Consider the following 117,867-nt stretch of genomic DNA (forward strand, 5'->3'; position numbering starts at 1 on the left):
GCTAGAGCCTTTCAAAAATGGCCAAAATGGCCCCTTAAAAAACAAAAATATCAAAAAAAGCAAAACGGTCCGACACAGATATTGACAATATTAATCTGTGTTGAAAAAACCATTGCTCTAGCATCAAAACCCACGGAGGAAACAGTCGAGTACGTTTGTATGGAGATATGACCACTCCTGTTGGCTCTTAATATGCAGGTTTGGGGGCAAGTTGTTTATATCAAGAGCTCGCGGTTGTCGCCATAAATCTAAAATTTGTGATTTAATTTTATACAATGTGACCGGTAGATGAGATTGATCGATAATTAAAGTTAGACCAAGAAAAGTCTGCAGCGATTTTGATGGTCCACTCAGTGAACCTGTTATTTAATACGTCATAATTTCATAGAATTTTTACGTTTAAAATAATACTTGCACTGCGTGGGCTATTAAAATCGCTGCAGACTTTTTTTGGTCTAACTGTATTTAAATTCTGACCTAATTGTCAACTTGAATGTCCAGTTTAGAGTCCGGCCTAGCCGAGGTTACAATCGCTATCGCTTCGACAACGAAAACCATTATGTCTCTCTATCACACTTCCATATTAGTGCGACAGTGACAGTTGCGTTTCGATCGCTACGGAGCGTAAGCGATCGGCATCTTGGCTACGCGGCCTGGTCTTCTTTACAATCGAAGCAATAGGGATCACCGAGACGATTTAATTTTTACGTCCATACTACACAAAATAAATGAGAAATTTTATTTTATTTCCCCGTCTGGGTCGGCCTTATTTGTATTTAGAGCCAAAATCACTGTTTCTATGTTATCACATACAACTTGTTACTCTAGCTGTAAGTTTTCCTAACAAATAAAATAAAATAAATATAAGAAAATATTTATTTAATTACCTACAATATGTTTATCCAATATTCTTGTATCTATTACTATAAAAATCAATCAATCAATCAATCAATCAATCAATCAATCAATGCGCCTTCTAAGGCGTGTGAATCACGGGCTCCCCTTTTGGAAAAGTCCTCCCGCACCAATGTGGATAAGGAGGGATTCACACTGGTGGAAAGGAAGAGCAAGGCGCGCAGGGCGCCCCGTAAAGGCCCATTTACACGATACAAGATTCTTGAACAAGAATCTGCAATAATTGTATTCAAGTTTTGCCGTGCAATAATTGAATTCAAGAATTGAATCAAAGTGTTTATACATGAGCAATAACCAAAATCTTGAATGCAATTATTGTATACAATTCTTGATAGGCAATATTCTTGACCGTATTTTGTTTACACCAAAGACATTTATTTAATGGCAATAATTGCATGCAAGTCTTGACAGGTCTAAACTTTAAGTTGAATCAAGTATGATGTATTGAAGCCATATTGAAGCAAGAATTGAACCGATTTGCATTGGCAGATTTTCATTCAATATTGAACGTTCTTTGTGGGTGGTAAAACTGATAAAATGAGCATAAATTATTTTTAATTAGGTAGTTCGGAGATAATTAAATTCATAGAAATTTATAGAAGTCATCAATGTTTGTGAGACACAGAGGTTTTTATAAAAAATATAAAAACAGTGATGCTCGCGAAGCTGTCCTTGCAGCTTTTGCTATAGAAATAGGGGTATTTAAGGAATTTGGGGTTTTGGTCCCAAAGAAACAAAGAAATAAGAGCATTTGAACACAATATCAAGCTGAAAATAAGAAAGTGTAGGATTCAATGGGAACTGGATGTAGCAGTGCTGATGTTTTTCACGTAACACAGTTGCTACTATAGCAGCGACAAGGAACACACCTTCGCGTACGGAATCGATGTCGAAAATAAAATATGGATTGTCAATTCTTGTACTCAATTAACTGCACTAGGCTTCGTTTACACGTATGCCAGTATTGAATTCAAGTTGCTATTTGAATACAAGAATGTCACGTATGTTTAGATAGTGCAAGTTTTTTGTTGCCTCAATTTTATTGTATTGAATGTTCAAGAATCTTGTATCGTGTAAATGGGCCTTAAGACTCTGTGTGGCAGTGCGGAACCGGTTAATTCTGGTTTACGAATTGCGACCCCGAGTAAGGCGCTCTACGTGTCTCGCCTGCATTACTCCGCCGGGGCCGACGAGGTGGTGGAGTACGTCCGCCGGAAGACTGGCTACACGCTGAGGGTGCACCAGCTACAGTCGCGTCACTATGTGCACTTCAGTTCATTTGTGGTGCGCGTACCGCGGCCGCTGCAGGACACCATCGCAAGCGCAGACTTCTGGCCGAAGGGTGTGGTGTTTCGGCGGTACCGGGGCAACCTGCCGAATCCTACACCAAGTCAAACGACGCAACGGAGCCACGCTGTTACGTCGTCGCCCAAATCTAATGTTTAATTTGTCTTTGGTTTTTATTTGTAGTTTCTTTGTACTTATTGTACTTTATTTTGTAGTTTCACAGTGCCTTGGTTTTACTGTAATGCTGTGTTACTTATTTGACTAATAAATAAATAAATAAATAATAATAAATAAAAATGCACAATTTTCGAAATACCAATTAACATTTGATTTTAACTGACCGCGCAACAGTAGCGCCGCTAGCGGTGAATTCTCGCGATATTCTCTAATTCAAACTTCTTAGAAAATATCGATATAAACAGCACTGGCCAAACTGTGGTATCATTTGTGCACATTGACCTGTCAATTTAGTTCGCGAGATTCTGGAGGCAACCTTAGGTTTTAGGGTTGCCTCCAGAATCTTAAAATTATGACCATTTTGGATTCCAAAATGGCGGCCATGCACTATGTCATTAAAGTCGTCATGGGTGTCGTTTTATAGGTTTTAGGGGGCGCAGATTTCGAAACTGATGACCATTTTGGATTCCAAAATGGCGGCCATGCACTATGTCATTAAAGTCTTCATGGGTATCGTTTTATAGGTTTTAGGGGGCGCAGGTTTCGAAAATGATGACCATTTTGGATTCCAAAATGGCGGCCATGCACTTTGTCATAAAAGTCATCATGGGTGTCGTTTTATAGGTTTTAGGGGGCGCAGCTTTCGAAAATAATGACCATTTTGGATTCCAAAATGGCGGCCATGTACTATGTCATAAAAGTCGTCATGGGTGTCGTTTTATAGGTTTTAGGGGGCGCAGATTTCGAAAATGATGACCATTTTGGATTCCAAAATGGCGGCCATGCACTTTGTCATAAAAGTCGTCATGGGTGTCGTTTTATAGGTTTTAGGGGGCGCAAATTTCGAAAATGATGACCATTTTGGATTCCAAAATGGCGGCCATGCACTATGTCATTAAAGTCGTCATGGGTGTTGTTTTATAGGTTTTAGGGGGCGCAGATTTCGAAACTGATGACCATTTTGAATTCCAAAATGGCGGCCATGCACTTTGTCATAAAAGTCGTCATGGGTGTCGTTTTATAGGTTTTAGGGGGCGCAAATTTCGAAAATGATGACCATTTTGGATTCCAAAATGGCGGCCATGCACTGTGTCATAAAAGTCGTCATGGATGTCGTTTTATAGGTTTTGGGGGGCTCAGATTTCGAAAATGATGACCATTTTGGATTCCAAAATAGCGGCCATGCACTATGTCATAAAAGTCGTCATGGGTGTCGTTTTATAGGTTTTAGGGGGCGCAGATTTGTGGAATCCGGAATCAATTACGAAATGCTCATCTCGGACTAAGTAGCACTGCATTCAATTGATCTTTTTGGCGAACCGCGAGTTCACAGTTCGGGGCGAACTACTAGTTTATTTTATTTAACTGTTAATAGGTCTGCCAACAGCGGTTACAATGATACATTGGTAGGTATAATATATGTACATTCGATAGGTGTCTTAAGTTTATTGCACAGCTAGTTATATTTAGGCACACACTACATGTGTTTTTTGATGAAAATCTGCGGAAAAACACCCCACTTTTAGGTTGGCATTATTTACTCACAAAACTAAATTTTACCCCCGTGGCGTCAGTGGCACGGCAAATGGATTGGCGTTCAAAAGGTTACCTAAAGTTAAATAACTACAGAGGCTATTACTTAAGGAAATTAATAAAAAGCTTGAATTCATCATATCGTAATATATTTAGTTTAATTAATTTAACATATTTAGTCACAGCATTAGAAATATAGGAAAATGTATTTAATATCCACGTTTATTATAAATTGTTTAGATCACAAAGTCCAGTGAGACGCCAAGCTGAAACAAAAAGCAGGGGCAGTTAGGTATAGTTTAAAAAGGCAACATTAAAGCACTGATAGTATCAAAAATATTTGTCGTATTGGTTGTCGCCGTCTTTAATAAATATTAACTCGAGGCACACAAACAAAAGTAAATTAAGGGGCGGCAAATTGTGACAAAAAAATTCGCTGATGATAACAAGAAATAACTTAAAATGTAGCCAATATGATGGGTGCTGCAAAAGGAGCGGTTATAGGGCCGGGGCCAAGGGCAGCAAAGACTGCAAATCCGCCACTGATTTTATCTCATTGGCGATGGAATAATTATAAAGGGGCCCACTGATTAACAGTCCGCCGGACGGTATCGGCCTGTCAGTTGTTCGGAACTGTCAAAATTTTGTTCTACACGGCGATTCTAGTCAGACTTAGGGTCGGTTGCACCAAACTGTTCGTATCGCTAAAGAGTTCGTAATTTTTTTATGTATGGAAAGTTTCATTGTAAGGTGCTGGAGCGCACCGGCTGACGTTGATCAGTCTGTCAAATCGTCGCTGTGCCTACAAAAGTCGCCATGTGTTTTTAACCTACTTTACAGGAGACACAAAAAACTGTTTATTTCGATAACTATTGAACATATTCAAATCATAATTTTTATGATAAAAGTATTTGCACTTTAACATATATTACGGAATTACCTGAAATGATATTTTGGTTTCAATAGTGTAAAAAAATTTTTTTTTATAAATAGGTTACATAGCGATTTTTGTTTTAGTCGTAAAAACCGCTAAGTGTCTTAACCAGTTCATAGGTAGATTTAAATAAAATGATGTGGTGTTCAATAAAACAGAAAAAAAAAACTTTTAAGTCGATATAATGGAAATTTAATTATGATTGAATAGTCTACGTACTTTTTTATTATAACTAGATATTACTACATATTAATATTTCCTTGTTTGTAGGCAACACAAGGGTCACTGCGGTATTTGCGTGGCTTGTAAATTGAAATTTTGTTGTCTTCTAATATTTCTTTAAACTTCTTTCTCCCAACACAGCATACGAAAAAATAATTCAATCGACTCTTTTACATATATCCTGGTACTTATTATTTTCCTTTGAAAAGACATGAATAATTAATAATGTATTTGTCTGATGTTTACTGCTTTTTTTTTCATTTATTATCTAAGTTTGTGTTACAATATTAAACACGACACGATATTGCCTAGCTGAGTTGAAAAGAAACCATTTGTATTTAAGACCCTGCCTGTGAAGGCGATGGCCCTGGGTTCGAATCGGGTCCATATTGGGTCGCATAATAATTGATTGTCCTAATGTAATGTTACGCATAAAACTCATTTCGCATTATTGTTAGGTATTGTGCTGGAAATATTAACATTTCTGAAAAATTATAACACAAACCATTTGCAATGCAAAATATTTTCGAAAATACTTTCTGTTTCAGTTGGAGAAAAAATTTGCGAAAAGAGATTTATGCGTAACATTACATTATGACAATCAATTATTATGCGATGAGACCTTAATAGGACCCCGTTCGAATCCCAGTAAGGGCATTTATTTGTGTGATGACACAAATAATATTTGTTTCTGAGTCATGGCTTGGTCATGGTTGTATGTAAATATTTATATATTATATATATCGTTGTCTGAGTACTCACAACACAAGCCTTCTTGAGCTTACTGTTGGACTTAGTCAATCTGTGTAAGAATGTCCTATAAAATAACATGATTTTTTTTTCTTTAAGTAATGCATAAATGCACTACATGTTCATGTTATAAAGTACATTGCGCTAACTTTATAATTTTTTTTTTATCAGAGGTAAATCAAAATTACATAATTTTTTGATCCAAAAGCATCGGTAAACCAGAATGGTTTGTCTCGATACTCCATTCCGCAGTACTTAAATAAGTAAATATACAATAGGCAAAACATATTTCTATTTTTTATGTAATTTTTCATTCACTTGTTACCTTTATAACTGCCAACAACTTGTAACGAAAACTCACAAAACTCAATTATTTGTACACACACGTAATAACATACGGTAGACTGGATACTGGATTGTTATAAGAAAATTCCGCCATGTGTCGTAACAGACACGGTCTGGGAACATAGCATCGACTCCAACTTGTACAAAAATTATCGCTATGTGCGAGGAACTACATATCGGGCGCAAGCGCATCTAATCATTTTTCAATAAACTAGTAGAAAATATCGCTATGTGTCAAGAATGACATAGCGAGCGCACGTCTGTAATTGCTGTTGAAGTAAGCTAATGTAGTTATGTGATTTATTCCAGTTAGCGATTATAGGAAGAGCATTCATTGTATGGGCATCACATACCTACATTTGTTAAATCCTTAAATAGTGAAATAAGCTCAACGCTGTTTTTGGAGCATATGCGTATGGAAATAAGGTTCAAAATGGCATTAAAACCTAAAAATCGACAAAAATCACATAGCGACTTTTGTAGGCACAGCGACGAAATGTGGTTAGTGCAACTGACCCTTACAGTTATTCTAGTTCGTTGATTAAAATAGTCTTGGGCTTATATTACATTGATTACGTAAGACGGAAACATACCAATTCCTTCTGCTGTTGGAAGCACTTGTAGAGTAGGATAGCACGGTCACAGCCAGCGCTGCCGTCGTTCACGGATTGTTCATTCACTGCAACAAATTTCAACCTCACAGTCATACTTAACGTTTATATCTATCTGTCGTAGATAAAACTCAACTCGAGCAATGGTACCCAAGTAAGAATTAAAAGTCCTGGTGCGCTTAAGTTTTAACAAATACACAATGTCATCAATGAGTTCTATCTAAAAAATAATAGAATTTTTAGAAGCAACTTTAAAGACCTAGGTATTGTGGGGTGTCATTGTATAGGTACCCTAGTCTTCTTCCTGGCGTTATCCCGGCATTTTGCCACGGCTCATGGGAGGTACCCTAGTATTAGCGAAAAAACATTTTTATTCTCACTATACGTATAGGGGAGGAACCTATCCAAAAAAATGTTTTTGTATAGTTTTATTTTAACACTGTCGGCATGATTAGGTAACTTAGTTATATACCTATCCCTACCGAATTGCAGCCTTCTAGCACAAACAATTACAGACATACAATGAAGTATTTGAACAAATTAAATTATTTCCAGGAAATATTTTAATTTGTTTTTATCAAGTAGAAACACTACTATATAAATTATAAACTGAAATAAATGTCATATACTAAGAAAAAGTGACCAAGGCCTCCAGTGCCCCAGGCTGGAATCGAACCAGCGTCCTCTGCTATCGCGGCAGGTGCCTGAACCACTCGGCCACCGGGGTCACAGAGACGTTAGTCAAATTTTTCCAAGTATATGCACTTTTTTACTGAAGGCTTGTGGCGCCCCCTAGCCATCTCTAAGGTAGAACAGTATGGTTCGAACCCTTCTAGCTGGAACATTCCCATGATGATACCGAGCTAGCGAGAGAGATGGCGCTGCCCATCAATACAATGAAGTATTAGAACAAATTAAATTATTTCCAGGAAATATTTTAATTTGTTTTTATCAAGTAGAAACACTACTATATAAATTATAAACTGAAATAAATGTCATATACTAAGAAAAAGTGACCAAGGCCTCCAGTGCCCCAGGCTGGAATCGAACCAGCGTCCTCTGCTATCGCGGCAGGTGCCTGAACCACTCGGCCACCTTTTCTTGGTCACTTTTTCTTAGTATATGACATTTATTTCAGTTTATAATTACAGACATGGCGATACTATAGGTAAGGGTTCCTAGAGTTAGACCAAGCTAAGTTGGCAGTTATTTTTAACGTCATACTTCTATAAAATTATCTTATATGTACCTTTCAACGAGGTATTTTTGTATATACGAGTATATTTATTTATTTATTGACGACCGGTCTGGCCTAGTGGGTAGTGACCCTGCCTGCGAAGCCGATGGTCCTGGGTTCGAATCCCAGTAAGGGCATTTATTTGTATGATGATACAGATATTTGTTCCTGAGTCATGGGTGTTTTCTATGTATTTAAGTATTTGTTTATTATATATATCGTTGTCTGAGTACCCACAACACAAGCCTTCTTGAGCTTACTGTGGGACTTAGTCAATCTGTGTAAGAATGTCCTATAATATTTATTTATTATATTATTATTATTATTTATATATATGAATATTTCGGGGATCTCGGAAACGGCTCTAACGATTTCGTTGAAATTTGCTAAATGGGGGTCTTTGGGAGCGAAAAATCGATCAAGCTAGGTCTTATCTCTGGGAAAACGCGCATTTTTGAGTTTTTATATGTTTTCCGAGCAAAGTTCGGTCTCCCAGATATTGACGTTTAAATAACACTTCAGTCTGTACTATCAAAATTGTTAAATCGCTGCAAACTTAGTATTAGCAACTTTAGTTGACTACAGAACTAGTTGAATTCATTTCTCTTTCTGGTCTGGTCCGCTAAACCGCTTTATCGGTACGGTTTGCTAGTCATAGGGAACAAGTGTTGTGTCACTCACCAGAACTACAAGCCTTGATTGATGCGTTCACCTCGTCCTTCCTGGCTTCCGAGAGGTAAGGCTTAATCTTCTCAAGAGTGGTGCTCTCCGAGTACAGGCCCTGGTCATCAATCTGGGAAATAAAATAATTTATTTTTAGAAAAATCGTCTTTATTGTGTAGGTACTTGCCTATTTTGATTGCAGCTGCTTAGCCCTTTGAACGCTTTATGTCATAAACACAAAAATCACTCAACCGCCAAGATCCCGGGCGCAAGCGAGCTAATGTAAACCCTACTCGTAAGTATGAAGGTTACTTTGACAGCGTCCGCCATAACACTTATAGTGGTCCTTGGCGCGGTGGGTACGACTAGTTACGACACCTTCAGGTGTTCTTGGCATTCAAAAGGTTAATATAGCTGAAGGTAGGTAATTTCAGTACAGTTTGACAATATTTGAGTTTAAAGTACTAAAATCACCGCTGTTGTAGGTACATTATACCAAACAAGCAACATTAAAATCTATGGATTGTACCAGATTTACGAGCACTTTACCTTCTGTTTCTCTGTTATCGCCTGAAGTAAAATTGCCCAGCCGGCGTATTATGGCTGGCTTTATACACGAGATAAAATAACTGTCACTTTTTAACACCGTGCGATAGAAAGTGACGGGCACTGTTTTATCACGCTGTCACGTTGTCAAGAACGACCATCATATCCGTACAGATGAACTTACCAGACCGCTCTTCTTGAACATGCACGCGACGAAGCACTTGTTGCTGTCGTCGAGGGTCTTCTCCTCCTTCCACTGCTTCAGCTGTTCCTCGGTGAAGCCGAGCTCCGAGCCGCATGCTAAGGCATTGGCTTTCAGCTTCTCTCTTAGCGTTTCCTTCTGTTCTTCTGTTATCGCCTGATGTAAAAAAAAGTAATCGTTAGAATTTATGGCGTTTTGGGTTAAGCACAATTGTAAAATATTTTAAGATAAGTACATGTGATTTTCTTCCGAAAAATATTTTATCAAATTCTAAACTTATTTTCCAAAATACATTGTAATTATTCTAAAGTACTTGATATTGTCCCATAAAAATGTTAGTTACCTAAATTATAAAGGCGAATGTAGTATAAATTTTATAGCAGGAATAGAGACAAAAATATATCTTTACACTTTTACTTGCCTACTTGAAAATCGGAATAAGGCGAAAAATTTAATTAAACATATTTTTAATATCGACTGCAATGTAAGTACATAATTATGTACCTGTTTTTCTAACTTATCAGCGTGTGAGGCTCTTTGTTAATTATGAAAAATAAATGCTTGCAAAAAAAGATATTTTTAAAATTAGGTATACTGTTGCAGTGTTGCTATGGCTTAAAATATTCGGGTCATTAGGATGAAGTGTTTTCCTATTTTTCAAATCGCCCCAATGCACAGTGATTCCAAATCAAAATAGCCTCATGCGTCAATACTTAATAAAAAATTCAGAGACTTATAATAATATTAGTACTTACTGAACAATTGTTTACAGAAGCAGCCACAATCGCCACAACTAGCACGGAGTAATAGAAGGCCATCTTTTATACAAAATAGGTAACAAATGTTCCTTTCCCAAATTTGGCACTCTACTCTGAGAGAGATGAGCGAATTGTGACGAGACTCCACCGGTCGTTCTTTATATATAATCCCCAGCCTTATTTTTTGTAAACAAACACCTGTAGGTACCTACGAGGAAAACATTGATGCCAAATCTACGAAGCCATTAGCAAATGGAGTATTATTCCAATTGAGCGAGTCGAATTTTCGGTTGACTGATATAAGTTGTTTCTCTGATTACGCAAAGCTATGACGGACAGTGAGATCACGTTACATTGGTTTATCTAGGAACTCGATTAAACCACACTCGCATAAGCAATAGGTACGACGGGTACAAACTCCGTAGTCCGTTTTGTGCAGAAGGTTAATTCGCGAATAAAAAACTTGACGTATGGCATACCTATTTCATTACATTAGATTGTATAAACATTTAAGTTGGTATTCACAATCGCACACACTTCTAATTGTAAATGGCGCTCTTCCAGTTATATTATATTATAGAAACGATGAAAGACAGACAGAACATGAATGATCCAGGTTAACTATGTGCGAAAACCCTATACAGTTAGAAGGCTATTCTTAGACAAAAACCTCCCCTATAGCTTTAATCCACAAGTTTTTCATTATACGAGTAGGTTTCCCATTTCTAAAAAAACAGGATTAAGTCATAGCTAGACTGCCGGCCTAGCCAAGGGGACAATCGCTATCGCTTCGACAACGAAACGCTTTGTGCCTCTCTATCACTCTTCCATATTAGTGCGACAGTGACAGTTGCGTTTCGATCGCTACGGAGCGTAAGCGATTGACATGTTGGCTACGCGGCCTGGATCGGAGCTTCCGTCGCTTCGTTTTCTATAACATGACATGTCGGATGCCTCGTCTCGGGCCCGGCCCGGTCTAGCGTGAGTCATCCTATAAGTACTTAAATAAAACCGGCCAAGAGCATGTCAGGTCATTCTCAGTGTCGGGTGCCGTAATCCGCAGTTACTCGTCCGTCACAACAAGCAGCCTCGAATAGGGCTATTAGCAAGTATCATATCATGTACATGGCATGTCTACTCCCGGAACCTCTGCAGCGCTTTGAAGAAACGTCTTTTTACTACTTAGGTATTTCGGAAGATTTTTTGCGGTAACTCCAAAACGGCTAAACTGGTTATGTTTGCTATCAGTTTCGTTTAAAGTAAGACTTAACGAATTTTAGCTTTATAAAGCTCTACTTTCACGATTATTTTCATATTTTTTACCATTTCCGACAATATTCAATTTATCATAAAATGGTTGTTGAAAACCTATCCAACGATACCCCATACTATATATAGGGTTGGAGCGAAAAAAAAACATCCCCACTTTACGTAAATATAAATAGAATAGAAGAATAGAAAATAATTTATTTGAAACAACACATCTTAAAATTAATACAAACAAACATGTAACATAGGTTAGTGTAATTGGTTGTTTCAAAGAGGATACCACTCAGCATGTGTCGGAGCACTTAGTGCAACATCGCTGATTTTCAGTGGACCCTTGAACTTATAAAAATAATAAATTAAACAATATCAAAAACAAATGCATAAAATAAAATATTAATGGCTGGATGCATAAAACAGAATTACAATTCTTTCATAAACAGGAACTTGTGGGAACAGAGATGATTATATAGCCACATTTTTACAGCATTACCTTTACTGAAGCGCTGGACAAATTATCACACCGTCGTTAAGAATAAGAATAAGAATAAATTAAGAATAAGAATAAATTTTATTATCAATAAAAACACATAACAGAATGTTGCAGGGGTCTCCGCACTAGGCTACGCCTGTATCGCGGGGAACCAGTTACAATTAAAATTATTGAATTAGTTACATAATAAAGTTACATTTACAATTAACAAATTTAAAGAAAGACACTTAAATACAAGTGAGAGAAAAAAAAAATACAGTCTTATTGCAAGGCATGGAAACTAAACTTAAAGTATTTTAACTATAATATCTTCTGTCTCGGCATAAGTAAGTGAATGTAAAAATTTAAATAAGAGTATTTTAGCTTCTACGTTGGTACAATCTTTAAGGTTGCAGTGTTTAAGCAAAGCGTTGTAAGTAGTTACTCTGACTCTTTCCCCAAAAACAACTTTAATAGCAAAAACAACTTTACAAATTTTTTTAAAAAGTACTACTTACAATGATAATCATAAGAAATGTAGCATCGGCATTTAATTTTATAACATTTTTTGTAAATTCAGAATGTGTTTTTTGTACTTAATTTCAAATGTATGAACAGATGATGAATTGCGTATAGGTGGTGGTATATATGAACGATGATCTACTAAAAAATAGCTTTTTTTGGCAACTGTTACGATAGCTGTACCGTTATAATAAATCAAAAAATAAAAAGTGATATCCTTTTGTCGGAATTAATTGATTTATATATTCATGCCAAACAGCTACTAACGATCACGGAGCAAAGCCGAAGACGGAGACGGACAGACAGACAGATGGTCATGACGAAAATATACGGGTTCCCAATGGACTACGGAACCCCATAAACTGCTTCCCGTCTTACAAATTCAGTTTTATTAAGTTAAGAACTTTCGCAATGTCATTTTGAGTTTCTTTCCCATTAAATCAAATTGAATTGCATTTAGATTAAGACAAATAGAATCAGGCCGAAGGTTCTATTGTTTGTGTCTGTAGGTTTACATTGAATAATTTTTACGGATCCATACCTACAGTAATTTATTTCCTGACACTCGGACTAATGAGTAGAGCAATTTATTGTACTCGTAATATGTATGTTGTCCTTGAAATTAGCAGATGAGTGATGCTTGTCAATATCAGTAAATAAGACATACTTAAGTAGTTATTTTTTCGTACAGTCACTTGCAATAATATGTGATCTTCGAAGGCCGCAAAAATTCTGACACGATCTTATTTGTAGAGCCATATAGAGCGTGTCACATATTTTATGATTTTTTTTTTCATTTTATTTAAAAAAAAAATTATTTCATGAATTTAAGCTAGTTATTAATTTCGTTTAGTTGTACCACTGTATATATATTGTTTGTAAATAAATGATTTCATCTTTCATGAATTGCTATTCCAGTACAATTTTATTTGTACGTTTCAAAAATAAGTAGGTGCTTTACTTTCTTCAGAAAATGTATCTGTAACTAGGTACTTTTAAGTTATTTCGCTTTTACTGAAACTGTGCCGCTGTGGGCAAAGTTATGTTAAAGGGCAAAGTTTTATACTTTTACGGTACGTCGTACATGATCTTGCCGACTTTTAAAAGCAATGTTCATATTTTTTGCTTGTGTGCATATTTTGTTGCAAATTTTTTAAATGCATTTTAGACCTAATTTCGTGATTTTTTTTCTATCGAGCAAAAGTCACAAACTCAGGATTCGAATCAATATATGCAGTCCCTCGAGAAAGGCTAGTAGGCTCAAGATTGCTAATTAAATTTACGGTAGCCGTATTATCCTCCTAAGGCCCAATGGTTCATTTGTATGACTGGGCCTTAGGAGGTTATGATCCAAAAAAGCGCTACGACTTTTTAAAAACTCCGTTTTTTGAACCTACATTAATTAAACAAAAGTTATGCAATGTGATCAACAAAATGAAAACATTTTTTACAAAGCTATATATTATATATGAATAGCACCTTTACTGCGTAAATGACTATTTACGATATTGTAGCGCCATTCACGTAATAACATGACCAGCAGAGATACCCAAGAAAAATGCATTGTTTAATGCCTAAACGGAGCATAATTGCCGACCATGACGTTGTGCCTTCCTAGGCAATTACTTGATGTGCAAATCTGCATGACGAGCAAGTTTATAGCAATGAATTTTATTTCTTTGTGTCGTATAAAAATAGGTGCTCGCAATGAATTAGTACATCCAAAATCTTATAGGTTCTTGAATATGATTATCCTCTTTTCATTTTGTCTTTATTATACACGGCTAGTCATTCTATATTTGATATTTGCAGTGTACATGCATTAGGAAAGGTAATAAAAAAAAGTTGAAGCCTGATAGTTGCACCCTCAGTAGAAAAAGTAAGAGCAAATCTCCTTGAGTGGTACACCTTGAGGGATGAAAGTCATGTGACGAGAAAGGTATTACAAATGAATGTGGAGGAAAGGAACGGGAGATGAAAACCGAGAAACAGGTGGATGGTGTGAGAGATGATATGAAACGAACGCAAGTGAATGATGAGACGGGTGAATGAGAGGTATGGAAGAAAAAGACATGTTGCGCCGAGCCCAAATGAATGGCATAAAGGCAAGCGAATGATAAATGATGCATAAGGATAATGAAACACGGAATACTATATTCAAGTTTTTATTGACAGTCGTTCTAAGCGAATACAAAGTTTTTAGGGTCATCCTCGTAAATACACTTCGCTGTCCAGAAGGAGGCCTCGCACAAATCCTTATATTTCTTAGCTGTAAACGAAAAGTCAATATTTAAGGCAAGTTCTACATTTTCCGCGAAATTCGGAGCGGTTATTTCTGAAAATATTGACTTATTCAAAAAAGTATGTGCTTAAAGTTGATGTTTGGTAATAATCGTCAAGGTCCTATCAAAACCATGGCCAATTGTTAAATTTGAATCTATCTCTTAGGCATAAGAACGTATATGTCATAGAAGACGTTAGGAAAAAATATAATGTACCAAATACTTAGATGCAATCGATTAATCTAATATAGGTACCTACATATTCATGAATGTCACGGTGGATGCATTAGAGAGATAATAATGTGCTTATTCAGTTCGAGTAGCTTTAGAGTTGAATAGCTATTAAAATACAATAATAATTTGATCATAGCGCTGTATCTAATATAAATATTGACCTAAATTCGACCTTGCCCAAGCGCAGACCAAAATTCAAGGCAACATTATTATGAATATGATAAGTTTTTATAGTTTTTAATACTTAACCTACAGTTAAATAAATAGGTATACATATATGAAATCACCGTAGAAAGAAAACTGGCTAAAATGGATAATTAACTATACAATACTAATTAAATAATAATTATGATATAGGTATTTAATACTACAACATAAATCATTAGGTATAGATACTCACATACATCCTTACACGCTTCCACAGACTTTTTGGCGGGTTCCTTCAACTCTGCGGGATACATTATATCGATTTGTTTTATGGATGCTTCATAGCTTAGTTTGTTATTTTTTACCTGAAATTAGCGTAAGAAATACAAATTATAACCAAATTAAAGTTCGAAATTGCGGTTTAAATAATACGCAATACCATTCCGCGCCATTTTTGAGAATTGTTGTATTTTTTAATACCACGTCGGTGGCAAACAAGCATACGGCCCGCCTGTCACCGTAGTCTACCCGTATTTTTGTGCATACCCCCAATTTGGGTTTAATTATGTGAGCCTTACTTACGACATTAGCCATTTGGTAAATGCATGCAATATAGCACATGACTCCTTTGTCCTCTATAAACTTTCCTTTTTCTATGTCTCCGATCATATCTGTAAAGGAAATCCATATATTTTTTCTGAATTTCAAAATACTTGAATGAACGTGCCATAACTTCACAAGCATCCCATTGGACCACGACAGTTTTAACATGCCGTAGCTTATTTTACTTAGTTTTTATTGCACAATAAATTTAATATTAATAAGTATCACATAAAAAAATACCTTCTGAGACATTTTCTTTGGCCATACACTTCTTTTTGAACGCTGCTGCAGATTTTTTCATTTGCGCTTTGGTTAACTGTAAATTTTGGTTAGACTTATGTATATATTCTAATTAATCTCTAATAAAAACTTATTAGTGTGTTTAACAGAATCACAAACATAAATTAGGTTCAGGAGAGGAGTCTCCCGTGGACATAACGAAAGATGTCTCCTAAAGGCTTATAAAGGCCCTAATTCTATCCTTATCCCCATAAAGGATGACTCACGATAGACCGGGCCGTGTCCGAGCTTCCGGCGTATCGTTTTCTATGGAAAGTATTGTGATCGCCTGTCATGTCATAGAAAAGTAAGCGCCGGAAGCTCCGGTCCGGACACGGTCTGGTCTAGCGTGAGTCATCCTTAATGGATACTCTTTTTTAATAGGTTTCCGTATTATGTACCTAAGTATGTTAAAATCACAAATACGCACATAATCTGTCAGTGTCAACTATTGTTCAAAGTAGTGGCAATTTTGTTTTAAGATCTGTGTGTGGTGTGTGTGTGTGTGTGTGTGTACAGGGTGTTTTTAGATACTTTTAGGTAGGTACTTGTAATTTACGTGAAAATATAGGTCATACTGAACAACTATAGGACTAACCCCGAAATTCCGAAAAAAATTGGCTATATCATACATTTTGGCTGGTCTCATGTTGATATTTTGTATGGGAGAGTAAATTTTTTTTCACGAGTCGAGATTTTCGGGGTTAGTCTTATAATAAACGCGTTGTTCAATATATGACTTAAATATTCACAACGTTAATACCTCAAAAGCATTTATTACGAGAATCATAAGTAATACATAAGGGTTAGGTTAAGACATATGTAGGTAGGGTAGAAAAGGGGTTTCAGTCGATGTGTGGAAGGGCGGCACCGTCGTCGAACCCAAGCCACCTGGCGGTGGACTTAAACCGGTGGCGTGTGCCTCACAACGTTAATTATCGCAGGTGACTAAAAAAAACATCCTGTATTTGAGACCAATTTACGCTCACTACAGTAAAAAATAAGTATCGTTTAAGTACTTGACTGTGAGTAAAATAAATAGTATTTACTATATCTCCTAAATGTTCAAGTTTATTTACCTCGCACTTGCCTCGTGTTATTAAGCAATTTTAGATATAGGAAATGTAGTTGAAAACAAACTTACTGCATCACATCCATTAGCTAAAAAAGCAAGCACCATAACAAACACCCAGGTTTGCCGTTCCATGACTAATCTTCGCTGGCACAAAGGCGCAACAAAACGATTGTCGTTTTCATCAAACCATATAAAGGAAGTCAATTTCCCTTGATTGCAATACAAACTGGCTTAATTAAATTGATGGCATTGGGAAGACGTTTAATTGCACTAATTGTTGACACTAAAGTGCAATCAAGAGGGTAGAGTATGTGTTTACATAGCTCTATTGGCATTCATGCTGCATTTTAATGTCCTATCTCGCTGCGCTTCAGCAAAATACCATAAAAAATACCACATTTGTTGTCCATTTACGTTTCCATGTCAGTAAAAAAAGAGTATGTAGGTATTAGTACATTATGTACATCATGTACATGAAACAAAGCCTGGTTGTATTTTTGCGTATGCTAGATGTACCTAAATAACGAATTTTTTTGTTAACAGCTTAGCAAATTCCTACCAAAATTAGAAATATCAATTTCTCTTAATTAAATGTGTCATGATGCACCAACACCAGCCGTTACTATGACTGTATAGTCCATTTAGGCTTTTATTATCATTATGAGAAAAAAAATATGAAAGAAGAAAAGTCTGTAGATTCAATCAACTTTATTAAAACATGACAAAGTTTCTCGATACAAATTAAGGAAATACGAAATTGGAGGGATCGGTGTCGTAAAGACATTTTGCAGTGTAATAACAAGCTTCGCAGATGTCCTTGTATTTTTTGGCTGAAAAAAAGTAATATTTGTTACACTTAGGGTCGGTTGCACCAAACTTTTCGTATCGTTAAAGAGTTCGTTAAATTTTTATGTATGGAATGTTTCATAGTAAAACGCTGGGGCGCGCCGGCTGACGTTGATCAGTCTGTCAAATGTGGTTGGTGCAACTGGCCCTTAGTCACACACAATCATTACTGCTAAAGTGTCATTCTATGGAACTTGCTGTTCTATGCTGTTGCTGCACTCTATGTAAACAAACCACCATATTGAAATTGTCCCTGAATGATGAATTTACTAGTGACTTCTGTTTACATAGTCAGCAAGTTCCATAAAATGACACTTTAGATACGGCTACGAGTAGGTACGCCGAAAGTCCCTTTGCCAACAAACTGTCCTGCAGTTTGGCAAAAGAAAAAAGTGTAAAAATAGGGTTTAGAATAAAATTACAAAAAATGTGCGTAAAATGAGTCTTTTACTTGCATCAAGACTTTTACTCATGATGTGAGACTGCTTTACTTTAAACCTAAAGTAATTGTAGATAATACTTGTTAAAATTTAAATTTAAGACTTATAAGGGCGGCGGGTTTTGAAATACTTAACTTACCTACTCCTTTGCAATTTTCTATAGCAGCTTTTACAGGGTCTTTCATTTCATTCGGGAACATCATATCGACCTGTTTCACCATGGCATCGAGCGTTACTTTGTTGTTTTTAACCTAAAATACGAAGCCAATTAACATGAAACTCTCTTTTAGCGCTCAAAATTCGACGTAAACTGATGCATCACGTATCATTTTACATCCAAAATCAAAGGCCAAAGTAGCCTTCACTCCCGACTCACTTACTTCCAAACTCCTATGAAATTATGACGTATTAAATAACACTTACACTGCGTGGGCTATCAAATCCGCTGCAGACTTTTCTTGGTGCGACTCCACAGACCTATCTACCTACTTATTATTGTGAAGTTTGTACAATTTGGGGCATTGCTCCAGATTATAAAATCAGCGACTTAATTTAGAAAATTTCGGCTATTTTATCTACTAGACATTTTGGGGACAAGATATGAAATATAGAACACGCAAAAGGGTAAAAAAATTACCATCTCCAACTAAAAGTTGTTATTTTTTATAAATTATTAACATTTGGCCAAAATGGTTACTAAGTGGGAGCTACAGGACACCATACATGGCGCAGGCCGGGGTTCAGGACGACCGAAAAGGAGATGGCTTCGATTTGGACGCATTCTACCCCAAATGATGGGAAAATTCCGATGACAGGGTCGAATGGAGAAAACGAGGGGAGGTCTTTGCCCAGCAGTGGGACACCAAAGTAGGCTATGAAAAAAATTTACATTAGTTGTGTACTTACCACACCACCAACTGAATAAATGCACGCTATATAGCACATTACGTCTTTTTCTTCCAAAAACTTGCCTTGCTCTATCTTTCCAATTTGATCTGTAAACATTAGGATGTGTAACTTAATAAATTATAAGAAAAATATACTTGCGATTCATATAATCATACATACCTACTCTGCAAGTCTGCAAGTAACGGTACTTAGGTACATTCAAAAAACTTAAGATATAAAATTCGAATTAAAGTTTGGTGACATAACAACAGGGCTCCGTTAGATCGAATTCTATACTTGTTAGGTATATTATTATACATGCATAGTGCATACCTTCTGTTACATCATGTTTTGGCATACATGTTTTCTTTAGAAGTTTTCCGGAATTTTTCAGTTGCGCTCTAGTCATCTGTAAACATTTATTAAATATCGTCAAGTAAGATCAACATGGGGACGACCAGCTTTTCTCAAAAATAAATGACAAGAAAATTTAAAAAATTACTTACAGTTTCTGCCAAATAAGTACTTACCGCAAATGAACTCTGTATACATAGTGTGGTTATAAGAACGACAGCAAAATATCGTGGAAAGCGCATTATTTTCTATAAAATTCGTCCGAAGCTGTCAGTGCTAAGATACAAAGAGTTCTACTCTAAGAGTGTATGCCATTTTATAAACACTTTTAAATACTTAATTATAAACCATAGTGTCGAAAGGAGTGTATAGTAATTTAGATATAATTGTCGGGAGTTTAAAGAAAATTTGCAGTTATTTTTATAAACAACACCTTGTATTGACACCCAGCTTTTACGTAATAAGTACAATCAAAGTGGTAATTATTTCATGTATAGTCAGCTGCAGTGAAAAAATCTCCTGCTATATAGTTAATTCAATACTCTATTAACTATAGGTACTTAGCAAAACAAATTAACTCAGTTTATCGCAAACTTATTTATTGCTAAATCGTTTTTTTAAATACAGCGAAGTCAGTACAACTGATCATTTATGGGAAAATGAAATTGGGAGGGTCGTCTTCGTACAAACACTTTACAGCATAGAACACTCGCTCGCACTCCGTGTTGTAATTGTCCTCTGAAAAATAAAATAAAAAACAATGTAAGTAGGTACTTTTTAGGATCAGATTTCGTGCTTGTCGGCTTAAAGTGTCTGACACTGGTAACCTAATAAAAAAATACGAAAAAATTGTCATAAATAGATCGTTACATGAGTTTCTTATTTATTTTTTGCGTTGAAGTAATAGGTATTAATATCTATTTACCATGTTTTGAGTGCATTCTTCGAATTTTGTGGTTATAAAAAGTAACAAAAACCATTTGGTTTTATGTATTGAGATATTTTTTGCACCACACCATACGAGTGGGTTAAATGGATTTTATGTTTGATATACATGTTAGATGCAGTTTTAAAAATACTTACGAACGTCAATACATTTCGCCACAGACTTTTTCACGGCTGCCTTCATGTCCGCAGGATAGAGAATATCGATTTGCTTCGCCACCATGTCTTTATTTAATTTCTCGTTCTTAACCTGTCACAAAATACATGAAAATTGGATTGGTAATCAGGGTAAAGACACGCTTTCAGCCGCCGTGACTGAAATCGTGCCATGCGCACACTCCAGGGTACCTTTGCGCAGCTAAAAATTGCCCTTTAGGTAGAGTTTAATTCTGCCGCCTTAAGAAAAAAAACCATAACTGACAAAAAGTAAGTTTCGAGAAAAAGCCAAAAAACTTTGCACTCCTGTTCAAATGGGTTAAATTCAAAGTACAAAGTTGAAACTTTTGTTAATGAATAAAGTAATTGTGTAGAATTTTTATGCGCTGTAAATTATTCGATTATCTTTTTATTTAAATAAGTTATTTAGAAAAAATAGTTACTGCCTCGTGATATAAATAAAATAAAAATATCTTTACTAACATTAAATGACATAAGTGTGTACTTATGGTTTTTGTGTTAGTTTTGCACTACGATGTCTAAGAAATAAAACCACAAGTACACAGTTGTGCTTATGTTACTGACCGATCTCGAAGCTGAAAAAGCACAACTGGGTACTTTATGTTTTTTTTGCTTAGTTAACGTTCTCAAATTATGAGTTATCTCGTTACAGGAGTTCATAAAAATACGATGAAGATTCAGGATTATTTATTAAAAGAAAACAAATGAGATATTTTTAGAGATATTTGATTAATAATGTAATATATAACTAAAAAAATGCACAATTAGATTGCACTACCTAAGTGCAAATGCTATTAGGGACCTTTAAAATGTCACAATATGTAATACAAAACTGAAATGAGGTACGAGTAGATTGTACTAAGTACTAGTCCTTAATTTATTGAGATGCTGCCGATGTTTGTGGCTAGACATTATTTTCTTGAATCTCACATCTGGCCATAAGAAGCAACCGTCTGCTCCTGGATGACTGCCGCATCGTTAGTAATCTGATAACCAATACAAAAAAAAACGCACCCACAGCCAAGAAGCAAGCACAAACAGCCTTTGCGTTATAGAATAAATACTGATGGTTAGAATTAGAATGTTACATACAGCTCAAACACTCATTATCAATTTTATTTCATTATAACAAAACTTGAAATCATAAAAATAACAACAAAGCGATACTCATGAAATAAACATAATGAAAAATAAGTAGTCGGGAAATGCCTGTTTCATGAAAGCATGATTCTGGGCGGTGTATCTCGTACTAAAATTAAGCCATGTGCCAATGTAAAACTGTACGTGTTATTTTGCAACATACATAAAGCTCGGTGGTGCCGGAGTGATCACACATAGGACCGAAACTTAAAGCCACGTTATTTTAAACCATTGTACCTTAAATTCGTGGTTAGGGTTCTAATATGTTTTAGGTAGGTACTCAACAGCAGTCTCATAGACAAGTTACTTAACACCAATATAAATAAATAGATAATGTTAATTCCAGATACGCATATGTATACATTTGAATACGCGCGCCAAGCCTTAACGTAGGTAGGTACTAGAATGACCGCGACAAATATACCTAAAGTTATTCAAAAATATATGCAAAATCTGAAATACGCGACAAGATGAGAAACGTACAATGGATATAAGTATACTTACGAATAATTTTGACACTTATTACAATCACGTATACACATTAACACTTCTAATATTTTTTGAAGTAGGCACAGGAGTAATTAATACGTGCGTCGTACGCGCAACCTCTTCCGAAGGAAAGTAACCAGGAGTGAACCGGCCAAAATCTGTCCTTATAGGGGACCGGAGGGGGACTACCTACTAGCCTGATAAAGCATAACTGACCATAACGTTTAATAAATAAAGCACAAGTTTACTTTTTTGCAACCGACACTAAGCAGAAAGAGCATAAGGAAGAGTCATACGAGATAGAAAAAACATAACGTGCAACTTATGTTTTTTCAGATTCCCAGAGTTATGACTAATAATTATTTTATACTAACAAGAATGAACACTTCTGTCAACTTATGGGTTTTTTACATATAAATTTTATAGAAACCCAATATTATGGTTTTTCTTCTTGTGAAATAATTGTTGGGCTCAAATTCAAGATAAAGGAAAAAAACACAAGTCGTCAATTTAGTACTTTTCTGTCTATGAATATATACTTATGCTTTTTCTTTCTCAAAAAGGCAGTAACTTTACCAAAATGACGTGTAGTTATGCTTGTCTAAATCGGGACCTGTTAGAGATAAAGAAATAACTGCTAGATAGAAAAATCACATTTTTCTTCCTGATTTCGAGGGTATCAATAACTCAATTTCGCAATAATTGTCACTTATGGTTTTTTTTCTTAAGGCGGCAGAATTGTTTAGCCATTTAGTGTTTAAGCTTATTTGGTTGTTCAGTACGCTATGAAATGTCCATTGTACCTAAATGACTCGTCGATTAAAGAGAAGCGATAATACGGATTGAAGTTCCACAAGGTCGATTTATTTGGTTACGTTTTATATTTGTTTCAATTGCATCATATATGCAGATTAGAGTTAATTTAAAGATTAAAGTTAATATCAGATTAGAGTTAATAGATATATCAGTAGCTTTGAACGCCACGCCTATTATAAATATTATAGGTAATATAAGGCGCCCCATTATCAACGTTATTGGAATGCATAGAGTGTGTGCGGAAAGAGAAGAGTCATGAAATGTATAGGGCCCAATACATTCCAACACTCTTCTCTTTCCGAACAAACTATAAAAGTTAATATTAAACTGTAACCATGTGCGTCTCTGGCCTTCCTTGGCGGTCAAAAGGTTACAATATCTAATAGGTAACAACTTCTAAAAAACAAAATAAATGCATTTAAGCATGACGTTTCCTGTCTCGGCAAAAATACTTAAATTATATTGTAAGTTTTTGCGAGCTAGGTTTATGTAAAAAAATTATGTACCTACCTATTTCGAGGGGTGAGCAGTCAAACCTGATAAGTCTAGATATCTTTACATTCAAATTAGAACTCTAACTTTACATGCATAGAGTTCTTATTTGAATACAAAAATATCCAGCTCACCCCTCGAATATGACTGCCAGTCAAAGTCCAGGAGCGCATTTCAGATTTAGCAACTTGTTATGCTTTTAATACGACCTTTGCTGAATGCGGGTGGCGCAAGAGCGGTCATTGTTGCACTCTTTGGGGGAGGCTTATGTCCAGCAGTGAACGTCCTGTGGCTGATATGATGATGATGAATACGACCTTGACCACTTCTTTTCATGCACCAATCAGCGCGAGCGATCTTCAAGGTCAAATCAAAATAATATTAAAACCGTAAAATCTGAATCAGCTACAGGCTCCGCACGTACGGTAGGTATGCTCGTTACTAGCACAGTCAGTAAAACAATGGGTTTTTCCCAAAGCACTGGTTTTGCTACATAGTGTTGTCACGGACTGTGGTTTCTTAAATATATCCGTAAGATATGGTAATAATTACTTATCTTAGTAAGTACTCCTACTTAAATTTATCGTTAGATTGGGTACCTGTATACACCATATACTGTATATGTACCTACTCATTACAAAATTGAGGCTTTTCATTACAGAAGGTCCTTTGCTTCAAGTGCAATAAGGACGTTTCCATCTGAATATCAACAAAATACTGAAGAAGGGTCCTTATTGCAGATGAAGCATAAGGACTCTTCTCTGTTGGAAAGCCACAATTAACTCTTTAATTATGACGGGCTCTATTAAGCGTTTGCAATCTGTAAAACCACACTATTTTGGTAAAACGCGACCTTGATGTTAATTATTGACGGATCTCTAATTTGGTATTTTTCCGGATACGGTAGTTTTGTTTACATATAGAGTGGAAACGTCGAAGGGAAACAGACTTGTTATTTTATTTATATTGTTACTTCAATACTTAATATTGTAGTTAATTTTCATGTTATTTTGTTTAAAGAGATAAATAAAATAACACAGATTATAAAGGCATGAACGTTAAATTCATATATCTACCTAGATATCTATTCTTAGATTTTATGCTTGATATTGTAATACATTAGAACATTAGATGTAACATTTTCAATTTCTATTTTTCATTTTTTTGCGATTTTAGGTAAGTATATAATGTATATAATATGTACTCGTATGACGGCGGCGATTGTCTTATGAATCTTAAAAGTCCACGTAGGTTTCGATACGTCCAACACGAACAATAACAAAAACATTAGAAGTAAGTAGATGTCAAATACTTATATTTTTACAATTATATACCTTATTCCATTGTATTAAAACATGGATACAACACAACAATATATTGCCACAATTTATTTAACTACAATAGAAAATAAAAACCTGTTCTGATTAGTGTCGAATTATACATTCATAAACTTTTTACCGCAATTAAGTTTGGAACGTGTTTATTCTCCATGACGTAAGAAGCTCTGTTAGGTAATAAAAGTTATATTTATAAGTCTAAAAGGCCAACTCCAAAGGTGAACCGACTGAGTTAACCTATAAATCCTATAATTGACGAAGGAATCAAACAATCGTATTTTATATGTGCCTACGCTTCGCTACGCTAATGCTTTGATCTTTTTGATGTTGGGAGTTAAATTAACACACACTTTCGGTTGGAATAGTCTTCCACGGGTTTCAGACATCCACAGTGCCCATATGCAAAACTTCAGAATTACTCTTACCTACTCCATTATTTAAAAGTATCCGCAATGCTTAACTGACTTCAATATTCAAAAGGGGGAAATTCTCAATTCAGTTAAATCAGCGACGGAATATTCTAGTAGAGTGACGGCACCAATCATGGACATGTTAAGCGCACTAAATTAGAATTTCGTTTAAAAATGGGATGTTTTTTGACGATACAAAAATGGTGATTTTTTTTTCGGCACTCAAATACATGAGGAACATTTAAACAAAACCAAAAATTCTGTATGTTTAATACATAATTAATAAAAAATATATAAATTGAAATTTACGAAATCACCATTGATGGACATCAAAAATTCAGTAATGGACACCCAGTCATGGACATGGACCCAATTATGAACATCCATTAATGGACACTTTTGTATTGAACACATAAATGAAACAAATGATGTCACAAATCAACGTTTATTAACGCTATTTGAACTTTCATTTAGATTTCTAAGTTATACTATAAGAGTTTTAGTCCGGTTGCCGGCTGCATGAAACAAACCTGATCAAAAAATAGAATATACCTACCCTGTAGAGGTACCTGACATTTAGTACCTTCCAACGCACTTGGTCGGCCTAGGCTTAACCTGGCAGATTTTGTACAAATGGCAAAAACGTTGGACAAAAAAACATCAAAAAAATACCTCATCGAAAAATAGAATGAAACTTGTATGGTAGGATACCTGACCTTGGGGACAGTAAAAATGGCTTAGTCGGGCTCACCGTAGCCTGGCAGTTTTTGCAGTCCGACCAAATTTGTGGTACCACGTGACAGCTATTATTTGCCTCATCGAAAAAAGGATGAATAAAAAACGGATTATAATAGCAAAATAAACCTGTTGACGTATGGTTTGGTCGGCCTCGCCTTAGCCTGGCAGTTTTAGCAGTCCGACCACATTTATCCATCCATCTAAGACAAAACAAGGAGCCCAATTATGGACAACTAAAAATACCCAGTTATGGACATCGTCCATTATTGGAAAATAAAGAGCAATCACAAAATCAACCCAACTCAAATGTTTAGTGCAATAAATTAAATAATATAACACAATAAACTAAAAAAGTAATAAAAAGCTTAAGCTTGGACACTTGTCCATTACTGAATTTCATAAAATATCGAATCCAGTAATGAACAAACCCCACAAAAAACTTATTGCTGTGATTGGGTATATTCAACTTAGCTCAATTTACTTGCAATATAGTATTATTCAGTAAAAATAACATCAAATCTCATTACAACATAACACAAGATAACACCATGCACAAATATGTACTCACCTCCTTAACGATTTCAACAACAATAACGGATTTTTATGACCACCGCCCGCAACGAGATTTTACTTCGCAGCCATCTTAGAACAAAACGGCTGATTTTGGTGACATGTGTCAAAATGACAGCTCAAACGTCTATTGGTTATGCTTTAGTGTTGCCAGTTGAAAAATGTTGGGACAGTTGCTTAATAAATTCGATCAACGTAAAAAATGTCCATAATTGGTGCCGTGTCCATTACTGGTGCCGTCACCCTACGTTGGTATAAATAATTTTTTACGTTTTATTAGCTCAAAACATCATAATTTCTGACCTGATCTGGAAATGGAATTACATCCTATATGTCCCATTATTTGTATTTTTTTTCTGTTTTGACATCTTCCTATGTGAAGATGAAAATAATGCACATACTTACTGTAGACACACACGTTTATCAGAGCCATCGTTCCTTACCACTTGGATGGACTTGTAGATACAAGCGACGTAGCACATTACGTTTTTTTCTTCATAGAATACACCTTGCTCTATCCTGCCCACTTTTTCTGCAAATAAATATTTAAACCAATTAGATTGAAAGACTTAAAACGATATATTGATAGGTACCATTTATATGTTACCCCGATGTCATATCATAACTTTAAAATCGATATTTTAGAATATATAATTGATCCTAACGCTACTTCTGCCCAAAACTCCTCGAAGCGCAGTACCCTCGTTTTTTTTTTAATCTTAATTTTATTGATAAAAAGTGTTTAATCCATTTTTTGTCCTTACCTTCCGTTACTCCGGTTTTCGGCATGCATTGTTTCTTAGTTATCGTTAATGTTTTTTTTAGCTGTTCTCGAGTCATCTGTAAATATGTATGCTTCCTTTCAATTATTATTCTTTAATGACGCTACATCCCAACACAATACATGTAATAATAAAATCTAATTCGACCTAAGTGTACCTGACCCAAAGTATATAATAGCGTGTATGAAATATAACTTTTAAGCCGTTTATTGCCAAAAATTATAATGTACATCAAGGTTTCAGATTTTATCTCTTTTTTACGGAAAATTGTTATGATTTCGGTTATCGTCAAGATCAGTAGGGCAATAAAAAAAACTATTTCCTTTACTGATGGATACTAAATTAAGTATTAACGTATAAATATTACGGATATATTTATCGTCAACTCAATCTTCGATGACAATTTATATAGATACAAGTTACAATGAAGTTAAACTGTTGTTCACTAAAGCACAGAATAAATAATAGTACTAGGTACAGAAGATTCACTCTCTAACAGCTAGCCACCAAAATTAGTGTGGACGGATGTATTTGTAGCTACCTGTTACAAAGCGACGAAATCGCGGAGTGAGCCACGCCTGACTAAAGTAACTAGACCTTTTCCTAATGTAGAACTAATATTAATTTTACTTAAGTATATTAATAACTTACCCCAAACGTCGTATCTGAACATATTATAGTAAACACTAAACTTAACACAGTAATATATTTCATTTTAAATTGCACTTCACTATAACTAGTAGCAGTGCAGAGTAGCTTGTGTCGTCATTCAAAACCAATAGCAAAATCATGACTAGAAAATTCTTTACTGTTTTATACCCAAAAAGTTGATGATACGGTACGAATCAAATTTGAAAAGACTGGTAATTCTAAAGAGGAAATTACTGGTTCTTTAAACGTTGCATACATTGTAACTGGGTATTAAACGTTAATGCCGTGTCATATTAAGCCATAAGTAGTATTTACGAGTTGACAATGTTTCGTTCAATGTTATAAAAAAACACCAGTTGTATATTGAATACCTATATAATAATACTAACTGTTGTTCAATTCTATTATTACCAATTTTGTTTGTGAAGAATGAATGGAAGAAGGCTAACAAAGAGTGTATAAGGGAGAAGTAGAAGTGGGAGTTGGAAAGGGTAGACCTCGGCGGACTTTCCCTGATCAGATCGGGGAAATCCTGAAGAAAGGCCAGGTCAAGAGCACCCTAAACCGGCGAGCGTGTATGAGGAGTTATGAAAGTGAAGGAAGCAAAAGAGGTAAGTCAGGATCGTAGCAAGTGGAAAGCCGTGGTCTCTGCCTACCCCTCCGGGAAATAGACGTGATTATATGTATGTGTACGCTTATTTGTACCATGTTTTAGATACATTAACTAGTAGTTCGCCCCGAACTGTGAACTCGCCGTTCGCCAAAAAGATCAATTGAATGCAGTGCTACTTAGTCCGAGATGGGCATTTCGTAATTGATTCCTGATTCCACGATTACTGGAAATTACTTTGTAATCTGATTACCGATTCCCAGATTACTTTGTTATCTAACAATACCGAATTACCTACTAAGTACAATTCCATTTGAGGAATCAGGAATCAATTTTCGAATACTACAATTACTAGTAATTGGAATCAATGTAGATTCTTCATTACAGGAATATATTACTTGACTCCTTTCAGATTACATTTCGTACTACTATCAAAAGTACAATTCGATAGTAGATATAGATGTTGTTGACTTACTAGGATGCATCTACCTATACCTTATTTGAAACAGGTGTGTAGATTTCGAAAATGATGATCATGACCAATAAAACGACATCCATGACGACTTTTATGACATACTGCATGGCCGTCATTTTCGATTCTAAAATGATCATCATTTTCGAAATCAGGGCCCCCTAAAACCTATAAAACGATATCCATGACGACTTTCATGACATAGTGCATGGCCGCCATGTTGGATTCCAAAATGGTCATCATTTTCGAAATCTGCGCCCCCAAAAACCTATAAAACGACATATATGACGACTTTTATAACATAGTGGACGGCCGTCATTTTGGAATCTAAAATGATCATCATTATCGAAATCTGCGCCCCCCGAAACTTATAAAACGACATCCATGACGACTTTTATGACATAGTGCATGGCCGCCATCTTGGAATCCAAAATGGTCATCATTATCGAAATCTGCGCCCCCCAAAACCGATAAAACGACATCCATGACGACTTTTATGACATAGTGCTTGGCCGCCATGTTGGATTTCAAAATGGTCATCATTTTCGAAATCTGCGCCCCCAAAAACCTATAAAACGACCACTTACCTTGGCCGCAGACGTTCGGAATGACAGGTAGGAACGGGACGTCGCTCTACAAATGTCATTCCGTTCGGAAAATGGGGTTGGCCGGTCGAAGTATTTTGAAGATGGCGCCAGCATAGCTTGCCCTGTCAATCCCTAGAATTGTGTCAATTTTTTGTTTGTAATGAATATTTATGTCCTGGATGCCAGTCATTTAAGCCAAATCTCATAGACAAAGAGGCAAGCTATGATGGCGCCAACTATGCAAACCTTTGACAGTTGCCAACCCCATTTCGAACGTCTGTGGCCTTGTGGCGAGGCTAAAGTCGACAATGGATTGAAAACGTGTGCGAATATAGTTGTCAAATCAAATTTGTCAGTAAATAAGAACAAAAAAACTATACTCGTCCTTTTCTTTCGGGTGCTAGTACTGGTGTAAGACAAAGATAGTATCATTCTCTCTGTCTGTGTTTGAAACGAGACAGTCCTTTGACAAACTATAATTGTAAGCTCTGTGGAGCCTTTAACTGATTCACCAACACCATAGAGATTAAAATAAACTGTATCTGTGGTAAGCCGTATTGTTTCTTGTATCTATGGAGTGTAGAACCTCTACCTTCCATAGTTTCTTGCCAAATGTCAAATACCTATACTATGTTTATTTTTATCTTGCTAATTATTCCAAAATGGTAAATTTAAAGACGATATTATAAAAGTGCAAGGCGAGCGCTTTCATTTGATACCAAACTCGACCATACTTTCTTACAAAAAAGAAGACCAGAAATGCATGACCCCTCACAAATAGCTTTTTAGCATTTTAAGCTCTTCTAGCTTAATAACCTCTTGATAAAGCCTGCTCATAATTTAATGACTAAAATTTACTGCCCTCAACTACACGTTTACCCAATTTCATTTAAATTAGGACAAATTTACTTAAGTTCTTGAGTATCAAACTATCTTCTGACAGTTCAGCTTAAAAACATCGAAATGCCGGGACGTGCCGCTAGCCGGCCGCGTGTCCGAAGTCGAATGTAAGAACTTCGCTTCGCTTCGCTCGCTCGTTCGATTAGGTTCAGCTCTGGCAAATAAGTATCTACATGTTTTAAGTGTATTTCATTTAAGGTCACATAAAAAGCTTGTTTCCAAGGCAATGCTTATATTATGTATCACAAACATTATATATTATGTATCTCAACATGATTTTTAAGCTACTTAAGGAAAAACAAAGTTCGCCGGATCAGCGTCGTACATGCATTTTGCAGTCCAATATGAAGCTTCGCATATGTCTTTGTATTTCTTTGCTGTAACGAAAAAAGTACAGTCAGCCAAAGTCAGCAATCAAGTCAATGCAGAAGTCAGCAGTCGAAAAGTGATAAACCACTTTCTTGGCTGACCGTACAATTATTTGCCACATAGCAACTTATTGCAGGGTGGTACAGAATTTTCGGTCATCATCATCAAAGTCATATCAAAATAACGTCAAAACCATAACGAATTGTTGAATCTAAATCGTGCTCGTGCCTATTACACAGCAGTGCTATCGTTAAAAACAATCAATCTTAGACGCTAATAAAATACTATTTCTTCCAGACACCGATAGATTTAGTTTAGTTTCCAAACTGTGCTTCGTAGACAATAAAGACGGGCGCCGTAAGGCAATCCTCCTCACCTTACCATGTTACCTATCCATTTCGAATAGTCTAGCTGTGTTAGGACACTTAGGACTGTTAGGGCGCCGAGATTAAATTTTAAACTTGCAAGTGAAACTTAAAAAGGATTGAGAACCCCGGGTTAAGTGGGTCAAATCTAAATTCGAGGCATAATTCGTATCTCGTGTTTGTAAGAAATTTAATAGCATACAAAAAAGTGGAAGCAGACTAAAAGTTAAGGATGGCAGTTCCTGTTGCTTCGGGTCCCGAAATGTTCTGTGCACATTTATTACACCACCTTAAATTCCGGATACAGGAAATATAAATTAGAAATTAGATCTGTGTATTAATATCCACATACTACTACAAGAACCACCACCGTATCTGAGCGTCTTTATTATTTTTTGCCATTTTTATATATTGTGAACTTTTTTGCCATTTTTGTGTTATTTCTAGTCAGGATCGCGAGCCCTTTTCATCCTTATAGGAGAAAAAGTGTCCTATAATTTCCATACATTTTTGATACTTTCCTTTTTGTTACCGCCATACAAAGTATATGGGGAAACGGTAACACAATAGGAAAAAACTCTGAGACATTTTACTATCCCATTAGGAAATAACACAAAAATGGCAAAAAAATCACAATATTTAAAAATAGCAAAAAATTGAAGAGACGCTCATATCTACATAACTCCAACGTATGAATGGGGAGGTACTCACAAACGTCCTTGCATTTCTCAGCCATGGCTTTGACAGCGACCCGCATGTCGGCAGGGAACATCATGTCCACCTGCTTGAGTACTGCTTCATGGCTTAATTTATTATTTTTTACCTGCAATGAAATTATACATGTTGGCAATATTTCGTATTTGCAATATTAAATTAAAAATATATATTTCATACCTAATTAATCCACGAGTTTTACAACTCATAGTTTTTTGTGCTGAAAAGGCAACTTTATATTTAAATAAAAAATCATACTTACTACTTGAGTCATAGTGTAGATACACGCGATGTAACACATAACATTTCTTTCTTCTATGAATTTTCCCTGCTCTATTGAACCGACCATCTCTGAAACCAAAAATAAGTTCCCTACAAAGTCCTCTTTCATTGGCCTTCGTTTGATTTGTACTGAACGCGACACCCTGTATATTTGTATATTTTATGTATACAGTCAAATAATGTAGGTAATATAAACCGTGTGAGCCGTGAATTTACAAAAATATACTGTTTGAATGGTTCTTAATTTTGTAACATTTGTAATCGGGGTTCAATAGCACATGTAATGAAAATAATATTATTAATTTTATTACCTTCAGTTACATCGTTTTTCGGTATACAGGACTTCTTCATCATTTTTCCTGAATTTTTCAGCTGTTGTCTTGTCATCTGCATGGAAAAAATACAATTGTACTTGCTTGTGATATATGTATGTATATTTTGTCTGGATGTGATCTCCTCTACACATCTCGTCTCGTGAAATTATGAGAGCATGCATGTTCGATGATTAAATAGTTTTTTTTTGTCAATTCAGCTTTTGGATTTATTTTAAAATGACGGTGCTGCACTACACTAGCATTAATAAAATGATATAGTGTTTTTTTTTAAGTCAATGGGACCAAATCTGGCCGGACATGGACAAATCACTGGGCCACATTTTTTTACGTCAGTGTGGTGTGGCCTGAAACTTGTTTTTTTAACGATTTCAGGGCAATGACAGTAATTTTAACGAACAAGTTAGCTCGTTCTACTATGTGGTGTAAGTAATCTACCAATCCTAGGGAATTAAAAAAACTATTGTAAGATTTATAAGTGCAGAACATTTAACCATTTAGAGGAGGTCTGCCACCTTTCCATGAAACATATTTCAAACAGGTCCAGGTCCAATCGAAATAACTACAAACTTACAGCAAAATAAGTAGTTCTTTGTTAAGTTAGACTAGTTTCTAATACCTATGTCAAAATCAAAATTCAAGAGCCGATTTTGACATTCATAAGTCCTTAATAATGTAAAAATTTTGACATTGACTTGTGCCGCCCAACTTGTAGCATTTCTCAACAATAAATGACATGAAAATTTAAAAAGTTACAGTTTCTGCCAAATAAGTAGTACTTACCGCAAATGAACTATGTAAACATAGTGCGGTTATAAGAAAAACAGCAAAATAACGTGGAAACCCCATTATTTTCAATAAAAATTCGTCCGAAGCTGTCAGTGCTAAGATACAAAGGTATACACCGTAACGGAGTATGCCATTTTATAAAAAGTTTTAAATACTTAATTATAAACCATAGTGTCGAAAGGACTGTATAGTTATTTTGATATAATTGTCGGGAATTTAAACTAAATAAGCAGTTATTTTATAAGTACCTAACACCTTGTGTTGAAAATGACAACACCCAGCTTTAACGGAAGTACAATCAAAGTGATAATTAATTTTAATATACTTGCATGTGAAGTATTATTGAATATGAGACTTTATAGATCCCCACCAAACTAAGTTTTCATGCCAAGTGCTACGTCAAGTAGAGTCTGTGCGGAAAGAGAAGAGTCGCGGAATGTATGGAGCCCAATACATTCCACGACTCTTCTCTTTCCGAACAGACTCTATAGCTCCTACAATAATATATGTAGGTAAGCGTTATTACTGCCAAGTCACTGCAAACTTAGTGTAGTCGGAGCCTAATAATGTACCTATATTAAGTATAATATTATTGTGTGTTTTAACTAGTAGTACCTAAGCCAGTGGAACTAGTTTGGTCACTTTTTGTAAAAAAAAATTATAGACCCAGCTTTATCGGACATGTCCCAACTTACTGGTCGACATCATTTCTTTTTACGCTAGTGTGAGCCGAAACTTGTTTTTATTATGATTTGATGGCAATGACATCCCTTTTACGAACCAGAGCGGCTACCGCGGAAACCGAAATTCGCAAATTGCGGGGATCTTTCGCTTTTACTCCAATGAAGGCGTAATTAGAGTGACAGAGAAAAATGCCCGCAATTTGCGAACTTCGATGTTCGCGGTTATAGGCCAGATATGTAGCTCGTTCATATTACGTTCAGTATTTAACCATGTATGTATCAATTTCCAACATAACATTTTATCTTGATGCTAGTCGTACTTTGTGGTTAATTGGTTTTGAATTTTATGATACTCGTACGTGTGTTGAAAAACGTAAATTTTAACTATAAATTGATATAAATAAAAGATTTAACTACCTACTTATTTAAACTTTTGATAAGATTAACGGTGTCCATAAAAACTGCGAGATGACGAAGTAATGAAAGTAAATTGGTTTGTTTACATTAGGTATTTGTAAGACAGGTTAAGATACAATTAAAAGAAAGTATACAATGTACAAAAGTGGGCTGTTTGCCCTTTTCATTGTAGGTACCTCCTCCATTTTAGGATCATGTTGGTATTGGTTGTTATAATTTTCTCTAAAAATATATACTTTCGGTAATTTATTTCAGAAATGCACATTTTTATCTTGTATAGCTGTTTAAGCCACCGGTTTACAATTTTAGAATTTCAGCTCACTTCACTATACACAACTATATACTCGTATTGTAAGTAATTATAAACTACGGTTGATTGATCAATTAACTATTAGCGAACCTAATTTGAATATTTTTTATTCATCGTAGACATACCTAAATAATAATAAACGCTCTGGAATATCTCCACTACACAATGAATCACAGCCTAAAAAACTAAATAGTAATTTATATTCACATCAGCTTACCGCGTAAGTAACATTGAACAGCAAAAAACATGTTAAGAGCGTTAAAAAACACATCCACTCAAATGCTTGCCTATTCATTTTGAACAAGCAATACTTGAAAGAAAATATGCTTCGTTGGTATTTATATGAAGATGTTTGAGTTGTATGTCGTGTTGCGATGGAGTGATAACAGGAGAGTGTTGGATAATACATTGCTTATTACTGTCTCATTACTCTCATTGGACTATACTTATGGAATCACGAACGCGCCATAAGTGATATAATAATAGCTTGTTTATGCCCATAACATATGCCTTAGCTTTTTATTAACTAAGGTACCTAGCTCAGACTTGCCATCAGACGGATGACGTACCTATATAGGCAGGTACAAAAAAATATGCGATTTTAGATAGGGGTCCAGTACACATTCGTCATCAGCAAAAAAAGTAGATTAGGTACCTATCTGATATCACAGTTTAACAAAGTTAGTTAGAAATTGAGAAAAAAAGAAGGAATGTTAATGTCATTTCAACAGTCCCAATCAGAGAATTGAAAGAATATGACCCAACACTGTGGAACTCACGTATTTACATATGAATTTTCTTGTTTATACCGACATTATTAATGTCAGGGTTAATACAATCCAATTTCATTTTCGAACCTGGGGGCCTAGCCAACTGTTAATAGAAATCGCCAACTGAAACTTTTAAAAAATAAAGCCCGCTGCGCAGAATCCGTCCACGCTAAATGCCCCGCCAAGTTATACGGTGTGAAGTAGAATATGGGGCATTTAAAATCTCTAACAAAGTTAAATCACTTTCTAGGAAATTATTTTAATTTGTGTTTTTTACAAGTATTTAGTGAAGTAGTTGTTTCGTTTATTTAGCCTCTAGCCGCCCAGAGACCTATAAAAAGGTCTCCTGTTCCATTCTAATTTGAACTTTTTGTTGACAAAATAAAATTTAATTTTGCTTGGCAAGGTTTGACGTATGGGCGGCTAGAGGTTAAAATAAAATCCTGTTCAAAGACCTAATCCAAAAAATTAAGTATACCTCGGCTGCCCTAAGCAGAAAACAAGTAACTCGGTTTTGACAAATTTTTGAGGAGAGCAAAAAAACGTAATTTGTCAGTTTTGTTAGGTATTTGATCTAAAATGTAACATCTGTTTATACCATTATGTTAAGGGCGATAAAATTAAGCTTATACAGACTTTATTTTTTGTTATTCTTGTATATTAAACTTTGTAGAGGCATAAAATGTTTTCTGTGTAGTTTACTGCCCGAAAATCTCAGAACCATTCTACACAAATTCAAGTATCTCGTGTTTAGCTTGGACTTAGCAAGCACTTTAGCTTCTTAAATACTAAACATATTGGGCTCTCCGCTCAATAACTTTTCCAATTTTCATGCAATTCTGAAGGAAATGGTCTCAAATGAAAGCTAATAACATAAGCTACCGAAAACTTATTTTTATTTCATTCAGGTTTATGGACTTCAAAATCTCTGTTAGATAATAAAACGCTCGAAAAAAAATTTTTTTTTATTATACGTGTTTAAGTTGTGTTCTATTGGAAAATAAACTTTTTTTTAATTAGTAGTTGATGTTGCCATCCTCGGACCTTCTGACACATGGATGTTGCTATTTATTTCATCGATTTTATTTATTTGCAGAGATTATTTTGTGATACGATGTCCCATTCCTTCAACAAATCCTCTGTCTTCGTGGATGGGTGGTACCTACAGGATCCTTCTTCCGTACTTTTCTGTTTTAGGGTTCCATAGCTGATAAGGAAAAAACGGAACCCTTATAAAATCACTTTGTTATCCGTCCGTCCTCAGTCCATTTGTCTGCAAGATCCTTTATCTCGGAAACGCGTGGAGGTATCGAGTTGAAATTAAAACCATATATTCAGGAGCTGTGAAAAAAAATCAAACATCTACACTAACGTAAAAAAAAGATACGGTCGTTTATGCCCAAATACGTAAGTATATTTCGACTTTCTCAAGGGATTCAAAATTAAAAGGGTACCTAAGTAGGTAGGTAGGTTGGTAGCTAGGTCAACGGGAAGTCCCGTTGACCTAGAACTATGAAATTTGGCAAGTAATATTGTATTATTACACTATAAGTACAGGGAATAATCTGAAAACTATAAAAAGGAAAAAAAAACTATATTTGTAAGGAACGCTCGGTGGGCGAGTCCAACTTGCATTTTTTATAGTCCTATTAGAAAGATATTTGACAATATTTGGGGACAATCTTACACTGGTTGACCTAGCCCCGAATTAAATAAAAAAATACATACCTTGGTACCTACACAGGTATTTTATTTACTATTTAAATTTACTTGTAACAAAGTAAAAATCTAAATCTATTAATGTGGTAAGTAATTGGTGGATCTCTTTAGTGGCTAGAGTTAAGCCAAGAAAAGTCTGTAGACATTTTGACAGCACACGCAGTGCAGGTGTTATTTTAAACGTCAAACTTCTATTAAATTATGACATAAATAACACTGGCACTGGTGTGGTCTCAACATCTCTGCAGACTTTTCGTGGTCTAACTCTACCAATAGACTTCTCGAGATTGACCTCAGATGATTCACTTTACCACATAATAAGTGTCTTTATAAAAATTCAAATCTTTGCATCATTCCTAGATTAAATTTAATATTTTTCCCTTTTGGTCAATTGAATCCAGTCAGTTGTTGTTTGTTTCTATTTTGTTCCAAAACCTTTGACACGGATACGGCATAATTATGATTTCCTCTTTCTTTGGCGTATTCTAGTGTTCTGTTTTCATTACTGTAGAGCCTATAGTGTAGACAATACAGATAATTTATTGTTATAACAACACTTTTTCTTTAAACTTAAATCCCACAGACTCTTCACCTTTGACACGAATATTGCTAAGCAAATTTGTCTTTGTATGTCTTTAAACAAGGTACCTTCTGTATAACTATGTAACTAATTTCTAACCTAAATCGCAGATTGTGTTGGGAGATACTTGTTTTACCATTGTAATAAACTTATTCGCAGTTACGAACATCCACTCATCCACGCTAAACTCAAGTATCTCGGTCATCTATATGAATTACAAGTATCTCTGTTCAGTTACTTGACTTTAGCGTAGAAATGGGAGATATACTTGAATTCAGCGTAGAAATACAGGGTCGAAAAAGATACTCGGATTTTAAAAACATGAATATTTTGAAAACTACTCATTATTTTTCGATAATTTTTTTGGTGAAAGATGCGCCTGAAATTGTAGATTCCGAAAATCCAAAAAACCCGTTTTTTAAAATTTTCGAGTTACTTGTTTTCTGCATAGGGCAGCCGACCTACCTAAGTAGGTAACAACAACCGAAAATCTATACAACGTGGTTACTTAATTGAACTACAAGTATTAGGTATCCCAGAAAAGTGTCCTAAACACTTTTTTAGATTTACTCGATTTGTTTCAAAATTCATCCAAAGTTTATGTAATCATAATTAAGGAGATACCTACCTATCTATAGGTCAGAGATGAGAAGCAATGGACGAGGAAGTGTGAAGTAACACGTCTTAATTACTTAACCATTGGTTTCATTCACGGTGTGAATAGGGTGACAAACATAGCGTGAAAAAAAGGATTGAAGCGAATTAAAAATCATTTAATATTTTTTAGATGTATGTCTTAGTAATATGACCATACAAATGTTTGCGACCTTCCACCAGCGTATTATGAAAATGTTTTAATCGATGGCGTAAGTAGTTCCCAAGATATTTACCAACATGATAGACGGACCAACTGACAGAGTCGCATTGTGTTCCTTTTTACCTCTAATGGTACGGAAACCCATCTATAAATCTTTGAAAAACTCAATGCAATGGTGCAATCAGATAAAAGTTACGGATTAAAAAAATATTTTATCAAATGAATGACGTATGACGAACCTAATAATTTATATTTATTATAGGTAAGTATAGTACGCACATTATGTTTCTAACTATTGGTACCTAAGTAAAATGTTTTATTTAAGTTAAGTAACATAAATAAATTCTAATAAATGAATGCAGAATGATTTACCGGTTAAATACTAAAAGAGTAAATAGTGCAGTAGCAGCCAGAAAGTGGGAATCTTATCATTAGGTATAGGGTAGGTATAGGTATAGTTATGTATCAGGTACCTATGTACCTACCCGTATAATCCGAAATTTAAGCTTAATCATGGTCACACCTTGATTAAGTGCTTTGTATCTCATCACTGCACAATTATCAAAAGTCATTATAAAGCGCACAAACTCGTTGCAAGTTTCCAGAAAGTCGTCATGTCAGTCTTCTCTAGAGTCCCCAGTAATAAGCAACTATGATGCTCATCTTGATCGTCAAATTTCTCATTTTAATAACATTTTGTGATGCGGTGAGGAAAATTTCTTTGACATCTTCAAATTATATTCAAATATTTATTTATACCTAGGTAGTTGTTTTATTTCTGCCTAGCTAAGTAATGTGTAAATTTTGTGTATTCTTCTGTACCTGTCTCAAAAGTGCCGTGCGCGAACTATAGTTAATCATTAGCAGGACCTACAATGGGCTAATTGCATGAAAAATATTCTATGTGTATTTAATTGAAACGTTCAACATCAAAGTAATGCTAAAATGTAAAATAAGATTTTTTTTATAATACTATTATAAATATTTGAGTTTAAAAACTTATTATTTTTCACCACACCAGCTCGGAAAGGCTTACTTTGCACTTCAAAAACTGATAGCAAAGTTGCATTTTATTCACATGTGAGACAAAGTCAGTCACTTTTTTCTAAAGTAATTGAATGCAAATTTTGAGTTGGTTTCTTATGTTTGCTGGTAGAAATGACTTTTAAATGATGATTTTGGATGATAAATATTTAATAACATTCATTTGGATTTGATTTGGTTTGATTTTGTTTGATATTTTACATTTAATATTTGCTTCAGGTTGCTGTGGTGAAAAATATTGTGTTTCACTCGGGGGCAAATTTTGTTTATCCCTCGTGCTTTGAAACCCTCGCAACGCTCAAGATTCCATTTTTCGAACCACTCGCTACGCTCGTGGTTCAATTTTGGAATCTTTCGCTTGCTCGGGTATCAATATTAGCACAAGCAGTTAAACAACAACTTTGCCCCCTTGTAAAACAAATAACTATTAAGGTATACCAGGGTTAGGACCTGTCCCATAGAAAAGAAAAACTTTTTCGCTTAGCTTTCATTCGATTAATAAAATGTTCCTTCTACTTTTTCGTAATCAGAAAACGATACTGAACATACCCTTAAGGTTAAAACAAACGGATCACCACTATTTCTGTTACAACCTGTTGTATCAGCCTATTTAAGGCCCACTTGCACCATTCCACTAACCCGGGATTAAGCGGTTAAACCGTAAATCTATGGTCAAATTGTACTGGTAACCATGGTAACGACAGGTTTAACCGGTTAACCCCGGGTTAGTACCTAGAATGGTACAAGTGGGCCTAAGTAATTCACATTAAAACTATTATAAAGCGAGGCAAAAGATAAACGCAACATTAGGAAGTCTCCTGCTAAATTAAATGTTATTTCTCCATTAGATGACCATGAAGCAGATAAAAGCTACCGGGAAAACCATACGAAAAACTTGTCAACCAAAAAACAACGCGGCAGATGGTGAGTGTTTAGGCAACATATACATTAGGTACACGTAAAATAAGTGCCTAAGCGGCGACTTCTTAACAAAGTTCTTAAAAAAGTTTCAAAACCTAATTGTTGAGCTTTTTATAGGGTTTTTAAATTTTTTTGTGCCCTACCGGGAGAGGTGTTGATGAAGGCGGTAAACCATTGATTTGAAAATGTATATATATATATATAATATATACATGTGTTTTTTTTTTCAGAAAAAATAGATCCTCTAGGTAAAGGGGAGTTCATCGCGGAGAAAGAAGTTATGTGTTACATGGCTTGCGTTATGAAAATGGCTGGCACTGTAAGTTAAGAATTTTTTTTATCACCTACACACCTATTTGTTCTTATAAATTATAATAATTGTTTGAAAGATAAATCGTATAAACTTATCACTTGCGTGTAAGATTTTAAGTAGTTTTAGTGACACTAATTTATGATATTAATGGCACGGGCAGAAATTAAGTACCTACTCATGTAAAAATTGTACATACTATGTGAATAGTAATGGAGCCAAAAATGGCATAGGCAATTTTTGCCCCATACCACATACCAATGCAATGGCTAAGGTGAGAAAGCTCTGCTTAAAATATATATACATGCTGGTGTAACATGAGGAAACCGAATAATTTTAACGACGCATTTCTGAGGTCAAAAGAAGGAAAAAATTTTATATCAGTTTAGGTCAATACCGCCAAAAAAAATTTTTTTTTGTTTTGTTTTGTCAATTATTTGAATGCATTTGTACATAAAAAATAAATCTTATTGGTAAACTTGTCACTTTAAGTTAATTTTTAAATTTTTTTTCGTTAAACCTACTTTTTGCAAAGTGTCACTTGTCACTTTTTGACATCTATCAATTCAATAAGGATATTTAGACTACGTCCCTTAGGCTCACTTGCACCATTCCAGTAACCCGAGTTAAACCGATTAAAGCTGGAGTTGCCATGGTTACCCATACAATTTGACACTAGGTTAACAGTTTAAACGTTAAACCCCGGGTTAGTGTGATGGTGCAAGTGGGACTTAGCAGCAACATCACCATCAAAAAGGCCTTTTACACTATTTAACAATAAAAACTTGTTTTCTTTTAAATTGATAAGTATTATCTCTGAAACTAAGCGAAATTCAAAAAAGTTTATAGGACATTTTTGTCTCTAAATATGATCAGGAATACGCTGTTAAAATTATTCGGTTTACTCATGTTACACCGTGTATATATACATACCTATATATATTCTCTATTTCGGCTTGGCTTGGTAAAGTTCAATCATGGTTTTGCACAATGCACTTTACAGGTCAAAAATGGAAAACTGAGCTACGATGCCGCGATAAAGCAGGCGGACTTGCTCTTACCGGAGGAAATCAAAGAGCCCGCAAAGGCGGCTTTGACTGCATGCAAGAAAGTTCGTAAGTGCCTATTAATATTTTTTTTTTATTATGAATGGGCTCAACTCATGGCCACAGACTAGCCGAGGCGTAGACGTGGCCTACGATGGAGCGAGCTCGCCCAGAACCCCATATATCCATATATGGTATATTTGGTGTGTCACAAAAATAAGGACATCTAAGTTGTCATTTTAGCATAGGCTTTCAGTTCGTCACATATATCTTAACTTCTGAGTTTTTCTTTAACACATACACCCTTATTTAATCACAATGACAATAACGGTTAGAAACTCAGTGGTATCTAAGCACTCAAATTCAAGCTGCTGTCATTAATACCTACACGCACTGTCAATCACGTACGTCAGCAGCCAGGGTGCCACCAGTTGCTAAGCAGTTGTTATTTCAATGGTAACTAAGCATCAACATTTTATCTGTTTAACTTTTAAAAAAATACTGTAGCAGCTACGAATTGGCACCTCCTTTCTTAAAGAAGTATTTTATCGTCAAGTGTCAAACTTAGACAATAAATAAGTAGGTTTTACGAGAATGATAGGTTTTTTATTTTAACTGTCATATGCGGCCGTTCTTCCAAATCGTAAAGCATATTATATGTTAATATATTCATTTAGCCCGCTTATTGTACTAAAATATACTATATAGTACTAAAATACGATGCTCCGAATCGATCAAAGAACGAAGGAGAAAATAATAGAATTGAAACTTAACACGTTCTCTGTCCCAATCTGACATGTAAACCTTATGGCTTTGTAATAGAGGCTAGCCGTTAAAACCATCACTGCCATGCATATACACCTAAGTACGTAATATGCTAACTGTTGACCATAGGAATGACGAATTTTGTTTTTACAACTTAGCAGAGAGGATAGAGTATACGGAGTTATATACAGTATGTATCAGAACGAAAGGCCAAGAAAGAGACCCATTAATGTTTAGGTCATACTGAGCAACTTTTACTATGGGACCAACCCCGAAACCCCGGAAAAAAAATTACTCTCCCAAAGAAAATTTCAACATCAGACCAACAAAATGTATGAAAATGTATGAAACTTCCAAGTATTTTTCCGCGTTTTCGGGGTTGGTCCCATAGTAAAAGTAGTTCAGTATGACCTAAACATTAATGGGTCTCTTTCTTGGCCTTTCGTTCTGATATATACTGTAAATCTTTGAACTTATTGTTAGTATAACCTAGCAGTACTTAAACATCAAATTGCATTCCGCACAGGAGTAATCTAAGGAACGCCCACTGCGGTTTCAAACCTACAACGTCCTGTTAGAAAGTCGTACATACGCTACATGTGACATATCTTCAAAAAACATATAAATAAACGTATGCAAAATTAATATAAAACTACAAATTAATAATAGAAATGAAACCCAAAAAAAAAAGCTGTAATCTCTAGGTGCGTCCGACTGAGATTTGAACCCGCGGTCTCAGCTTTGAAAAGCAAACGCCTTAGTAACAAGACCACAACGTGCCTTGACAATTGGCTCTAAATTCGGCTTCAGTTAGCTTTCGCTATGTGTCACTCATTCGTTTTGATGATTCTATTCAAAAGAAATAGTTTGCAGTAAGTTGACAGACAGGCCCCTGTCAATGGTTGAAGGGCAAAACGTGAGATAGATGTATGTGATGACAAGACTGTACTGCTTTCGATGATTGTCAAAACGCTTTACCTTAAATTAGCACAGCTATTATTCATTCAATATACGACCATACATGTATGCTTGAAACGTCTATTTTTCCATATTGTTCAGATATATTTGACAGGTTGACCGCTTAGATACCAGTGGTTTTTTGACAGCTAAGGTATCAATGATTTGTTGTTAGTGTATAAATTAATGAATAGCGACTGTTAATATATTTGTGACATGTTGAGCGCTCACAAGTAAATGCTACCATGACAGTCAACAACTTTTTGACAGTTTAAACGTTTACCTCTCTTTGAGCACCTGGAGAGTATAGCGACTTCTGCTGCTGACTGTACTTTCGTTTGGGCCAAATACGTTTCGCCAAATTTCACTTCCCAACAAACTTATCGCAATAGTTTCATTTCCCAAAGGAACCTTTAGCAAAGTTACACTTCGCATATAATTTATTTGGTCAAATTATCATTTGGCATGATTTTACTTTGTCAAATGTTATTAGGACAAAAACTTATTTAGCAAACGTTTTTTACTGTCTAATATTATATTCCAAAAAGATGTTTGGTCAAAATTGTCACTTCGCAAATTTGACAAATAGGCATCTCTATTTAAATTTGTACTTTTTGTTATGTTGATATAGGTACGTTAAATTGTACTTAATTTGGGTGGGTTGGGTTAGGTTTGAACTGCGATCCTCACAAAACGGAACCGCTATCAGAAAAGTGGGTTAGGTTAGGTTAGAACTGTGACCCTCACGGAAGGGTCATTCCAGGTGATTTCAACAAATCGAGTGTGCCGTATGATTTTTGATTTGAATAAAAAAAATTGAGGATATAAACTTGGTCAAGCTGATCTTGTCAGTAGAAAAAGGCGGCAAATTTGAAAAATGTAGGCGCGAAACGATATCGTCCCATAGAAAGTTTGAATTTCGCGCCTTTTTCTACTGACAAGATTTGCTTGACCATCTATACTTCATGGTGGCAGAAGTGCTGAACCACCACCAGTTTTTTTTTTAATCTTTTAATTTCCAAGTTTTGCCCATTCGAAGTTAACAGTGGGGTTAAATTCCTGCTTGTACAAAATCAGACCTAACTTTTTTTCTATAAAAGGTAACGCAATAATTATTACTTTTTTTGATTAGGTAAGAAATGTGGATATTATACTGTATGACAAAATTTACCTAAATTAACTACAAAAAAATGGTGACCACCCGAAGTGTATACCTAATTGGTCAATTATTGCAATTTTAAATTGGTTCTTGTGCCAACCCTGGTGCATATCAAATATTACTTTTTTCTGAAATATAAAGTACTTGCCGTGTTCATCTTGTAAAATTAATATAATTGTGTTAGATCAATTACTTCTAATAGAAAAATATAAGTGAAAATTGAGAAATTCGGAAAATGCTCGTGTTTGACTCTAAAAAAATCCATGTGGAAGAGAAAATAAAAATTTGATTTTAGTCAGTAAATATAGCTGATATCTTCGTTAATTAGATTTAGAAAAAAAAGTTTTGTTATTTTGCCTATTTTTTGAAATATGATTTTTTAAACTGCTCGTCTCATACATTTTCGCTCTTGTTGTATTTATGCAGATTAAAATACATATGACCTTAAACTTATAAATATGAATGAATTCGATGGAAAAATATAAATAAAATCCAGACGATTGAAATTTACTTTATATATTTATACAATAAAAAAAAATCATTTGCAAACCTTTGCTACTTCAAAATTTTCTGAAGTTGAATAACGTCGCACTTTTAATTCATTTTGAGAAATGGGAACGAAGCTATGATAAGAACATTAAGAACGTGTATTTTTTATGGTCCTTATATTTTTAAATCGCTCTGATAGATATACCTCAGCTTCTTCGACATCTGATTTTGAGACGAAAAAGAACTTGATCCCATGAATTTAAACAGTCAACTATTAATAACACAAGCACTTACTACAAAGAGTTTGCACCACTTCATTATCTCCTAGATAAATACGATTTCCTATAGAACTTCGATAAGGATTATTGGTCCGTTTACTTATGTTCGTAATTTAGCCATGTAACATGCAAATAAAGCTTGTTAACAAGTCAGGAGGCGTCGGTTATTTTCTATTAAGAAACATTCGCAAGTGATTCACAATCCTTGTCAGGTAACAGTGCATTGTCGAATTTCTACCCTCGTTAAATTTACAAATGAAATTATTGCCATGTCAAAAAAAATATTTGAACATAAAAAACGTAAATAATATCCGTATGACCAATTACCGTCCCATTTTTATTAATTTATAACATAAAACATTTTGTATCTATAGTTGTAAACAGTAGCATGTTTAAAAAAATCATATTTCAAAAAATAGGCAAAATAACAAAACTTTTTTTTCTAAATCTAATTAACGAAGATATCAGCTATATTTTCTGACTACAATCAAATTTTTATTTTCTCTTCCACATGGATTTTTTTAGAGTCAAACACGAGCATTTTTCGAATTTCTCAATTTTCACTTATATTTTTCTATTAGAAGTAATTGATCTAACACAATTATATTTATTTTACAAGATGAACACGGTAAGTACATTATATTTCAGAAAAAAGTAATATTTGATATGCACCAGGGTTGGCACAAGAACCATTTTAAAATTGCAATAATTGACCAATTAGGTGTACACTTCGGGTGGTCACCATTTTTTTTGTAGTTAATTCAGATAAATTTTGTAATACAGTATAATATTCACATTTCATACCTAATCAAAAAAAGTAATAATTATTTCGTTACCTTTTATAGAAAAAAAGTTAGGTCTGATTTTGTACAAGCAAGAATTTGACCCCACTGCTAACTTCGAATGGGCAAAACTTGGAAATTAAAAGATAAAAAAAAAAACTGGTGGTGGTTCAGCACTTCTGCCACCATGAAATATATCCTCAATTTTTTTTATGCAAATCAAAAATCATGCGGCACACTTTTTAATGACAGCGTTTTACACAAAAATAAAACGCTAATTAAATAACTTACCCTATTCGGAACCTAATAATAATATTGAGAGTGGCAACACTGTGTTGTCGGTCGTATTGTCCTTTTCTAGCATATACGTCCCTCTCTCTCCCACACTCCCACCACACAGCAGTTTGCTTTTTGGTGGTTGTCGCAAAAACAAATTTCCAACTCATTGTCTCAAAATTATACATATTTACACCAGGCATGATTAAAACTTTAGGTTCCGAATAGGGTAAGTTATTTAATTAGCGTTTTATTTTTGTGTAAAACGCTGTCATTAAACAACTGTACCGCTATTCGGAACCTAATAATAATATTGAGACGTGTTTGTTATCGCCTGGTGGTGGGGAGACGCCAAGCCAATGTGATTATAGATGTACTTATTATGTATATGTAATATTATTACATTATGAGTGTTTAATTCATTATGCAGTACACCCTTTATTTTAACACCCGTGAGGAGAGAGGTATTTAGTAAAGTATACAATTTGATATTCCATTATATTATGATACTAACTTAACATTTTATATACGTACTTAATGTACTTATAAATGTTCAAAAGAATAAGTGAGTCACCACAAGGGTGCTATACTGGTACTTAATTACATGTATGTGAAAACTGGGTAAAAGAAGATGTGATAAGTCAGTCTACTCTTCAAGGAGCATACAACATCTGTTATAAGGAATAATGTAATTCAAGTATGAGAAGATAAAAATAATAAAGTACTAGAGTAGTTTTTATTTACAAGTCGCAATTATTATCAAATTTGATAATAATTATCTATAATAGTAAAGTAAGCAGTTGCAGGAATAGAACAAGGACAGGACCTTTCTTATTTCCAGAATCCCTCGGGATTAAGTAGACGAATATTTTAATTATTCGTTATATCACTATCACCACAAACAAAGTTAATAAAATTAGGTACTTATTGAAATGTCATAGGGAATCACTAAATTTATTTAATGACTGTAAGCCATATACTTTGTTATAGGTTATAGCTATAACATGCATTTAACCCTTTTAAACGCTTTACCTGGCTTTAATAACGAGAACGCGAGTCAATGTACATACCTAAATAAACCTTACTTAAAAGTGTGAAGGTTACTTTGAGAGCTTAAGCCACAACACTCATGTGTTCACTGCGCTGTGAGCACTAGTTATGACGCATTTTGGTGTTCTTCGCGTTCAAATGGTTAATGTAGAATTGCCACAGAACTTTATCAATGATATTTGCAGAGTCATTTTAATTAAACTCATGTTTAGCTATCATAACCTTAATTTTACTCATTAATTTGTATATATGTAGTAAGAGTAATTTCTCAGTGGTTTACTTTATCTGGTGCCTACTGGTAGACATAAGCCCTTGAAACTTTATTGGTTCTGACCGCTAAAGAGGCTTAATTTCTGTAAACTATTCATAGACATTGCTTAATTCTGAATATTCAGTGTGTAAATTATAAGGAATAAGATACTTAATTCGAAACCCTAGCTCATCGCATAGGTGCTTTTAACCGATATACAAATTTATGTACTTATTTCGTGATTTTATATTATTTGCAATAACTGTGCGAAACCAGGGGGTCCCCGACCTTTAGCCGGCGCCCGTGGCCCAAAGCCAACAGCGCAGAGGCTCTTTAAGAGGGACCTATTTCATCCAATGCTAGAATCAGCACTTTGTCGAATCTATTAGATATTTAGGTATACTTATCCTCCTTATGAACTAAGGATAATTGTACCTTGTTTATATTTCAATATTAGCAAGATTGTAAATGTTATTATATATTCTGAAATATAATATTACTGAATTTGGGCCAGTGTACTTTTGTATACTATATCTCTGGCCTACTATATAGGATAGTCTAATAACGTCCCGCCTCCTGGGAGGCAATATACAGAGTTCTTGCATATATATTCACGATAGCGCTAAGTGTGTGGACCTAGTTTACCGACACTTGACTACATGAAATTATTGTGTACTTTTTTTACAGGTCTCGAGCGAGACGGGTACCTATATATAGGTTGAGGTCCTTAACTTGTGGATTTGGTAGGAGCAAGACACAGACGGGGTGTAAATTAATTGATCCACCATGTTTCAAGAGATTCATGTGCATTGATGCCTTGGTTACACTGTGTAGACAGACTATATAACTCTTTGGCAGAGTTTTGCCAACATATTATAATAAATGACTGCATTTGTTTGGGCGTACTTGTTCCACGACAAAGACATATTTATATCTATTACAATGTATTTTCGAAAGGTACTCGCGTTTCAAAATAGCTTCGCCTTTTCGCAAGGCCTGTTTCCCATTTTTATTGTGCAAAGCAAACCGTATCACAATGCTATAATTTTGTATAAATTGATAACTAGATGGTCATGCCCTAGACGTGACCGCCGAAGTTATACTAGTTAGAACCGTTCGTGCAAACCATTACATAAGTCACTGTTTATTAAAAACCTTATATCGTGGGTACATTACATTCCACGGTGGGTACATTTGTTAAACGTATAGTATCAAACTATGATGAATAATGATAAGTGAATTAAGTGATAACAATATTTGGTCCGTGCATAGAAGCGCGTGCCCTTGAGAATAGGGCATGGGTAGTTTAAAATAAACTTATCTGTGCATAGGAGCACTTACGATCAAGGTGGTTCAAATCTTCAAGGGTCACAAGACAGACATAAAGGTGTAAAATAAATCATTCATAAACGCCCCGTTAGGTCAGTTTTGTATATTTTTATTTCTAACATGCTTGTGCAGCACATGACAATTTTCCTATACCATACCAGTCAGGAATATAACAATTAACCCTTTACCTACGGGTGTCAACCAGAGTTGCCAGTAAGGCAACACCGCTGCAGTACGGGTGTCAACTATAGTTGATCGAAGTAATGGTCGTGTTCAACATTTTTTTTAAACAAAACGAGACCTTGTAGCTTGGTAATAGCGGTCACATTATGCACTGTGATTAGTATAGATACAAAGAAAAAATTATCATAATATTTCGGTAGATGGCTCTGATATACACATAATTTTAAAATTACCGCTTTTTTGCTGGCAACTGGAGTTGACACCCGTACTACAGAGGTGCTAATAATTGAATTCAATATGGCGGACAATAGTGTTGTTTTAAAATTTCATCAACATGTTGTCGATATGAGAGTATGGCGTGGGAGTGTTTGGAGTGTTATTTATAGTGTTTTTTACCATTTTTGGTTCAAATATTGGAATTTAACATGTTATGAAATCATTATTAGGTACTATTGTACCTAATAATAATTTCACCACAATCCTAACTTTTTAAATTTCAGTTTTACATATACTAGGTTATCGATATATCGACAAATGTGTTGATAGACGCACATCACTATTTTCCATTAGTGGCAAATTGTTTTTGTGCAACGTTTTCTGTGATTGATTTTTATGCATTAATTTCATAATTATCGTTATTCAAGTGTTTATTTGTGTTAAGTATATTATAAACTAATGTTCTTAAACGTAAACTTGTGAGATCCGCGAGTAGTAACTTAAAAATCTTCAATTTCTTAGTGAATGGTATATTGCTTGATAGCAGAAAAAATAGTGAATATTATTACTCCAAGTGATTATTAATTGATTAAACACATTATACTTATTGTGTGTGTGAAGTTTCAAGTGTGTAGCTGTAATACTTCAAAAGTTACAAGTAAGTGAAATAATGCCTCACCGCTGACTCTCGCCAAAACATGCCCGTATTGGGCGGTGACGGAGCGATTTAATAGCCCGTAGGTAAAGGGTTAAATAGGTAACCTTGGTTATGTCGTGTACCTTCATAGGTAGGTACTCTTAAACATGTTAACTGAAAAACTAGTGCTCTCGAGGCAAATATAATTTATATTAATTTCTAGTCTGCCATAGCAGGCATAGACTTCAAAGATTTTTATATATTCATAGGGCCGCTAAACGGTACCCTTTGTACACCTTGAGCAGACTGTTTGTGCTCTTGTAATTTTATTTTCACACCATGAGTGATATTAAACATAGCTTATTTCAGAATTGAACCGTAAGCTATGTCGTGTCGTGAGCTTAAGTGAGCCTGATTTAATTAGAGTCCACAGAGTAGTTATCTGGACCTTGGACGATTGACCACACCTTATTCTAATTATCAATATTGTGCCTGGGCTTATAGTAGAATTTAGGTGACTAAATCTCTTAGTATTATCTATGCCACCCACATTATGAGGCTTAGCGTCTCCAGACCACAATTTTAAAAGTATTAGGGTGCAAAGATTTTTTCATCTTTAAAATAAAAATGAGTCGAGATAGGCCTGGAATCTTATGTTATTTTATACCTATTATACTATAATTTTAGAAATGTTCATTAGTCCAATTTTGGGTTTAGCCAATAAGGTATTCGGGACCCTTAAAATAGATTGGTAAACAAAAATGAAAACTCTAATAACGAAGCCTTGCCTATTTCGACTGATTTTTACCCACAACATTATTTTGTTAGAACCCTTTTACTTTCTCTAAGAGGAGGTATTTACATATTCATTTTTGTTATATATTTATAATTGTGGTCTAGCCTGTGTTATGACCATATCATTTAAATTTCTGACATGCCTTGCGCAGGCTTATATAGGTTGTAATATCATCATCAATAACTTGACATCAGTTTGTAAATGAATCAAAGATTCTTTGGCACACCTTACGCAGGTGGAAACATGGCAGCCTTGCGCAGGCTTAGATAGATACACAACATATTGGTTTCATCACAAATAACTTGACGTTAGTTTGTGACTGAATAAAAGATTCTCTTAGGCACACCTTACGCAGGTGGAACCATAACAGACATAGGCTTAAGAATATCATTCAAATGAAGTTTATGGGTAATATTCCCTTAGTTGCGAGTTCCTCGCTCGACAAGGGGAAAGGATTTACTTTAATAGGCACTTTTAGAAAGTGTCATTCACGGTGACGCGCAGATTTGCCATAACTAAACTTTAACTCTACAGTTAGCGAATATAATTTGACAATATGAATGAAGCAAACCATGCGTCTTCGTCAATGAATCAATCTAAAGATTCCCATATCGTCAATGCCCTTTCAAGTCACAGGCTTCCGATTTTATTTAAACCTTTACAAGTGTAGGTACTATTTATGTGGGTAGGTAGGTAGGCTTAAAGATTGACCCTCTTGTATGTAGTTACATATAGAATAATGAAGTTATTCAAATCCAAAATAATACAAGCACATATAGCAACTACATGCAAGAGTTCTTTTCTTTAACCTTTTAAACTGTTAGTAAGTACCTGTTATTTATTTAAAAAGATACCTATCTACCTACTTTTTAACCGTTTTTTTTTATTCAAAATCAAAGATCTAGTTGGAGAGATATAAGTTGGTAGATAAGGAGCGAAATACTAAAGGATTTCCATGTCATTCTTGCGCAGAGCCATGCTAATCTCTCTCTTTGTCTAGTCTGATTTAAGTTTACGTACTGCCGAAGTACTCACTTTCCACAAAAATAAATGCAATGCTTGCAATGTAGGTTTGTTCGTTACCTTGTGTCCCTCAGAGCGGAAATAGAAGCCCCGCGAAGCGGGGCTTCGTCGACTCCCAAGCGGGTACACGTTATTTATCAGCAAGTTTATTACCAAAACATTCATTTTGCAATATTATATTTAACCCGGAATGGGATAAAACGACAAGTTGCTGATGGATACTTGGATAGATAAAACCTACACGTCTATAAGCTTCTATCTGAATACGTAGTTCTACGTAACACGTATTAACTATCCGATCCTTTCGTATTCGAAAACACAAATCACTTAAAAACTGAAGGGTATGCCTCCACACATCACCATTTAAGTGTTATAATTTCAACCGTTACTATAGACACACAAAGATTTAAGTAAACTAATAAGACTCAGAAGAGACTTAATGTAGGTATAAAATTAATTAAATTCTAATGGTGACAAGTGCACGCTTTACCAGCTCGATGTGTTTTCTAACATTATGTGTTTTAGTATTTTCATTAGCATAGCCACGATGCGCGCAGGCAGCCTTTGAAAACTTACACATTACTATTCCGGATCGTTTTTATTTGCTAGATAGTTTAAAGGACACAAAATTTAAATATTTATTTCGAACGGCAAAAGCCGTTAGAAACTGTTTTTCAATATAGTCAGCTAAACTGGGGTACAAATTCAAAAACTCACCAGCAGTTTAGCTTCACGACCTTCCAGATGGAAAAACAGCAAGCCAATGAGTTGGAAATTTGTTTTTGCGACAACCGTCAAAAAGCAAACTGCTGTGTGGTGGGAGTGTGGGAGAGAGAGGGACGTATATGCTAGAAAAGGACAATACGACCGACAACACAGTGTTGCCACTCTCAATATTATTATTAGGTTCCGAATAGCGGTACAGTTGTTTAATTCAAATTTGTTGAAATCACATGGAATGACCCGGAATCGAAATGCTATTAGAAAAGTGGGTTAGGTTAGGTTAGAACTGCAATCCTTACAGAAACGAAATACTGTGTAAGAAAAAGACATTTTGCATGACATTTTAAACTAAAATGTTGTTTAAATATTGGTGGTTATTTACTATTTTTGTATTACAATGATTACTTTACTGTTATTTGCTTTAATAGAATAGCAAGATGTAACAAATTTGGTTATCATTTTACATTAAAATAGAGTTTTAATTTTAGTGATCATTTACTACATATTTTTGGCAGTAAGAATGTTTTTTATTGACGTTACATTTTACTATGTATATGTAATGATCAGTTAAATACCAGACAAATAAAATTCTGCAGCCTCCTCTCTATTGGTATGTAAATTGCATGCCATGCAATATTTTGTGTCATGTAAATTATGCTTAATGATACATTTGACTAAATAATATTTGGTAAAATGAAACTTGTCCAAGTAATTATTTGCTTTACTAAACAATAACTTGCCAAAAAAGACTATTGCCAACTGAAAATTTGCGATAACTTGTTTTGCCAAACATTTTTTTGGGAAATGATAATTTGGGAAACATAGTTTGGGATGTGATACTTTGGGAAACGTTTTTGGCCCATTCGTTAGTAAACCAATTATTGTCCACTATTCTTTACCACCATTCGTATATGGATCCAACAATTTATATCAAGTCGCGCCAACTAACCAATTTAATTAAACCGTAGTTATGTTTTCATTGTCGTTAGTATATTGGTATGATACAGTGTAACATAGCTGCATAGGTTGAGAATACGTGACTCTTAGGTTCTAACTTCATAAGTTCATAATATAGCCAGAAAGCATGAACCATGGCATTTATACTTAAAGAAAGAGAAACAAATAAATATATAATAAATAAATAAATAAATAAATATTATAGGACATTTTTACACAAATTCACTAAGCCCCACGGTAAGCTCAAGAAGGGTTGTGTTGTGGGTACTCAGACAACGATATATATAATATATAAATACTTAAATACATAGAAAAACAACCATGACTCAAGAACAAATATCTGTATCATCATACAAATAAATGCCCTTACCAGGATTCGAACCCGGGACCATCGGCTTCATAGGCAGGGTCATTACCAACAAGGCCAGACCGGTCGTCAAAAAAGTCAACAAGTGCTTTTAAAACATCGACCCACGTGACTTGCGTTCATGAATACCTAGTATACCTATGCTCTTGAGATATATCAGCAGCGTTTTTTTTATTCCCATAAATTAGAATAATGGTATAAGTTTCGTGGAATATCATTAGATATTCAGCACATGCTTAAGTACCTACTGGTAAAGGAAAACATCATGAGGAAGCCATTAATTGAGTGTTTATATTTCTAACAAAGCAGAATACATACACTAAAATCACCCGTGACTCTTCATTTAGTTACATCTATGGTGTATTACAGTATAAATAATAGTATAATAGTTAACTGTTATACTTCTTTTCCAGCGGACGCCTACAAGGATATCTGCGAAGCTGCATTTCACGTAACAAAATGTGTTTACAACCAGAACCCTGACATATTTTACTTTCCTTAATAAATGTTCATATACTTAGGGCCACTTTAACCATCCTACTAACTCGGGGTTAACCGGTTAAACCTGGGTGACAATTTAAATTAAATTAAATTAAATAATTATTTATTTCAGGCCTGTGGCCCATAAAAAGTTGTTAGTAACAATGCCTTAGTCTATGTTAGTATACAAACATTTAAAATAACAACTAAATTACAATTAAAATAACAACTAAATAAATTAATATATTTTACAACAGCCCGAGCATTATTTGCCTCCATTTGTTATAAATGGGGCAGTCGAACCTATACGCAAACAGTCCCAGGATGCTGTTGCTGCTGCTTCGAACGCGACTGAGCAAGGAGGCCACTTTCTTGCGGATGATGGCGTGGAACCCGTCCGTGTGCGCCTCCGCGAACATAGCTGATGCGCTACAGAACCGGGGCAACTTCATCAGCATCCTGAAAATGTTGTTGTATTGTATGCGCAGAACATTAGCAGCCTTACGGGTGTATGTCACCCACAGACTGCTCGCGTAAAAAGATTGGCAATATGCCTTAAAAAGTGCCACTTTAACCGGCTTAGAGCATCGAGCAAATCTGCGAGCAATCATGTTACCCCTGACTGCCAATGCTCTGCGCTCCCTTTCAAGGTCACTGTCATCTTTCAGGTCTTCGGTGACTACATGACCTAAATATTTAAATTTAGTCACCACCTTCAGTGCACTGCCGTTCAACTTAATGGGCGGAACATTCATCGGCTTTATTTTACCGCTCTTAAAAACAAGCACTTCACTCTTATCGCAGTTATACTTGAGCCCGTGTTCCGTCGCATAGGCTTCACAAATAGCGACGAGTTCTCGGATTGATCTCACCGACGGCCCCAGCAACACCATATCATCCGCATAGCTGATATTGTTAACACACGTATGGTCTATATGACAGCCTGTATGAGTGTTGCTGAGCTCGCCTATGAGGTCATTGACATATAGGTTGAAAAGCAGAGGAGACGTAAGTCCCCCCAGCCTCACACCACATTCCATGCCATACGAGTGTGACAAGGCCGAGCCCCACCTCACCTGATTCTGTTGATGACCGTACCAGTACCTCAGGATAGATATACATTCAGCCGGTACACCCGCGCTCTCAAGTTTGTCTCAAAGCTTGCTATATAACACGGTATCAAAAGCTTTTGACAAATCTAGAAAGCACGCGTATACCTCTGTGTAGTAATTGACAGTCCCCTTGAGACACAAAATTGCTGACTCTGTAGACAACCCAGCCCGGAACCCGAACTGGGCATCATGTAGTTTTATGTGCCGCAAAAGAACGTCATTTAATAGGGCATCACACACCTTAGCGAGGATGGTAGCAAGTGATATAGGTCTGTAATTAGCAATGCTGGACACATCACCGGTTTTGTTCTTTATTATGGGGACTACAATCGTCTTCGTCATCTCACTAGGCACGAAACCATGCCCTAAACACAAATTAAATAAAAGAGCGAGAACCCTTGGCAATTTATTTGACACTGAGGGCTACCGCGAACCACGTTCGACGTGTTGCCTCCCTGTCACACTTACGTACGAATTTACAAGTGCGACAGAGAGGCAACACGTCGAACGTGGTTCGCGGTAGGCCCTCTGGATTAACGGTTTAACCGCTTAGCCCCGGCTTAGCAGGATGGTGCAAGTGACGCGCGCTTAGTGGTAAAAAGTGATTGTTTTATTTGACCTGTTAACATCCTGTTAATCATATTTTGTTGGTATGAAAACTTTGTAATAACACTATACATTTATAGGATTTGAAGTTTTTTCTCAATTCCTCGTAGTTTTAATTACGAGTAGGTGAACTTCATTATGTTATGACAAAAAAAAACAATCAGGAAAAATTAATGAAGTTAATAATATAGCGTTACCGCGTTGTAGTAATATGATATATTTAAAATAACAGCCCCCCGTATTCGAACTTCAAGATATTCACAAGAGACGACACGTACTAGATCCATTCTAGATACGTTATAGTTTAGATATCAACTAGTTCTCTTGTGCAGCGCAATTCGGGCAACCAATGTCACTTTTACGATAGATAGAGTAAGATATCTATTAAATGTGAATTGGATCTCTAAGTCATATCCTGTGGAAAACGTTCAAGAGAATCAAGAGTATCTCCAGAATCGCGCAATTGTCAAATTTGACAGGTTAGATCTTAATCATATCGTTATCGTATCTTGGTGATGACTAAAAGATATCTAATAATGTCTATTTCAAAATCCGAATCGGGCCCAGCGTCTCTGAGAAATTAACTTAATCAGTGCTCAGAAATGCACCCTTGAAATATATTTTATTTATGAAAATAGTTTCCTCTAACTATCTCTATCTACTTAATATCACACTACTTTATATAGCGTCTGTTTATACACTACCTTTATTTTTTACTAAGTTCGACTACCTTTTTAGGATTCCGTACCTCAAAAGGAAAAAAAGGAACTCTTATAGGATCACTCGTGCGTATGTCTGTCTGTCAGTCTGTCACAGCCTATTTTCTCGGAAACTACTGGACCAATTAAGTTGAAATTTGGTACACATATGTAAATTAGTGACCCAAAGATGGACATATTATTTTTATAATTTTAAAATACATAGGTTCGAAGTTATTTAAGAAAAATAGCCAAAAAAATACCATTCCCTTTACCTCCGAAACTACTGGGTCTAAAATTTTGAAAAAAATACTCAAAATAGTTCTTTACATATAGATGACAGAACCTAAAACCTATTAGAAATGTGCAGTCAAGCGTGAGTCGAACTTATGTACGGAACTTTAATAACAAAACTAATATATTTAATTATGTACGGAACCCTAGAAACGCGAGTCCTACTCGCACTTGGCCGGTTTTTTTACCATGGGACTAGTATTACAGGAGATATTTTTGCCTTAATCAAACAAAAATACCTAGCATATATAAATGCATTTGTATTTGTATATTATGTGAATCAGGAAACAATAACATCAATAAAAATTCAAAGAAAATGTATTAATGTAGATACCCCTAGGTAGGCATATAATCATTAAATAGTAAATAGGTAGTCAGGTTTATTCATAAATTATACCCCGTCACAAGTATATAAGTAGTTAATGAAAAAACACAGCGAATGTAATATGGAAAATAGATAGTCATCAAGTACCATCATTATAAAAATTGCCAGTGCAAAGCTAACGATTCGGAACTAATGTCCAGCAACGACAATCATGCGTGGTAGGAAGGTCACTGGAGTTTCGGAAGCTAATTGTAGTAATTGTACACTCAGCACCAATTATTAAGTAATTTCTTTATTGTTTCAAGTACCTAAGCACTTTTTTTAAAACGTGAGCAAGCACAATGACACTGTAAGGGTTAAAATGATTAATGACTATAGTTCGTTTTTTTGCATTAGAAAGAAGATAAGATGGGAAAGGTGGACGGCAGGCGGCCTAGAGGACCAAGTCCAACGAAACGGTGTGACCAAATATCCGCCCACATGGACATCACACAAAGCAACCGACAGGGAGAAGTGGAGAGCTACCATAAGGAAAATTAGTACCTATGCGGAGTCACGATCCTCAGCAGACCTATTTAGAAGAAGAAGATATATTTTAAACGTTCAGGGTCCATGCTGTTCCAATTTAATGTATCATACTCGTAACACCTGTATGTAGGTACCATGGATCGCAATGAATAAATGAAATGAATCCTTATCTACGTCATTTAAAATTGTTAAAGCGGTCCCAAGAGAATCAAACACGCTTGTGCAAACAGTAGGAGAGGTATGACCTACGGTGATCACGATAAGCGAGTAAGAGGTACCTCTAAGGCAACGTAACGTCACGGGGTAAGGTAACGTAGGCGAGTAATGTAAGGTAACGTTCTTAGGAGACCTTCTGCCGTATTCGAACTTCAAGATATTCACAAGAGACGACACGTACCTACTAGATCTATTCTAGATACGTTATAGTTTAGATATCAACTAGTTCTCTTTTGCAGCGCAATTCGGGCAACCAATGTCACTTTTACGTTAGATAGAGTAAGATATCTATTAGATGTAAATTGGATCTCTAAGTCATATCCTGTGGAAATCGTTCAAGAGTATCTCCAGAATCGCGCAAACGTCAAATTTGACAGGTTTGATCTTAAACATATCGTTATCGTATCTTGGTGATGTCTAAAAGATATCTAATAGATGTTTATTTCAAAATCCGAATCGGACCCATAGTTTAGATATCAACTAGTTCTCTTTTGCAGCGTAATTCGGGCAACCAATGTCACTTTTACGTTAAATAGAGTAAGATATGATATCTATTAGATGTGAATTGGATCTCTAAGTCATATCCTGTGGAAATCGTTCTCTGAGTATCTCCAGAATCGCGCAAATGTCAAATTTGACAGATTAGATCTTAAACATATCGTTACATATTTGAATCTTGGTGATGTCTAAAAGATATCTAATAGATGTCTATTTCAAAATCCTAATCGGGCCCCTTATCTAACTTTTAATTAACGACGATGGGCATTTACAGATTTTGGAAAAACTGTACAGTTTTGACAAATGCGTACTACATAATACATAATATATGTGCTAATATGATCTAGGTCAAAAAATAACCATATAAAAATAGGTACCTACTGGATAGAAACCATTAAAAATTACGATAGTATCGGCTATAATAATTATGTCTAAATACTTAACCGGATGCTGTACATAATATCTAATTATTAATATCCGGTTGAACACATTTAAAAACAGAAATTCAACAAATCTAACAACAGTTTTCATCAGTCAGAGTAATGATAAAGTTATTTCAATTTCTACTATGTTGTTGCGTAGTAGGACTATCCTATGTAAGTAATTAATTTGTTGTACTTGGCACAAGAGAGACACGAATGGTACTGTGACTAATTGTAGAGTTACTGAGATTAATAAAAATTATAACATTGTCGTTATTCTCTAATCTAAGACTCTCTAATCTAAGACTCTCTAATCTACTTGACGCAATAAAAGAAAATACGACGCCGAAAAGATTTGAATAATTAATATTAAATATATCAGCGTGAAATATAACATAAATTCCAATTAGTATAAATTACACTATTTTTTGCTACGACACCTACAGTTTCTTAATTATTTCATTTAGGCCCACTAACCCGGTGTTAAGTGGTTAAACAGTTAACTTAGTGTCAAATTGTACTGGTTACCATGGCAACTCCAGGTTTAACCGGTTAACCCCGGGTTAGTTGAATGGTGCAAGTGGGCCTTAGGGGTTAACATATTAGCCTCCAATTTCAGTGCAAGACCGAGGCCGAAGTGAAGCAGTACTTCATGAAGCTAGGCGTGACATGTAGCAAAGAACACATGATCACACCCGACGAGATGGTCATGCTGCAGAAACACAAGATGCCAGATAGCGAGAACGCACGGTGCTTGATGGCTTGCGTTTATAGGAAGGCCACTTGGGTACGTACAGAATAAATAATAGTACTAGGTACCTACAGAAGATTCACTCTCTAACAAAATCGCGTCTGTTACGAGTAGGACAGATATGACCGCTAGGTGGCGACAGCCCCACGCGCGGCTTATGGCTAGCCACCAAAATTGGTGTGGGACGGATGTACCTTACTTTTAGCTACCTGTTTCAAAGCGACGAAATCGCGGAGTGAGCCACGCCACGCCTGTACGCACTCAAAAAACCAACTGAATCTTTACATAGAAGAGACAGAAGCCTAATCATAAGTACATTCAAAGAGCAGATCACTCAGAAATTACTACTACAATCCTCAACGAGGTGAGAAGAGAGATGACGTCATACTATGGCTCAAACTCAGCATCTGTATAGAAACCAGAACTGCTTACGAGATTCTGTTCAGTAGGTAGGTACACCAATGTCACCACGGCAGGATGACAGAAAGAAATCGAACGGTTTCTAATGCACTTCATAGACAGACCAATGAACTAAATGTTTCTTCACGGGGTGTTCTTGCTCAGATGGCTTTACCAGCACCACCAAGTAGCTGCTGAGTAATTTGATACAAGTTTGAATGCAGAGAGAGGGGGGTGGAATTTATCTTCAGTAAGTAGGTAAAAGCATCGCTGGAGTAACATGGATTGCTTCGAATAACCACCCATTACCTACGTCATAACGTCAAGGTTAACCACATAAAGAGAGAACTTAAGAATCTTCACGTGTGTTACAGATGGATGACAAAGGCATGTTTGACGATGCTGCGGCTGTAGCAATGGCTGAAAAAGATCACGGAGAAGAGACCACTATGATTGAAAATTCGAAGAAATTATTCGATCACTGCAAAGCAGGTCAGTTCTCATATTCAGTACCTAGTGAATTAACTCAGTGGATTTCTATTGTCTACTGGCAAAAAACATGTGACAATCAAATGTTCCGAGATATCAGTTCTAAAGCAGGAACCCTACTGCGGCGCACGCACACGCTAAAGCCCCCCATTCACACTCCTATACCTTGTAGTTTGTAGTCCGCCTCGTAGGTCTAATTTAGCTCACACACCCTCCTAGATTGTAGTACGCCTTGCTACGTGAATGAGGGGCTTAAGGGCTCACTTAGAGTTACATTACATTGCGTTATTTGATTTGATCGATCAGCTGAATTGTTGTAACCTTAATCCGCAATGTAACCAAAATCGCATGCGAGTTCGCACGCCGTCTAAATGTGCCCTAATACTGCGATTTCTTTTAGTTCTAGTGAACAAAACGGGCAGCCGTCCACGTACTAAAGTATTTATGTTGGTAATTTGTTCCAGTAAACGACGAGACCGTAAAAGATGGAGAGAAAGGATGCGATAGAGCAGCTCTGTTGTTTAATTGCCTAACAGAAAATGCTGCTAAGGTAAACACCCCTTTAAATTTAAAATGAGCGCAATACGTTTTCATTCATGACACTTAACATTTTTACTTTTTAGAGTTCCGTACCCAAAGGGTAAAACGGGACCCTATTACTAAGACTCCGCTGTCCGTCCGTCCGTCCGTCCGTCTGTCACCAGGCTGTATCTCACGAACTGTGATAGCTATAGATAGTTGAAATTTTCACAGATGGTGTATTTCTGTTGCCGCTATAACAACAAATACTAAAAAGTACGGAACCCTCGGTGGGCGAGTTCGACTCGCACTTGTCCGGTTTTTTATACCTATTGTTCATTCATAATTCTTATGACTGCATTAGGTAACTGGGTAAGCAGTTAAAATATAATTAGGTAAGAAGCATTCCACGGCCTGTCCCGTACAAACGCATTTTATTTCTTGTGCTGCGACTTTTTTTCCGGCATTTAAAGCAGGCGATTATTTCTATGTGCATAATTTTGACCATTTGTCATAGAAAAGGAAACTTCGGAAAATTCGCGTTTGTACGAAACAAATGGTAGACACTTTCAAGGAATGCTTCAAAATGGGACTAATGAGTAATGTAAAATTGCAGGTTTTATATTGAAAATTAAAACATTAAACTATTTTATTTTCAGATGGGATTCAAAATATAAATTTTTAAGTGTCCAAAGCTCCACATTTTCACTATAATGCGTCGGTAAGGTTCATAATTCTAATAAATATGATAAATCGAATTATATATGTATTTCTTTTATTTTTATACTCCACCTAAGTATTCCCTACTAAGCCTAAGCACAGAATAAATAATAGCACTAAGTACAGAAGCCACACTCTCTAACAAAACGCGTCTGTTACGATCAGCACAGATATGGCCGCTAGGTGGCGACAGCGCCACGCGTGGCTTATGGCAAACCCCAAAATTGGGACCGAATGGATGCACTTTTAGCTACCTGTAGCAACGCGACGGAATCGCGGAGTGAGTCACGCCTGGCCTAAGTATAAAGCAGTATAAAGCATGCGTTACACCTATAGTCTGGCAAACCCATTTGTCAGTACAAAAAGGCGCGAAATAAAAAATTGTACCTACAGGATATCGTTCGCATCCACATTTTCAAAATTTTCCACCCCCATTTAAAAGAAAAAAAACGTATTTTTATCCTGACGCCCAAGGAACCCATAAATGGCCCATTATTTATTCAGACCTGTCTATTAAGTAGTTAGGATAATGACACAACTATGCAACATTGTAACCGGTAACCACACTGCATCTAATAAACGTCAATTGTAACGCGATGACTATGATTTTTCCCCGATGGTATTCAACGAAGGTGTAAAGTGATGGACCTATTGTGGCATTATCGCCATCTCCAACGCATTAATGCTGTTAAGAAAAGTACCTACCTTATTTTCATCATGTTAAGGGGCCCACTGATTAACAGTCCGCCAGACGGTATCGGCCTGTCAGTTGTTCGGAACTGTCAAAATTTTGTCAACTGACAGGCCGATACCGTCCGGCGGATTGTTAATCAGTGGGCCCCCTTACCCTCTGTTGGGGTGTCGGCCTCGAATCATATTCTTTTACTCTTCAACTGACTTCGGTCCTGGGCACTTTGGGCAATCTCCTCAAGTCTTGCTGCACAAAACGGCTCCAAACTACTAGGGCGACCATTTTTCCAAACACAGGGCTTCTCTTTCAGAGCAAAGAAAGGAATATCTGTATATCTGAAATACATATACCTACAGTCGATATTACAATTACGATAGGGTTAGATGACAATTATAAAATCTTAATAACAATTATTTTACACACTATTGGCAAAAAAAAATTAAGTAAGTACCTATGAGTTTTTTTGTAGATTACCTGTTAGTTATTTCTGTCACTGAAATGTGTTTCCAGGATCCTTTTGATAATTCTGCTTCTACAACAGTTTGAATGAGTCATCTCTTAAATAAAACTTGTGCATATTTATATATATATATATATATATATGTCGCTGTGACCAGGTTTTATTTAAATAGGTACTGTATTAGGTATAAGAGTATATAAAAAAACTAGTGGGTAAGGCATTAATTTTTATTGCCCATATAATTTGACAAACATATGAAATTACGATGAGGTATATTATAATACGTACACTTCATACACTTATTTATTTTATCAATGAAACACTTAAGTGTAAAGTACCTATATTAGAATTATTAATCCCAACATCGATGACAAAACTTAGAGAATATAACCAAACGGAGTGGTCATTAACAGGCATTCCCCTCTGTCAAAAATAGGCGGCCAATGGTCAACCACATGTCAACCACCATGTATGGACTGACGTTTATCTGACATGACGTTCCTATACATTTGATGTGCCCCTCCCCCGCAAAAAACGGCAGACTATTTACACGGCTGCCCAAACAAAAAGAGTGTATTGTTTTCAGCGTTCATGTTTTTTGTACCGAAAATTATAGACATGGCGTCTCCGTTGGTTATATCCTCTAAGTGACAAAACTGCCAAACCCGTGATTACTTTCATACTTATCCAATGTTATGTTCAAAAAATTATATTAGAGCGTTGGGTTTGAATTCGTTTTCAATTAAATAATTTCGTTTCGACCAAACTCAATATCAACATACTCGTAACTACCTAAGTATTTCAACGTTGCAGAACTCGTACGTGGGCCATACTGAAAATTTCCGGATTCTGATATATGAAACGACTTATTTTTTCTAAGTGGCCAGTCCAGGAATTTTCAGTATGACCTAAGTATATAGTGCGTCAAATACTTTCTTTATTTATTTATTAAAAACATTAATTATTCAAACTTAACGCATGAGGTGTGATCGGGTGACTAGTGGATGAAACAACAAACCTCTTTGTCTCCACAAAATACAACCTTTCGAAAATAAATGTATAATAAGAACAAAATTTCCGACTCACTCTACAATAAAAAACAATGATAAATCGAAAACTACAATTTATTTACCAACAACAAAAATGACTAACTACATACTGCTAAGTGAGGTCAACTACAAAATCCGAATAATCACTGGTTCTGACTTCACTGTAATAAATATAAAAGAAAATAATTTTGAAGAAGAAGAAGTTTGGTGAGACATAATTACAATTAAAAAATGTGAATTTTGGTGAGATTTCAAACAGTGATATTCGTAAATACTTGTGCATTGCTGTGTGCAAAGATAAAATGGAGTAACTAATAGTATTATTACATAATCAATAATGATTATATTATATGTACATTGATTGGCATATAAGACATTAAGCTGTCGTCTTTTGTCCATTATGTATGTACAATTGTGGCCACAGATATGTGAAACGATTTATAATCTGAATTGAACAATGTGGACAAATGTACGGGAACACACATTTGTGACCTCAATAGTAAATAAGGTGCAGGGGGGCAATTTAGAATGCGGGAAATTTCAAATAATCGAATATATCTTCCAGGTTTTACATTATTAACTAGAGTGGCCTATATGTCCAAATAGCAGGAAACATATTTTTCGTTATCTGGACATATAAGGGGAATTATGGCACTCTAGTTAATAATGTAAAACATGGAAGATATTTCGATTAGTTGAAATTTCCCGCATTCTAAATTACCCCCCTGCGCCTTAAAACTAAAACAATAGGAGACAGAAATGTTATATGATATAATAAGTTTAAATAAAACAAGTTCTTATAACCTAATCAGACAGAAAAATAGTAAAAATGTTTTTTTTATTCATATGACCTATTATTTCGTGATTGGTCCAAGAGTTGAAAGATAAAATTACTGAAGATAATAGGAAAGTGAAGACATTTAGTAAACGGGTCGGAAAATAGTACACAGTATATATTATTACAGTTTCATAAAAATGTAAAACGTTCAAAATAAGTAGATTACTCCCCAAGTTTCCTTTTTACTACATAATAATAATTATCATCATTACACAAACAACCATAGATAGCGACTACAATAATTTTACTTGTTATTTATTAATATACAGAAGCATAAAGTAGAGATTTAAAATTGGCACTTATTTATATGTTTACGTTTATAATAATATTTTTTACAACACTTATCTACTTAACCAAAACCACAAAGATGTTGTTTATCTAAATGTAAGTAGTAATTTGAAATTGCGAATTTTTAATTTCACCCCATAGGGCGACAATTCAAGATGGCTTCTGGTCATACAAGGCATATATTTATTGATTGTATAAGACGTGTAATCTAAGGTAAATTCGCTGGCGATGTACTTGTCACTTTAGGTGCATCCTCACCGCAGTTAACACTGCAACAGTAAGTATAGTGTGTAGCTTTCAAATAGAGCCCGATGGCTAATCCTATTGTCTATTGTTAAGTAAAACCGCTCGTGCCACGTGCCACGTACGTACTTCGGTTACTGAGTGCCGGCGAATCGAACGCTACAGAACCAGTCTAAAATGTGTCATCGAGATGCGTAACAAAGGCGCGTTATCGGAGAGCGCACCTACACTGGTTTTTTGAGCGTTGGACTAGCCCTCGCTCAGGTGCCAAATAGAATAATGAAGACCCTTTTTTACAGGTAAGTAGCACGTGCGGTTTTACTTAACAATAGACAATAGGATTAGCCATCGGGCTCTATTTGAAAGCTACGCACTATAACCAGGTAAGTTACCTGATGCGACCGTGTTGCTGTACTAAAGTGAATACACTCATTGTCACGGAAATCGCACACCTTCGTGTGGTGCGAGCGATTATGAACGATTCCAGCACTTAGTGAAATAGGTGTGCGATTTCCGTGACGCTGAGTGTAGTTCGTTTTTCTAGCATTAGAAAAAAGATAAACAATCTTTGTATAAACGTGTCTTTTTATTGAAAAACACTTTTGAAAACAATTATGAATCATATACGATTATTTACATTCTTTTGCTTTCATAAGTAATGGTTACTGAATAAAAAAAGGCGTTTTTCAAATAATAGACAAGTCAAGATCGCGTAGTCTTTTTCTAATGCTAAAAAAACGAACTATAGCGGTGTGAATGCACCTTCTGATAGTCAAAAGTTGACGTATAACAATCCAGTAAACTACTAAACATATGGCACAGTACAGCGCCATCTGTTTCCGCTGAATTTACATCTCTACTACTAGGTATAAATTATTCTTTGATAAAAGGCAAATAACGAAGAAAATAATAGGTATAATTTAGGAATTACGGCGAAGTCCATTCAGATGCCTAACTATCAGCCTTGTCATTTATATACTTACATACAAGTAAAAATCTTGGCATCTTACGATATTAAATAAAATATAATTTAGAAATATGGGAATTAATTTTTACGGTGTGACTACATTTTTTGATCAACTGTAAAGGAGAATATGGAAGATAAAAACAGTTTGACTTTAAAATTGCAGTTTTTTATACCTATTTTTCTTTAGAGTTAGCTCGAATGGTCGTATTGAAAAAATACAGTAGGTACCTACGTGTGCAACTCAGGAAGTTACCGGTATTTAATAAAATATTACTTAGTATTTAGGGCATTGATAAAGTCATTTTATTATACAAGACGAATAAAACGGAAATTACAATAACTAACCAATAATAAAATGAAATACTGGTTAATTTATATTTATATGAAAACAAAATAAATATCACTAACATTCAATAATACACTTCTAGGTACATGAATAGAATATTATTACAATATCTAATTTAACTGTACTTGTTACATAAACAACCGATATGTCACTTACCTTAGATTACTGATTTTGATGTCAAACTATAATGGTTAAGAAAGTTTCAAAACAATATGACTATTATTATTTCACCAAATTCTCACTTGTCTTTTATATGAGTGTAGAGCACAATCAAGTAATGGCGTAACTCAACGGGGGCAATATGCCACGGGCCCCGCGCGAGGCCTAATTTTAATTTGAACGAGAGGCCGACCACACGCCTCCCCCCCCCCCCCCCATTAGATGAATTTGCCACAAGCCCTAGTCGATATAGTTATGCTACTTCAAAACTAAAATCCCTGACGAGAATCCACTCCGTTTACTACGATCTTATCACACGGTTCAGTCCACCACGACTTGACTTAACTGCCACGACCACTTTATATGACACGCAATAGTAAACTTTATTACAATGTTGTTAACAATCATTTTATACTGTCGGCTATGGACGGCTGTGGGGGTAAGGGGAATGGCCAAGTTGTATCCATTACAGCCAATTCCTGCCTTCCAACCAAAAATGTTATATGCCGGTCTCATATTATTGACCTTAGCTAGGCGTGGCTCACTCCGCGATTTCGTCGCTTTGCTACAGGTAGCTAAAAGTACATCCGTTCCACACCACTTTTGGTGGCTAGCCATAAGCCGCGCGTGGCGCTGTCGCCACATAGCGGCCATATCTGTCCTGATCGTAGCAGACGCGTTTTGTTAGAGAGTGAGTCTTCTGTACCTAGTATTATTATTTATTCTGTGGATGAGCCGCTAGTATAAGACCTAATGTAAATATTTCCAAGCCTTTTTGAGAAAAGAATATCTTCCAATAACCTATACATCTCCATTTAGGGTGTGGTACCGGTTCGTGGCTAGTCGATGAACACAAGTTGTCCGTCGAGCAGCGCGTCGTCGCGCTGTTGTTATATGGAGTCGTAGCTGTTGGGGTCGGGCGACGTGGCGGGCCCGGGCCCGCGGGCCGGCAGCTTGAACCCGTTCAGGGCGAACGCCCAGCCGTCCTGAAACGAAACATTTCAAGTTTTAGGGCTGACTTAGACGGCACACGAACTCGCATGCGATTTTAGTTACATTGCGGACTGTTGGTTACGTCCAATTCAACCGATCGATCAAAAACCGCAATGTAATAAAACTCGCATGCGAGTCGTCGCATCGTCTAAATGAGCCCTTACCCTTTGACCGCCAACCCTCAACCTTCGTGCATTCACAAAGCCGACGAGGTTCACAATGACGCGACACAAAGAATAGGAGTGCAAGGAGTGGCGATCAAAGGATTTATAGTGATAGAGGCTGTTGGAAGTGGTAGCATTGTGAACCATTGGTCGAGTCAAAAATACTCGAAGCGACCTTTTACAGTAGTAAGACGAAAATACTAATTGCATAGTAATACAAGAATACTAATTTTATACTAGACTGCCTATTTAAATTGATAAATGACGCAGAAGTTAACACAATAGGTAATATCACTCAAAACTCTTGCGTCACTCTACGCAAGTAGTAGTGCCCTCACTACTAGCATAAACTGAGGGGCTACCGCACAACACAAGAATCGTAATTTCACAGTAGACTCCCTGCAAACAAACCACCTTGATGCATAGTGAAAACTTGTCAAAAAACTGTTTAAGACATAGTATGTATAACTATGGTTTACAATATGTGCTAGTGCAGTCGCACCAGTCGCTTTTCGGTGAAGGATAACATCGTGAGGAAACTGGACTAATCCCAATAAGGCCTAGTTTCCCCTCTGGGTTGGGAGGTCCGATGGCAGTCGCTTTCGTAAAAACTAGTGCCTACGTCAATTCTTGGGATTAGTTGTCAAACGGACCCCAGGCTCCCATGAACCGTGGCAAAATGCCGGAATAACGCGAGGTAGAAGATCTACATAGGTACATAAGCTTCAGCTTAGGTATAACACTTTCAATGCCATGCGCGCCATTTTGAATATAAAATTAACACATCCAGCATGTTCTTGGCAGTGAATGTGTTAAGAAAATTTTGGCAACTCTCACCTTAACAAGATTCGGCAATTCAGTCCAGAACATCAGATTTGGTATAACTTCTATGCCCGTGGCTCCCATCAAGAATTTCTTGGTACAAACTCCGAGGACCAGGTAGAAAATAACGAATGAGAAGAATATTATCAGCAACGTGGACCCCACAGAACGGCTGGACTCTATTTGTCGAAGGCAAGCATTTCTTGAGAAGAAAGCAAGTTCCTGAAATAAAATTAGCATTTGGTTAGTTTGGACTTATGATTTTTTTATGAATATGGTTACACCCTGTTGATATATCCGTGCAAAGAGACTTTGAAATAGAGTTACTGTCATGGTAAATTATGTAGCTATAGTACATTAACTGCCATCTTTCGACAGACGATTAAAACTGTTAGAACGCCATTTGACTTTGATCATTATTCTTTCACTGATATGTGACATATGTGTTAACTTGTTAAATATTAATATTAACGCCATCTACTTGAGAGTAGGCTGAAGGTTATGGCACCATTGCTCGAAAAGATTGCACCATACCTTTGGTCTATAGTTGAGTAGATGACGTTAAATATTAATATTTAATAAGTGAATAATCAGTGAAAGAATAAGGATCAAAGTCAAATGGCGTTCCAACAGTTTTATCTTATGTCGAAAGATGGCAGTAAATTTACAGTTGGCTACATAATTTACTTCGACAATCCATCTCTATACACTCTATTCTCTTTGATACATGTAAGGATGGATACTATGAATACTCTCACGAGAATTTAATTATGAATAACAACTTACAATTTGATCTGGCTCAGTTGTATCCTTAACATAGAATTGATCATCAGTTTCTGCACATACCAAATCTACAAATGTCCACCTGAAAATATAACAGAGATAATAACCAGGACAACTATTTACTACTTTCAATAAATAGTTACAGGTACATTAGTACCATCACCCACACTGTTAACTGTACATCGGTAGACCTTTACGGCTACCATCAGTTTGGCATTGACATAAACGCTATCGTGAATGTGAACGTAATTTACTTTCTAGGGTTTACTTGGGTAATTCCGAATGTCGAAAACTGTCGGATAATTCCGAAAAGAGACTTTTATTATGATGGAATTTAGGGTGTTTTTCATCTGAATTTCGGAATTATCCGAAATTCGGTATTACCCGAATACACCTTATATATCTCTTTCGCACTAATATGTCAGTACGAGCGAGATGCATAGAAAGTAAATTACGTTCACTATAGCGTTTATGTTAATGCCAAACTGATGGTAGCCATACTTATGCCCTTTGATAGTTAGGAGTGTTGCTGTTTGTACAAAGTAACATAATCAAGCCACATATATTCCTGCATAAAATAAAATGTTTTAGTAATTATTCAGTAAAATAACAATTATTATTAAATAAATACAGGTGGTATATCTTTAAACACATGGTCTCTTTTCATTGATAAATATTTCATATGGAACGTAAAGCATTCTTTTATACTTAATGCTTCCTATGTGATTGGCTTAATAAAACTGGTTATGTTAATATGTTAGCTGAACCAGATAATTAATGAACTAGTTTTACCACTATGTACATGTGCTTAAAATGGAAGAATTAATGTACGATCTACCCTAAAAAATTGGATTACAGCGCAATTGGGCTCCAATGGAATTTGATCACAAACTCTGTGTTTATAGGGGTAGTAAACTAAACTACACAAATATATACAAAATTAGAATGACTAATTTGATATTTCCAGGGATATATTCATAGAAATTACCACATGATGGTATACAGCTAATACTTAGGGCCCCCCCACATCTGGCGTCTTTCGAGCGTCGGCGTCTGTCGGCGTCGGTCCAGCGCTATGAAAAATGACGTCGCTGCGCAGTTGCGTCGACGCTGCGTCGACGTTGCGTCGACGTCGGCCATAGAATTGTAGACGCCGACGCTCGAAAGACGCCAGATGTGGGGGGGCCCTTACTATTCATTAGTTAAACTTTTTTTTTTTTTTTATTATTATGAATGGGCTTACTCATGGCCACAGACTAGCCGAGGCGTAGACGTGGCCTACGATGGAGCGAGCTTACATTCATTTTGATAGTTCTAGTCTTTCTCATACATATTTTCATAAAAACAAGTCACAAAATATTTTTTTATATAAAACTTACTCAGTACAGTAAACACTTACAATTCAGAGTATTTCTATAAGAGTAATATCAAAAAATGTATAATGATTAACAAATATTGATCTTAATTTTATTTTTTAGATACTTTTGATTTATCTGAGAGTCTGTTAGGACATAACCTCCTGATGACCCGCATCCTACACAGAGTACATAGGCCCCAATTAACTTCTGACTCTTTCGCAACTTGACAGAGTTAAATTTAAGCTGATAAATGTCGGAAGAATAAAATTAAACAATTATATGTGAGAACAGTGTTTTTTATAATGCAACCTACTTGACATGGCAAAATATTACATATTAAATTGCACCCAGCTTGTAACTGTTATTTCCCTTAGAAATCCCTTTAACAAAGCTTTATTACCCCCCAGAGTTGTAACCCACATTGGAAAATAACTGAGGTAAAAACGTAAAATGAATAATAAATTTAAATACTTACGATGGTTCATTAAAGTACTTGATGGATCTACCATCATCTGAAAACTCAACACTTTCACTGGTATCATTTGAACTTCCCATAAATTCAAAAATGTCTTCATATTTAGTCAGGTGGTCTTTAATGGTTCCATTCCAAGTGCTTCTATGCCTACATAGCTGAAAAATAGACGGTAATGTTCATACAACATGAAAACATAAGCTACAATGTCTTCTAATGCATTTATGGATAGAACAAAGCTTTTCAGAGGACATAAGTTCCTGAAGCGATAGTTCTATTTTCGTACAGTTGCCATCAGATATATCGGAGCGGCCAAGGTGTTCACAATATCTGAACACGCACTCTAAAGCCTTGATAATAGAGGCGTGTTCAGATATTTGTGAGCACCTTGAACGCTCCGATATATCTGATGGCGACTGTACAATAATACACTAATAATACTCAACAAAAGAAGGAATATATCCAAAGGAAGACGTACCGACAAAGGTTTATTGCAAGTGGTTCCATTCATAGCCGTCGTCTGATTAATTGTCAGTAACACGTTGAAGCATGGATGATAATAGTAAGTGGACACCTCTATTTCTACGCCCTTGTTCTTCTCGTCATAAATTGTCTTCGATGTGTAGACTGAATTCTTCGCAGACGGGGATAAGTCAATACCCGTTCCATTGGGAAATACGCAACTACATGAATTTCTTTTAACGCACTTATCCTGTCCATGTACTGATGATAGTATAAAAAGTAAAAAAATCGAAAATAAACAAAGACTTTTGGATGATACGTCCATTTTGTTGTATTATACGATATATTACAATTAAAAAGAAAAATAGAAAATCGTCACCGAACAGAAAATTGATATTTGATAATCACTTCACTTGTCACAATCACAAAACAAGTGTCAATTCAATGTCCACTCCATAACACTATTTGAGCTATAGTAAAGAAACGTGCATATCATAAAATAAGGTGCCTTTATTTATTTTAGTAAAACTAAAATAAGGATTCTATAGATGTGCTATACGCGTGCGTCTGTAAGGGACAAAACAAAAACGTACGCAATACGACACGATGATTGGTCGAATTTATTTGTTGCCCCATAATCCATACTAAATTTACGGTGGGAAAAAAAAAGTGAAACAGTGACAAGGACAAACAATAATAGCGCTTTCGCTGCTACTCCTACTTAAAAAATACATAAGACTATCCCGTTCGGTCATTTCTCCCCACCCTTCATGCCTGATCCAGTTAAATACTAGATTCATGTCCTATATGGAAATGTCCCCTAAACGCCTCTACAGACGTTGCAACAAATCTCAAACGTTTTCAGATAATGGCTGGGTTCTCATATATACTTGGTCAAGCAGATCTTGTCAGTAGAAAAAGGCGGCAAATTTGAAAAATGTAGGCGCGAAGGGATAGCGTCTCATAGAAAATTTGAATTTCGCGCCTTTTTCTACTGACAAGATTTGCTTGACCATCTATATATATAGTAGTTGCAATGAATACAATCGAACGATCAAATACCGCAATGTAAAGCAAATCGCATGTAATTATTGGCAAGTTGTGTAGGAGGCCCATAATGAATGTCATGTTCATGTCAATTCATACTTCACGTTGTATGTCTGTGTCGTCATTGTCGCACTTTATTGGTGATACGTCAGTCTGTTGAATTATTTTGATTTTCGTGGAAATAATTACTGTACACTAGTCCTTCGTCAGTCATTAAAAACTCTGCTCAGTGTTCCGAGTAAACAGAGTGCCAGTGCCAAGTGTAACTAAAATGTGCGGTATAGGGCCTCTTCAATCACTCTTCTTTTCGTTCCACAAGCAGCAATCACTGTTGTTTATGCATTGATTTGTTATCGTAGCTGAAAACCAGCACACTTCTGCGGCCATGGAAGTAAACCCTTTAAACATTTTCTTCGTGAAGTCGGACAGTAAAGGAGATAGGTTGCTGTTCAGATATCCTTACACGTGTGAGAATAGAGATGAAAGTAAGCAGAAGAAATGTGGCCGCCTTAATCCTTATGCAGTTAGTTCGGCGGAGGACCTACTGCAGAACCCACAGTCTCAGACATCTAACATTTGCAAGGGTAAGATAGCATTTAAAGTAGAAGGTTACAGTTTTACTTTTACTTGGCCCCTAATAATAACAACTAACACATTCCTTTTTGACGACCTAGCCAAGTCGGTAGTGGCCCTGCCTACGAAGCAGGAGGTCCCGGGTTCGAATCATTTATTTGTGTGTTCATCACAAATGTTTGTTCCCGAGTTGTGGATGTTTTCTATGTATAAGTATTTATATATATATATATATATATATGTCCAGTACCCTCAACACAAGCCTTATTGAACTTACTGTTCTAGGTAGGTCTGTGTAAAATTGTCCTATAATATTTATTTATTTATTCCTGTTTTTTCTGGTATTCCCCAAACTACACTGTAGTATACATTAATGCTTCCTGTTATAGTTGTAACATCATTGAAATAGCAGTTCTGGCCTTCTAAAATACAACCACTGCTTAGGTTGGTATTCCCCCTCTCCAATATCTTGGTTGGTATTTGCGTCTCAGATTTTGCTTAATGAGAGAGTGAGACGCAATGCACATTGGACTATTAAATTGGACAGGTGGAATACCACCCTTATCCATTATCCATAACATTAATTTTCTTCACTCTCATTTGTTATGATCACAATTGTACAATGTATTTTCTTTCCTACATTGTCCCGGATATTTATTTTGCCATGACTCATGGGAGTCTGGAGGCCACTTGGCAACTAATCCCAAGAATTGGCGTAGGTACTAGTTCTTACGAAAGCGACCCATCTGGCCTTCAAACCCATAGGGAAAACTAGACCTTGTTGAGATTAGTCCAGTTTCCTCACAATGTTTTCCTTCACCGAAAAGAGACTGGTAAATATCAAAAGATATACCACATCTGTAATAACTAATTTTGTGCTAAAACCGATTGTACCTAATCATGGACTTCACAGAGTAGATAATAGATCTACAGAATTTTCTCTAAGAGTTTTCTCTAATATCACAAAGCATGTTGTCTTGTCCCTTCATGCTTTTTATTTCTATTCCTTTCACACTCATACAATTACTGGTTGAAGTAGTTGCAAACCAATGGAAAGACATGCCTAATGTTTAACCTTGGTTTCAAAAAGTGTCAAGACATTCAGAAAGATAAAATAGAGATTAACTGTTTTCAGGGCAATTGAGCGGCTTCACAGATGAAATGCTATCCACCCTGTTCGCGGTGAAAGCTGAGCTGTGCAACAGAAAATTTGAACTTAAAGTAAATGATGTGCGGTTTGTGGGGCACCCCACCCTGCTTCCGTACCGGACTAACAAGGATGATACTGCGGCCATGATACTGATTAATATTGTTTTTGCGCTTCAAGCATCGGCTAGTCATTCTATTGGTAAGTTACATCTGGTTAAGTTAAATTTTAACTTTTTCTTTGTTCATATTGAGATGCTACTAAATAATGAATGCCCTTTAGTACTTAATACTTTCATAAGTCTTGCAAACATTATATAATAATTATATGCACGTAAATGGGAATATATGTATTACCCTACCGCGACCCTACCGCGAACGCACGTACTAACGAACTCTCGTCAATTTTTCGTTAAATTTTCGAGCTAACATGGCTAAAGTAACGCTACAAGCCATTGAAAAGTTAATTCAAAAGGCTGTGGAACCCTTAGAATTAAAAATATCTGAAATGCACTTCAAAATTGACGCGATTTTAGCCAAAATAGAGCCGACGAATATAAAATCTCAAATGGATAACGGCAAAGATGGCGACAAATCAACACAGCACGAGCGAACACAACATACGCCGAAGACCGACGAACTAGTCCCGAAGCAGACGCGGGGAAGCCGACCAGCAGGTACGTCACCAGCAATGACCGCGACAACATCAGCTCGGACCGCGCGTGCGAACGCGAGAACCGCACTCTCCCAAGCCGCGAGCACCACGACCCATGCACCTCGGAAATCTCTCTCGCACACAGCTACCCCAACCGCAGCACCCGTCTCCGTTGCACCGGCCAGTAAGCATGCCTCTGTACCAACGCCGAACCCGCTGCCGAATAATCCCGAGGACTCCCCGCCGAACAACATAGATGACGACGCGCGGCCTACGTGTGTGGCCACTAAACTCGCTAATCTAGCCGTCGGACCGACCGTGAAGACTGCCGATTCCCCCGAAGCGAATGACAACAACAATGAATGGAAGAAATATGTTTCTCGAAAACGCAGGAGCATAAGGAAAAATAATATAGTGGTAGGTACGGGCGCCAATCATGCCAAAATTAAAGGGGTCGAACGACTAAAATACGTACAAGCCTGGTCGTTTAGACCCGAGACGACATGTGAAGACGTATTGAGTTTTCTAAAAGAACAGGTGAGCTCCGACGAATATTATGTAGAAAAAAGGGTTATAAAAACAGAAAGACATGCTTCATTCTTAATTGGCATCCCCGAAAATATTTATGACACTTTCAACTCGCCTACTGTGTGGCCCGCGCGCGTGCGATTCACAGAGTGGTTTCGAAGCGGCCCCCGCGCAGCGCGGGGTCACCAACGTCATCACTCCGGCGCAGAGCTACCGACCGCCGCTACCGGCGCTCAGTCGTAGCGACAACAATGCACCCGCACTAAACGTAATTCGTAAACCCGATGCACCGCGCAAACTAGTTGTATGTCATCAAAACATTCGCGCACTCGACAACAAGACTCGGAAGATAGAAATACTGTTGCGTAACGAACTAAAATGCGATGTGCTTGCAATCACAGAACATTGGTTAACTGACGACAAATTAAAATGTGTCTGTATAGATGACTTTAGATTAATTTCAAGTTTCTGCCGGTCGAGTTACGAACACGGCGGCTCTTGTATATATGTACGTAAAAACGTTAAAGCTGTTGAAAATGTGTACATAACTGCACTGTCTGAGGAACGATATTGTGAAATATCTGCAGTCGATTTAATAGATTTTAAAATTACTATTGTGTGTATTTACAGGTCTAATTGTGGAATTACTAGTAACGACTTTATCTGGTACCTAGAACGCCTGCTCGATAAAATAAATACTGTCGATCGAGACTGTATAATATTAGGCGATACTAACATAGACGATACAGAAAGCAGTGTGAGACCAGAATTAAAAAAATTGTATGATTTACTTGCGACTCATGACTTTAGGAATGTGGTGAACTTTCCGACTAGAGTGACGGCCACCACATCCACCAATCTAGACCATGTCTACTGGAACGGCGATCGCTCGGTGCTGCGCGCGGCGCCCGTCGTCACACACCTCAGCGACCACCTCGCCGTGCGCGCCGAGCTGCTGCGCCCGTGCGCCCCTCCCACCCCCCGTACCCGCCGTGCAAGAGTTATCTCGGCGCGATCCTACCTCGAATTTAGAGTTGCAATCCAAAGCGTAGATTGGGATGAAATCTTACACCGTAACAATGAATCCGTAAGCCGACTAATAATGTCCGTAATTAACGTACTCAAAAATAAATTTGAGATTTGCTTCCCTTTCAAAACTATTAATAACAGAAAATCTGATTCATGGGTAACGAATGATATTTACAACCTTAAAACATTAATGTTCGAAATTATTGACTTAGCAAACCGTATACCCGAAAACGTACACATAACTAATCTTATAGCTAGTATGAGCTTAAAATATAATAGTCTCCTTAATTCAAGAAAGGCCATGTTTTACGGAAATAAAATTGTTAACAGCGCGAACACAACCAAAACTATGTGGGCGGTAATCAACAGGGAAAAAGGTAAGCTACCCCATGACCCAGTGAATTTTACCGACATAATTTTGGACTCAAACGGACTAAAATTTAAAACAAAAAAAGCTGCAGCAGACGCCTTGAACAATGGACTCGCGAGTGCGGCCGCTACATGCGGAGCGCCACCCGCGGACGTACCACGAGCGTGTATTCTGCTTCGCGCTGCCCGCCCGCCCTCAGATCGATGCATTAGACTGAAACCATTTACACCAGACGAAGTATACCGCATTATAACCTGTAGTTTAGCTAAAAAATCAACACTGGATATTTATGAGCTCTCTGTGACGCTGATCAACTCCTCTGCAGCTGAACTGTCTCCAATACTTACCATCATCTACAATAGATGCCTCCATGAAGGCGTTTATCCCGACCCACTAAAGGAAAGCCGCATCTCTCCGCTTTACAAGGGTAAGGGAAGGAGGGACGACCTCGATGGCTATAGACCTGTTGCTATCATTCCCGTATTGGCAAAAATCTTTGAGTACGGTCTAAGCTCGAGGCTAACGGACTTTTTAAAATCAACTGAAGCTCTGTCTGACAAGCAATTCGCATATCGGAAAGGGCGTTCAACTGCCACATTAACACGAGCTGTAGTTCGGCAAATAATGGAGGCCCGCGAGCGCAAAAGCCAAGTCGCTGTACTGTGTTGCGACTTGTCGAAAGCATTCGACGTCGCAGATCACGAAGTCCTGATCAACAAACTGCAGCACTACGGATTCGAAGGCCCAGCTCTTGCATTAATGGCTGACCTATTACGCAACAGGTCGCAAGTTGTGGTCGCTGATAGCGGTCAAGTGCGATCAGATGCAGTTACTACAAATATGGGCGTGGCACAGGGCTCGTCCGTATCAAACATTCTCTTTACGCTACTGCTAAACGACCTTCCGAATGCCATCGATACGGGACAAACGTTCATGTACGCTGATGATGTGGCTGTGGTAGTGGACGCCTCAACCTGTGATGACCTCGAAAAGAAATTAAATTTGACCGCGGCATCAGTGTCAAAGTGGTTTATGGATAATGGACTTATTTTAAACATCAAAAAAACCCAGTACATCCACTTTGACCTCTCTAACCGGCAAACAAGACAGCTGTCAGTATTGGTTAATGGTAAGCTACTCAATCAAGTCAAAAACTCAACGTTTCTTGGGTTCGAGTTGAATAGCAGCCTCACCTGGAGCTGTCATATAGACAAAGTGTGCAGTAGATTAGCTACGGCATGTTTCGCGATTAAACGATTGGCGAGACTACTTCCGACGGAAATGGTTCGAGCGTGTTATTTCGCGTCCATACATTCGCACCTTCAGTATGGAGTCGAACTGTGGGCGGCAGCTGCTGATTGGGAAAGGGTATTTCGTCTACAAAAACGGGCAGTAAGAGCTATAGTGCGAATCCCTCAGACCGAAACTGCCATACCACACTTCAAGTCACTAGGCATTTTAACTCTTCCTTCTCTCTTTATTTTCAATATGGCAGTGACTACACGGGAAGAAGTAGACGCAACGCCAAAAAATTGTTATGTTACCCCGCGCAGGTATGAGACCCGCAGCGCGCGCGCTGGTAAGCTACCTTGCGTGCCACACCGACTCGCAAAGTCCGGAAAGCTCACACACGTCATGGGTCGTAAGATCTATAACCACCTCCCGGGTGAAATCATCGCTGCACAGAGTGCAGCAATATTTAAAGCTAAACTTAAAAAATGGCTTATAGAGCAGGCGTTCTATCACCATAAAGAATTATTTTCTAACAATAGTACCTTAAACTAAGAATGTTATTTACAATTAATTGTATTTAAATTATATACTGTTGACATGTAATCACTCATTACCAATAAAAGATATGAATATGAATATGCTAATTATACATATATGTGAGTAAAACTGTAAAATTTTATTTCTCCGAAATGCTGGTTAAAGTACACTAAAATATTTTTAAATCAAGCATGCAGTTTTAAAGTGATTAAAAGTTTTATTTTTTAGTCGGAGCGTCATTTTCTTTACACATTTAGCAAAGTACACCATAATTTACACCATAAGCTGACCAATATATATTAATGGATGGATGATGACGCTGATGACCAGATGACGATGTTATCGGAGCAGTTGACGGACGCGGTTTCCTCTATCGTCCAATACCAGACATCTCTCAAGGACTGCGCGGCGAGATTTGAGGCCGTCAACAAGAGGCTGAATGAGCTGGAATCCAGAGATATTTGTGTGTCAGGACCAAAGACAAAACGGAGACGCAAAACACGGAGAAAGCAAAAGTCTTCTGAAGCTGTGAGGAATGAGGCTGTAGCCATTGATCTGCGTGACGAAGTTGGCGAGGCTGAGGCGTCTCAGGTAACATCGTCCCGGGATAGTAGTGTGGTGCGGACGAGTGCGACTCCTACAGATGGAGAAATAGATACCGCTCCTCTAGAAACCGAAAGCCCAGCCGCAGTCAAGGATAAGGAGGCCAGACCCGCTAATAAACGTTTCTCCTCTCTGCGATGTACTGCTGGACCCGAAGTCACGTCACTAAAGGCGGTGGAGTTCCAGAAATACATACACCTGTGGAATATGATTTCGGGCGCGGACGAAATTCGTGATTATTTAAAATCTATGTGTCCCGGAAAAACTTGCACGGTTCAGGAGCTCAAGCCTAGAGGGGCTTACAAATCGTACAAGATTGGAGTCCCGCGAGAGCTGTACGAGAGATGCCTTTCGGCGGAGGTTTGGCCTGAGAACGCCCGCGTGAAGGCCTGGTTTTTTCGAAAATCGCTCAACTACCATACCGACCCAGGTAACTCCGATCGCCCGAGAGAAGGCACCGTCGGCGATAAACATCGTGTACCAAAATGTAAGGGGACTCAACACGAAGCTTAGCTTCTTTAGACAAAACCTACTATCTTTGGAATGCGATGTGGTTGCAGTATAACTGAGTCGTTCCTTACTGATGCTGTCAACGATGCTGAGCTCATGTGCGGCGGGTGGAGTGCGTTGCGCCGGGACCGCGCCACGGGCGCGCGCGGCGGCGGCGTGCTTCTCGCTGCGAGACCTGGAGTCCTTCTTCAGCGATGTCGAGACTTCGAAACTCCAAGCGGAGAGGATCTATGGGCTTCGTGCCTTATCGACCAAGTTACATTCTATTTGTGCGTGGTGTACATTCCTCCTAATGCAAATGATGAAACTTATTTGAGATGGTTCCAAAAGGTAGAGTCAGTGGTTGAGACATTAAAGAGTATAGTACTGGTAGTCGGTGACTTAAACTTGAATCCGGCTTATACATCCCAAAATGTCCTTACTTACTATTGTTATTTTTTAGCTGTATGCGGTTTAAAAGAGACGAATGAGGTGATGAATGCATATGGTGGCAAGTTAGATGTTGTGCTGGTGTCGGAGAGCATTCCGAGTACCGTGGGTGAGTTGTCGGGTGGAGGTCTGGTTCCAAGATCTGACGCGTATCACCCTCCTTTGGAGATTTCAATCCCAACCAACTGTTTAACGCGCCGTCCCTCGGCTGAATGGTTAGCTCCGAGCAATGTAGACATGGAGCGGGACTGGAACTTCGCTAAAGGTAATTACGAACTCTTATACAAATTAGTCTCGGAGGTTAGCTGGCAGGAGGTTCTCAGTGCTGGAGATGTCGACTGTGCTGTAAATAGCTTTTACCAAATATTGTACGGAATCTTTGATACTTGCATTCCTAAACGAAATCGTCCGAGAAAGGCTAGTAGACGCTATCCTGTTTGGTTCACTGCAGACCTCATTAATGACCTGAGACTAAAAAGTGACCTGCACCGAGAATGGAAAAGCACAAATGACAAACAGGCTTATAACAAGTTCGCAAAATTGAGGTCTGAGTTGAAAGGACGAATAGCCTCTGCCTACGACGACTATATTGTTCGAATTCAGAGCAAGGTGAAGGACAATCCGAGGGCATTTTGGCAGCACTTAGACAGCCTGAAGTCGACGGGAGGGTTCGTCAATAGTGTGAAGTTGGATGGAAAGCTGTTTACTGGAGCTGAGGTAGCTAATGCGTTTGCGAGCTATTTCTCTGGGGTATTTTTGCCTGACACGCCGCTTCTTGATCCCAACGTAAGGGGAACTGACCATCTTAACCGTAGTGCCAACTACATCCATATGGATGCAGTATCGATGGAACAGGTTGTATCTGGGATAAAGCACCTCAAATCTAATTGTGCTGTAGGCCCGGACAACTTGCCAGCGTACGTTGTAAAGGGATGCAAGGATTACCTTAAAGCCCCTTTACACTACATCTTTAATTTGGCACTGAGGACTGGGTCGTACCCTCTTCGCTGGAAACTATCGAGGGTGAGACCTATACCTAAGGCAAATGACGCTACAATCGTGGAAAACTATAGGCCCATTGCCATCCTTTCCACTTTGGCCAAGCTCTTTGAGTCAATAGTCCACCGAACTCTATGTGCACAGGTAAAACCGTTTTTATGTGACGCACAACACGGATTCAGACATAGTCGCTCGGTTAACACCAACCTATTAATTTTGGCTGATAGCATATCTGAGCACCTGGATAGAGGTATCCAAGTCGATGTCCTTTATTTTGATTTCAGTAAGGCTTTCGATCGCGTGGATAACGATGTGTTGTTGGCGAAACTAGATCAGATTGGTTTTTCTCCCGCATTGTTGTCTTTCTTCGCTAGTTATCTACGCGATCGGCAGCAGTACGTCAAGCATGGATGTTTTGTCTCGGCCCCATACCATACCCGGTCTGGGGTCAGTCAAGGCTCCATATTAGGTCCTTTCTTATTCGGCATCATGATAAACGACCTCAGTTCGGTCCTTCAATCGGCTCAGTGTCTTCTTTATGCAGATGACCTTAAGTTGGTGTATGGAGTGGAGCAAAGTACTGACTGTGAGTCGTTACAAAGGGACATCGACTCGGTTTTTTTCTGGAGCACCGAAAACAAGCTGCTGTTCAACCCGGCTAAGTGTTGCGTCTGCACTTTCAGCCGTGCTCATATGCCGTTGCATGCACAATATATGCTGGGGTCCGAGCCTATAAACCGCGTGTGTTCTATTAAAGATCTGGGTGTGGTCTTCGATACGCGGCTCACTTTTCATGAGCATATCTCGACGCTTGCTGCCAACTGCTTTCGAAGACTGGGCTTCGTTATACGCAACCTCCGTCAGTTTAACGATCCTGTTGCTATCAGGCTTGTCTATAATTCACTTGTAAGAAGCAAGCTTGAGACATCATCGATCGTTTGGCATCCCTACGAATCTACCTACAGTTTGCTTCTTGAAAAGGTACAAAAAGCCTTTTTAAGGTTTTTATACAAGAAAATGTTTGGATATTACCCGTTTCTTTATCCGACAAAGTATCTCCTTGGGGCCTTAGGTTACAACTCTTTGGAGGTGAGACGTAACCTTAGCTTATTGACGTTGGCGTGTCGGACCCTGCGCGGTGATTCGGACTGTCCAGAATTGGTGAGTCGACTTGTACGACTACATGTGCCAGACATCCCCAGGATAGCCCTCAGACCGCGGCGACGCGGTCTGTTGGCTTTGCCAGCGGGACGCACCGTTTCACGACTGAACTCTCCGCTGCTCCGTGCCCTCACACAGTTGAATGCACTCTTGGCATCAGTACCCGAGTGCGACCTGTTTGCGTGGCGTTGGGTGTCTGTGAGAAATGAATGCATAAGATTCTGTGAGGTGATGGATGCGAGGCCTACATCCGTAAAAGTGTAATTGTGGATGTGATAAGGGACTAGTGATTTGTAATTGTGTTATTTGTAATTGTTTGTTTGTACCTGATTGCTATATGTACCTTTGGTATATGTTAATGTTAAGTTTCATGGCGCATTGGATCTGTCTGTAAGGTCATGTAAACATTTTTTCAAATAAAAATAAAAAATAAATAAAATAAATGATTTTGATGATTTAGATTGCAATATGGTTTATTATATGTATATGTGAATTGAATAATAATTATTGATTTCAGTCAAGTGTTACTATGATCTCAGTAAAAGACTGGGTAAAGCACTAAGACATGAAGAAAAAAGGTGCTCATATTTAACAGAGGAAATGAAAATTATGGTAAGATATTTATTTTATTTATTTTTTTACTTACGATAATTTTAATACGACAATTATTTGTACAGTCACGCTCCGTGAATGTTACGCCATTTAGGGTTCTAGCTAAATTGGACCTTCCATCATAATTATGAAACAACCAGTTTAGCGAGTACCCTAAATGGCGTTAACAATAGCGGAGCGTGATTGTACATATCAAATGATATGTTGTTTTAAATGAGCTATGAAAAAATATTATAATATTTATTATATAGTATGTTCTTGTTCTCTAGAAATCTACTTTACCCATAAATATTATCTAATGAAAATCGAAAACAAGGCTGTGTTTACAATGATAGATGACAAACAAAACATATAATTATAAATATAATGTACCTACTGATAGAGTCACGATAGTTATAACTGATAAGGGTCACTATCACTCCAGTAGTGGTAGGTTCGCCACACCTCCCACAATATAGTATATTCAATGTTTAGTAAATTAACTTTTATTAATCCAAATATTAATTATTTTCATTTGTTACAACAATAATATTCATCTTTAAACCTATTCTCAGAACGTAATTGATACTGTTACTTTATTCTTTAAGATAAAATGAAGGTGTTATTAGAGGAAATAGGTTTATTATAAAACACTATTAAACGATTTTAAACATTATCAAATTGCACTACGGGACTTAATCGCAACATAAACAAGACCAAGTGCGGGAAGTTCGGATTTTTAAATCGGGGCGCAATGTAATAGACAGAAAGTCACACCATAAAGGTTATTTTATTTTCACCTTTTTCAAACCCACCAAACCCTTTTTCACCATATTCAGTAAAGTTACATGCATTTTCGGTTTTAGTGCTGCAAATAAGTTCAGTATTATTTTTTGTTTTTTTCTAGTTAGCAGCTCACGACGAACTATCGGCGTTAGATAGCGAAAGTAATTCCGGCGAGAATGACGAAGAGGAGGAGAACTCCCGGCACTCCGTCAGTTCCACCACGTACACAGACTTGGGGACGGAGTCACCGCGGTCCGCGTTCCACCTCATACTGCAGCGGAGCTCGCTGGCCAGGGCCATGAAGTCGGTGTTCGAGGAGCTGAGCAGCACTGGTTAGTGGAACTTTATTACCACTTAAGCTAAGCAAGTAAGTACACTGAGTACACAACCCCATGCAGGGCCGTCTTAAACTATGCTGGGGCCCTTGGGCACATAAGAACTCCCGGCACTCCGTCAGTTCCACCACGTACACGGCCATGGGGACGGAGTCGCCGCGGTCCGCGTTCCACCTCATACTGCAGCGGAGCTCGCTGGCCAGGGCCATGAAGTCGGTGTTCGAGGAGCTGAGCAGCACTGGTTAGTGGAACTTTATTATAGTTTGTAGATTTCTAATAGACCCCGACGGCTAATCCTTTGTCTATTTGTCAAACTACTGGATCAGGGCATGACTTAAGTGTAAAAAGAATTCTGTACAGCTGTTACATTAGATATTTAAGTAGCAGCGCCGCAACATGCCGTGCGCCCACGACTGTTTGCAACCATGGGCCCAGTCATTTAAATATGGACCGTAATTACTTTATAGAAGGTTTGAATATCTTTGACTTTTTAGGAAGGCGTGACGTACACATCACTCAATGGCGCACGATATCGACAGGATTTACTAATTAAGGGCCTGTGCCCGGCCGGTGTCTTGCGTGTGCGTGACGTGCTCGGGCGTGTGCGCTAAAATGTTGGAACCGCACACGCACACGTCACGCAAGCGGTGTGCCATCTCTCATAAGGATCTGTATACTACAACGCCGCACGCGCACGTACACGTCACGCACACGCAGCCGGTGTGCACAGGACTTAATCCGACCACACTACTTTTTGTTGTTATAGCAACAAACTATCAACAAAATATTCTCTTTTGTTACCAGGTCTAGTCCAAGTACGGATAAACAAGTGGGTACTCCTCTCCTTCTGTTTGCCTCACAAGGCCCACCAAATCCACAACAGAGGGCTCATTATAGAGCCAGAAACCATAGACAAATGTTTGCAGAAACTAAAGCCATATCATGGGATGCTTCTTATGGTGAACCCGAATGACTTATTGGCATCAATACCTCTGGACGGAAGCCCGGCGTTGCTGAGGCTGATAAAGTTGTATAGTCCTTTGAAGAGTCTGCAGACTATTGCTATTGAAGCGGATTTGAGTCTCACACAGGTAAACTTTACTAGATTTTTGTATGAGTAAATGATATCCATAATTCTTATTTTTTGCTGAACACACTTTTTGGAACACTAGATTAAGAAAGAATATCCATATACAGAAATCCGATACGAACATATAGATCTTACAATAATCGAGTGAAAGAAATATTATCGCAGTGGGATGCTTATCCAGAATGGCTAAGTTTAACCCTTTGACCACCCGTTCTCGCTTTGCGACAAGGTTCACGATGACGCACCGCACACAATAGGCGTAGCGTTCAAAGGGTTAAACAGCTTTACTACAGCTCATACGCTACTGGTTCTATTTATTTCTCAATGCTTTATTACATTACTTTTCTAGGTTTTCCAGCTGACCGGTCACTTAGTATACTGGGCTAAAGCGACCGTCATATACCCGCTTTGTGAAGGAAATGTGTACGTAGTAGCACCCTGCGCTAACGTTCACACACATTCGCCGCTGGTCGAAGAGTTCGCCAAGGAGTTCCCCGGCCTGTGCCTGCTGCAGGTATTTATTTCAAATATTCAAATAATATGTATACAGTTTGACAGTATAAACCAAATCACTGTACAATTTAAAGTCAACTTAACTATTAGCTAAGGTTCATAGCACTTTCCAAAAACAGTTTTATAAAATACCACTACCATCCGCCGTATCCGTGTATCGCATCGAAATACTTTAGACAGATACTACATAGATTTGCCTATCGACGTGCAAACAAATCACTTTCAGGAGCCCATGGCAATAAAGCATTTTCATTTCATTTACAGAATACAGACATGACAGAATAGGTATATCTCTTCTGTTGAAATGGGTCGCAGAAAATGTTACATGTTTTCTTATAAACAGTTATTGACGTCTTTAAAGAACAACAAGAAATACTATATAATGATTCTCGTTAACAATTTTTGCCTGTATTGCCAGGCGTGGCTCACTCCGCGATATCGTCGCGTCGCAACAAGTAGCTACAAGTACATCCGTCCCACACCAATTTTGGTGGCTAGCCATAAGCCGCGCGTGGCGCTGTCGCCACCTAGCGGTCATATCTGTCCTAATCGTAACAGACGCGTTTTGATAGAGAGTAAATCTTCTGTACCTAGTACTTAAGGCCTGTGCACACCGGCTGCGTGTGCGTGACATGTACGTGTGCGTGCGGTATATACAGATTCTTAGTATACAGATTCTTACGAGAGACGGCACGCCGCTTGCGTGACGTGCGGCTCCAACATTTTAGCGCACGCGCACGTGCACGTCACGCACACGCAAGCCGGTGTGCACAGGCCTTTATTCTGTGGTATTGCACATTGTAATATTTCAGATGTTAAGCGAGTTTTCGCTGCCCGCGCCGCTGTGGTACATATCGCGCGGCGGCGTGGGCGGCGGCGCGCGGCTCGGCCGCGTGGTGGCGTGGCTGCTGCGGCGGCGCTTACTCCTGCAGCTGCACACCTACGTGCAGTTCAACTCGCCGCACTGGGGGCCCGACACCACCCCAGGTACCGACTTGCCAACATATAGGATACATTTTTAAATGTAGCTACACGAAAATGGTCTTAGGAGACCTAACTTTTTAGACCCTTGTCCGAACCAGTGGGGAGACACTCCTCATTTCAGTCGAACTCGGCTCCGTTCGACTCAGCATTGCTCCGAGCAATTATTAGGGCTGGCACCACTTGACTTCCTTTTGCGTGTACGACCACAGATAAGATAATCACTTAAATTTTGACATCCTATATAGGCGAAAGGGATAGCGTGTGGATAGTGTTCTGTAGTACTATTATTTATTTTGTGTCCGAACGCAGCTCGCTAAGCATTAAACGGATGGCCGAGCGGATATAATTGTTAGTGTTAAATGTTACCGTTTGTTAGTTTTAACAAAAATAACTAAGTATTCAATTAGTTCTATCACCGCAATCTTCCGAATAACGTCCACCCAACGAGCTTGCCAGACGATTCTTTCCGAAAACGGCCGCCATCCTGTTAACATTTGTCTTAAATCTTAAAGTTAGACCAAGAAAAGTCTGCAGCGATTTTGATAACCCATGCAGCGCAAGTGTTATTTATACGTCATAATTACATAGAACTTTGTCGTTTATAATGACACTTGTCTCTACTCTCTCTCTCTTACTCTATATGTTTTATGTTGTTGTTACTTGACTGTTATAGAATGCCTCAAAGCATTAACTACGCCATTTATAGTCTTATATTTAAATAAATAATTTCAGATGGCAAAGAGTATTTCTGCGAGAAGCATGATGGCTACAACAGATCTTGCAGCGTTTCCTTCTCATCACTAAATCAGATGCAGCTGAATGTCCCCGAGCCAGTTGAGCCAAGAGTCAGCTCCAACACCTTCCCCGACTCCGATGAAGACTATCCCACAGAGAATAACCTTAATCAAACAGACTTCTCACACACGAAACCAATTGTTATAGAATCTGACCATACAAAATTTGGGTTCAGTGAAGCAGATTCAGCCAATCACAGCTTCGACGACGGTGTAGATGTTGTAGACGGCCTGATAAAAACAAACGGTGAACATGAGAAGGATAAGAAGAAACAAGGAAATTCTGTCGACAGTGGGATATCTAACAACATCAATGGTGTTAATGTTACAGAGAACGGTGTGAATGAACCTAAATTAACGTCAAGATTGTCGAACTTGTCTTTGAAAGACACTGAAAGCACTTTAAATACGAGTAGCGACGAGGACAGATTCGAAAGCGATCATGATGTGTCGCCGAGGATCAAGAATGTTAACGGGTACACGAATGGTGTGGAAAAGAAGAACGGGGTATCGCTGAATCTGAAATTACAGAGTGAAATGAGGTAATATTGTCAGCCGGCGCCTATTTTACTAACTTGATAATTGACTTTAGACACTGACATGTTCATGTCTGGGTGGGTAAGTAACGTGGGTATAGCGTCAATGGTTTGCTTGTTAGACCAGCAGTAAACGCCGAATTGTCAATGTCAGGCGACAATTGTCAGCGAGGTGAAACAGGGCGCCTGTGGGCGCATTCATTTTGATCATACATATTATATATGTATCAATAATTTAAATTTTTAATTAATTCCAAAATCTGTGAGCCTTGTATCTGCCTTATAAATAAATAAACATAAAGTCTATTCCAAAATTAATTCTGTCATTAAAAAGATGTCAATGAAAAATGAAGGGGCACACGAGTGTGAATGATAAATTAACGCTTTTATTCTCCTTGTTTATGTTTAGATTACTTATTTATTGCGTCTTAAATCATTTCAAATAATCGTCTACCAAAGCAAAATGTTGCATGGAGGTCTTATTGATTCGTGTTCGTCGCTCATTTCTTTTAGTCCTTTTCGCAATCCGTCATCTTCTCTCCTCTTTCCTCAAGTCATCTTTGATTAAAGTAAAAGTTACAATAACTTGTCTGTCTTAAAAATGGCTTACGCCCTTTCTTGGCCTCATCCATACTGTTTACAGTTTATGTTGCAAAACAATCAAATTAAATTATATTCAAACAGCTTTCAGCCGCCGACAGTTTGGAGCGTCCCAGCGAGCTGCGACGTGGTTGACGCCTGCCGGATACCCACGGAGCCACCCAGTACCGAGTCTCTATTGGACACGTTCACCCCTGAGGAACGTGCCGCGTTAGCTGACATACCCGCCTCTAAACACACCGATGATCTGTTACTACTAGCTCAGTTACACAAGAAAGGTAACCACTAAATACCCACTACTGTCAGATACCCACTAAAGTTCATCAAAGTCCGGATACCCACGGAGCCACCCAGCACCGAGTCTCTATTGGACACGTTCACCCCTGAGGAACGTGCCGCTTTAGCTGACATACCCGCCTCCAAACACACCGATGATCTGTTACTACTAGCTCAGTTACACAAGAAAGGTAACCACTTAATACCCACTACTGTCAGATACCCACTCAAGTTTATCAAAGTCCGGATACCCACAGAGCCACCCAGCACCGAGTCTCTATTAGACACGTTCACCCCTGAAGAACGAGCCGCGTTAGCTGACATACCCGCCTCCAAACACACCGATGATCTGTTACTACTAGCTCAGTTACACAAGAAAGGTAACCACTAAATACCCACTACGGTCAGATACCCACTAAAGTTTTTCAAAGTCCGGATACCCACGGAGCCACCCAGCACCGAGTCTCTATTAGACACGTTCACTCCTGAGGAACGTGCTGCGTTAGCTAGCATACCCGCCTAGGCGCGTCCTACCCGCACGAGGCGTAAACGTATCGTAATACGCGCGTAGAACGAGAGCGCTACGAGCACGTGCAAGTTCAAACAAGTCCGCACACGAAGCGTAGTCGTAGCGTAGCGTATCAGATCCACATGAGATCTCTGTCTTCATTACAACAGTCGTAACCGTAAAGAACGTGTATGCAAACAGAACGATTACGCATACGCGACGCTTGGTGCTCAGAACTCTACGCGTCTCGTACTCGTAACGTAACGTTTTTACGATACGCTTACGCGTCTCTTTACGCTTATGCTCCGTGTGCTGAGAGCCTAAGATTTCTGATATCTGCTTAATCCGCTTAACTTTTTTCATAACAATAAACTATTTTGTTACAGGCTACCTACGAGGCGAGCAGCATCTCGAAGAGATAATGTTCATGGAGAATGTCACTCGATCACAGCTGATGCAACTACTCGACAAGTTCAAGGACGTGCTCATCACCTTCGAAACTGAGGACCCTGCCGTCGCTATGCTATATCCATACCAATAATACCACGTACATTTTTATTTCATACAATTTTGAGCTCTAAGTATGTACAGGTAGAGTCCATGCAACCAAAAACACACGAATAAATTATGCTCCGGCACAGGATGGTATTCCATCTGTCCAATTTCTTTGTCTAATGTGCATTGCGTCTCACTCTCTCATTAAGCAAAATGTGTGATGCAAATACACATTGAACCAATATATTGGACAGATGGAATACCACCCACACCCATATTGTCAGTAGAAAAGGCGGCAAATTTAAAAGAAGGTAGGCGCGAAGGGTTGTTCCATAGAAAATTTGAATTTCGCGCATTTTTCTACTGACAAAGCCTTTGAAATTGCCCTTCTGCCGCCATACTATATTGGGAAGGACATTGACGTATATCTCAGGACTGGCCTTACGGGCAATAAGAATGGGGCCAGTACAGCGGTGTGATACCGCTACAACGTGATTGGTTGATGAGTTCGCATCACGCGCGCGATTGGTAGGCGTTAGCACGTATGAAAATATTGATGATATTAAATCAACTGCATAACCTAACACCTGTAACAGAATGACTGATATTAACATTGTTAAAATATGTGACGTAATTTAGTTGATCTAAATGTAGGTACAGTCAGCAGCAATACTTGCTAAGCGGGCGAAGTGATCAAAATTATCTTGACGTGAATTTATTGTTAAGAGAATAAGAGCGTGTCAAGGTAATTTTGAACACCTCGCCCGCTTAGCAACTTCTGCTGCTGTACCATATTATCATGCTTTTGTAACACCTATTATATCATCAAAAAGACGTCCACTGCTGGACAAAGGCGTCTCTTGAATTAAAGAGCATTAGTACGGTCCTGATTTAAATAAACACGCTTTTGGGTGTACAGTCATCAGCAATAGTATCTTACACAACTAGGGCCGCAAAAATATATGACGCGCTCTTATTGCGCTCCAAATAAGAACGTGTCACATATTTTTGCGGCCCTAGTTGTGTAAGATACTATTGCTGATGACTGTACCTCATTGGTGGCCTTCCGGAGTGACGTTAGCCATTTATTGATGTCATAAACAATAATACAACCCGTAATTGGTGTATACCCGCCAACTGCCAATACGACATTTAAATATTTTGCATTGGTTTTTCTGATTTTATGTTAACCGATCCGGGCATTTAATCCTGTGGTTTAGGGTGATATTGATCAATGATAGGTAATTAATCTAAACTTTAAAAAATACTATGAGAATCATTCTACTAATGATGTACAACATTTTGTATCTATGGAATTGTGTCATTGGCCGAACGATTGTCACATTTTTTTTTATTTACATTTTTTTAGATTCATGTGGAATAAACTATTAAGGTCTGTGTTCAGAAAATACGCATTACGAGTCAATGGACAAATGAGCTTCTATCTGCTATATTGTCCATCACTACACCTTATGAAACAAAGTCCCGCGTCTGTCTGTTTCTGTGTATGTATGTTAGCGATAAACTCAAAAACTACTGAACCGATTTTCATGGGGTTTTCACCTATCAATTAACTGTTTCTCGAGGAAGGTTTAGGTGTATAGTTTGTTAAGGTTTTGTGTAACGCGTGCAGAGGGCCTACCGCGAACCACGTTCGACGTGTTGCCTCTCTGTCGCACTTGTAAATTCGTACGTAGGTGTGACAGGGAGGCAACACGTCGAACGTGGTTCGCGGTAAGCCCTCAGAGCCGGGGCGGCTCGCAAGTATTAAATAAGAATGGCAGTCTCATATTGCTCGATTGGCTATAAATAGGTGTTAGCGTAGTCCACATTGTAAATTCAAAATTGTCAAGCTTTATTTATTAATGTCTTATAGTCGGTTTAGACTCTCGCGCGAGCCACGAGACGAGCCGCGAGCCGCGCCACGAGACGCGAGTGTGAACGGTAGGTTCGTGACTCGTCTCGCGGCTCTGCTCGCGCTCGCCTGGCTCGCGTGGGGGAGCGGTTTTTTGGGCACGAGTCAAAGGGGCTCGCGCGGGACGCGCGCTTGCGTTCACACTCGCGTTCGACTTGTCATTCGATTATAAACCTTATGCCGTGCCGTTAGTGTTTAAAATATATTAGCTCGACGAGCTTACGAGCCATGAGACGAGCCTCGAGCCGAGCCACGAGGCGAGAGTGTAATCATTAGCTCGATGTGCTCATGCGCTCAAGGCCACTCGAGGCGAGCCACGAGACGCGCCGCGAGACGAGCCGCGAGCCGAAAGTCTAAACCGGCTATTAGAGCATTTAATAACTGGCTGTCCTTTTCTGTACAAAACAGTCTGCCGATTTTTGCGGGGAGGGGACGTCAAATGTATTGCTATTTCTACATGATTTGCACGTAACATACAAATAGCCATGTCAGTCCATACAAAAGTTTGCACAATTGTGCAAGGTTTCCGGCAGAGGGGTAAGCTCTTAAAGGCGACTCCAATTATTAAATGCTCTAAGATTAATGTAGTTAGGACTATATCCAATTTGGCGTGAAAGCTAAATCGATAATCCGAGTCGCAATGTTACCCACTAAGAAATACAAGAAATATTTTTTAGAACATTGTACTCTCATTGGCTGTTTTAGTCGTAAGTTGATTAGCGAATTTTCGAAAATTCAGCTATGTATTTTGGTTTGAAATGAAACTATTAAATTTAGTTGGCAGCTAGTTATTGCCAAGATATAACGACCTGTATTTAGTTTGCTTTAAGATGTATAATTGTGTAATTATTATAATCATCATAGAGAGCTGCAGAAACTATGCGGGCGAAGAGTTTAAAATTCTTTGAACAATGATATGTGATGTCCCACGGGTAAAGGTACCTTATGGCGGTTGGCGCTTACGCTATTATTTTTGCCACTCTAATATTATTGCGGCGCTATGCGACGTAAGCGCCAACCGCCATAAGGTACCTTTTGCCGTGGAACGTCGAATTAATTTTAGAATGCCTTGTTCGCTTAGTTTCTTCCGCTAATCGATTCGATTGGTCGTTGTATTACCATTCTGGATTTTAATCAAAATGTTGCTGATATCACAAGTATGTAACTAAATTCTTTTTATACGGATTTCAGTCCTCTCTGTTTTCGTTCTCTCCTAAATTATTTTATTTGTAATAAAATGTTTATAGTAAAGGGAACTCGTTTTATTTTAGGGCTTAAAAAAAGTGCCTACTTGGCACTTCGCCACAGATTATATAATAGTTCTTACGAACAGATACTTATCTCTCAAACAAAACGTAAATACCTACCGTTTTGATACCTACACAAAAATACAATGGAGTGACCTTCAACGCGCCGCTCCCCGCACCGGCACAACGCTAGGGTTGCTGATGCTTAGAAATGATAAATACAAAATACCTACTTAAACAGCGGAGTGAAATAAAAGGAAAGCTAAATCTTAAATTATACCTAATATTCCGACTATGCGTGTTTGCGAAATAGTCATTTTTAAAGGTCATATGTCCCTGCAGTAACCGCAGTGTTTACACCGTTTTATAAACCGCGCAATAATCCCAGCAAAAATTAGTTTCTTCGTGTAATTTATAACCAGATACAGATTAATGTTACACAATAAAGAAAAATAATAGAAACCCCATGAATACAGGTAATTAATTATAAGTTAACCAGAGCAAAAATGAGTAGGCACTTTCCGGTGTAAAGTTAACTTACCTATTGTCGTTAAAATAAACTTTTACCAAAATAAATTAGAAATTTGCTACCTATTTCAAATAGATAGATATCTAAAAGTATACATTTGTCATACATGATAAACATTACGGGTTTAATTAAAGAAATTCAATAGTAGGTAGGTACCTACTATGAGTACGTAGCTTTTAACTATCGTAAAAATTGACAGTGCGGCGCGCGGTGACGTGCGTACGTGAGCGCGTGTGGCAACCAACTGGCTTGCTTTTCTACCGTGAACGGGAGCACATTCGTAGGTATTAATCCGAGCTCGCGCGGAGAGTTCCATAGGCCTGACTTCGCGAACAAAGAAAATCGTAATTTCGGTATCTGCTTATCTATTGCTTGAATGTGCAAGGGTGTCCTAGATTATGGTCCCCGCGAACATAGAAATCGCCTATTCTATTTCTATTGTTGATCTTCCGAGTAATGAATTTCACATAAACCCCTTGGCTGGCTAAATAGTCGGCAAGTAAATTACTTTCAGAGTTTCACTGGATAAGGTGTCGATTCAAAAAGTTGTGACGGACGGGTACCTCAAAGAGTAATATAATAAATGGGTACCTAAGGAACCCGCGCTTAGCATTGCCCGACATGCTCTTGGCCGCTTTTTTTTTTTCAATTTTCTTCGCCCGTGTTGCGCTATCTAAAAATATATTCTAGAGTTATTTTCGTTGACTTGAACAGTGTCTTTGTTAACGCTGTCATTTTCGACAAGAAACAATGAATGTCAAACGAACAGTGTTGCCAACTTGGCATAAATGATGCCAGATCTGGCATATTTTCACTCGCTTTGGCACCAAAATTTTCCATTTAGCATCTGGCATATTTTTGAGCATAGTTTAGTCTAAGCCAAATTTGCACCAACTTGGCAGCAACAATATGCGCCATCGCCTTATGTGGTTCATATTTTCATATGAATTTTGACTTTTGTGGACGGATGGACGTCAACGGACTATATAAAGTTGGTCAAGCAGATCTTGTCAGTAGAAAATGGCGGTAATTTTGAAAAATGTATGTGTTTTAAGTTTGTGTCTAATTTCAAGTGATATTTTAGCTTTTTTTTAGCATAGGTGTCTCAAAAATCTTTGGCATAATTTTGGCATAATCTAGACATTAGTCTAGCATTTTTTCAAAATCCGAGTTGGCAACACTGCAAACGAAACGTCACTAACGTCAGTCATCGGTTGCCATTCGGGTGGAATGTTATTTTCGCATTGTGTTCTAAATTAAATAACAAAATGAAAAATTTCCCCGTGTTCGTGTTCCCCGTTTCTCTAGAGTTTTATCTGAGTGCTCGTCATACACACAAACAGTTATTGACTGTTTACAATCCATACGATTTCTCTGTAAATTTTAAAGGTACTTATTATTGTTCTACGTGCGTGGTATTTTTGTGCCTCGCGAATTTAGTTTTAATTAACCTTTGTTGTTTCAGTGTTATGTACTGCTCCGAATAAGTTCACAGTGATCGATCCTGAAGGGTTGATAGCTCCCCAAAGCTGCATTGATATTGTTGTGCGTTACACACAACCGTCTGTATTGCATTGCAACACGACAGAGAAGTTTCGAATAACTATGTACGACAGAAATACCCAGCAGGTAAAGACCTACCGTTTACAGCTATAATATTCAGTACGGGGTACAGACTTAGGAGTGGCTCAATATAGCTCTTGCCAAATGATTATTTTACAGTGGGTATAAATATTTATATACAACAACATACATATTTATAAAATAATAACCACATGTTGAAACAACAAAAACCGGAAATCAATCAAAATCAAAACAAGCACCAACAGATCACAAAATGAAACAACAAAAACAACCTCCCCCAAGCCGGCTGGTCCCCGTGGGGGAAATTAACCAACACCCTCCATCTAAGAAAAATAAATAAACAACAACAACAACATAAAGATTGGAGGAGGCCTTTGCCACCTGGCAAACAAACACACAAAAAGAAAAAAAAATGGAAAAAGTGAAATATGTGAACAAGAAATTTACCTATTGTCTGAGTAAAGGCTAAATAAATAAACCACATGTTTAATTTTCACGCCTGCCAGGCCAGACTAGCATTCACATTCGCATTTTCTAATGCTTATTGTAATTACATTACATGCAAACACCACATATCATTTTATGTCAACTTTATAAATCATTAATAAATATTTTTCCAGGCACTGGGCAAGAGGGACATCCCGACAAAATTACTAGAAGGTGAACCAATAAACCCTAATCTGGAGAGCTTAGGAGACAGTTTCCACCCCCTATCTTCTAGAGTGACCCCCCAGAAACAGGCCGAAGAACATATGCATGTCCAATGCAACCATCCACATCACAGGTACTTTTAGACTTTTTATAATCAAATCAAGCTAACTTTGCAACTTCCAACATTGAAGTTCTTAAAAACCATGATATTTACTGTGGTACTTTTGTTGTGATATTTACAGTGAAAAGTGTGGTGTCACATCAGACAGTGCAGCATTGGCTTAGATAGTCTCTTTACTATTTTATTATATGTACTGTTGAAATTATATGTGCATTTAGTATTTTATGCATCTATAAATTAAAATTGTAGTGTTTTATAAACCGGACAAGTGTGAGTCGGACTCGCCTACCGAGGGCTCTGTACCTTTTAATATTTGTTGTTATGGTGGCAACCAAAATACATCATCTGTAAAAATTTCAACTGACAGGCAGACGGACAGTGGAGTCTTAGTAATAGGCTCCCGTTTTTACTCTTTGGGTACGGAACCCTAAAAAAAGGTGTAGTGTAAACACGTATTTACTATCCCTGATTACAATAGAATTTCTTGTGACTTGAAAGACTGGAGAGTCAGCATTATGTACATTTTGGTATCGTCTTGGGTCGTCCCATTCGTTTGTCGTCAAGTTCTTAAATTAGTCCTATTCTGCTTTCGTCACTCATTCTACATTGAAAGCTACCGACGATTGTGACGAATGTAGAATGAGTGACGAAAGCAGAATAGGACTAATTTAAGAACTTGACGAAAAACGAATGGGACGACCCAAGACGATACCTACATTTTAAAAATAGGGGAATATTTCGTCATTTGATTATATTGGCCAAAAACAATTGATAACTAAATTTACGTCACTAGTGATATCACTACGTTTATAAGGTACAAGATAACAATGTTCACCTGTAATCAACCTATAACCAATTGAATGAGGTTGTTAACCTGCATTAATTTGTTTTTCAATGAATGAGAATTTGCTAATTAAGAGAGTTTTACATTACATGTGATTTCATTAAACTTAAATTGGAAGTAGTCATCTTTACACATTTACAATAATATATCAGTGGCGGCGCGTCCATAAAAGCCAGCTTGCCTGTTTTTGGACGTTTGAGCAGAGTTGTAAGAGAAATATGTAAGCCAAATTAGCCCCGGCTTGGCCTATGGATATGTTTGACGCGCCGCCACTGTAATATATGCAAATTATTTATTAGTTTTACCGTCTCACCTTCCAGAGAACATCAGCCAGTGAATGTAGTGGCAGTAGCAGTGAGTATATGCTGCATTGCCGCACTCCTGCTTCCAACTCAGCCGGAAACGGTGGCAGAATCACAGTTCCCGGAGTGGCTCCACATTGGATCCAACCTCAAACTAGTGTTTTCCTTCGTCCTAGGGCTTGTCAGTATGCTAGTACTACGACCATAAGACTTATATTCTAGATCTAAATTTCTGTGTATGCTTTAATACTTTTTTTGGACCATTTTGAAAACCTGCATGTACAAACTTGAGTATAACAGGGATTGTTTTATTTGTTATTTGCACATTTTGCAAATTATTATACTTACATGCTTTCAAAGGATAGTTAATTTTATAAAAATGTTAATGTAAATCAATTTTCACACTTGACTATGTTGAATTCAAAATTTTATATTAAAGGGAAGAATGGAAAAAATTACGCTTCCGGCAGGACTTGAACCCGCAACCTCCGCAATCCGTGCGTTTGCTCTAACCAATTGAGCTACGGAAGCCTACCAGAACCTCGCGTATCTTTCTGGCCATTTTTTCCTTTAAATATAAAATTTGTAATATCGCTCGCAGACGTATCTGCTTGTTTAAACAAAATTGTTGAATTCTGTTCTTTAAAAATGTATTCTAAGACCTATAGGATAAATTACTTGGTATATATGTGGCTTTTCATCAGAGAAGGGTACTTAATTATTTATGCTTCATGTAATCATGTGCAATAAGGACCTTTCTATCAGAATTTCTGTTGGAATTTCATATAAAAAGACCTTATTGAGCTTGAAGCTTAAGGACCCTTCTGTGTGGAAAGCCACATATGATCGCTGTGTGCTGTCAAGTGTAAATTAAGCTAAATAGTAATAGAACCTATATTAAGAGTGCTCCAAAAAATTTTAAGGTTCACTTTCAGGTAAAATCCTATTTACAACTTGATCTAATCAAGGTAACGGCCTGGCCACGACATTGCGTGACTGGTAACGGCTAAAGCGACAACCATAGGTTGGAGCGAGACAGCGATCGGACCTTTCGTTCCCACCAGTGGTTTTCCCCTTAGCCAAAGCCAGTCGCGCAATATCATGGCTAGGCCGTAAGTGAAATTTGATGATTAAAGAAATTAATATGCATATTGAATATTTCTTTTGAAATGCAGCAATCAGGGGCATACACACTAAACTTTATAAGTACTCACACAATTGTCTAAAACTGCTGTGTACTAAAATATGTATGTTTATATAAGCTTATGACTAGAGATGCACCGGATATTCGGTTCGGTTCCTACGGTCGGTGACCTACTATCCGGCCGGATACCGGATAGTAACATTGCTTGATTTCGGAGTAAACTAATTGGATTTAAGAAACAGTCTTGATCATAATCGTACTTGTTTGTTATTTTAAAACAATTTAAACATTCCACTGACTTGCACGCGCACTCATTTCGAACCTAGAATCCGCGCAAACGTTCGCTACGAAACAGGTCAAACCAGCAGAATGCGCACCTGAAAAACCGAAATGTAGGTATAGTTCCGCTGGCCGAATATTCGGCGGCCGGATACCGGATATTCGGCCGATGGTCATGCCGAATATCCGGTATCCGGTATTCGGCCAAACAATATCCGTTGCATCTCTACTTATGACTGGGTATCAGTTGTCCCAAGAATTCAGGTATTGTTTGATTGCGTATTATTCTTAATTTGTGCAGCTCGTGACTTGTCATTTGAAGGTAATAAATACCTTCTAGATATACAGGGTGTGTCGTGTGTCTGACCATGGGGCTTTAAATCCAGGGCTCGATTCTACTCGCTAAACTGAGCTACTTTTATTACGGCACCACCCCCGAAATCCCGAAAAAAATGTTTACTCTTTCATACATTTTGGCTGATCAGATGTCGATGTTTTCTATGGAAAAGCCAAAAAAAAATCCCCGATTTTAAGGTTGGCCCCATAGTAAAAGTAGCTCAGTTTAGCGAGTAAAATCAAGCCCTGGATTTAAAGCCCCATGGTCAGACACACCATGTACTTTTCTTGTATTGGTGCAATGCTGATATTATTTTATTTTAAACTTGACATAATCTACTTTAAATTGGAATAAGGTGCTAAATCTGTAATGTGTGTGATATTATTTTTTTACTTTACAATTGGTTATTTTTTAATTTATGACAATACAATGAAATAAGTAGAGTCACCTCCTACTATATTTCATTTTATGAGTATTTTGCATTTATATCTAAAAGTGAAGTACTTGCATATCAATTTTATAAAAAAAAGTCTTATAGGTATGCGGTAAGTGTAAAACCTACAGTGTAAAATACCTACCAACAACAAAAGTTTTCTTTGATTTAGGTATTTGATTTAGAACTTGTTATCTATCGTGTTTCTATTAAAAGCCTATAATAGAAACAAGATCAATGGGCATAAAAAATATAAAGACACGTCGATTTCTCTCTATATTTTTTTTACAAAAAAAATTAGCAGTAGCAGCTCTTAATAGTCCATTTAAAAATCCATCCTGTATAGCAGAATTCCATTTCTTTTTATTATAAATAGTGTACATACGTAAATTATTTTGTATATTGTCAGTGTGTGTGTAAACCGTATGTCTGGGGTGGGGACCATTGTTGTGGAAGTGTACCTAATGATACCAAATAGTAAGGCGGTGACATTGAAATAAAGTACCTTAAGCAAAATATATTTTTTATTGTTTAATCAATCTTACTTTTTCATCATACCATCGCCCACACTGTTAACTGTACAGTCGCCATCAGATATATCGGAGCGGTCAAGGTGTTCACAATATCTGAACACGCACTCTAACGCCTTGATAATAGAGGCGTGTTCAGATATTTGTGAGCACCTTGACCGCTCCGATATATCTGATGGCGACTGTCCATCGTCGGTGGACCTTATGCCTTTCGTAATAAGGTCCACCTATGTACAGTTAGGAGTGTTGCTGTCTGTACTAAGCAGTAATTAGTTAATTAGTAAGGCCCCGTTCGCACGGCTGCTTTTTCAACGCGCGTTAAAAAAGCGTTTGAATGACACAAATGGATAACCATGCACGTATTCACACTTTCACACGACAGCGGTGACGCTTTTTATCAAGCGCTGTTGGATTTTCGACTTTAAGCCTTGGTCGTTAAATCGAATTTAGCGTGCCGACTGATTCAAGCGCTTTTTTAACGCGCGTTGAAAAAGCTCCCGTGCGAATGAGGGCTAAAGAAGGGTTAGATAGTAAAAGAAAGGAGCTGGACTGTTTGAACTCTTTGGTTTCATTAAGAGCCCTTCAACGTGCACACTAGCGCCACAGCTAAATAATCGTGATTATTTAAATTTAACGAAAGATATTGAAAAAAGGGGGCCGCTACGTACTGTATTGTGTATTTAAGTACCTTTTGAATACATCAAACTGGTTTTTATGTTGCTGGATTTGTCAATCTATGCGTCCAAAGTTAAAACGGCCGTTTTTGTTTCAAGTTCCTAGATCGACGAAACCAGCAACATAGAAACTATAGTTTGATGTATTCAAAAGGTACGTAAATACACAATATAGTACGTAGCGGCCCCCTTTTTTCAATATCTTTCGTTAAATTTAAATAATCACGATTTTTTTAGCTGTGGCGCTAGTGTGCACGTTGAAGGGCTCTTAAAAAATATCAGGGAGCCTTTTTATAAGTAATTAGCCTTATTGACCTTTTACAAAACAGGCCTCTAATAATGAAGATTACCTATTCATTTAAAATACATCCTACTTTAGAGCCCCATTTAGACGGTCCAAGAATTTGTATACACTATTCTTGCTAACTGCAGGGTACAATTAATTCAGTCGATCGACCGGATACCTACCGCAATGTAATGAAAATCGCATTCTAGTGCTTAAACCGTCTTATTGGGGCTTAACGCTAAGGGGTCATCCATTAATTACGTCACACGAATTACAAGGTTTTTTTGACCCCTCCCCCCCTCCTTGTCACACTTGGTCACATTTGGCAAACCCCTCCCCCCTAGTGTGACGTCACATTTTTTCTACGAAATCGCCAAATCGAATTAAGTAAGAACCTAAGTATTATTAATATTTTATCAAAATATTTTTGACGATATAAATATTAGTAATTTTATAACCCAAAACTGCAAAGGAAAGAAAATTAAACGAATAAAAACTATTATCGTTTTAAAAACTTGTTATTTAAATGTACTTACAGCGAATAAAATAATTTAAATAAATTTTCGGTTGCTGATGAAGTTAAAGTGACGTCACAAAGTTTGTGTCTCCCCCCCTCCCCCATGTCACAATATGTCACATTTTCTTGACCCCTCCCTCCCCCTAAACGTGTGATGTAATTAATGGATGACCCCTAATAAGCAAATACCTACCTACTGATTGATGCCTCAAAGTTTCTTTCTATGGAATTTGCTAACTATGATGTAAACAAACCGCCATATTGAAATTGTCTCTAAATGATGAATTTACTAGTGACTTTTGTTTACATACATAGCAAGTTCCATACAATTACAATTTACGCACGCTTGCTTGCTCGTTGGAGAGCCTGCCATCTGGTGGCCTAAATCTTAAACTTAAACCTGACATTGGAATTAAACCAGGGCATAGGCGCTGTCCATAAATTACGTCATCTATTTTTGACAATTTTTAACCCCCCCTCCTAAAATCATCCAAAAATCATGCTTCGACGAATGACCCCTTTCCTCCTGTTATGCTACCATCATCCGATGTCCAGATCCCCTCCCCCTTAATTTTAAATGACGTAATTAATGAATAGCCCCATACCAGGGATAAACTTAATTGGGCATATTTAAAGTTGTACCCCCAACTTGCATTTTAGATTTTGGATTTTTTTATATTATTTCCACTCAGAATCACAAGCTCTTTCGATCCTAATACAAGAAAAAAAGTGTCCCCAAAATTTCATACAAATTTTTGTTGTCCGTTTTGTTACGGTCCTAGGTTGTAATGAAAACCATAACCAATCGGACCAAAAATTTAGGGGACACGTTTTTTCTCAGTAGACATTAAAAAAGCTCGTGATTCTAAGTAGAAATAATATAAAACGTCCCAATTCTAACACAAAAAGTCTTGGTAGAACTTTAAATCGAAATGCCCAATTAGCAGAGCAAAAACCACAGACATACAATCTCGCTCGCGCTTTCATCTAATTCTATGGCAAAAACTTAGTCAATCATGCCAATATTTCATAGTTTTACAAAAGAGTTTTATTATTAGGCTAGTAGAATAGTGCTAGTACCTAAGAGGTTAATACTTAATGGTTTCTAAACTGAGAGTTATCCTGTTAGACCAGAAATATACTTCGTGGTTTGTTATCGCTTTGTACACGCACACACGCACGTACTGTATAACTCGTCTATTTGGTTCATAATAAACACAATAGTATGTGTACAAATATATCAAATATGGGTGCACACTTCATCTCAAAAATATGTCAACAGCTATGCTGTTGTCAGCGAATTTAGTATGAGTATTTTTGAGTAAGTTATGTACGCCTAATATTTTTACACTTGACTATATGTACCTACAACAGAAAATAGATGTGGTAGTCATCGGAAAACGAACTACTAAGCGCCACTTGCACCATCCCACTAACCCGGGGTTAACCGGTTAAACCGTTAACCGAGTGTCAAATCGTACCGGTTACCATCGTAACTCCAGGTTCAACCGGAAAACCGTTAACCCCTGGTTCATGAGTGGTGCAAGAGGCCCTAATTATGGCCCTAAACTCTTTTGAACGCCAGACAGCGAAGGAATACGCCGTGCCCCGGACGACAGGCAATCGCCATTATTTAAGCGAAATTGAACTTTACGGAGTCCTGCATAAGTCATTATTGCATTGGCGAAGCTGACAGCTGTAGCCGTCGATGGCGTCCGTGGCAAGATTTTCCGATGACGGCCAGAGCCCTCTGTGGCTGTCAAAAGGTTAATATTCGCTCAAAGTCTCATCGTCAGTAATCAGCTGCTCGCGGTCGTCAACCCCTTTCTGCTGTCGCATCATGTCGTATGCGGCGTACACGGACGCCAGGCATTTTATGTAGACCACTGGAACACAATAATAGTTATTTGTTTTACAAGGGGTTGTTGTTTAACCACTCGTGCTAATATTGATAGCCGAGCCAGCAAAAGATTCCAAAATTGAACCACGAGCGTAGCGAGTAGGTCGAAAAATGGAATCTTGAGCGTTGCGAGGGTTTCAAAGCACGAGGGTTAAACAAAATTTGCCCCCGAGGGAAACACAAATATTAAATGTAAAATATCAAACAAAATCAAACCAAATCAAATCCAAATGAATGTTATTAAATATTTATCATCCAAAATCATCATTTAAAAGTCAATTCTACCAGCAAACTTAAGAAAACAACTCAAAATTTGCATTTGATTACTTTGCCTCACATGTGAATAAAATGCAACTTTGCTATCAGTTCTGGAAGTGCAAAGTAAGCCTTTCCGAGCTGGTGTGGTGAAAAATAAATTTACAATTTAATGTGAGACAAAATTCACATTGGGCAGGTGGACCACCCTAAGCTAACTTTCTGCCGACTTGCAGAGAACGTGAGGGGGTGTCATTAGTCACTAGGTCCTAAAGGTGACAGTCCATTTCCAACGACAGCTGCACTACTGTTTATTTTACTATGGAAATTGACAATGACAGCGACGCGTTCAGTACCGGTAGTGCAGCTGCGGTTAGAAATGGAATGTTACCATTATTCTTACATGTCAATATAAAGGTGATCAGACTCGCGACCCAGAAACCGTTGATCACTTCCAGCAAGGCGCTCAGCAGGTACATGATGCTCATCGCAATACCGAACAGGAAGTATGTCATCACGAAGTTCACTCTCTTCTGTAAATAAAAACAAGAGTTTAGTACTTATCCGGGTCGAAGGACCATGTAATGTAACGTAAGTATTCTTTTTAAAAATAAAGGAATGTCTCCTTTAAGTAAAATGACCCAGCTTAAGGATTTAAGGTAGTTTCCCTCCAGGGCCCGACTTATCTTTCCACACTGTATATCAAGCACTGACCTTCACAATGCCAATGATCAGCATAAGCGAGATCACGATCCATAGTAGACAAACGATAATAGCGAAGCCCACGACGACAGTTTTCACCGATTTGTCCGAAACCAACTCCAAGATGTGGCTCAAGTGATGACGAGGCTTGGATGTGTTGTTTGAGATATGTGATTCAAAGTTCTCGGCGTGTACTGGCAATATGATCACGGTGGTGATAATTATCTTTATCAAAGATATCACCTGGAAAAGAAAACATATTGTCGTTAATATGGATCCTAGACTCCGTTGGAATCTTAGATTCTGACCACGCTAAATTTACACAAACTTGGCAGCATAATAAGCTCCAAGATGAAAACTTAAGCAGGCCACTGTCGAGCCTTCCAAATGGATGCCGTTACCATGGATTCATCCAAATGGATGGCATCCTAATATTAAACATTGTAAGTTTTTGACATTCACAGACCGATTTTGGATTGCAGCCACGCTATTTGGTCTGTTGGAAGGCTCGTCAGTGGTTACCTTTAGCGTGGCCTGACTCTATATAGGCATTGTATTATTTTTCTATTTAATGTAATTGTCCTTGATAAGTATAGAAATTAAAAGTGGCCAAGTGCGAGTCGGACTCGCCCATGAAGGGTTCCGTAGCAGCAAGTAACATAATAAAATTGCGGTTTAAGATTTATGACGTATTAAAAAAAAACTACTTTACTAGATCTCGTTCAAACCAATTTTCGGTAGAAGTTTGCATGGTAATTGGTAATGTAGGTACATCGTATATTTTTTGTAGTTTTATCATTTTAGAGTTTACTTAAGTTAAAAAAAAATTGAGTTTCAGTTGTAAGTATGGAGCGAACTCCCAAAATGTATTGTTTTTAGGGTTCCGTACCCAAAGGGTAAAACGGGACCCTATTACTAAGCCTTCGCTGTCCGTCCGTCCGTCCGTCCGTCCGTCCGTCTGTCACCAGGCTGTATCTCACGAACCGTGATAGCTAGACAGTTGAAATTTTCACAGATGATGTATTTCTGTTGCCGCTATAACAACAAATACTAAAAACAGAATAAAATAAAGATTTAAATGGGGCTCCCATACAACAAACGTGATTTTTGACCAAAGTTAAGCAACGTCGGGAGGGGTCAGTACTTGGATGGGTGACCGTTTTCTTTTTGCTTTTTTTTGTTTTTTTTTTTTTGCATTATGGTACGGAACCCTTCGTGCGCGAGTCCGACTCGCACTTGCCCGGTTTTTTTTACAATTTTTTTGTGGAAATCTTAATGCGGTTCACATAATACATCTACTTACCAAGTTTCAACAGTAAGTATAGTTCTTATAGTTTTGGCAAAAAGTGGCTGTGACATACGGACGGACAGACAGACAGACATGACGAATCCACAAGGGTTCCGTTTTTTGCCATTTGGCTACGGAACCCTAAAAAGTAATAAATCAGTAAAATTGTTCTATTTAAAATGATAAAGTATTGAAAAAGGAAGGATTACATGTAGAGGAACTCTAACCATTTATTTAATTTTATCTGTTTTGCAACAGCATAATTATATTCTTATTCCCGGTTACTATTTATACACATAATAGGTACCTACCTATTTAGCATTTCTGCTGAGCTGGAGTGTCGGGAATGTAATAGGTAGTTATAGTTATGACTGTTATGAGTTCTCGAAATTCAATCTTACTTGTACCAGCTAGGCTTGCTAGGTACTTACAAATGAAATTCAGCGAAATTGTATCCACATCGCAGACGTTCAGGGAACCGGCACACTCGGTAACCATAATATTTAGTGCCGTCAAGGTCACAATTAGGTATACCTATACATACCTACACCTCATTTTATCGGCAACTGAAATGAACCGGGTTATTCCGTTCTGGGTTCTCGCAGGCGTGGCTCACTCCGCGATTTCGTCGCTTTGCTACAGGTAGCTAAAAGTACATCCGCTCGACCCCAATTTTGGGGTTTGCCATAAAGCCGCGCGTGGCGCTGTCGCCACCTAGCGGCCATATCTGTGCTGATTGTGACAGACGCGTTTTGTTAGAGAGTGAGTCTTCTGTACCTAGTACTATTATTTATTCTGTGGTTCTGGAGTGGTTCTGGATATAATTTCCTATAATTTTTATCCTCTTGCCTTGGGAGGTTAGTTTAGTACTAGGAGGGAGGGCCCTCCCAACACTAGTCCTTACCTACTAAACTAATTACCTCTACCTACAATGAAATTAAATCATTACCGAACGTTACTTAAATGGAACAGAGTTGTATTTGTTTTATTTAGTTCGAGTTGAAATGAAAACGAAACAAATTATAGCAATAAGTAAGTAGGTACCGTAAAATGGGGTGAGTTGGATGAAACTTGACTTTCAAACCTCGATAAAATTTTATTTTTACATGTGAAAACTGAATGGTGTATATAATAAGTGGTTGGGACGTTTGTATTTTAGTTTGTATTTTTTTTGGGTTATTCCATTTCATAACTTTGACGATAAAGAGAAAAACCCACCTCACCCCCTAGTGCCTCTCGTATTTGGGGTGAGAGGGTTTTTCATACAAAGGTGATTTTGGAAGTTCGTTGGATCGATTTTTTTTTATTATGCGTATTACTATAGCCCTATTTTAAATTGGAATACATTATTTTTGTAGCAGTAGCCTTAAAATCCCTTCTCACCCCCCTCTCAAACCTACTCTAACCATTCATAACCCAACTCTCCCCGCGAAACCTACTCACCCCGTTTTACGGTACCGATATACATAAGTAGTTTGATCTGTTGGTCACCGAATTCTATATTACTCAACTGTGTTTTTGAACAAAAATAAAAAGCTTAATTTATTACCGCCCAACACATGGGCGTTATAAAAACTACCTGAAACTTGACGCCAATACATTCCAAAACATCCACTTGACCTTATTTGAGTGACATCTTTATTGCGGCGGCGCTTAGGCCGCTTAAGCAGGCCACAGGCCACACGAGCCTTCCAAATGGATGCCGTTACAATATTCATCCAAATGGACGGTATCCTAATATTAAACATTGTACGTTTTTGACATTCACGGACCGATTTTGGATTGCAGCCACGCTATTTGGACTGTTGGAAGGCTCGTCAGTGGCCACATCTAGCAGAAGGGGTTCCAAGTTTTTATAATAAGGGGTGATCCATTAATTACGTCACACGAATTTCTAGGTTTTTTACCCCTCCCCCCCTCCTTGTCACACTTGGTCACATTTGGCAAACCCCCTCCCCCCTAGTGTGACGTCACATTTTTTCTACGAAATCGCCAAATCGAATTAAATAAGTACCTAAGTATTATTAATATTTTATCAAAATATTTTTGACGATATAAATATTAGTAATTTTATAACCCAAAACCGCTTAGGAAAGAAAATTAAACGAATAAGAACGATTATCGTTTTAAAAACTTGTTATTTAAATGTACAGCGAATAAAATAATTTAAATAAATTTTCGGTTACTGTTTCTGAACGCAACCTTAATTGACCGAATGTTTCTATTACTTCTAGGCTCGAAGAAGATTTTACCAATTTAAGTGAAAATTACGTCCTAAGTCACCAATTATTTTACGTATTGTACACTTTTACTTCCAAGTCAAAATATAGGGATAATAAAACGTAAATTTCACTTCATAAATACACCATGAAGTCAGGGACTTAGGGGTTGAAAATAAGGCAAAATATTAGGTAAAATTAACCTTAAACCCTGACCAATAGGTCAGATCTACTAATAAGGTATTTTAGGTGTATTTGCGACGTAATTATTACTTATACGGAGACTATGAAGTCACGGACTTAATGGTTGAAAATAAGTCGTATTACTAGGTAAAATTAACTTCGTACACTGACCAATAGGTCAAATATACTAATAAGGCCTTTTAGGTGTATATGCGACGTAATTATTTCTTATACGGAGACCATGAAGTCAGGGACTTAATGGTTGAAAATCTGTCGAAATATTAGGTAATATTAACTTCGAACCCTGACCAATAGGTCAAATGTACTAATAAGGCATTTTAGGTGTATATGCGACGTAATTATTTCTTATACGGGGACCATGAAGTCAGGGACTTAATGGTTGAAAATAAGTCGAAATATTAGGTAAAATTAACTGCAAAGGCTGACCAATAGGTCAAATGTACTAATAAGACATTATAGGTGTATTTGCGACGTAATTATTTCTTATACGGAGACCTTTAGGTCGTCGATTTTATGTCGATTTAGCTACTAATTTTAGGTAAATGTTACTTAAAATAGATACCAAATTGCGACCATATAGTTAAAATCACTTGTAAAGTACTATCAATACCATAAGGTTGTGCCGCCATTTTCTTTCATTATAACGAGATGCTAAATACGAAATTGCATAATTTAAGTTGTTATATCTTGAATGGTGCCATCGCACGGTACTTCATTGTGCTAATATTCAAAATAAAACAATATTTTTGATCAAGTCAATACACTCACACACACAAATATTCAATTACAACACTCAATTACAAGCAAATATATGCATTTTGATTTTATAAAATGTTGAAAACTTAAATATTTCAAAAGCCCATCGATAGTTTTGTATGTAAACCTAACATACTGCACGAAAAAATTTTCTGTGCACTAGATTTCATCGTTCTTCATCAGCGTAATCGGCCTAAATTATTTTACATGACTTAGTGGCCGCCATTATCATTGCACAACTTAAAGTTGTTTTCTTGTTAGACATTTTGTTTCTGAGTGAAAAGAATATATAAGCGTAATGTTTGTGTCTCTTTTTCTCTTCATCGCGTCTCATCTAAATATTGCCTCGCAGAGTAATTATATGGATAAAGATATGTCGCCATCACGTCTAAAGGTGGTAAAGAATACCAAATTAGTACATTTTCACTACGCGGCACGTCGTGGCGACGTCGAATCCACGTCGGAAACATGACCTAGTGTTGACCTAATGGTTGTAATCACTAATTTACCGTCAATAAATACGTCGCCGGCACGTGCGTTTTTTCCCCATTTATGTCGACTCGACGTGCCCACGACGTCGATTCGACGTGCCTCATTTTGGTCTCCTAAATTGTGCGACCTAAAATAGGTGCCTTTTTCGGAATATCGACCAAAAATGTTTGCTGGGACGCCCCTGACAACAACCTGAAGCAAATATTAAATACCAAACCAAATCAAATCCAAATAAATGTTATGAAATATTTATCATCCAAAATCATCATTTAAAAGTCAATTCTACCAGCAAATATAAGAAAACAACTCAAAATTTGCATTAGATTACTTATTTGCCTCACATGTGAATAAAATGCAACTTTGCTAAGTATCAGCTAGCTTTTGAAGTGCAAAGTAAACCTTTCCGAGCTGGTGTGGTGAAAAATGTATTGTGCTTTCATTTCTCACGCTTTGACAGTGGTTCATTGTTTATTTACGTGATGGGCTTCGACTCTATGGAGTTTTAAAATAGGTACCTAAGTACTAATTATACCTGAAGTGTCGGCATTTGTTTGTTTACAATAATCAAAAACTGTACATCGGTAGGTACTTATTATGGGACGTCACAAGCCTTTTGCTATCTAGGTACGTACGAAAACCTAGGTACGTGTAACAAGGGGGAGGTTCCAAAAAATCTAAATGTGGTTTAAGTACTTAATAAATCAATAAATGGACGACCCCTAAGATGTCTAGTAGGTATACCTAAGTAGGTACTTTAGTTTTGTACATATTATACCTAGTTTATGATTAAGATAAGCTTATAGGCAAATACTTTGTAAGTTTTGTAACTAAGATTTTGTTACGTGTTATTTATAATAAAATATTAATTTATTATTTTTATGTTTCTATTATATACATAATAAACTCGGCAACAAGTTTTCCTTAAAATTCTGGTTAAGTAGGTAAATACAGCACAAAATATTAAGACCAACAATAGGTACCTAAGCAAATAAAGGGTTAATACTCACAAACGTAGTTACCCCTAGCAGTAAACACCCCGCCTCCAATTTTAAACAAAAACAACACTTTCCCGCCGTCATTATCACTGTTCATAAAAACAAAACTTGTTGAATAAGTACTTAGTCAGCTAGGAAACCCTTAAATCCCTATGTAGTACAATTATAATTAACCAAAACAAAATTTTCTGTGCTACAATATTAAGCCTATGGAAATATTTTTGAACACAACCGTCTCTCCCTGTGTTCTACTTATACTGGCTAATTAGTAATAAGAGAGCTTCCCGCTGGACGCAAGTTCAAACTAGAGACGAGTAGATAACATAGACTGTCAAAAAGCCGATATTACGAGACAGTTACAGGGTGTTTTAGCAATTTATAACCACATTTGGCGAGGGAAACATACGTCACTTTCACTATCCTCGTAAGGAGGTCCTACCATGTATTTAACCAGTCCGATTAAATTTAAATCATATTCAATTGGAATAGATTTGTTTTGTTTCGTTCAATTTTCAAACAAAACCAAAATCAACTCTATTCCATGCACTATAGGTTCAAATTTCAGTGACAAATTCTGGATTTTTCATTTGTATGGCTGGGCCTTAGGACGCTATGGGACTAACCCGAAAATACATACCAACCAAAAGACGCTATTTCCATAAGGCTTCAGTTTGAAATCGACAACCGACAATGTGGTACCTTTTAGTTTAAAACGTGACAATTAGAGAAGAAGGATTACTACTTTAAGGCGTAAAATACCGTAAAACGGGGTGAGTAGGTTTCGCGGGGAGAGTTGCGTTATGAATGGGGAGAGAAGGTTTGAGAGGGGGGTGAGAAGGGATTTTGAGGCTACTGCTACAAAAATAATGTATTCCAATTTAAATTGGGGCTATAGTAATACGCATAATAAAAAAAAAATCGATCCAACAATCTTCCAAAATCACCTTTGTATGAAAAACCCTCTCACCCCAAATACGAGGCACTACGGGGTGAGATGGGTTTTCCTCTTTATCGTCAGAGTTATGAAATGGAACTACCCAAAATAAAATAAGTACAAAGGTCCGAACCACTTATTATATACACCATTCAGTTTTCACATGTAAAAATAAAATTTTATCGAGGTTTGAAAGTCAAATTTCACCCAACTCACCCCATTTTACGGTAGTGCAAAATATTGTAGTCGCAAATAAGGCAGGTGAAATAGATGGCGCTATATGGCGTCATACCTATTGCCGTAACTGGATTGTCAAATGATGGCGCTTGACAACCTTGCTTAGGTTCAGTTTGGTTTAATTGTAGGTACCTACTAAAATGTATTGAAACTTAAATAATACGTATTTCTAATCCTATGTAGGTAGGTATTTGTATTGTAGGTATTCTATAGGTACATACTCCGATACGTAGGTATACGTCCTATACCTTATACCAGGTCTCAAACTGAATATTTTATTATTATTGATGAGGGTTGTTAACGCAGATGATCCTGCCTGATGTATAATAGTCACATGAGAAATGCTTATTGTTTACCGGTCTCTGGTATAAATACCTATAACCTATGCGTCAATATTTAAAACAATACTCGAGATTAAAGTTTGTAGAGCGACACGACACAGGGACGGACTTGAATATTTTATTCAAATATATTACATGGTTTTATATGATTATATTTCTTTATTTATTTTCCTTAAAGCTCCATTTAGACGGTTCAAGAACTTGCATGCAATATTCGATACATTGCTAACTACAGAGAACAATAAATTCAGTCGATCGACCAAATACCGCAATGTACCTAACGAAAATTGCATGCAAGTTCTTGAACCGTCTAAATGGGGCTTAAGATAGGCATTTTATAATAGTCACTACGAGCGATAGTATCATTTTATGTACCTAAATACTTTTTTAACTTAGTAAGTTTTAATAGTGCTTTGCAAAACACATTTAACCTCACCCACCATACAAAGTTTTCTTTGTTTACAAATGTTTAATTTGAACCTTATTTTGTAAGTAAATTAGGACGAATTTAGTTTGTTTTAAAAATCAATGAAACAAAAGATATGCTACTTTATTTGGTTCGTGAAAGGTTCAAATTAGGTTGCACGATTATGTACATTTAGTCTCAGGAGGTTAAAAAAGCCATTATTTACCTACACGACAAACAGAAAAACGCATTGAAAAAGTACATCAGAATTGAACTGACCTTTTATTTAGTCTTCTTCTTCCTCGCGTTATCCCGGCATTTTGCCACGGCTCATGGGAGCCTGGGGTCCGCTTGACAACTAATCCCATGATTTGACGTAGGCACTAGTTTTTACGAAAGCGATCGACTGCCATCTGACCTTCCAACCCAGAGGGGGAAACTAGGCCTTATTGGGATTAGTCCGGATTCCTCACGATGCTTTCCTTCACCGAAAAGCAACTGGTAAATATCAAATGATATTTCGTACATAAGTTCCGAAAAACTCATTGGTACAAGTCGGGGTTTGAACCCGCGACCTCCGGATTGAAAGTCGCACGCTCTTACCGCTAGGCCACCAGCGCTTCATATTTTCAGCGCTCTTATTTAGTAACTGAGAGAAATCAAGAAGATAATTATGGCCCAATGGCCCAATGCCTCTCTGTCTCAAGTGGCTGTGATCAAGTGAGCTGGCTGGCATAACTTAGCTAAGATTTTTTCATATGGATATTATAAGTGAGAATACTTGAGAATAGGGATATGATATGATTGACTGTGCTTCAAATAAATTCTTTCAAACCTTGCATGAAAAGCAAGAAGTAATTCTCGTTGAATTCGATATATGAGATAAAATCGTATCTTATAACTATAATATACCTAACTTCACCGTGACGTCATTTGCTAAATTGTTATTTCATATATATGTCGCAGTCGGATCGTATAATCCGCCGTATTACATTACGGCTAGCCGTTTTCAAAAACAGGGGCGTTTTGAAATGCGGCGGTTTAACGATTAGCCGTATTGAATGCGGCTGAATGAGAATCCGCCGGAATGTATTCGGCGCCATACGTTCTTCAACACGGCTAGCCGTAATGTAATACAGCGAGTCATTAGCCGCCGCTTTGACAGTTTTTAGTTCCCATTTTTAACACTAGTGGCGCTGCCTGACAAACGCTGGGGTGTCCATCAAATCTGGAGTTTGTCGGACTGTTTCTTTTCAAAAAAAAATTTCCTTCGCAACTTAACTAGACGGAGCCCCGCTTCGCGGGGCTCCTATTTCTGAGCGGTTTGCCCTTCGGGCATCTGAAGCTACCTAACGAACCTAACCTACCTACCTATTGATTAAGTGAGACGTCCGTGAAAACATTACACTTTGGGGAAAAAAGCGTAGGTAGGTAATTAGGTTAGGTTCGTTAGGTAACTTCAGATGCCCGAAGGGCAAACCGCCCAGAAATAGGAGCCCCGCTTGCGGGGCTCCGTCTATTTAAGTTGTGAAGGAAATGTTTTGGAAAAGAAACACATGTAGTGCGGTGGGACCATGGTAGAAATAAATTAAATTGCAAACATTGTCAAACTCCGGTTACGTAGGCGACCGAAAGAACTGGTCACTCTACAACGTACGAAGCGGCTAAACGTGGGCCGCCTTATTGAGGAACGTATCGCAGTGACAATCCGGCTAATCGTCGAACCGCCGCATTTCAAAACGCCCCTGTTTTTGAAAACGGCTAGCCGTAATGTAATACGGCGGATTATACGATCTGACTACGACATCTATACCTAGTGACGCATCAATTTGAGTAAACGAAACTGTTTTGACTAGTAGTCAAATACCCTTTACAGTAGATTATGGTCCTATTTTCCCGCACTAGTGCGTAAAATAGCACTTTTCGTGTGTATGTCAGAAGTATAAAGGGCCATGTACTGTAAAACGTTGTACGATACACGTGCGAATAGGTAATTCGCAACTCATGTCGATTTAAAACTCGTCTTCATCTTTTCCGCACTTGTATCGTAAATAACTGTTTCATCACACTCGGTCACAGAATAAATAATAGTACTAGGTACAGAAGACTCACTCTCTAATCCAAGGCCTGTTCACTTCCTAAGAAAGTTATGTCCCCAAACAATTGCGCATGTGTGCGCCTGAAGCTTCTATGTGTGCGTTGGCCTCCGAGAAAAAGTTGCGAGTAATAAAAATAAAAACATTTTTCTACAGCAATATTGCTCCCAACTCTGATTTATACATTATTAATCATAAAACGGGACTTAAAACGCTTAAAACTTATTTATACGCGATTCAGTTTTAAAATTGAATATTTGCTTCCAACTGTCTTTATCAATGTCCATAAAATATATGGAGGGTAGGTACGTCTACCCACCATAATAAAAAATATATTTGTCAATGACTGTCCAACTGTTGTGGTTAAAGTTCATAACGAAAATTTTATTTATTAAATCTTTAAATAATAAATACAACGTAGCGGTACTACCACTTAAGACCCTAAGTCTGTACCTGGGTACATGGATTACAGCAATGCACATAGAAAATGTGCTAAATGCGGAGCAACGGCTGTTGAAGCAGCCAGAGTGAAATTCACAGTTTTAGTGGGTTCAGAAGGAACCGAGTCATAATGCACATGGAAAGCGTATTAATTAACCGTGAAGAAATGTATGAATACAAGTTGGAAATCTGTGTATAATGCCGTGAGTAAAGTGTAGTGTATCTGTGTGTAAAGTGTAATAGGTAGGCATGCCTAATGTTATTTGTATTACACTGGAAACTTTGTGAATGCGCTTTATTAATGTCAATTTTTTTATTAAGTTGTCAGGGTTTAATTTTCAGTGTATATTTCTATATGTAAAACATATTTTTAATAAATAAAATTATACAATGTTATAAACATAAATATGCCTTTTATTTAAATCACTTGATAATACCACAAACAAGGGGTAATATTTGCATCTTTCATATATTTCGTGATATGAAGATGACAAATATGTTTATCAACAGAATTACTACCTACCAATACCCGCCAGGCTAAACGGGTTGTCAACTTTAGTTCTTGGTACACAACGCGGCGCTACTAGTATAAACGTATAAACGTTTGGGGACATTTTTTTGTATGGAGTTATCGTTCTTCTCCTAGTGAGTATTATATTCTTTGCTCTAATCTAACAAAACGCGCCTGTCACGATCAGCACAGATATGGCCGCTAGGTGGCGACAGCGCCACGCGCGGCCTATGGCAAACCCCAAAATTGGGGTCGAACGGATGTACTTTTTAGCTACCTGTAGCAAAGCGACGAAATCGCGGAGTGAGCCACGCCTGACTCGGTCAGTAAATGTGGAATTGCACGCAGGTTTAGCGAGTGTTTGTGAACATTGTGTGTAACTCGGGGCAAGCCGTCGCGATTTAACTATACTCGACCTCGTTTGCTATATTTAACTTAGGGGCTGTCCATAAATTACGTCATCGATTTTTGACGATTTTCGACCCTATAATCATCGAAAAATCATGCTTCAAATGACCCCATTTCCTCCTACTTCATGCTACCGTCATCCGATGTCCAGACCCCCCCCCCCCCTAATTTGAAATGACGTAATTTATGAATAGCCCCTTACGCCCCATGTTGCACATGCACAATGTACTAATTAGTATAACTTTTAAGAGCTTCAAGTCACATACGTACGCACGTAGGAAGGGGTAGTCCTCATTTTCCTTCCTGAATATAGGTTATTGACATTTTGGAAAATTACACTATTTGATGTGTTTTCAACACTCGTTTGTTTTTAGGGTTCCGTACCCAAAGGGTAAAACGGGACCCTATTACTAAGACTTCGCTGTCCGTCCGTCCGTCCGTCCGTCCGTCTGTCTGTCACCAGGCTGTATCTCACGAACCGTGATAGCTAGACAGTTGAAATTTTCACAGATGATGTATTTCTGTTGCCGCTATAACAACAAATACTAAAAACAGAATAAAATAAAGATTTAAGTGGGGCTCCCATACAGCAAACGTGATTTTTGACCAAAGTTAAGCAACGTCGGGCGTGGTCAGTACTTGGTAAGCTTGGAGGGGTGACCGTTTTCTTTTTGCATTTTTTTTCCGTTTTTTTTTTGCTTTATGGTACGGAACCCTTCGTGCGCGAGTCCGACTCGCACTTGCCCGGTTTTTTTATTACCTATTATAAGAGTTAAGAGTGAAAACGAATATTATGTATATAGGTGCGAAATTCAAATGTTCTATGGGGGGTCAACTGAACTCTGTCTACATTTGAAATACTGGGCCAAAGTATACTCTGGCACAGCCACATTGGCAATAGAATAAAGCGACAAAAGAATGTAGGCGCGAAGATATCGTCTCATAGAAAATTTGAAATTTCGCGCCTTTTTCTACTGACAAGATTTGCTTTACGTTGTAATACTTGTAATATAAAATTTTGTGGAACGAAACGCAGATCATTTTATCATTTTGACGTCAATCACGTCAATAGGAGCGCAGTTTGTGTGCAACAATGCTTATTGACTTTGAAACGTAATACCCTGTAATAGTTACCATATTTCTGTACGTTAAAGTAACTCATTATATAATTTACCTTATTTTGCTTTGATGATGACATTGACATTTCTCAACTGGTGTAAATATTGGCAAGCGCGAAAGTTTATTTAAAGTTATAACTTAAAAGTTATATTCTTCCCAAATTGGGTACCTATTCATTTGATTTTTAAATTTCACGAAGTTGAACATATGTTTATTTTGAATAGTACATATATCAGTTCAACATTTCAACTACTACTTAAACATAGGTACTATAAAACAGT

At 37.3% G+C, this 117,867-nt stretch overlaps 10 protein-coding genes across 11 annotated transcripts; 4 read left to right on the plus strand and 6 right to left on the minus strand.

The window, feature by feature from the left end:
- Positions 1-4,044: 4,044 nt before the first annotated feature.
- On the minus strand, positions 4,045-10,342 carry LOC134671320 (general odorant-binding protein 69a-like). Its single transcript, XM_063529147.1, has 5 exons — positions 10,178-10,342; positions 9,405-9,578; positions 8,693-8,804; positions 6,757-6,842; positions 4,045-4,178 (listed from the first exon to the last, which is right to left on the minus strand). The coding sequence occupies exons 1-5, from the start codon at positions 10,238-10,240 to the stop codon at positions 4,149-4,151; spliced, it is 465 nt and encodes a 154-aa protein (XP_063385217.1). The 5' UTR covers positions 10,241-10,342; the 3' UTR covers positions 4,045-4,148.
- A 4,249-nt stretch (positions 10,343-14,591) lies between these two features.
- Positions 14,592-35,343, minus strand: LOC134671584 (uncharacterized). Its single transcript, XM_063529443.1, has 13 exons — positions 35,183-35,343; positions 32,746-32,821; positions 32,415-32,503; positions 32,150-32,261; positions 31,005-31,081; positions 20,672-20,783; positions 19,253-19,341; positions 18,486-18,597; positions 17,130-17,290; positions 15,947-16,022; positions 15,686-15,774; positions 15,357-15,468; positions 14,592-14,709 (listed from the first exon to the last, which is right to left on the minus strand). The coding sequence occupies exons 1-13, from the start codon at positions 35,258-35,260 to the stop codon at positions 14,621-14,623; spliced, it is 1,272 nt and encodes a 423-aa protein (XP_063385513.1). The 5' UTR covers positions 35,261-35,343; the 3' UTR covers positions 14,592-14,620.
- On the minus strand, positions 17,754-19,903 carry LOC134671324 (general odorant-binding protein 72-like). Its single transcript, XM_063529150.1, has 5 exons — positions 19,765-19,903; positions 19,568-19,643; positions 19,253-19,341; positions 18,486-18,597; positions 17,754-17,890 (listed from the first exon to the last, which is right to left on the minus strand). The coding sequence occupies exons 1-5, from the start codon at positions 19,828-19,830 to the stop codon at positions 17,802-17,804; spliced, it is 432 nt and encodes a 143-aa protein (XP_063385220.1). The 5' UTR covers positions 19,831-19,903; the 3' UTR covers positions 17,754-17,801.
- LOC134671325 (general odorant-binding protein 19a-like) lies at positions 20,167-28,474 on the minus strand. The gene is made up of 5 exons (XM_063529152.1): positions 28,136-28,474; positions 27,467-27,542; positions 27,146-27,234; positions 20,672-20,783; positions 20,167-20,326 (listed from the first exon to the last, which is right to left on the minus strand). The coding sequence occupies exons 1-5, from the start codon at positions 28,196-28,198 to the stop codon at positions 20,238-20,240; spliced, it is 429 nt and encodes a 142-aa protein (XP_063385222.1). The 5' UTR covers positions 28,199-28,474; the 3' UTR covers positions 20,167-20,237.
- Positions 35,344-39,396: 4,053 nt separating the features above from the next.
- Positions 39,397-58,621, plus strand: LOC134671326 (general odorant-binding protein 72-like). 2 transcript variants are annotated; one of them, XR_010099210.1, is made up of 6 exons: positions 39,397-39,557; positions 40,744-40,819; positions 41,047-41,135; positions 42,130-42,241; positions 54,823-54,982; positions 56,404-58,621. XR_010099210.1 is itself a non-coding variant. In XM_063529153.1 (5 exons), the coding sequence occupies exons 1-5, from the start codon at positions 39,504-39,506 to the stop codon at positions 54,909-54,911; spliced, it is 420 nt and encodes a 139-aa protein (XP_063385223.1). In that variant the 5' UTR covers positions 39,397-39,503; the 3' UTR covers positions 54,912-55,145. The 2 variants fall into 2 exon arrangements, 1 of the variants encoding a protein (XP_063385223.1); XM_063529153.1 differs by lacking the exon at positions 56,404-58,621 and having other exon boundaries at positions 54,823-55,145.
- A 115-nt stretch (positions 58,622-58,736) lies between these two features.
- Positions 58,737-62,509, plus strand: LOC134671322 (general odorant-binding protein 19d-like). The gene is made up of 5 exons (XM_063529148.1): positions 58,737-59,762; positions 60,208-60,375; positions 61,113-61,230; positions 61,692-61,777; positions 62,406-62,509. Exons 1-5 carry the CDS (start codon positions 59,709-59,711, stop codon positions 62,421-62,423), a joined length of 444 nt encoding a protein of 147 aa, XP_063385218.1. The 5' UTR covers positions 58,737-59,708; the 3' UTR covers positions 62,424-62,509.
- Positions 62,510-63,830: 1,321 nt separating this feature from the next.
- On the minus strand, positions 63,831-72,978 carry LOC134671295 (uncharacterized). The gene is made up of 5 exons (XM_063529106.1): positions 72,578-72,978; positions 72,103-72,257; positions 70,273-70,351; positions 69,502-69,708; positions 63,831-68,493 (listed from the first exon to the last, which is right to left on the minus strand). Exons 1-5 carry the CDS (start codon positions 72,884-72,886, stop codon positions 68,398-68,400), a joined length of 846 nt encoding a protein of 281 aa, XP_063385176.1. The 5' UTR covers positions 72,887-72,978; the 3' UTR covers positions 63,831-68,397.
- A 761-nt stretch (positions 72,979-73,739) lies between these two features.
- LOC134671336 (GATOR complex protein NPRL3) lies at positions 73,740-91,841 on the plus strand. The gene is made up of 10 exons (XM_063529163.1): positions 73,740-74,192; positions 75,317-75,529; positions 83,899-83,993; positions 84,880-85,090; positions 85,898-86,184; positions 86,533-86,697; positions 87,509-87,683; positions 88,413-89,016; positions 89,695-89,888; positions 90,781-91,841. Exons 1-10 carry the CDS (start codon positions 73,994-73,996, stop codon positions 90,933-90,935), a joined length of 2,298 nt encoding a protein of 765 aa, XP_063385233.1. The 5' UTR covers positions 73,740-73,993; the 3' UTR covers positions 90,936-91,841.
- A 3,936-nt stretch (positions 91,842-95,777) lies between these two features.
- On the plus strand, positions 95,778-100,791 carry LOC134671296 (motile sperm domain-containing protein 1-like). Its single transcript, XM_063529108.1, has 4 exons — positions 95,778-95,969; positions 96,046-96,209; positions 96,785-96,948; positions 98,101-100,791. Exons 1-4 carry the CDS (start codon positions 95,849-95,851, stop codon positions 98,288-98,290), a joined length of 639 nt encoding a protein of 212 aa, XP_063385178.1. The 5' UTR covers positions 95,778-95,848; the 3' UTR covers positions 98,291-100,791.
- Positions 100,792-103,859: 3,068 nt separating this feature from the next.
- On the minus strand, positions 103,860-111,315 carry LOC134671319 (uncharacterized). Its single transcript, XM_063529146.1, has 4 exons — positions 111,106-111,315; positions 105,152-105,382; positions 104,841-104,970; positions 103,860-104,168 (listed from the first exon to the last, which is right to left on the minus strand). Exons 1-4 carry the CDS (start codon positions 111,175-111,177, stop codon positions 104,050-104,052), a joined length of 552 nt encoding a protein of 183 aa, XP_063385216.1. The 5' UTR covers positions 111,178-111,315; the 3' UTR covers positions 103,860-104,049.
- Between the last annotated feature and the right edge of the window lie 6,552 nt (positions 111,316-117,867).

The sequence above is a fragment of the Cydia fagiglandana genome, chromosome 15 (assembly GCF_963556715.1).
Source record: "Cydia fagiglandana chromosome 15, ilCydFagi1.1, whole genome shotgun sequence".
Classification (NCBI taxonomy): Eukaryota; Metazoa; Arthropoda; class Insecta; order Lepidoptera; family Tortricidae; genus Cydia; species Cydia fagiglandana.

Bases quoted from the DNA above. Each gene is read 5' to 3' on its own strand.
- LOC134671320 (XM_063529147.1), bottom strand. From the start codon at position 10,240: ATGGCCTTCTATTACTCCGTGCTAGTTGTGGCGATTGTGGCTGCTTCT. The intron at 9,579-10,177 runs GTAAGTACTAAT...TTTTTACATCAG, and splicing joins CTTCTGTAAACAATTGTTCA to GCGATAACAGAAGAACAGAA. The intron at 6,843-8,692 runs GTGAGTGACACA...AATTTGTTGCAG, and splicing joins AATCAAGGCTTGTAGTTCTG to TGAATGAACAATCCGTGAAC.
- LOC134671324 (XM_063529150.1), bottom strand. From the start codon at position 19,830: ATGCGCTTTCCACGATATTTTGCTGTCGTTCTTATAACCACACTATGT. The intron at 18,598-19,252 runs GTAAGTACACAA...TTCGTATTTTAG, and splicing joins TTTATTCAGTTGGTGGTGTG to GTTAAAAACAACAAAGTAAC. The intron at 17,891-18,485 runs GTAAGTTAAGTA...ACTTTTTTTCAG, and splicing joins AGAAAATTGCAAAGGAGTAG to CCAAAAAATACAAGGACATC.
- LOC134671325 (XM_063529152.1), bottom strand. From the start codon at position 28,198: ATGAAATATATTACTGTGTTAAGTTTAGTGTTTACTATAATATGTTCA. The intron at 20,784-27,145 runs GTAAGGAACGAT...ATTTTGTGACAG, and splicing joins TCTACAAGTCCATCCAAGTG to GTTAAGAACGAGAAATTAAA. The intron at 20,327-20,671 runs GTAAGTATTTTT...TTTATTTTTCAG, and splicing joins GGCGAAATGTATTGACGTTC to AGGACAATTACAACACGGAG.
- LOC134671584 (XM_063529443.1), bottom strand. From the start codon at position 35,260: ATGAATAGGCAAGCATTTGAGTGGATGTGTTTTTTAACGCTCTTAACA. The intron at 19,342-20,671 runs GTAAGTATTTTT...TAATGTTTACAG, and splicing joins GGCGAAATGTATTGACGTTC to ATCAAATTGGAAAGATAGAG. The intron at 18,598-19,252 runs GTAAGTACACAA...TTCGTATTTTAG, and splicing joins TTTATTCAGTTGGTGGTGTG to GTTAAAAACAACAAAGTAAC.
- LOC134671326 (XM_063529153.1), top strand. From the start codon at position 39,504: ATGATGCTCATCTTGATCGTCAAATTTCTCATTTTAATAACATTTTGT. The intron at 40,820-41,046 runs GTGAGTGTTTAG...TTTTTTTTTCAG, and splicing joins AAAAAACAACGCGGCAGATG to AAAAAATAGATCCTCTAGGT. The intron at 41,136-42,129 runs GTAAGTTAAGAA...TGCACTTTACAG, and splicing joins TTATGAAAATGGCTGGCACT to GTCAAAAATGGAAAACTGAG.
- LOC134671322 (XM_063529148.1), top strand. From the start codon at position 59,709: ATGATAAAGTTATTTCAATTTCTACTATGTTGTTGCGTAGTAGGACTA. The intron at 59,763-60,207 runs GTAAGTAATTAA...CTCCAATTTCAG, and splicing joins GCGTAGTAGGACTATCCTAT to TGCAAGACCGAGGCCGAAGT. The intron at 60,376-61,112 runs GTACGTACAGAA...CGTGTGTTACAG, and splicing joins TTTATAGGAAGGCCACTTGG to ATGGATGACAAAGGCATGTT.
- LOC134671295 (XM_063529106.1), bottom strand. From the start codon at position 72,886: ATGGACGTATCATCCAAAAGTCTTTGTTTATTTTCGATTTTTTTACTT. The intron at 72,258-72,577 runs GTACGTCTTCCT...TCTATTTTTCAG, and splicing joins CTTGCAATAAACCTTTGTCG to CTATGTAGGCATAGAAGCAC. The intron at 68,494-69,501 runs GTGAGAGTTGCC...GTTTCGTTTCAG, and splicing joins AATTGCCGAATCTTGTTAAG to GACGGCTGGGCGTTCGCCCT.
- LOC134671336 (XM_063529163.1), top strand. From the start codon at position 73,994: ATGGAAGTAAACCCTTTAAACATTTTCTTCGTGAAGTCGGACAGTAAA. The intron at 85,091-85,897 runs GTTAGTGGAACT...TTTTGTTACCAG, and splicing joins CGAGGAGCTGAGCAGCACTG to GTCTAGTCCAAGTACGGATA. The intron at 89,017-89,694 runs GTAATATTGTCA...ATATTCAAACAG, and splicing joins AAATTACAGAGTGAAATGAG to CTTTCAGCCGCCGACAGTTT.
- LOC134671296 (XM_063529108.1), top strand. From the start codon at position 95,849: ATGAAAAATTTCCCCGTGTTCGTGTTCCCCGTTTCTCTAGAGTTTTAT. The intron at 95,970-96,045 runs GTACTTATTATT...TTGTTGTTTCAG, and splicing joins TTTCTCTGTAAATTTTAAAG to TGTTATGTACTGCTCCGAAT. The intron at 96,210-96,784 runs GTAAAGACCTAC...ATATTTTTCCAG, and splicing joins ACGACAGAAATACCCAGCAG to GCACTGGGCAAGAGGGACAT.
- LOC134671319 (XM_063529146.1), bottom strand. From the start codon at position 111,177: ATGACGGCGGGAAAGTGTTGTTTTTGTTTAAAATTGGAGGCGGGGTGT. The intron at 105,383-111,105 runs GTGAGTATTAAC...TTTCTTTTCCAG, and splicing joins TGCTAGGGGTAACTACGTTT to GTGATATCTTTGATAAAGAT. The intron at 104,971-105,151 runs GTCAGTGCTTGA...TTTTATTTACAG, and splicing joins TGATCATTGGCATTGTGAAG to AAGAGAGTGAACTTCGTGAT.